Source organism: Sander vitreus, chromosome 1 (assembly GCF_031162955.1).
Source record: "Sander vitreus isolate 19-12246 chromosome 1, sanVit1, whole genome shotgun sequence".
In the NCBI taxonomy this organism is placed as follows: Eukaryota; Metazoa; Chordata; class Actinopteri; order Perciformes; family Percidae; genus Sander; species Sander vitreus.
This window is the reverse complement of record NC_135855.1, coordinates 25,960,591-26,104,337: the sequence shown is the minus strand read 5'-3', so window position 1 is coordinate 26,104,337 and position 143,747 is coordinate 25,960,591. Positions and strand designations below refer to the sequence as shown.

The following is a 143,747-nucleotide window of genomic DNA, read 5'->3' as shown; positions in this document are numbered from 1 at the left end:
CATAACATTAAAAACTCACAGATTGCTAACCTGCTCCAGGAGGCAGAGTAATGATTGAAGGTGAAGGTATTCAGAGGTTGGAATGGTTGTGTACTGCAAATGACAGTCAGCCATGATGCTAGTACTTTAACAGTTCGCTGGTGATGCTACGCCAAAAAAACAAACAATTTTGATCACTCAGTGCATTTGTCTTAGCTTTTGGTTCAAAAATCAAAAATAGGTCAAGTCTTAACACATTCATACATACTGTGACAGCTCTCATCTCGTAGACTGGAGGTGGTCTGTTTCTCATAATGTGGACGATTCTGATCCTGTTGCATTTTTGCCCTCATGAATTTTCACTTTCCAGGAACACAGGCCTGGTTCTTTCAATTTATTTCTGTGTTCCCAGGAAACCACTTCTGGGCCTGCATGCCCTCTCACTCCTACTTAACACTCTGTCCTGGGCACGCCTGTCATGATGCACTATTTGTTTGAACTGATTCCATTCAACCTCTCAAAGTTACACAGGTCCAACTTGGTCCTGATCCTCTGGTTCTTTATCAGCTCAGCAGGTGAGTCTCCAGTGGTGGTCTAGGAGGTTGACCGCTACTTCAGCAGACACCTTGACAGCTTTGTTTCAAGGCTCCCCTCCGCGATTTTCCAGATGCCACCCTTGAACACCTGCACTGAACGCTTAGCGCGTACAGTGGGGATTCCGTGGGTGGCAAAGAGTGTCCTCAATTTTTCTACATTACTGTTTACGTTACCACTCTATGTAACGTTAGTTAGCGAAGCTGAGGTGTATGTTTTCAGTAATTTTTCGTCTTGCTTGAACGTTATGGCATCTGTTTACACGTATTGTCAATTAATTTAGCTAGTGTACTAATACTCAGAGAACCCGGGCTTGACAAAGCAAGACAACCATCATCATTGTTCAGACCCACACTGCTCCAGTTGGTCTGCAAGACAAGTTTTGTTTTGACAAGTAACTTAGCGTTAGCTGCTGCTGCATAACACGTCCGCAAATAAGCATAATCTCAGTTTGCAGTAGTTTTCTGTGTAATACAACCCAGGCCCGCAAAGAAAGTGTCACCTGTGACACAAGTAGCTTCATATATAATGAATGTCAAGCCATAGGCCTATATAATTATGCATTTTGCATACTGTTAACAGTTAACGTGAGAAGCATATTCAGAAAGTTTCTATGTAGGTTTGCTTTATTTCCCTCTCAGTTACAAACCTTTGTCTGAATTCTTCCAGAGCCTGCACTAGAAAATACCTGGCCTCCCAAATGAGGAAATGTATTGTGTATGGAGGCAAGTTGATGGCTCTATTTGAACTGTGCCCAGTGTACCTGAGGATGTGGACCAGCCAGCCACATGGCAACTAAGCTCCTGCTGCTAACCCTCAAGCTTGCTGCTGCTGTGCTCTCCACAGGGCCATCTTTTGTGGGGTCTCAACAGTAAGTAAATCATTTTACTCTACCAATTTTGGTGAAATATCAAGGTAAAATCAACTGCAAGCTCAGTTGTGTTTTTATTGAATAAAAAACAACCCATTTAGATTAAATGACAAAGATCAATCACCTGACGCTCAGTCGTGCACACTGGCTTGTTTTTTCTGAACTTGAAATCACAAGATCAAATAAGAGAAACATACTTGTGTTGATTCTATGTATTACAGTAATAACTAAGCTTATGTGTTACCTTATCTAGGTGCAGATAAGGTAACACATGAACTCAGTTAGTACCTTGTCTAGCACCAGTAACAGAACCAGAATGTTCCATCTTTGTTTGTCCGTTATGTGTGTGTGTGTGTGTGTGTGTGTGTGTGTGTGTGTGTGTGTGTGTGTGTACTAAAAGTGCAGTACATCTGTAGTTCAGCATTTTCCCACCAGGGCTCAGCCTAACGCCATGCAAACAAATGTTCTCTCTCAGCGAGAGAAGCATATCCTTATCTAAATGGTAAATTAGCTGAGTCACAACACTGCTAATTTGATATTTTTCGAGAGAGAGAGAGAGAGAGAGAGAGAGAGAGAGACTTGCATGGGGTGGACAAAATAACAGGACCAGTAGTCCTGTATGATTTAGTTTAATACAGTAGCTTTGCAATAAATACCACCTTTTTAAGCTTGCAATGTTAAGTTTTGATGACATTCTGTTGGAGCACTGTTGATTCAGCTGTGTGTATTTGTGAGGCTTCAGTTTGTTGTGGTGCTGTGTCAAAATGCATGATATTGAATGGTACACCAGGGATGGACAGTAGAGATCATTTGGTTAGGGGTTAAGCCTGTGCAGTCATGAGGCTGTTTCATAGGCAATGTTATACATCAGAGGTTATGTTTCTTGCTTATAGTTACTATAACTCTGGAGATTTTGCACATGCACTGGCTATATATAAGTTTATTCTTCCACTTTAAAAATGGAATGAATTATTATAAGAAAGTAATTCATGACTAAGTATAAGTAACTCATGTCATTAGTATTAGGCTACTACATGCCAAATTGGAGAGGGAAGTAGTAATTAGCAATAATATTGGGGTGTTCTACTGTAAACACTGCATACAAACCTGGCATTCTTCTGAGATCTCTTTACTGTAGTTTACACTCCTCCGCTTGTCTATAGAGATGGTCCGATACCATTTTTTTGCTTCCCGATTCCGATACTAGTGTGTCATATATTTTATTATGTTTTAAGAACTGTATACTATCCCTGTATGGATGTGATATGATTTTTTGTTGTCAGTCTGGCTCAGGTTAAACTCTTTGTGAAACATGAATGCCACAGAACGTTCTTTTATTATCCAGTTTGACAGTCAGTTATAACGGAAAAAGAACATAAATAAACTACTTTAACGTATTTTTTCTTTAGGGCTTTATTACGTGGTATCGGATCGGTGCATAAACTCCAGTACTTCCCGATACTTTCATACTGGAGGTAAAAAGCTATGGCCAGATGAAGGCCCAATTTATGAGAGCATAAAGATACCAGCGTTTTAGGCAGTATCGGAGCGGTATCGGAACATCTCTACTTGTCTAGACACTTACGTTTGTGCTTCATTTATATCTATCTCCTTATGAGGAAGTCCCCATTTTAAGTAATCGATTTGTACAACACTTGTAAAACGGCTTATACTTGTTTTTGATAATGTCTCCTCTATCAGGAGAGTGTAGATAGTTAGAGCCTAATTTGACAACTGGAATTAGATGTGAACTAGCGCTGAAGGTCCATTATCTCTAATAAAGGCTACTTAAAGTAATTATAGTAGAGCCTTCTTGAGCAGACATGAGCACAGAGATTAGATCATCACAATGTTCAGTGCAGTGACCGGTCAAGGAAACACACTTAAAAGTAACTGAGTGAACAGACCGTATCTGACATTAAAAGTGATGTTTCCATGCTCTGATACTCAATAGTATATGTGCACTTTCACATTTCTTTCAACTTACAACTTACAACTGGATTCAGACCTAGGTGTTGCTTGGAAGCTTGGGAGATTAGACAAGATTTGTGAAATGAAACTTAACCAGAGGTTCTGTGGTCAGAGGGTCTTGATGAGACAAATGATAAATTACTACACCCTTAAATGATGTAATGACAATGTATACCCCAAAAGATAACATTTTCTACTTCTATCCACATAATTTGATACTGTATGGATGAAAATGACACATTTGTTTTCCACTGACTGAACTCTTCCCCAGCGGTGCAATTTTAAAATGTGAACTCAGTGGGTGGTGGATTGAAAGTCAGACTCCAAACCAGACTGACTGAGTCTCATTAACTGGGGCGCCTCTGAACCACACAGTGGAATAGAACATTAAGATTATCTTATCGCCTGTTGTGCCTCTGCAACAGATCCTCTAGTTCAGATGAATCATGCGTGTACAGTAAATAAAGCTTTGCAACTTTTTCTGTGTCAGCGCAGTTGAGCTCTAAATAGACAAACCTTTAGGGTTTTCATAACCGCAGATCTGTGTAGTTCAGCCTGCTATTTCATGTAATTCTATTGATTATTTCTCTGCCTACTCCGGTTGGTGCATCTCAGCAAATTCCAGTCCACATAACTTGTCCACCTCCTCAAAAATTGATCAGACCACTGCTATGTCCTGGTTACTGTGAGTGTAAAACTCTGTGTAGATTCTCGGTTCAAGCATTATTGCACAATAGTAAGATACCGTAGTTTAGTCTTCCCCCTCATTTGCTGCTCTCTCCTCACATGTGTTGTACTGGCTGTTTGAAGACACTAGGGGCTGTCCAAGATACTTAACCATGCAGCTGTAGCATCACTTCAGTACCACCTTACTGCAGAAAGGCAGTCAGCTGGAGTCTTTTCCTTAGCATACACTGATACTATGTATTTTACAAAGGCAAAGCTAGATATTTATGCTCTCATAAAACTTCTGCATTCATGAAACCGTCCTCACTCAAGACAGTATTTCTTTTTTTTTTTTTGATTGGTTCATAAATTGGGCCTTCATCCGGCCATAGGTTTTAGCTGTGGCATGTCATTTAAAGGCATTTAGTAACAAATGGGTGCTCTCTCCTAGTGAAGTGATTACCTCACTGGGTGTTGGCTGCATTATTGTTAGAGGACAGGACAGTAATATTAGTTTATTAATATTATTGGTTCAGGTGGCTCAGGATGTTTTTGTTCTTCTGTTTTTTTAACTTCTGGTAGAATACTTCCATTTACTTCAATTGTAGTGGGGTAGTGGCAGAAGTCTCTTCAGTGGGTATTTAATAACCAAAGCCAAAACTATCTGCATGACTAGGTCCCACTGGGGGTAAAAGATAAAGTATACTTTTGTAATTTGTTTAATTGGCGACTCTTGCCCCTAGTTGTGACCATGAGAATACTGGAACAATTTCTAAAACACACTCAAAGGCAGGGTTGGTAATGTTGCAAAGCTAGCAAGATTTGAATGTAGCATCTCCTCGGGGCTTCGTCTAACCCCTCCCCCTGCCCTCTGAGCTCCAAACCACACTCAGACGTGCACAAGCTTCAGAGCAGAGCAGAGAAAGAACTGCAATTTTACTTCATGTCTCATTCACCGTTAAGCAAACGCCTAATATTATCCTACCAAATGTTTAAAACACAGATGACTACTGATAGCAATGTGGCGACGGCGCGCGTTGAGCTCAGGCTTGTACACGGGAGGGGTAGAGTTTGAGGGCAAGGAGGCATTTCATTGGTTCTTAACAAGCGGGCCGCGCGGCAGTGATTGGTGGATGTTTTTACAGGATTACAGCAGCTACAGATGACAGATCTTTTTTTAATCCTTTTTCAGAGCCCATAAGTTATTTTTTTGCTGTCGGTTTCTAAAGAGCATTTCAAACAATATATAAAAAAAAGTATATATTGTAAATAGTTACCGACCCTGCCTTTAAAGAGATATATTGCTGATTTAAATTCAGCTCTGTGTCATGGCAGTGTGTGCAGTATGTTTAGATGAATGGTGTTTGGCTTCTCTAGGTGGTGCCAGTGCACAGAGCATCCAGCGGAGGTCTGCCGAGATCTGCCTGATGATGCGTAACGCATCACAAAGGTCCGCCAGATGACGCAAAACGATTTGTATTGTTCTGCATGTCCATTGCGTGTATCCTCTATTAAGTATAATGCAGTAAGTCAGTAGGAGTCCAGACAATAGGGCATAATTTATTCACTTTCATGTGTAATAATCATTTTGTCTAATGGCAGATGTACTGGTAAAAGAACAGGCTTCCTGTTGACTTACTGAAAATCATAATTTCATTTATTTTGTTGGCAAGTGGCGAAAGTGGCTGTGACAACCAAGGAATGTGTCCAATCAAAGAAAAATGTCAAATTGTCAGCTCATTGTTACATAAGCAAAAGACTGAGAGGAAGCTGATTAGCTGTTAATTATTCACAGGTGTGCACAGATACACACTCACACATGTACTAGCTCTCTCTCTTGATACTACTTTGCACCAGACAAAAACAATTAACTAAACCAGTAATGCTTCAGTCTGCTCTTGTTCTTTTAAAAGAGCCGATGAGGCAAAGCCACGAAACTTAAGTAGCTTTCACACCTGAGCAGTTTGGACCATTTTAACCGAACCCTGGAGCATTTTGTCGGATAGTACGGTTTGTTTGGGGTGGTGTGAAAGCGCATTCGAACTCTGTTGCAGACCAAACAACCAAACTCTGGTCCACTTGAAAAAAACAGATGCATCACTTGTCTCTTATCAGGGCCCGTCTAAAATATTAGAAACACCAATGCAAAACCAGAAAATCAAAGTCATAAATTTGGTGTTGCTCCAGTATTTCTGAAACCAGAAGTGTTGTCCAGTTTCACTGTTTCACTGTTTCCACTGTTTCCACCGTGTGATATTTGCTTACAATCTTTGATGCATTTGACAAAGTGCAGTGTGAACGCACACCAAACCAAATGAAAAATGCTAATATTGCAACTTCACCCCCAAATCGCACCGAGTCTACCGAACTATAGGTGTGAAAGCACCCTTATAATTCTTCCCAAATGTGAACTCTGTGAAACCAGTCAAGCCTATTTCCCATGCTATCTGTTGGATGAGTGCCTCAAGTGTCTGATTTGGCTCAATAGACAGTGAGACAGCTGTAGTGTTTGGGCTCAGAAGTATTATAAAGCTCCTGCTGGTGAAGCTATCATGTAATGGTCCTTTAATTCAGATCCCTGGTCTATTTTCTTCTCCATCGTATACTTGCTCTTTAATAATAAATATGTATATATCTTTGAAATTGGTGGCCATAATGTGTGTCTCTATGTATAGCCTAGTTAAGATTAAGTAAAGATTATAGACCAGTGAGGTAAAATTTTGGATTATATTTAGGTTGGAAGCTTTTTGTGGTGAATAGCAGGCTGGGTTACTTCTTTGTAGCTTGACCACCCTGTTTCAGTTTTAACTGAAAGCATCTTTGACTGTAAGGGATATGCAGAGCTTTGGCTAGAGCGGGAGCAGAAAAGCTGGCTAAGCTTAGCTCTCTTATTTGGATTAATATCCCCAACACCTGTCTTTGGGGGAAATGAATGTGTGTTAAGCTTGATTTATGGTTGTACACTATATTGTGTTTAGGCTGACGTAGAAGCCTTCAATCAAACCCTAGTGTGGACAAAATAACTTTCGAGACAGGGATTTTCCTGGAAAAATCTGAAAATGGAAACCAGTTACAACAGATGTTTTTTGTTTTTTTTTCCTACTCCTTTTATTTTGGCAGCTCATAATTAAAAAGCAACTCAAACGTAGTGACCACACAGTTACTATCCTTCCCTAATAATATGGTGAAGGACGCCTGGTTGTTACCCATGCTTCGTTATTCATAACATGAGGTCAAGTTACAGTACTAATAAAGCTCGTAATTAGTTATTACTTGGTGAGTGCTTTGTGAAACAAGAGTGAATAAAAACAAAAGGGCTGCATGACTTGTGTGACTGTGTCAGTCATGTGAATTTGATTTCCCTACATGTGTCAATCATCATGTTGTGACATCGCCAAAACTGCCCACATTAAATGAGTTCATGACCTGTGAGCAGTGTTAATTTTGGCAGATATTTTAGATTTTAGATCCAGAGAGACAACTCAATGTCAATGATGTTTTGAGTTCAAATATGTTACTTTAAGGCATTGCTGCTTTGCAGCCTTTTAATATTAACTTACTGTGTAGCTGAACAACGTTGCATAAGCGTTTTATAGTAATACTGTGGGTTACTGGTGCAAAGCAGCCAAAGCAAACTACCATTATGGCAGGTTCATGGTGCAGTTGCATTCTCACCTACAGTACCTAGGACACTTTGCTTGGCAGATTCCACTTCCCATGCTGTGGCTTTCCTTACTGCTGCTGTCAAGAATAAGGAAGTGAAATGAGGGGAAGGAGGGAATGAAAGCCAGAGAGGCTTATTGAATACATAAATCACTTCCTGGATAGAGGGTATATTGTTTCATTGCTAATGGATCTCTGCCACTACTCCGTAAATCACAGTACACACGACCAGACATGGTACTACTAGAAGGCAGGACTCCTGTGATAGAAGACATTATTCTGTTGCTTTCTATTTAATTTTCCTCCTTTCCTTCCATGCTTCTCTTCCAGAGATTTTGGTTTTACACAGAATTGCAAAACAAGCAGTATTTAGGTTACTGCTCTCACACCTGCCTCTCTCTTCTCTGGGTAAAGTGCCACTTACTCAGCTCGGTGGGGGTGGCATAAATCCCTGACGCTGAACAAAAATCACCAAAAGTTCATACCTCGCCAGGCAGCCTTAATGCCCCAGCTTGTCCTTGTTTTTTTTCAGTTATTTCCTCAAACAATAGGAAACCAGATCTAAAGTCATGTTATTGTATTGGAGAGCCTAAGTATGCATCTTGTGCAAAAAGTATCATTGAGAAACACTTCAGTTCGGTGTGTTTTTTTTCTGATTGAAGTCCAGATGCCACTGTGGTAGGGGTGTTTCTTTTGTATGCTAATGTGGTCAAGGAGGCCATTCCAGTAATACCAACAACTTCAAGATGTCACATAAAAATAAATGCACATTTTTAGTTACAAAGTGAGTGTGGTGCACTGCATTAATTGAAGAATTGCATACAATACACCAGTTTGAGGCAATAATTCCATCGTTGACTGTTTAGAATTGCCCGTTCACATTAATACCAAAAAGAAAAATATTTAATATAAAAGAAGTTAGGAAAGTGCTAAAAGTAGATAACGTTTCTAGAAGTTGGTAACAAGGCCACCAATAAAAAGACCTATTAATTGAAAATTTAAGTAGTAACTTCACACCAACCTGAACAGTGTTTCACTGCCATCTGGTTGAATGTTTCAATTCTGTTGTTCTGACACACCCTTGAGTACACGTTTATGTCACTGCAATAAGTTGAGAAGTTAAACTGATGGAGTTCAGCAAAAAACACATTTTCGAAGGCTGTTAAGTCACTCTTAAATATTTCAACTTCTATGATCATATATCATCCACTAAATATATATTTTTTAATCTCCCATATGAATCACTATGAGCTCTAATCTGGGTCTGTTTTTGATCACGTGACTCCCATTCTTCAACCAGAGCATTTTCAGAACCTTTTTGCACCCCCAATATTTCTTTCATTAACTGATGGTGGCTGCAGTAAGGATTTTAAAATAATGAGAAGGCATGGGGATAGAGAACCGGTTCTGGTACCGATTCTGGACAGTATCGATAAGATCCTGGACAAACGATACCGCTATTGATATGTAATGTGGCCGGGCGCCCGCCGGGTCTAAGCATCTGCCAATGATTTTTAAACTCAAATGTGTTAGGTTACACAACAAGTAGCAAACTCATTTGAGGAATAACTCATATGCATATGTGTGTATAATGTAAGTGAAAAGTAGGATCATTTTCCCATTGTCTTCTATAGAAACAGAGTTCTTTTTGCAACCGGGGGAGTCATCCCCTGCTGGAAATTAGATAGAATGCAGGTTTAAGGTACTTCCACATTGGCTTCACTTTTCAGGCCTGGACGGTTTGTCCATTATTATTATTATACTATCTATGATTCAATCAAATGTGCATAGTTCCTGCTTGCTGCTTTTTAAATGTTGGCATTGATCCTGACCTAATCTGTCTGCTTTCTGTGAGGGGGGACTTTGGCTTTGTGCTCTTTGGCTCCTGACTCCTTATGCTTCACTAGCTTTACTGCAGCAATTGCTAAAATCCTTCAGCCGGAAAAAGCTTCATTAGAAGGGGAGATAGTAAATGAACTCTGATCCCATGTCCACGTCTGACATGGTGCCTTCACTCCCAGCATTCACTACTTCGCAACCATTCAACCCTCTTTACCTTTGGACACTCTTCCTATTCCTTCTGTAATCCATGACTACATATTAGATGGCACTTCCTGAAATCAGCTGTCTTGACCTTTCTCAGATAAAAAAAAAAGGATAAGGTGGACATTTCATCTTGGTTTTTGGCTCCAAGGCATGTGGCCATTAAAGATTAAAGATGTATGAATGGAGCTACTCCTACAGCCTTCTGCCAAGAGTCATAATAGTGTTTCACTTTCTTTAGTGAGATGTTTGAGCTATGGGAAAAATAGCTGGCTATTTTGTGCATCGCTCTTTTCTAATCAGTTTAGTTTAGTTAGTGCTGTGTCTTCCCCACAGAGCCTGACAGGTGTCGGGGGTAAAATGTTTGTTCATTCGTAATCACAAATTAGTAATCTGTATCTTCAGATGAATAATTTCTTTCCTTAAATTACTAAACTCATTCCCTCACAATTATAATTTGTTCTTTTGAATGATTGCCTCAAATTAGTCTTACGTTATTGTAGTAGAAACTGAAGTTAGATTTTGTTGTTGCTAGTCCGGTCAGTCAGCAACAGGCCAGCAGCTGTGTTTCAGTGATGAGAGAATTATGTGCAAGCAGTCTTTACAATGTGTAAAGAACCTAAAATCCACTGTTTGTTACCGGTAATATTATTTTTTTTCTCTCAGATCACTGATTCAGGCTCATTTAGTATACAGGACCACTTCTAATTTCTCTGACTGTGTGAAAATAATGAACAAATGCATTAAAACATGCATCTAACAGGTAAAACATGAGACTAATGTAGGCTGATGTAGGAGGTTAGTGTGGGGCAGCTGCTCTGCAGGTGTGCTGCACTGACACTAACAGGGCAGGGAGTGAATAATATTAATAATCTCATATTTGTAGGTAAGATGTATTGGAGAAAATACATCAGTAATGTTGTGAGTGTTTTATAAAAATGGAAATGATCTATACTGTAAATAAGCTTGCACCACAAACACCACTTAATATTCTGAAGAGGGGACATGAGTTGTAAAAGGATAACCTTTTGTTCTGCGTCTTCACTGTGTAGCACTGAAAGTGTAAATGGCCACCAATTAGCAATTGTGGTGTCCACCCTCATGTTGGAAAACATTTCTTTTGTGCAACCTTGATTTAGCTAAAGGCATATATATATATATATATATATATATATATATATATATATATATATATATATATATATATATATATATACACATATTACTAATAGTGAATGGAGTTGGAGAGAGCAATACAGTGAGCCTTTCCTGTCCATCATACATGTACAGGCTCTCACCACTTTGCTTCCATGGAACGATGGCTTTCTCATGCTGGTAATTTATTGAAAGTTGAGTTATCTGCCCCTGCTGCTCTTAATTACTATATTTTACCCACACTGTTTCTCTTTAAAAACACCTTTTTTTTGTAAGACTGACATGCACTTTGTTCTTTAATTTAAATAGACACAAAAGCACAAAAAAACAATACCAGAGAATAGCTGACATTTCAGGGCTGTCAGAGTGCGAGCATGATTAGTTCAGCCTGTTTTAAGGATACAGAACCGTTATCAGCTCTTTTCAGGGTTGTAGTTTTGTTTTTAGTAGGTGTCTACTTTGTAATGTTTGTCAAGACTGTTAGGACAAGAACAGTTACAGTTACAGAGGTATGATTTTGTGTTTTAATTTGTGCACACACACTGTATAGTAAATCATGTGTACTGAAAGGTTTTGACAACATGGACTATCTTCTTTCTTTTTTCCTGCATTGGTATAATACTGTATATTTACTGTATATTTCTGTGTATATATACTGTATATTTCAGTCATGCCTTTGGAAGATCGTCTTTGTGTCAAAATGAAATTTTTGGTTTGTTGAAGTTGATCCGTGTGTGGCTCACACACATGCATATACTAGCACAGATTTTGTTAGCTTTTTCTGTTTGTGTTACAGTTTACAAATTAAAATATCATACAGCCTACATATTCCTGTTTCAGAATACTTTTTTCGAAATAGTTTTTCGAAAGAGATATCATTTTTGTATGTATAAACAAATATTTAGTTGCGGCCACACTTTTGAACTTAAAAAATACCCTCCACACATCTGACTATTTGGCCTTTTACTCATTTTGTCAGAGGGCTAGAAAGTAGGGGGATGGCATATTAATAGCAACTAGCACTAGAGTCTTTTTAGTCTTTTTAAGTTTTGATTGCCAATCTACTGCCAGATGGGTTTGGAGCTCAATGCATGCACATGTCTATTAGTCTTGAATAATGTTTCTTAGGAGATGTTATTTACAGCGAGGCATCCTTCTAGGGCACAATCAGTGGTCTGACCTTCATATCAGCACTATGGGTTGACTGATTTTTTTTTAAGGGCCAAGTAGCTAATTTTTAAATGAAAGTGTTTTATCGCCAATCGGATAAATACCATGCTGAATATCGCAGCCGATGATCAGCCAGGCCGATAATCGGTTGACCCGTAATTAATGTTTGATACAACAACAAACAAGACTGTAATCTGTTTGTATCTCCAAACAGTATTCTAAAGGTAGTGATAGTGAAAACTATCCAATATGCCACCAATAGTTTTTCAAATAAGTTAGAAAGTCTACGGTAGAGAATTTTATTGACTTGGTGGACTTGATGTGAAAACAAGTACTCCCATATGTTAGTCTCCCTGGTCTTGTCCATGTGGCAGACCAGTAGTGGCAAGGTCTCCAGATTGCCATGCTCTAGTAATAAGATTGCACTGGGATCAGTCCCATATGTATAAATGTGTCCATTTTCCAATTTATTTGTAATGTTAGTTTGCCATGTAAGAAATGGGCTCCCATAGAAGAGGCAATTCTACGCATGGCTGACTCCCTGTCTCTTTCATATACCCTTTCCGTTCTAACTGAACTAAAATGGGAGATAGCTTTGATGCCTGATGAGCACATTATTTTCATCTTACACAAATTCTTTTCTTTCGCCTTTCTTCTGTTTGTGAAAAGAAATAGCAGCAGGTGTACGTGTTCCTGTCTGAATAGTTCCATATAGATCCTCTCTCAGTACAATAGCATTTCAGCTATCCCAGGTTCAGTGAGGCAGCGATTTGTACAATGGGTAGGAAAACTGACAAGTCCATATCTTACACTCAAACAAATTGACGTTGCTGAATAGTGTAGAGAGGGAGGTATGTAGATATGAGAGATTTGTTGTACACCATTGTATCAAAGGAATGGGAGGACACTGCTGTGTCCTTGTGGAGCTCCTATGGACTACATATTAAATGTCATCGCCCCTTAGTCATCCACTGCATCCTGGTGCTGGCTTTTAATGTGCTGTCACTTTCTATCCAGGGACAATGTACTGTTTTAAAGTAACCCTCAGCTATTGTGTGTGCATATGGTTCTAAATAGTAAGTATTGCTACAGCTTTCACTACTATTGATGCACAGAGCAGCTATGTTGGGGTTTGAAGGTTCTCCAGACTTTCCGAGTGGGAACTGGGAACTTGGAAATTCCGACTTTGCAGTTCAACTGGAACGCACCATTAGCCCAGTGCTGTTAACCGTTGTCCAGTTGCCCGGTCAGGCCAGTGCTCGAAAAAGTAAGCGAGCGAGCGCCGTGTGTCTGCTCTACTGTCCAAGACTTCAGACTAGCCAGACCTTCCTCCACAGCGCAGAGGTCTGGCTAGTCCACACAGGATTCCAGGATGGGAGAAAAACATGCTCTTGTTTATTGGCATTTCTTTTAAACCAGTCACAATCGTCTTGGGCGGCGCTAAGCGCTGGACGGAGCAATGGTACCTCTGCAAAATAGCCTCAGGAAGGAACTTGTTCTGGTGGAACGTGTACGTTCTAAGGTTGTTTTTGTTGTGCAACAGAAAACTCAGATTCGACAGATAATCTAGCTAGCTGTCTAGTTTTACCCTGCAGAGATCGGCAATGAATCTGATGATTCGTGTTATAAGAGTACGTACCTTCTATGGGGAATAGCTCAGTGTGTAGCCTACTGTCTGTGAGAGAGAGCCATTAAGAGACGGTATATGCGCTCAGAGCAGACAGCTGTTGGCTATCGGAGCAGAGGAATTAACAGTAAAGTTGTAAATGTACAGTGTAGGTTTCACTGTTAAGCAGGAGCGGAAAAGCTGTTACTTTACCAAGTCAGTTTAATTTTATAGAAAACAACTGAAGGAGCATTCTTACATGTTTTGCAACTGTATATTTTCACACCGACACATACCATTTAACCAAATTGTACAGGATTGAGTCTAGTCTGATATCCTTATTTCAAGATATCTCCCTTTTATCTTCTCCATCTGTCCTGTCTCTGTTAAACCAAAGGAAAACTAAACTTAAAAAATCAGTGGGCGTTGCATTTGTACCAAAACGCTGTGTTTAATTGCACTGAACTTTTGTAATATTGAATAACTGGTTTGGCAGCACAGAGAAAACTTAAAAAATTAAAATTCACTCTTGACTGTAGTCAAGGTCATTGTGCTGTGATCCACTGATTTACCTGAGACATACGCTACACAGATCCCCTGGTTAATATGGAACAGCTGGAGTCTTTGATTGCTTTGTACTCTCCACTCATTTTCTCATGAATCTAATTTAGTATCTCAGAGGTGAAGGAGGAGGAGGAGGTCGTAGATGACAGTTCATAGTTATGGCTCCGGTAATAATAAATGGAAGGAGGTGTAGTATGAAATCTGTTTTAGTTTTTTTTTTTTTTACTATCTGCAGCTCTGTCAACAGACCAACACCTTGCTGGTTATACACTTTGCACACTCTCTCTTTCTCTTGTTAATAAGGGCCGATGACTATTTTCTTTGCCACGGTAGTTGACAGCCCATCTCTTGACAGACAATAATGGGCCTCTGTGGCCTTGTGTGTTGTGATTGACAGAGATTATTAGAAGCTAGATTTCAGTACGACATATTATAAATATGTACTTACAAGCACTAGTTCTGAACGGGAACAAATAACAGATTAAAGTTATTTATGGGATACTTCAGCAAATTGTTTTCAGTATTCAATACCAGCCCAGAGACTGAAGGAAAATCTGTTCATACTGGACAATACTGCAGCACATGATTTATGTCCAGTACATTACCAGATTTGACATAAATTTGGTGCATTTGAAAGATATCTAACAAACTGTTTATTTTGATGCTCAGTTTAAGGATCTTTCGTTATTCTTCTTCACACTTGTGATTTGGGCACAAACGTTAATGTGAAAGATAAAATATTGTACATGTAAATTAGGTTATTTTTAACTAACAAAAAAAATTCAAAGCAGTATTCTTTTTAACAACAAAGCCCCAAATTATTAATTTTAGGCATATTGTGTGGACAATGATATATGGTTGTTTATTGAAAGTATTTCTCCTGACTGATAATACTGAAAATACGGGTGCACAATGGCGCTACCCATGTACCAGTAACTGACTGGTTAGTAGTGAATCGGGGTCCACTGAAGGGGGTCCGATAAGAACCAATCAAGTGTCACTTCTTAATTATCCTTTATTGCCACACAATCAACACACGCTCATTTCTCCAGCAGTATGTGGATGCCTATACATGGATGTGGTTCTGAAATGATATAAGTACAAGGTAAATATATACTATATAACTAAGTTACAACTAAAACATTAACATTAAATCCCAAATTAAATAGACAGCATTCAGTATATCTGTTTATCTAAATCCTTGCCAGTTATGGGCATATGGGCAAACAGTTAACATAGAAATGAATCAGCCCATGAATCATTCAAATGCCCTCTGTAAACAGACAGTATTACCATGGCTAAGCTGCCGCCTGCTGGTAGGGGCAGTAAATTACAACTTGACCCACTTTCACTTAACTAAGGTGCCTGTAAAGTCTATACTCAATAAGATCTCTGTGATCTGCGTAACGACAGTACAGTGGAACGTTTGTCTTTACCAGAACGACTGTAATAACCTACTATACCATCATTACTGAGATTAAACTACATCCTCAGTTATAGTTGCACTGAATTACGCATTCAATAAACAGAAACATAACTCTTGCAGCGCACCTAAACAGATGCGCAATATTAGCTCACACATAAAATAGCACACTCGTGAATTAGCCTACTGTTGCTAACGTACCTTCACAGATCCTACATAACATCTGCTTCGCTCCATCTGCACCTGTGTGTGTGTGTGTGTGTGTGTGTGTGTGTGTGTTTCTGTGTGTGTGTGTGGGTCTGTCTTCGTGTCTGTCTGTGTGTGTCGGAGCCACGCTATCTGTCAACATGCAGAGAGGATAGATATAAGCTTGTGCTTATGCGCTCTCAGGTAGCCTCCCGAAATTTGGCGCCATTTGATTTAACGTGAATCGGTCCTCGGTAGTACCAAAGCCCGTGTACGGAAAGCCGTTCCACTCCCTATTCAGCCCCATTGTACAGAATTTGGTTGCAGTTCCACCACAGTTCCACTGGGCGTGATCGCGGTCCAATGCTAAATGAATGGGACTCTATGGAGCTAGACGGCTACATTTGTCTCTTTCGCCTGATTGCCGTTGAGAAATCTCAGATTTGATTGTAGTTTTTGCAAGTTCAACATGGATTATAGGTCAAAAGTTGAATGAACGAGTACTTGTGTCCTTTCGATTTCTTACAGGTTGAGTCGTTGTTGCCCATAACACGCTAGCATTCTGCTAATGAATGCTGATTGGTCAGTGAAGGACTGATTACGATCAGAGATCCCGCTTGACGGCAGAGTGAATATTTCGGCGTGGTCTTTAAAACATTAGCAAACCTCTTTCTAGCACATGTATTGACAGGAAGAGCCTAACCTGTCAGCTGTGTTGTCGATGCTTCGAGAGAACAAAGGAAGCGACTCAGAGCTTGCCGTAAAGCAGTATCTCTGGCCGTATATGTGTATGACGTCATTGACATTTTAAAAGGCTTTTTAGAACAAAAAAGCCACTTTAAAAAAATCTAACACCCAGCAGTGTGTATTTTCTTAGCCTCCCCTTTCGAATGCAACATTCAAATTACTAGACAAAAAATGATATCCTGAGAAAAGTGGATTTTGAGGCGTATAGCTCCATAGAGTCCCATTCATTCTGCACTGGCCTGTGAGTGCCCCCTATATGGAACTCTGGTGGAACTGCAACCAGTTCAGAAGCCGGAAGTAACGAGAGAGTGGAACTTCTTCCCTTATTAGAAATTCTTTGGTAGTACTGACGTAATTCGGTCGGTATCCAAAAAAGTACAGAATCCGGTACCCAACCCTACTGACTGGGCATGATGCCACATTCATTGTGTAGAGCAGGGCTATTCAATTAATTTGCATGCGTTGTCTTGAAATGCCTTCTCAAATTATACTCACACGGCGAGGCACTCGTTGCAGATTAAGCACACAGGATTTGCATCAACGGCAATAAACGCGTATTTCTCTGTCCATTCATTGTTGAACTGCCTCTTCTCTGAGTAAACTTTTCTTTTTTTTATGGTAGAGAGAGACATTTTTTCTTGTTAGCCAAACTTCGTGCTTGGCTTGAAAGAAAGTCAGAGCGGTCAGAGCACGGCACTAGAGCGCGAATGGGCAACTTTGATTGGTCATGTGTGGTCCCCCAAAATATATGTCCGGCCTAAACAGGTAGATGTTCTACCTGTTTTGCCACCATGGCTGAAAGGCGTGCATACCGCCTCCTACTGCACCAAAGATTGTACAATTAACCATAGTCATGCGCTGTATGAGACTACCCATATGTAATAACTACACTTCACTCCAAGGGCCGGTACAAAATCCCTCAGGGGCCGCTGGGGCCGCCAATTGAATAGCCCTGGTGTAGAGGCTAGCCCAACTAAATATAGTTGTCGATGCGCCTGAAGTCAGGGCCTACAAGAGATGCAAATGAATGAGAAGAAAGACTGCAAGTTTTCTTTAGGTCTGCCAATCAGATTGAATACTTTTTGTGAATCTGTTACATACCATTCTGTCAAAACTCTAAATGAAGCCTCTCTGTTTTAATTGGTGTCATAAATTTATATCATAAATTGTTTTTCTTCTTGAAGAGTTATCTGCGTGAACCTACCTTGAACCAATCCTCCTTTCTTCTGGTGCCTCTTTCTTATCTAGGTACTCTCACGTCATCAAAGCAAATGCAGTGATTGTTAGAAAATGTGCAGTATATTCTTGTGTGTCTCAATAAACCTTTAGAACATTGTGAACAGAACCCTGCTTCGAGTCACTTTGAAATGTTTAATTTGTTGCAGTGTATACTTGCTGAAATGTTTTAAATTATAGAGAGTAAATTAGTCAATAAATTAGAGTGCAGAACTATTTGCTAGCTTTCTGTATGTTTTAGATGTTGCCTTAGACTCTCTATGAAGGTAAATATTTAAAGATACAAACAACACAAACTTTGGCTGCAAAGATATTCCTAACAGGCTATTACTTTTCACTACCTCCAGCTGTAGCCCTCCTGATGTTTGAATGAGTTTCCCTGCAAACCCAACAGGAGCACCAAACCTGCATCCAAATAGAGCTCTGTAATGACCACTTAGTACTGAAAAGCAAACTCAAAGCTGTGGTAGAATTTCTAGCTTACAAACTCATGCTGTGTAGGTTGAGACAGTGGTACCCCTGGTCTCATTCAGGTCAGCGTCCAACATGACAGCACTAGGTCATACTGTACTTCTCCAGCAGAGAAGTAGTTCAGCTCTATGTCTCCGCACATGATGAGATGTAACGGCTGTATGATATACCAGTCTTGAAAACAGTCAAATCTACTAGATAATCACAGAGTGACCAAACTCAGCTAATATTTACAAAACTGCCATGTGGAAGAGTGTATTTATTTCCAGGAGCTGCAGACGTAATTATTGTGCAGGCTTATCTGTCATATAGAGTGCTACTGCAGTCATGTTGATGACAATACTTTTTTCGCTCAAGCTTCAGATGACAGACTTGAGATTGCATTATGCACCCTAAGGGTTCAATTACTGTAGTGAGAGGAAAATGGTAGAAACATGACAAGACTTATATATTTTTTCTGGTTTCTTGTTTCACCTGATGTCCCAAAATTACACCACCTGGTGAAACTAGGTTTTTCTCCAGCTTCTGCTTTCTTCCTCTGTCACACATGCATACATACAAAAATGCATGCACGCACGCATGCACGCACGCACGCACGCACGCACGCACGCACGCACGCACGCACGCATTTGGACCACACATGCATTTCCTCACCTTGCGCCATCGAAGAATAGATTAATGTGAGAACAGAAGGTACAGATCACTAAGGTGAACTATGTGTCAGCTTTTCATTGCACGTCTTTTCTTTTTGTCTTTGCCTTTACAATTAAAGTCACATGTGTAGTAGTTAACTATGTTGTGTTTGAAGCCATCATCCTCTATGATTTTTGCTTAGCAGGAGCACTTTTTGTCAGCACCTGAAGCAGAAGTTAGAGATTGTTTGGCATTTTCCCAAGATAAACTGTAGATGTTTGACTGCCATGTTAACACTGAGTACAGAATGCTCACCCTCAATGAATAGATCCATATTTCTAAGCAGCACTGAGAACAAAGTAAAACAATGTGCTTTCACAGGTCATGGTCAATTAAAGTTTATTTTAGATAATTTTTCATTTATGTTTTTCAACTGTATATTTTCAAACAGGGAAGAAAACACTGTCTTTCATTTTATTTGATCATAATATGTTTTAATAAAAGTGCTTGTGATATTTCAAATGTGGCTGTGACTTACAACTGAACAGTTAGAAGGTAAATTTACACGTTTAGAATGTAGAAAATACAGAGATATACATATCGTGTATCGCCATTTAGATTTAAAAAAAATACTGAGATATGATTTTTGGTCCATATCGGCCAGCCCTAAGACCTAGGTACTTTTTAAGAGAGAGCAGACTGTTCAACACCTGAATGCAAAAACCTACTTTATTGATGTTAGATAATAGTGGTGGATACTTGGTCACATAGAATTTCACATTTGACACAGGCTGAAATTGTCTTTTGGAGTTGTGGGGAACTATTTCTGAAACTTTGTACCCATTACCCAAGGACTTTTTGATATGGAAAAATATGCAGTTTGACTAGGATTCAATAGCATTGGGTTTTTTGTTAGCTGCCACATCCATGGTTTTCGTTCAAGCTCTCATTTTTTTCTATAAACATATACCAAAAAGTACAAATTAGGCCTCTAGATTAAATAAAAAATATACACAAGTATGCGTCACCGTAACCTGTTCCTTTCTTTATGGCACCCATGTTGACAGGTTGGAGCAGCTACACAGTCCATGTGAACAAGCCGAGGCGTGGCTCAGCTGCGTGTTTGGCCGCTGAACATCTAGAGATTTGAGGTCTCGCCTATTTTTTTGGAGCACTGAAATGATCTTTTATAAGTAGAATATGTCACAGACACAACACACTGTTTCTGGTGACAGAATCTTAACCTTTGTGTGTCCATCAATGCGTTTTTTTCCTGAGGCCACTATACGTTTTTTAATGCTTTGCAATGGGAGTGGCGCATATTCTCTTTATAAAGACCTACATTAGATACTACAGGTAAGAGTGTCAACTCTCTCACATTGTCAGAATTGCTTTAACATGCTAGATTAAAGACGGACAAAGTACTCTAAATGAAGCCCAATTTCTCATATTATCACCCACCTCAAGTGTAAGGCAAGTGCTGTTTGAATGTAAAAAATATATTACTTGAATATGATCTAGCTTGAAAGACTGGCTTTTGATCTTGGTAGAAGGTATGATAAAAAGAGGTTTTGATTCTCGTAGTGGTATGTGAAATCATTAGAAAATGTGTGCTTTTAAATGAAAATCTTAAACATTTAGTTGTGGCAATCATACTAATTTTTGACTATTGCTCACCTAATTCTGCAATGAATACAACAAAGATCTATTGAATATCATTTAGGTGCAGTTAGTACTTAGCAGCTTTCAGTAAAGGTTTTTACTGATTGTGATTCACATCACTATAAAAGCTCTTTTTGCCTTTTTTTGTGGATCCAAACAGTCTAGCTAGTGATTAGGATCACAGTGACCACTTCTTTGGCTCTGCAAGGGTAAAACCTCTGGCATGAGTACTGCTCTGTTCTGCTAATATTTTGCCCAATAGCAATCAGCCTTATTTATGGAAAAATGTAATATGCTGGCAATAATAAAATGTTTTCATAAATTAGATAAAAGCATAAAAGGTTATTATACAACAAGTAGATCCAACCGGACAATTGGATTGGTCAACTAGACATTCAGAATGTGCTCAAATCACCATGACAGCACACCCAGAGCCATTTGAGCACACCTGGCGCATCACTTAAATATTACTCTGCCATTTCTATGGCAACATTACAGAGTTGAATAAAAAAAAAACTGTTTTTGAAACATTTGTATTCATGTAAGTAATTCAGCAACCCCAGTGGAACACAAAAGCTAATTAATGTATTTAAAGTGATTCATCGGATTACACAACTTATTTGTTACAACGCATCATCAGGCACATCAGCTGTGCCTGTGACTCGGCGCTGTCTTAAAAATAGCTGCTACATGTGAATTTCACGGATGTACAGAAGCTAAATCTGTCGATTGAAAAAAAAAAAAAAATATCTTAGTTACGTTATCGATAATGTCATTATTGGCAAGACAGTGATGCGGCTAGGTTGCTAGTTGTGTAATATAGCTTAATTGGTGGATGGAATATAGCACAGATTGAAGGTTCTTGCTTGAAGGTAAAATGGAAATGATATCAGTTCACAACCAGAGATATCTATGTAGTTATATTTTTGAGAAAAGGCTGACCTGCCAGAAGGCAAAAAATCATTCCACAATCACTGGTTGAAAGGTAGGCTTGATTTCAGAAAGATCAAGGGTGGGTAATTGATAAAACTCAATGCTGTCAGTCTGGTGGCTAAAGGAGAGCACTGATGTCAAGCTAGGTTTTTTGGTCCTGATGAATGAAATGAATGAAACTCATTAGTCCTCTTAAATGAGTTGCATGGTAACCCCACTGAATTGTTTTAAAGTAATTAGTTTCACCTTAAATTATTCTCAAGAACCCATCAGAAGTGAGAGAGGGAGAGTGTGCTCTGAGATATTGAAAATGCACACTGCCTATATAGCATTAGGAACCTGGGGTTCTGACAAGCCATGGACGTGTTTATATGTACAAAAAGAAGAAAAGAAGAGCTAAACAGTATAGCAATATTTACTAATGCTAGTATGCTAATGACAGCTTGTTTGAAACCTGCATCCAGTTTAAAGACAATGATAATGCTGGGACACAAAGCTCAGCAAATTAGTTGGGAGTAAGGTAGTGAGTAAAATGATATCATAACTAATAGCAGTGATGACCAAAACTATGATAACGAGACCCAGGTTGAAAAAAGAATACTTGTGGGGGGTGCAACATTATTAATACACAAGGTCTAATGATTCTTATTACAAAAGTTCTGATCAGTCAGGAATAGACATGGTTTTAAATACAAATAGCCATTTACAGACTGTGTGGGCTAAAACACACAAGAAGCCTAATTCTCCTTTACAATTATTCACCACATTTACAATCGGGGAGGCAAACTCATTAAAACATACTATATTTACAATACTAACATACAACAATTAAGATCAGTGTATATCATGATATAGTGGCATTAAAATGTGCCAGAGGCCAACAAATTTGGGCTTTTATAGACACAAAACTTCTCTGGTGGGGGTATGCCCCCGGATCCCCCTGATCAAGGGTGTGATTTAACGTCATATTATTGGCACTTCAGTAATGCTTCACTTAGAACAATGAGATTTACTAATTACTCAGTAATTCACCACACGTGTACATTTGTTTTATCAAAGTATAAGAATATATGAGGGCTTTTCCTATTCTTTTTCCTTTTCTTTCTTGTATCTGCAGCTGTGATGTGCATGTGTCCTGTATGTGTGCAACTCATAAAGTGACCAGACTGAGAGTTAATAAATGGAGCAGGTTCAGGACAAGTTCAGAGACCTCCGGCAATGATTGTCTTTTATTTCTTTTTCCATGTTTAAGGACTCGAGCTGCATACAAATTAGATATAGGAATAGCACAGCATAGCTCGCCTGAGGTAAATTAACATTTTAATTTGTTAGTTTGTTGTTGATTTTGGTCGCGCAGACACGCGACGCACAACATTTTTGACCCCATTTCCTCCAACTACCAGAAGGCATTTGTGCTACTGTGATGGGGATGTAGATGAAAAGATAGATAAATATAGCAATTCTTTTTTTTTTATGTGGAGGTATGTTGTTGACCATGTTGATATTTTAATAAATGTTGTTTAAGTCCATATGCTTGCTTTGTTTCTTTGTAGGACAATTTTACAGACAAGAAATGCAATAGTGCAAACAGCAATTTATTTTGGCTGTAGACGAAAATAATGCTCTCCCCGACTTTCAGTTCATGTTTTAGGAGCTTGTTATCCATTTTTTACAGGGTGAGATATCTGGCACAGTCTTTATGTGCTGTGGGTTTCCTACTGTAATGATTGTTTTAGTTTAGTTGTGATTAGTGTAATTAGACTTAGGTTTAAGTAGCTTTAGCTACAGGGTCATTTATGTGCTATTATAGCTCCCTTATGTTAAAGCCCAAGGCTGTTCTGTAGCTCTTACAGTGTAGTATTTTGTCAAACTGCCAGTGAGTTTATTTGTCCATGTCTTGGGTAACTGCCTTGTAGCATTGCTTATCTTGGTCTATATGTGTTGCACAGTGTGCTTTCCAACTGCTGCACACTATTTAATGTTCTGCTGTTGTACAAACTTATGGGTCATGTGTGCCTATTACATTCTATGCAGTGTGCACATGGCAAGATGTTGTAATTCAAGAACTGTGCTCGCACTACATTTTTAACATGTAGCCAGCAACAAACATGCAAATATGTCTCTTCTTTTCCTCTTTTTGTTGGCAAATGTAAGACGCAGGTAATTTATCACTAATGCTATAAAATGTGCAGTAAATGAAGAAACTTATGATTTACAAATAATTTGGGCATGAAAGCCTGTATCCCTGCATTAATTGCTTCCCAGGAATATTAACAGTGTCTTACAGCTATGACTATGGCAGCTTTGTCTAGTAGAGTTTCAAAAGTTATAGATGGTTGATTCTTACCTCCATGGTAAACATACTAGCCAGTGTAGCTTTGCATAGTGCCTTGACACATTGTATTACACTATTCTGTTTCCCTAGGATAGGATTGAAGACGATAACAACTCTTCAGCAGGGCAGAAAATGACATCACTGTTATCTAAGGACTTGCCGTTCTGCCTATGTTTGATGGGGAGTGATTGTGTCAGTGCTGATGAGGTACATTATTTGAACGGCAATGAGAAAGAGTGATGCTGCCGATTGGTCTAATTAAAATCTTTCCATTGGGATTTAATCTAACTTCTTTGCAGGTGGTTTATCTGTCGCATTCAAGTTGCACCCCATTTTAAAGCAGATACATTGAAGCCCAATTGATTTGCCGTTATTTGCAGACCCATAACTGCTCACACATTTATTTATTAAGATCGTTCTGCTGAGACTTTGCAGAACAACCATAACTAATGCAGCTTGACCAGTGACTTTCATTACCACTGATGTGACAGCTGTAGCAGAACAGCTAGAATGACATTGGATTTCACCATCTCTTTTGGTTCACAGGATCAACATAAGACAAATGTCTACACACAGAATTATTAGTACGTATTCTAATAGAAAAGGAGAATGTTTTACCGCCCACAGGCTAAGCTTGTTTTTCTCTGTTAAACCCTACACAGCTTTGAAAAACAATCAACTAGACTATCAGCATGTTTTCCAACTTAGATATTGCCTTAATGGCAAATGTCTGTGCTCCTTGAACGCAGTGGTCTTATGGTCCAAAATCAACAGTAGTATTTGCCGATCACAATAAATAGTGACTTTTGGGCTTTCATCCGTGGGCCATAGGCTGAACCACCATTGTGTTACCTCATTCGGCGATACATAGTGACTTAACAGACATTTATTTTAATGTCAATCTTCAAGATTATTACATTAAGTTAGATTTTCTGGTAAATTGCTGCAATTTAAAGAAACCAAATGAGAAACCTACAATGTTACCACCCCTGTCACTCCTCAGTCTTAGGTTTATGGCTTATTCTCCTCAAACCTGTGGCACTGCCCACACAGCTTATTTGTGAGACTATACTTTGTAACTTCTTACATTTAGGTTGTCATACCTGTGTGGCAACCCTTACTAGGAATGGAATGAGCAGTCCATTTTGTATTACTTGTGGTTGCTTTTTAATATTAAACTCAACATGCACCCCTTGTGTAGCTTATATGTTTACTGGTACTCAGTGAAAAATATTATTAAATAACTACAGCTATTTAATGAGTCCTTTAATTTGTTCAAATTAAAAGTCATTTGAAATTGTAACTGAAATTAGGAACCACTTGTGCACACAGCTGTGATTTGAAGGGTGAAGTCAGAATGATAATTGAAATTGCCATTGTTACTGCCATAGTTTAACAGGTTTCTCCTGGTCTTGTAAAGGACATTAACTACACATTTTTTATTGAAATCCTAGAATGTGTTTTCTTTTTGTAAGGCTGTATTTCAAATACAAAAGTATATAGTAATAGTTGTTCAGTTGTGGACATTATGAAAGCAAAAGCTTTCTGCCTCAGTCCTAGTGTGTTTCCTTGTTGCCATTTGTTTCGGCTGCAGAGTACCGGGACTAATCTTCAATGGAGATTTAATCTGCGCAATCATACGCATATAAAGCATACTCTAAAGTGCAGTGAGAGTGAGTGGGAGTCAGTGTGGCCAATAATCGACATCGACATCAAAAGACCATACTAAAAGAGATGCTGGCATGTTTCTAAGCAACACACAAATGCACAAACACACACAGATCCAACCAGGAGTGGGAGATGTTTTTTTTCTAATAGTGTACTGCAGCTTCCTCTGATCCCTGATAGTCCTCCATTTTTCTGTTTCCAACTACAAAACATCTTGGATGCTCCCAACAGAGCCCTACGCCTCCAGTCTCAGGGGGATCAGTCAACCCTACACACTTCACCTTCCCACCACGTCCCCGTCCCACTTACCTTTATGCAATTGAAGTAGAAATGAAGTGTAATTAACATGAAGTTTAATTGCTATCAGAGTATATAGATGGTGAAGTGCTTGTTCACTCGAGTGGACATTGAGCTAAAGTAGAGCGAAAGTAGCTTTTTTTTTACAAATGCAATTCCATTAACCCATATTTATTATAGTGGTGGCAGAAATCTCAGAGAGGTATATCTTAAAACCTCAGTAGATGAATTACAACTATTTTGAATTACTCAATATCACACATGATAAGTGGAAAGATATATTATTGTAAATTAGGTGACCTGACCCTTTAAACAGTAGGGCATTGGTAGTGGAAAAATGTCTTACTACAGTATGTAGACAGTATGCAAGGTGTGTGATGCAAACAAATGTGATTATAAATTAGATTGAACATTTATTAACATTCTTTGCAAATATACTGTGAAACAGTTCAGCTTACACCACTTTCTAGCACCCTCATCCATTCACTTGTATTGCAGTTAAAATAGGTTACTTTATTGTCTTCCACGGGAGAAAATTGTCTTGGAGATATGGAAATTACTGCATCAAGATCAAACATAACCATAAAGAACATTAAATAAGAACACACGTGAAGCCATGAGATGTAATTACTATTGGAGTGTGAAAAAGCAGAGAGAGGCAGAATATGAGCTGTTTGCACAGATGGATGGGGCAAAAAATTCCCATACGGGAGCCAGAAGTGGAGAAGATTTGCCTCTAATAGTACTCACATTTCTTCTTCTCAAGGTTAAAAAAGAAAACAAGTAAACAGATTATTGTGGTAAAGTGGGTTACAGGCAAAACTCGTTGAGGATGGTATCTGTGCAAAGAAAACACAAATCATATTATATCAGAAACAGTTAAGACCACATATTAGGTTGCCTTATTGTACATCATTTTTCTTTCCCTTCTTGTCCATTTGTCCAAATTTGGTGTGGCAGTCAAGAGTTGAGAAAGCCAGTAGACCTGCACTGACTAACATTTGCTGCCATCTCAGAGGTTTTTCCACAACTTCTTTCTTTTTATTCCCCACGTCCCACACATTCTCTACAGTCTGAACCACACCTTTACCCAGGGTAGTCATTTCAAACTAATGATGCCTGGAATGGGAATTTAGTCCTAAGTCTGTTTTTTCTTTGTCTTTCCTACTTGCTTTCTTTATCTCTCTCTCTTACTAACATATCAATTCAGTAAAAAACATGGAAGATGCCCTACTGTCTCTGCGAGTCTGACTGACCTCCAGGTGTGGAAATAGTTTTAAAATAAATATAGAATTATACATTATTTTCCTGCTTCCAGACTTCATTAGCAACAAACTGTGTATTCTGCTCTGACAAATTGCAGGCACTGAGTGTTTTTAATAATAAGGGGAAATTACAACGTTTTTCACTCTGTTTACTCTGTCATTACACAGTATTAGTACTCAGTATGGACTAACGGAGAGAAGGGAGCTGCCCATGGAAAGTTGCCCTGAGCAGTTTGGGGTTCGGTGCCTTGTTCAGTTCCCGGGAGATGAACTTGCACCTCTCCAGCTACCAGTCCACCACCATAAGGGGACTTGAACCAGCAACCCTCCGGTTCCCAAGCCAACTCCCTACTGACTGAGCTACTGCTAACAATATGTAGCCTATACTATCTTTTTTCTTCTTTTTTTCTAGGTTTCCTGTAGCTGACATCCTCTCGCACTCAACGTGCCCCTTTGTATGGCTAATAATGTCATTTTTATATGTCTCAGGGTAACTTTACAAAAAAGGGTTTACGGTTTTTTCCTATTGATGGACATAGCAGTTTATATACTGCATGCCCTTCTTTACCTTATGAAACTCTCTAATCTGATTAACCGACCTGTTAGGATTTTCATCAGTCTGATTGTTTTTTAAGTAGAGGTAAAGCGAAAAGCTACGAGACTGTTAACACACTGCAGAGAGCATCTACTCACACTCTAGCCCTTCCCCAATTCCCAGTTTGTGCATCCCTGAGTCCTCTCCTTGCTTCCTCTCCTCCCGTCTTAGTCCTTAGTCTTAGGAGATTTGAGCCGAGCAGTCGAGGAAGAGCCTCGAGGAGAGAGGCGTCAAGGCAACAGGCATTTAACAAACATGAGACATCTTTGCCGCAGCGCTGTTGTGTAAAAGCAACGTCAGTTAAATGGCACAGCTGCATCAGCCGTTCATTGTTTTGTCATATGCTGTATGCTTTTATGATCCGATAAGACGAACAGTGTTCATGATAACTTATATTTGCTTTGAATTCAATTCACAACGTGGCAAAAATGTGATAAGGATGTGTGGATGTCGCACATTTTTATTTGTTGTATTTAACAGACACACATTTATATATTGATAATATACATACACAGTAGGCTAGCCTTATAGGCTATTTTAGTGTAAAACATTACAAATGTTTGTATGAAAAGAACTATACAAATGTATACAGTATATTAGGCTTACTGTATATACACACAAACACAGTATCTATTATAAATGCCTGGATCGGCTCTTCATCCGAATCCGCATGTAGGATTAAAGTGCCCATATTATGAAAAAATCACTTTTTCTGGGATTTGGGGTGTTATTTTGTGTCTCTGGTGCTTCCACACGCATACAAACTTTGAAAAAAAAAAAAACATCCATGAGGGAGTGCCATGCTAGCAGCTAGGCGAGCATTATAACGTGTGTTACAAAGTGACGCATGTTCGTCATGGAAGTAAAGGCTGGACTACAATAGAGCTGTTTGGAGCAGTTTGTGAACAGTGTTTTTTTCTGGAAGATGGTAAGTCCCTTTGGGGTGGACTTTGGGCTTTTCCACTTTGTAAACCTATAACGTGCACAAAAAAGATATATAACACATAAAGGAAAGGGAAAAAGCCAAAAAGCATAATATGAACACTAATAATATTTCCCTCGTTAATTGTGTATTATTTTACCCACCTGCTATTAATCAGAATTTAAATTTCTATGATCCGAGCGGCCCGATACGTAACGTTAGATTAACCACAGGGGCCGCAGGTATTATCTTCTCTCTCCTCTCTCTCTCTCTGTCATGCTTCTTTATTTACCTGCCACGGGTGAAAAGACTTCCGCGGAGGATACATCGGTGTATCCTCAATTATAACTCCTCCGGGGAGCCTCCTCGCTCCTCGATGTGCAGTTTAGTAATTGGGACGTCCATCAACATGGCACGCTGAGAATGATTTCCGCGTCACAAGCCGGAGGATCGAGGAGTCAAGAAGGTACAAATTTGGGAAGTGGAATAAGCTGCCTGACTGCAGTTCAGCTTCAGACACACACAATGTGCTTCTTTTGTCCACAGTCTATTGAAACACACCTCCCAACATGCTGGACAGAAATGAGTATTGCCCCAAGCAGAGATTATATCGGGAAAGAGGGGACGGGAAGAATGGTTTCCTGTAAGGGTTTTGGGATTTGGGGGAGTGTGTGATGGAGAGACAGAGGGAAATAATGCCCTGCTGTTGTGATGATCTCTGAGACTAAGAGCTATCCCCATGCATAATATAACTTACATGTTAGAGAGAAATACATCTGTTTATTGCCTGGAGGTTGGTGTGAAAGCCTGAGTCTGTTTGTGTGTGTGTGGGTAGGGGTGGTGGATGGATGGGTGTATGCTCATCTCAGAGCCGATAGCGCTTAAAGCCCCATAGCTTTTATATCTAGGACAATGTATATTGGAAATTGACTAGTGTGGGTGCTCTGTGAAATGAGAAATGCTTTCTTGTGAGATGGAGTTCATGTCTACTATATAGTGATGGAAGGAAGTAAGGTGGAACACAGAGGAAAAATCTGATTTGATGACTCAAGGATTTCATTTTCAGCTATAGCCTGGCCATCAATAAAATGAAAAACAAAAACCTTTTATGTATTTCCTTAAAGGATACACTGTAGTCCATTATGTGCACATAGTACATACTTTTAATGCTGGTAACAATTTTCAAAAGCATACCATATGTTTTTTGGTTGATTTCTTTCCTTTAAAACATTTAATTTGAGAAGCCACATGCTAGTTTACAGATGAAGCAATACAAATAAATTAGAGTTTGAAACAGATTCCTTTAGTGGTTAATGCTGGCAACATAACGCCCCCCCCCCAGCTTGTTTATCTTAGCTTTTAATCTGGATAGAGTCAAGATGGTGGGGAAGTGTTAGTTAGCTGTTGACATCAGCAACAGAAGCAACAGGAACAGCTCATTAGGTTTACATCAAACATGCTGATTAGGGATTGGCTCCCGTGTCTGTCAGAGAGGTATTAATGGTAGTTTTAGCCTCTTTGATTAGGTGGAGTGAACCAGAAGGTTGCATTTCAAATTTTCAAATGAGGGAATCAAATGAATGCAAAGAAAGTTACTTTATGAACTTGATTTTAAGATTTGTAATTATTTACTGTAAACAAAAGAAAAATGTGTGAATCTGTCATTATTGCACAATTCCTCCAAGTACCTAACTAAAAAACTAAAAATCCTTATCCTTACTAGAGTCAATATAGTGTTTAGTAACTCCTAAATAGTGTTGATTACTCACTGACGTCCAGTGATCACCGGCTACTGAGACAGCGTTTGCAGCACTTTGCAGCTGTTCCAGTTGGGCTGCTTTCTCCGTGTCGTACAGACTGTGTATCCGTGAAAACTACTGTCACCCTCGACGGCAGTGAGACAGGTCAACCGTAGTATGTCTTTAAGACCCGAGTCCTCTACGATGCTGACAGGTCTGCAGTTAGTTGCCACCCGTTTCGCAAGAGCTGTAGTAATTTTTTGAGATTTGGTTTCATCCGCAGGTCGGGAAGTAGCATGCCGGTCAATGCTACAATTAACTGACAACATAAGTTATACGAGTTACAGTTCTCAAGGACGCACGCACACACGGACGCGACAGCACAGTCTCTTTTTCCCTTTCTCTCAACTTTTTCGCCGTGTGTCGCGCGTACCCGCTCGCGGTGTGAACTGTACTACTATGCTTAGCTCCGTAGGTGGTAGCTCAAGCTTGACGTGCTTCGGTGATATTTTAATTTTGGCTTTACACAATGTGCATACGGCTTTCAACTTGTCTACGAGCCGTCTGGGAGTTTTGGAAAATAAAAAGCGCCATTCAGGATTTCATTGCTGCTATCTTTCTTTTCTCCATCAGTATGTCCTATATGGACCATGAAAGTCTGTCCAACATTTCATTTCAGTCCATCCAATAGTTGAGATGTTTCAGTCTGGACCAAAGTGGTAGACCAACCAGCCGAATAAAAGTAGGTAACACTTTACTTGACAGTACCGACATAATCATGACATGACACTGTCATAACTATGACATGACACTGTCATGAATGTGTCATAAACCTTATAAATAACTCATAAACGTTTATGACTTCTGTCATTAAGTGTCATTCGGTTTTGGTCATGACAAGTTGACATTGTTTGGGTTGTCTTGATTATGACAACTTGACATTAATCAAAGTGACATTACCAGAAGTTGTCTTGGTCATGACAAGTTGACATTAAATTTTTTTGGGATGTCTTTGTAATGACAACTTGACATTAACCAGGATGACATTACCAGAGGATGTCTTTATCATGACAACTTGACATAAAAGAAAATCCACCTCTTTTTGTATTCATGACATGTTGACATAATGATTATTATAATTAGATGTGCAAGGTTAGAGACCAATTCTAGCACTTGGTCAGATATATGTGTGACAGGATATTTCACACAACTGGCTGTCATGACACTATTATGACAATTCGAGTGTAATGGATAGATTCTTAGACCTCAAGTGGTACATTTTTATTTGTCATTAAGATATCATGGATAAGACTTGCTATCATGACACCATTATGACAGTGTAAAAAATACATTCTTTGACCTCAAGTAAAGTGGTACCATTCTGATTTGTCATTAAGATATCATGAAGGATAAGACATGTCATCGCACACCAAATTACCTTCCTAACACATTATCATGTGATGTAAAAATCTTTGTTGACAGTATGGTTATGTAGTTGATATCAGTGTGAATTTGGACCAGAAGCAGAAGAAAACTAGATTGTAAAGAGCCAGAGAATTGAACATAAAGAGTCAATAAAGAGAACCAGGATAAAGTTTGAGAAGTGTATTAATATACACAGAAACATGGCATACATACAGATAAACACAGGTATGAAAAATAACAACTGAAATAATAAAGTGTGCACATAAAAGAAACCCTTTTCAGTTCTATGAGCTCAATTGTTCTTTGATGACAAGAGTTCAGATATGTTCAACATTGGGGCCCATATGAGTTTGGATTCTGTTTTTCCTTCCACCATGAAGAAGGAATCCAGGGCAATCAAATCATAATACTGGCTATGCCTTGTTGTAAATAAAGCGAAAGAGAGCTGTATCTGAATCCACTGTCGTCACTGTCCACGGAGTTAAAGGCAGCGAAATGGTGAGTCACTCCTTAGCACTAGCTAGTCCTTGAGTTCGCTAGCATCCATGCTAATCGTTGCTAATAGCGCAAAACTAACGGGTTAGCTAAGGTGCTGCATTCATATGCTAATAGGGTAATTAGCCACAATAGGCTAGCGGACTACTGCATATTGCCTGCTAATGATTGTGGGTTTTTTGTTGAATGAATATTAGTACAAATTGTGAGTTTAATTGTTTAACTGGAGTTTATGGTTAAGTAGCTAACTTAAAGAGGCTAATTTTGAGTGCATTCTTTCTACTGTTACCGGTGCAGGGAGGGATAAATAAGCACGCATGTCTTAATGCCTCTAGATTACAACACTGTAGCTTAAGTTATGGGAAAATAATACAATTTGAGAGATGTTTACATGCAATTTATGCAATTATATTTAGGATAGTGTTAATGTTACTATGGTTCCATACAACTTGAATTAGAAATGTATTTTTTGTATAAAGGTTGCCTATTAATATAAATGTGATTTTGATACCTGAAATGGGTTTATATACTTATGATACCTAAGAGAAGAAATTTAAGAACGGTTGTACAACCTGAACAGAGGTTTATATATTTCAATATCGGTTAACTGAAATATGACCTCAGTTTATTTTCATTGTAGCCTAAGCAATTGATTTTATTACTGAATAGTAATTTCTCTCAATTATTTGGCCTTATCTACAGGTGGAGGAGGTGGAGATTTGAGAAACGCTATGCAGGGGAGGTCCAGTCCACAGTGGGATATTGAGTCACATTGACTCTTCAAATCCCAGTGACTTCCAGGGTTTAGAGATTCCCAGTTGGCTGGATGGTGAGCTACCGGATCAAGACTCTGAACTTAGACAGATTGCCCTGGATTGCTTCTTCATGGTGGAAGGACAAATGAAAAAAAAAAAACTCATATGGACCCCAACGTTGAACATATCTGAACTCTTGTCAACAATTGAGCTCAAAACTAAAAAGGGTTTCTTTTATGTGCGCACTTTATTATTTCAGGTATTTTTCATACCCGTTTCTGTATGTATGCCATGTTTCTGTGTATATTAATACACTTCTCAAACTTTATCCTGGTCCTCTTTGACGTTCAATTCTCTGGCTGTTAACCTAGTTTTCTTCTGCTTCTGGTCCAAATTCACCAACTACATAACCATACTGTCAAAGATTTTTACATCACATGATAATGTGTTAGGAAAGTAATTTGGTGTGCAATGACATGTCTTATCCTTCATGATATTTTAATGACAAATCAGAATGGTACCACTTTACTTGAGGTCAACATATTTATTAGTTAAACTGTGGGCACAATCAGCACAGGGTGGGTGAGGAACAGAGCCATTTACTTCAGTACTAGTACCAGGTGCTACTTCTCGTTCTTTCAGCAATCTGTTTTCAGTTTGTAGTTGAGCTACCAAGTCTTTCAGATGGTTCAGTTCCTCCATGGCGAAGATGTAGACCAGAGCAGGCGCGGTTATCACAGGTCTGTTGCTGGAGGTCCAGGCCTTTACAAGAGCAACTGCTGTTTTGCCTTCAACAAACTACAAAGAAATGACAAATGCATATACATTTACAAATACTGAATTAAGAAAATTAATTAATTAATACTGACAAAATGTATTGTTCGTGATATGTGATTCCGTAATTCTCGCACAAGATTGTGATATCTTGTGATATATCACAAGATATCACAATCTTGTGATATCTTGCCGTGCAAGTTAACATTTTCACTACCGTCCATGACATTTTCAGCATGTAATACACTATTGTTGGGACTTGAAGATCTCAAAGCTGCCTCACAATACAATACTTTTACTATAACTATATACATTTTCTCTAGTATATGATACGTCCTGTTGTATTTTAGATGAATATTTTGTAGTGACAGTGGACACTGTATTTGGCAACCATGAATGACGATATAAGTCTTCTGCACTGACTCTGCTAGATGGTTCTACATGACTTGCCAATGACTACAACCTCACTGTTATCCATGCTGTAACCAAGCAGACAAAGGAGACCAATCAGTCTGACTTTATCTACACAAGGGAGCTCAACTGTTTTAGAAGTGCTAGTACATCACTTCACTTTGGGCTGGTGAACAAAACCTTCAGGGTCCATTAAATCCCATTCAGCTGTCCGCTTGTGAGGCCCATAAATTTGAGTAAGACAGGCCTATACTGGGCCAGACACAAAACACCCACATATTTCATTATACGTAAACTGATGTCCCTTGCATCTTTGTTCCTAATAATGGGGACTCTGGCAAAATTTTCAGCACTCAAGTACATTCTTCTAAAAAAAAAACGCTAAATGCTCTGTATATGATTGAATACTGTACTTTGGATAATGGTTGTAAGGAGCACATCTTGCAAAAATGTTTGTATGCTTTGGCTTGCTATATTATGAGAATGCAATGTAAACAGAGATCAGCCTTCACAAATGGAGAGGCGGCAGGGGAAAGCGAAAAGGGATCATCAGAGATTTGTGAATCTTTTCATATGGAGACACTGGGACAAAGGAGATGCAAAATGCAAAACACATTAAGGGTTGATTTAGTTTGTACAATGTGTTGTGTGTGTTAATAGTTGTTCCAAACTGCCACACTGGAAGGCGGAGTGAAAAGCTGTCCACTGTAGAGAGATGGGTGACACAATATTGTTTAAATTTGGAGATAAAGATGCACATACTCAATCACAGTCTCTCCTGGAGAACATTCATGGTGTTGCACTCAGTTGTTCACATGAAAAGTGACAAAATAGTTGTCAAGAATGAAAAAAGAGAGTTCCAGAGAGAAGTGCATGATGTGGGTGTGAAGCAATTTGACCATCCAACAAGCTCTTCTGAAGAAGCATACTGACATCTTAACTGTGGGAAAGGCCTTTTACCTCTAGATCACACAATGGATACTACCGAAAAGGCATAGATGTACTGACATAATATAACAAATTCCAGGTGACATTTTCAAACTCCAATTTAATTTGCTGTGTTTTGATCTATCAGTTTTTAATTTTAAGAAAGCACTGTTCACCAATGCAGTTCCAAAATAATAAGATATGATGCGTGTTTCTAAAGCACTTAAGCAACTTATTTGATTGGGCAGTAGAGTTCTAACTCTGTGGGTAGCCAGTGGTTCATTTTGAGTTTGACTCTCTCTGGAGGCAGTTTCTCTGTAATTACAAACAAAAAGTTATTTGGTGTCGTTAAGCTGATCCTCTCAAACTTTAATAATTTATTTTCACCTCTTTCTTGTTCCCTCTCACACCTTTTTTGTGTGATTAATGGAGGTTTTCTCGCCCCAGAGGAAAATGTCTTGTCAGAAGAAGGCCAATTTCAAAGGCACTTCACGTAGATACATGCAATTATTTGGCTTTTAGCCCTCTTTTTTGCACTCCGTCCTCACAATGCTTAATTTCAGGAGAGAGCTTTAATATCTCTTAAAATGAAGATGGTACTATATACCTCATTTCTATGAAAATAGAAGATGCCAAACCTGGATGTCTGCGTCATAAATACTAGATATGTAATTGATGTTAAGGAATGACGTGAGAGCCCCTGTAAATGAGCCCTGTAGTGCTGACAGGGACACCGTGTAAGATTTAATGCCTTTAATGGGTTAAACATTAATTTAGAAACTGATTCCTGCTATCTGCTGTTCCTTTGTTAGGAGAGTGACCAAAATAATAGGTGCAAAGATTTTAGATGCACATGCCTTATAACATGCTCATCATGTAGACGTGTGCACTATCCACAGCAGTATGGTATGATAGTAAATACATTGATTTACATTTCCTATGGTACACATTTTTTATCAGGTGAGCAAATTGACCCTTTGCTAAGCCACGCCCGAAAACCGCACCAGGCCAATCGTGGCTTAGCAACCGTAACTAGGCGCGGGAGGTCTGTCAAGCTTTTGAGCGAGGGAAACACTGTAAGCCGAAGCGTAGTGAAAATCCGATACCTGGTATCCTAAAAGTTTGGACGGGGTGGTGGAACCTAAAACCCAAGGGGAGAAAGGCCGGGCGTGGGTCAAGCAGTGTGGGAGGCCCATTCACAACTAGCTAAATGTCGACAGTATTAACAAAAACACAAGGCAAGAACACGCTAATGTTAGCTAGCTAGCTAACTCAGCACAGCATTGCTTGGAAATAATGACAGTTCTTTGTTCATAATGCATATATTTGAACGTAAAATAAAGACAATTCCGGCGCAAAGCGAACCTAGGGGTTAAATAACAGATGTGTACCCACTCTGTTGCCGCTCTCTGGGACATGTTTTCAAGCTAGCGCGGTCCGCTGATTAGCTTACAATGCTAGTATTCAGGGCACAGGGAAAGTAAAAACAAATCACTATTTATACCACTAAAAAGGCTCAAAATATCAGCACACTTTAACGGTAGCATAATGAGGGTCCCTAAATGTTAACCGAACCATTGAGAAGTGTACAGACAGTTTATTAAAAAGATTATAAGATTATAAAGACAGTCGCGTTCTCGTATACAGGCGGCCGCCGTCTTGGGAGGTACTGTCTTTCTGCCCCGAATACTAGCGTTGTAAGCTAATCAGCTGTCCAAGCTAGCTTGTTCCAAGCTCCAAACACATTTGATTAGCATGACAACATGTCCCAGAGAGCGATCGAGTGGGTACACATCTGTTATTAACCCATCCTTAAGATGATTAAAGGCAAGACGGAAGCTCACTGACATACTTTAAAATATATTTCAGCATTTGTTAATCGCTAAAAATATAAGCAGGAGAATGTTATCATTGCATAGTGTTCAAGCTTATGTCTTGTGTTTATTCCACAAGATTTATGGATAAGCTGTTTGATTTATAATTATTATAATTATTACATTATTTTCAAATGTCACTTACCCTGCTGTGCATGAACATAGCTGTTCCTCAATTTGTGTGTTTCCCATTTGAATGGTCAGCGTATGAGGCGGCTCACATTATTGCATGACCTATAGGCTTTAGCTTCAATTTTTATGAAATTATTCTCTCATCGGTTGCATAGTATGTCATGGATATATCCCTCGAATGCATACTGCAGTCCCTTTTGTCATGCTCTCTCAGATATTTCACCTGTTCGCCAAAAATTACTAATTATCTCCTTGGGAATGTCTGACACCGGTGCATACATACTGTAATGGACGTGCCAGGCACGAAAGCTTGACAGGCTTAGCAACAGTAACTAAGGAGGGCGGGGCTTAGCGAAGGGTCAATTAATACAGTATTTATCACACACAATCTGAAAAACCATTGACTTTGAACACTTCCTGATACTGTTTCTTTAGTAATGAAAGAGGATGGGTCTTAACCTTCTAACTTAGCTACAAACGTGCTACACACACACAGTAAGTATATGTATTAATATTTGGTATAACTAACACTGTTGTCCATAGTGGAAAAGAGTTGCAATCCTCAGTGATTGATAACCGATGGAAACCGATGTGTGGATTAGTACAGTAGGTAGGAAGTAGGGGTGCTTATTGTAGTTATTATCAAAGCATTATCTAGACATGTGACAGGATCTATAACATTTTCAAAACCACATTATAACTCATAAAGTTTTTGTTCATTTTGTACTAGATGAAAATCTTACAGGAAAACCTATTCCCATTTATTTTAGTCAGATTTTGGCAGATTTTAGTTTGTTGTCACAGTTGAGACACAATAAAAGATGTTTATGAAGAGAAAATTATATAAATATTGAATTATCCACTAAGGTAATGTATTAAAGCTATAGGGAACTTGTCTGAAGTAATACCACCCTTTAGAAAACTAATTCATAGCAAAGGTGTTACTGCTGAGGAGCTTCTTTTTTCTAAAGCAATACTTACATTGGGGCTGTGTATTTCTCACCAAATACATAAAACAAACCATTTTATTTATGGAACTTGTTGCCCTGTTTTACTCACTGTAATTCAGGGCAAAAACTCAACTCAAATTGAACTTTCCTGGGTAGGTATCTCCACAGAATTTTGACTGCATGTAATACAAACTACTCCAGAAATGGTCGCTTTACCTCCAAAAATCTTCTCTAAAACCTTTTATGATAATTTTGTCTTCTAACACTTTCATTTTCCCCACAGACTTAAAGGTTTGAAATAGGGCTGTCAATCAATTAAAAAATGTAATCTAATTAATTACACACTCTGTGATTAATTAATTAAAATGAATCGCATACATAATTAACGGTGCCTGAACCGATACTTTTTAAGAAAGTAAAAAAAGAAAAGAAAAAAAAAGGATACTAAACAACAGTTGGTGACATTAAAGAACGGCTTGTTTATTGCTAAAGCCATATGGTCAAAATTAAATGATTTAATAATAATGTATAACAATAACAATAACCTATTTCACTAGTAAATTGCTGTTGAACGACAAAAACAACAACCAGATAGGAAAAGGACATTTACAATAACTTCAAATGCACCACGAGACTGTAGTTTACCAGTTTGATTGAACGCACCGGCTGTGTTTTTTTTCTTCTTTTTTTGTTTTTTTTTCACTGTCTGTGTTGTTTCTCCTACGGCAGCTGCAGATTGTTACATACCGGTGTTGAATCCTCTACAGTAAAACACAGTCAAACTTTACACCGTTTAGCGTTAGCTGTCAGCATTTTAACCGTGTTTAATCCAGCTACTAGCTAGCGGTAGGCTAACGTTAGCTGCTGTTGAGTATTATCAAAGCCCGTCTACAGAAAGCCGTTCCACTCCCTATTCAGCCCCATTGTACCGAATTTGGTTGCAGTTCCACCACAGTTCCACTGGGCGTGATCGCGGTCCAGTGCTAAATGAATGGGACTCTATGGAGCTAGACGGCTACATTTGTCTCTTTCGCCTGATTGTCGTTGAGAAATCTCAGATTTGATTGTAGTTTTTGCAAGTTCAACATGGATTATAGGTCAAAAGTTGAATGAACGAGTACTAGTGTCCTTTCGATTTCTTACAGGTTGAGTCGTTGTTGCCCATAACACGCTAGCATTCTGCTAATGAATGCTGATTGGTCAGTGAAGGACTGATTACGATCGGAGATCCCGCTTGACGGCATCCGAAGCAGAACCAGAATGTTAGAGTGAATATTTCGGCGTGGTCTTTAAAACATTAGCAAACCTCTTTCTAGCACATGTATTAACAGGGAGAGCCTAACCTGTCAGGTGTGTTGTCGATGCCTCGAGAGAAAAAAGGAAGCGACTCAGAGCTTGCCGTAAAGCAGTATCTCTGGCCGTATATGTGTATGACGTCATTGACATTTTAAAAGGCTTTTTAGAACAAAAAAGCCACTTTAAAAAAATCTAACACCCAGCAGTGTATATTTTCTTAGCCTCCCCTTTCGAATGCAACATTCAAATTACTAGACAAAAAATGATATCCTGAGAAAAGTGGATTTTGAGGCGTATAGCTCCATAGAGTCCCATTCATTCTGCACTCGCCTGTGAGCGCCCCCTAGATGGAACTCTGGTGGAACTGCAACCAGTTCAGAAGCCGGAAGTAACGAGAGAGTGGAACTTCTTCCCTTATTAGAAATTCTTTGGTATTGTGTTAACTAGCGTCACATGCAGCGGGGTTTGTGTTTCCTGTAACGTCTGTTTAAGAGCATCAGAGAGAAGTGCAGACATATCAGTGGCACCAGATTTTCGTCCGTATGCAAACGTCAATATGGAATGGATTAATCTGCGTTAATTTTTTTAACGCGTTATTTTTTCTCAGATTAATTAATCGAAATTAACACGTTATTTTGACAGCCCTAGTTTGAAAACATCACTCCAGTTTTTTTCTTTTTTTATTATAAAAGGTCACAAATTGCATCAAAATTTTTGAAGAGCTGCTGCAAAGTCATTTTGACTCAACTCAATACATTCTTGTGCATGGCTCTTCTATAGAATTTGAGCTGTGAAATGTCCATAAGGAGTGCTACATTGTCGGCTGAAGCCACTGTACCACTTACTCAACAGTAGTTTACAAGGCAATATAAAGAACACTTGTATAATATAATGCAATCCAATACAATAGCCCTGTAATACATGTGTTTTTTTTATTGCTTATAAATGTCAGACAGGATTACATTCAAGAGTATTTTGAGTCCAGTCCAGTTTTGTTGTTGCATTGGATTGCATTATATTGTAAAATGTTGTTATTTTATCCACCCTGTCACCACAAATAAATATGGCCTCAAAAGTTGAATCATTACTTATCTGACACAATTCATTAGAAGCTTCACAAATGTATATGCAGAGTTATTATGCTGGATTGTACAATATGTTGATTTTATTGTGCCCAGCCCTTCTATGTAGTGATTTATACAGTATGGCACTGCTTTCTGATGCCTCACATTGATCTGGTGTCATTTAAAGCAGCCAAAACATGGTCTCCTCTTATTTATTCAAAATGACATTTCATTACAGTAGACCATGTAGGGAGTCATGGAAGCCTCCAGGAACAAGGAGAGACTCCATCAAAATAAGATGAGACAAGAAGGAGCCTGGACATGTAGCATGATGAGACAGTAATGCTATGTTTACACTACTGTAGGAGCATCAAAAGCTACAAAACAGCCAACAGAGCCAGCTACATCACTCTACATATGAAAGTAGCTAACCTAAACTACATATAATCATGTCGTAATTGAAAAGGACGTTTTACCATTAAAGTGTTTTGTTTCCATTACTGTACCAATACGGTTAGTAAGATTATATTGCAAGTGGAGACATTAAACCAAACACAGATGTTTTAAAATTAGAATTGCTTTTGATTTACTGATCTTACTTAAAAGGGAACAGGCTGATAGGTGCTGTACAGTATGTAGTGTATATTTGTGTGTTCTATTCTTATCACTTTTTAGTTAAAAAATTTGCATTAGTTTGAAAAAAAAGTGCACGCCTTACCAAATAGTGTTTTTTTTCAGTTTTTTTGTGTGTATTATAAGCTTTTAAATTAGTTGGTGTTCTGATATGGTTTTGAGTGGTAATAGAGTGGGATGTGTTTAAGATGAGAGATACAGGACGTGAAGTGCTTCCGGGCATGACATTCCAGAAGAGAGAACACAAGAGCGTCTTCAGATAACGCGTGCATTTTCCTAACTAAAGGTCATCAGCAAGTGGAGGCTAAGAAAAGGTCAAAGCCACTCTGAAAATGCTGGTAACAAAATGGTAAGTATCATAAACAAGTGGAACATACAGTATCAGGTACCTGAAGTTATAATGGTAGAAATAGTACCATTACTTTTCTGAGAAAACATAATAGATTGTACATTGATGTGATCCATTGACAGACCTATTGTACAATAGGATTGAGCTTTTGAATGGCATGTTAATGACGGTCTGTTGCCCAGACCAGTGTTGGAGAATGTCATGGCACTTGTGGCACAGACGGCATAGATGTTAATGTGACATTTAAACCAGACCTCACACAGTTGGATGTCTTGGCCTTCAACTTTATAAGGACATTGTGTGCCACAGTCCTAAAAGATATAATCTAAATATCTGCTATTACAAGCATGACCTCACATGGTCAGTTTTAGCCTATGATCAAAGGTTCATATTCAGTTTAATATCTAATATTTGCATTACTATGTTCAGAGTAAGGTGTAGATGTAGTAACTAAATATATATTATACATGTAGCCTACTTCTGCCGGTTCTAAGGGTGTTTGAAGGACTACATCTAAAATAAACGATTCCACTTTTAGTTTCAATTACTGGCAAATTGATATAATTAAATTATTACCATCCTGGGTCTTCAGTCTGTCATTATTGTCTGTGGGTTTTAGTCTGTGTATTGACTTATACTTATTGACACCTGTCATAACAGTTTTATGGAATTAGAATACTCCCTTAATAGACTTCACCTTGTTGTAATGTCCAGATTTTACATATCATTGTCTAAACAGATTCATGCAAAGGTTTTACTGAGCCAGTCTATAGCAGCTAAACACTGTATTTTGCCTATCATAGACTAATGGCAAACTAGTGGCTGGTCGGTTTCTGAGACAGAAACGTAATAGTTCCTGACAGAGTGTGTGATTTCCTCAAAGCCATTTAGATATGGCCTGGGTCTCCTAAGAGCTAAAGACAGGATTTAATAAGTAATGCTTCAGCAGGCCCCAGCACCTGGCGATCCCGTCACCCTCTGGCTGACTGTAATTATTTGTGATAGCCCCCGTACGCTTGCTGGCCTCCCAACAGCACATGTTTCACTCAGGCTTTTAGATGGGCATCAAAATGCATTACCTCCAAAGAAGTAGATGGGGGCCTGGAAGTGTGAAGCCAGGTTGGAAATAAAGACATTAACTCTCTCTGCAGACCATGATTGCTTAACTGTGCTGAGTGACATCAGAGCCTGTTTTCTAATACATCAAGGACCATTAATTCACTAGTTCAGAATATGCTAGTCATTGTTATACATACATTTCAGCCTGCAGATGTGAAGTTTATAGGTCTGAAATGGATAAATTATACATAATTGCAACTAATGCTTAAGGATGCTACAACTTTCTGACAGGAGTCAAATACGTTTTCTTCCTTCTTTCCTGTCTCTACCCTCTAACTGGTTCCCTTTCTCCTTCAAATTAAGTGGGAACAACACAGCAGATCTTCTCAGGTTCTCTGCATATAGTGCTATAGCATATGGCCTTAATGACTTGGCAGCGGGGGGCTCGGCTGTTTAATGAGTAGGCTCTTCTGTTCCACCACGATCAAATGAAAGCCTAATTTGATTTTCCCTCTTGACCTCTATTCCTCTCAGAAAACAACAAAGCACCAGTGATTTTTTCATAGACTTGTGCAGGAGTAGAGAAAGTCAGAGGCGTGTGGGGAAATAGTGGATTTTGAATTTGGATTAGATGAGATTTTGCTCATAAAGATATAAAACCCTATTATACGCCTGCTAATACACACATGCAGCATATCATGCACACCTATTGTATGCATTTACACATGCATACATGTATACAACAGGTTTCACTGGCAAAATGAACAGTTAAAAATGTTGGACATTTTTGTTATGGGCAGCTCTCTCTCCGCCCTGTTTTGGTTGTTTTTGTTCTCTGTTTGTCTGTGTGTCTCTGTGTGTGTATCTGTGTTTTTCCACCTGGAGTGCTGGAGGTGTGTTCAGAGGAAAGTAAGTGGCCCTTTGAAAAGTGTCGTCAAAGGGCGTGGCCGAATCAACACTGCACAGCAGTTCCTCACAGCTGCAGCTCATCTACAAGATTCATTCCAGCAATAGTTAAACCCGGGCTGATCACCTCTTCGGCGCCAGTTCGTTATCTACACCCATGTGGTAACTTGGCTCTGAGTTCTCAGTTTACTCAAGTTGTGTCCGTGTTGTCTTGTGCACCCTAGCATTTGTCTTTGTTCTCCTGAGCTCATACTTACCTTGTGTTTCTGTCCAGTGACTGCTCAGACCTGCTGCCTCCTTTGCTGTGCCTACAAGCTTCCAGCCTCACCGTCCAGCCTTATTCTCCACCTGTGGAAACTACTGTGAACTTTTCCCTGCTTGTCCGCCTCGAGTATCCTGGCGACGACCTGGATCCCCCCCCCCCCCCCTCGGTACTCGGACCAGCCAGGAGATTCCCCGCTCAGACAAAACCCACACTGTATCTGAGTACTATTTTGTTCGTTTAAAACCTTTACAAACTGCTTTCATTGTCTGTGTGTGAAATCTCTGTGTTCTGGGTCAGAACAAGCCCCTAACAATTTTGGGAAATCCGCTTATTTGCTTTGGCGGCGAATTGGATGAGAAGATTGATAACATTCTGATGTTCGTCCATTAAATATGAATACCACCTGCAGCCGGTTAGCTTAGCACAAAGACTGGAAACCTACAACACCCAACAAAAATGTTTTATGTGGGGTTATGCTTTCTTGGCCAGGCACAGGCTTGTTAGTGAAGAAACTATAGTGAGTCTCTGTGCAACAGGGTGTGTGAGGGAAATTTCTGCTATAATGATATCTTTGCTAACATGAATAAATGTCTCATATCCTCCATGAAATTGTTAACAATGTTTAGGTCTTTGTGAAACTGGATATAAGAAAGCTCATTATAAAAGTCTAGCCTGGAAGGGAGTCAAGTCATGTCAATTTTATTTATGTAACACCAAATCACAACAAAGGTTATCTGATGATATCATTCCTATAGAGGAGGTCTAGACCATTTGCTTTAATTTACAGAGACCCACTTCAAGCAAGCACTTAGCGATGAAAGGAAAACTCCCCTTTAACCGGGAGAAACCTTGGTTAGAACCAAGCTCTAGGTGGGCGGCTATCTGCCTTGAGGTTGAGGCCTCCCTCTTCTATGTGATAATGGTGTGTGTGTGTGTGTGTGTGTTGCATGTGAAAGACAGAGTGACAGTGGAAAACAGAGGGAGATGGGGATTCTCCTTTGACTCCTTGAAAAGCCTGCTATTATGTCAAAAAAAGGTGCGCTGATGACTTTCAATTAAGATCTTTAATTGGTTGATGCAGCTGACACGCGAAGGATAAGAGAAGATAAAAAAAAAAAAAGAGGTCAATGTTCACACCAAACGTGAAGCGATTATGAAAATATAAAGACGTGACTTTGAGCCAGGCAACTTAAAAGGCGCAAACATTTCAACTTGTGTTGAAAAAGCATATCAGCGTTTTCTTTTAATGTCACTGTTATTCAGTCAGAACTGGAGGAAAATAGTATTGTAGCTGTCTGTGGACAGTGAAATTTACAGAGCTGTGTGCGCCTCCAGGTGATTTTGTGAACCCAGAATTGACAGCGTTCGGTTTTCCCACGTATCTTGGAATTAGCAGTAGTACTTATACAGGCCGTGTTGTCGGAAAGAAACGTTGTTGGTATCTATGTGGAGCTGTTACTCCTCTGGCACGGCTTGTGTGAATAATGCGAATGAACACAATTGATCCCTCGGTCAAACATGCCTGAGTAACGCCCAGCGCTTGGTATGAACACAGCAGAAAGGCCTTTAGATGCTGGGGTTGTAACGAATAACACGAAAATGCAAAATACTCTCCTGCTAATGTTTTATTAATAACATTTAAATCACTTTTGTATGACCCGAAAAGGTCAGTTAAAAGTGAAGGCTATTTTCAGCATTGCAGTTTTTGACATCCCTAGTTGCACACACACGTACCTGTTAGTGACGCAGTACATTGACAGTCTCCTACTGTTGCCTCTAAGTAGCTCCCCTGAAGCTGTTGGGCGCTAAGTGCCCCACTCAAGGGCAACTCAAGAATAGTTGTTGAGGGAATGACAGGTCATAACTCATTCAACTTCCTCAGATTTTTTGACTAGTTCAGGAATTTGAAGCAGATTGCCCTGGTCACAACATATTTCTCTAACATTATGAAGCATTGAGACATTGCCATATCTTTAAAGGGTAAAATAATCCAACTGCTGTAATACAAAAATAGGTGTGTTGAGTATAGAAATCCATATTCAGTAACTGCAGACTCTGGCTCACTTTATTCTCATGCAGAATGTGTCAGAGGAATGCAACAACAATTAAACTGCAAAAGGTTTCATGTGCCCAATGTAGAGCTACAGCACTTATGAATATGTATTATATAAGGCTGTGGGCAAAATAAGTTAAAAGTTATGAATCAAGAGCTATTGTTTTTTTTCAACTGGAGAGTCATCAGCACTTATATAATTTTATTAGGTGCATATCTGAAAATTCGGTTAACATTTTACTATCATTGGTAAAAGGGAATGTGAGGATCTTGCGGATATTGTTCTGATGCGTGTATTATGTAAAAATGCAGAGAGTAACCTGAGGACTGAAGGTGGTGAAGGGATTCAGCTCAGCAGGGCTGTGAGACAAAATGCTTTCATGACACCTGCTGGTGCAGTGTTCTGCTAGCCAGACTCTTACACTTTCCTCTCCCATCATCCATCCATCAACCCAGCGGTCGATGCCCAGAGCGTAGCCACTCTCTATTTGTCACTGCCCATCAGAAATGGTTACATTCTCATTACATGCTTGCTGACCCTTTTGAAGACTCTGGGGGTGTTGCAAGAAATTGTCACAAAGAATAAAATGTTGCCTTCCTCCTCTGCAAGATTAAGAGGAGAAAAAACAAAAGGGATTACATCAACACTTTTCAGTTTATCGTTTCATTCTCAGAGTTGTGTTGTATAACGTTTTTATTTCAGTGACTGGAGAACTGTGGTGAACAGACAACTGTCAAAACCAAAACGCTTTGGAAGGCAGAAGGAAATGAGAAAAAAGAGGCAGAAAAGAAGGTGAGGAAGATAACGAGTGAGGCAGTAAGCGATCAGGAGAGAATATTTTATTTCTTGGCCTGTTAATGAGACACAGAATGTCAAACTAAAGTAAACCATGTGATAGATTAATAGATAGTCTACTATAAGGTAGTTTCCTTACCATGGTTTTGGTTCAAACACCCACTACGTTTTCAAGAATGGTGCTAACTTCAATCATTAAGGCTTGAAATAGGCAGCAAGTGGGTGAAATCCAACTTTTGAAACCCCCCACTAAATCACCATGCTTCTGTTACTGAGCCAAACAATGCATGGTTAATTTTATTAGCTTTTAATTGCTGAATCAAGCAGTTAATAAATCAATGTAGGATGCTATGTAATAGAAAAGAATAAACCAAATGTGAATGAGTGTCTTGATTAATGGTTACTCTAAACACTCTTGTATTATTTGTTTCATCTCATGTATTAAATTACATCATACCGGAAACTTTCCCTGATGGAGAGGGAAAGTTTGGTCTTGGTCATGATGGGTCATGATCATTAGTTGTACTTGAACTATATTTAGATTCTGATTACTGATTCTGATTTAAGGTCTAAAGGTGAAAATGTGTGTGTACATATGTTACCGTGAAAGAGACAAAGCTGGGTGGAAGAAACCGAAAAGCAGAGAATAATGACAAATGAGACAGCTCAAGCTTACATTTGATCCAAGAATCATATAAAACCAATTCTAACAGACATGCTTGTCCCTTCCAGGGCTTATGAATAAGAATAATTCAGATTTACCTGAAAGATTTTACCAAAAGACCAAAAGATTTTAAAATGTATGAGTTTTTAATTGGCTGATGGGAATGTCAGATGGTAGCAGGCAAGTCAGGGGGGCACCAGAGGCAGTAGGTTTCATCCTCTGGGGACCATGACAGTCCATACAAAATATTTCTATACAAAATGTCATGACAATCCATCGCGATATTTCAGTCTACACCAAAGTGGTGGATGGACCAAACCACAGACAGACATTGGCATCTCAGAGACATGCAGCTATGGCTAAAATGTTTTTGTACACAGTGCTACAATCTACATAACTATAAGTGTGTACAGTGACTCTGCAAGGTCACACTTAATCTCTGTTTTTGCAGTTAATTCACATGCCTTGTTTGCAACTGTCGGTAGGTTAATAAACCCTCCAGAATCAGTAGCATCTAAACTTTTATCCACCAGGGCCTGCGATGAATTTGCCTCCTTCACTGAAAAAAATCAGAAAATTAGACAAGCAGTCAGTGCCTCTTTATCAGGTACAGGATGTGTTTTTCCTGTATCCACATAAAACCAATTCAAATACCATGACACAATTTTATGCGACTAACCATAAAAACCTGGGGAATATTATACCATATCTGAAATCCTCCTCCTGTTGCCTTGATATTCTGCCAAAACCACTCACAATAATCTAGACAGGTCACTAAGGAGCAATTATAGGCCCATATCAAACCAAATTAAACCAAATTAAAAAGTTAAGCTGTTTTACAACAGCTTAACTTTTTCTTGTCACTAAACAACTCTTTTGATGCCTTCCAGTCAGGTTTTTGACTGAGACGGCTCTTGTTAAAGTCTTCAATGACATCCACTTGTGGCAAAATTTCAGTCTCAGTATTATTTGATCTCAGTGCTGTATTTGAAAGAACAGGGATTACTTTGTGTCCATAAGTAATTACACATCTGAGCGGACAAATATGGAGTTCCCCAAAGCTTCGTTCTGGGGCCTACATGCTTCCACTGGCTCAGATTATGAAAAACAACTAAAGAAGTTACCATAGTTATGCGGACGACACACTAATTTACATAACCATATAACCAGGGGACTATGGTCCAAAACAAACACTGAGTAAGTGCATTGAACAAATCACCTGAACAAAAGACCTCTTTGTCGTCTGGGTCAACTGTCTGTCACCAGAGTCAGAACTAAACAACTCCCCTAAAACTGCAAGTACGCTGCAACTCTGTTCTTTTAAATCATTTTTCTTTTTGATGCTGCCTTTTTTAAGTAATTCTTACACTGCACTGTAACTTTTATTCTTGTATTTCATACCTGTCTTATTGTATTTTAGCTGTTTTTATGTTCTCTTTACCAGATGTTTTTAACTGCTCTTTAATGTTTTATGTAAAGCACTTTGAATTGCCTTGTTGCTGAAATGTGCCCTACAAATAAAGCTGCCTTGCCTTTTCAGATGTTATTGAGATGGATCAATATTCTCTGAGAGTTCCCTAGTGTACTGAACAATCTGTAAAATCCTATTCCTTGTGTTGATCATGACAGTAGTTCCTTTTAGTCCCAAACTTTAAAAACAACCCTATAGCCTACTCAGATTTGACTACAATGACTAACCTTATTTTGCCTGATCTCACTGATGTGTTGAAACAGGTGGAAGCTCACATACTGGCATCAATTCTGAGACAATGTGAAATTCATCAGTTCACTTATCATTTAATCAGTCACCTAGACAACCGTTTAGCATACTTTATCAATTCCTTTGTGTGTCTCTGTGTGTGTTCATGTCATCCTTATGGGTCTTGAGTAATGACACTAACACACACACACACACACACGCGCGCACACACATATACATACACACACACACACACACACACACACACACACACACACACACACACACACACACACACACACACACACACACACACTGCACATAGTTCAGTTCAAGTATGTCCAACGTCTCCTCCTCATTGGTGGGAATGTTTGTCTTTGTTCTCAGTCTGTTGGTTCAGAGTATTCTATAGTCTGTCTGTAAATAGCTGTGGCCTTGGAGACAAACACACAGCGCTCATTCCTCTCTTGGCCATTTCCTCGAACCTCTGCTCTCCTGCTCAGTCTAGCAGCGACACAGTTCTCGTAGAGCGAGAGAGCACAGCGCATCCCAGTCCCTCCTTCTCGCTCTCTGTTACTCAAACCAGGATGGATCTACCCTCCTAGCAGAGCAGAAATCTACTTCAGCAGTTGGCAAGTTGGGTTCTCATTTAGGACTGAAACAGGAGCTTAAACAAACGTTCATTCTCCCCCTGACAAGATTTCCTTCATCTCCGCACATCAACTTGTCTTTCGGAAACCTACATGATGACAGCAACCGAGCTACAATCGCGCTTTATTCTCCTGCTCTGCTTAATTTCCATCGCAGCGTGCAATATGTTTGCATTCACCGAGGAGCCCTCTGAGAGAGCCGGGAAGGGAGACGGGTATTGTAGTCGGATATTACGGGCTCAGAGCAATCGGAAGGAGGGCAACAGCGAGTTTCGACTCCGCGTTGAGGGAGACCCGGAGAGCTATCAGCCAGGGAGCACATACAGAGGTTTGTGTTTATCCGCGGGATTTTACGCACACTGCGGTGGTTTCCACTGTACGCATTGTGAAATAAATACGAGTCTACGGTCAGTAGGCTATGCAAACTTAATATAAGTTTCTACAGGGTCTACTTTTGTTGCGAAGCGAGTATATGTGCCCTGAAAGTATATTTCGTTAGTAAATAGATGGTCCTGCATCCCAAAAAGGAAATATGCATTTAAACTATTTATAGCCAAAGGTGACAACGATTTACTTTCAACCTAATTTGGACACAATTAATAAAGAGTAAATAGTAGGTCTTAAAAGCTCATAATGAAAAATTCAAAAGGTTTATATAAAGCTAAATCCCTCTGCAAACTCTTCCATGCTTTTTGGTATTCTCTTTCATAGTTAAAACAGATTTTTAAAAAGCCAGCAGTCCCCGATTTTATAGCTTTTGTTTAAAGTGGAAGTTGTTTGGAGCTGCATGTGCCATCTGCTCTGTGAATCTCAAAGAAGCATGCTGTTCTGGACTTGACAATATATTGCACTGTGGTTAGTTCATTATTTTCTGATTTAGCCTAATTATAAATAGTTCCATATCATTCAAAGCCAATAACTGAATTAGCTCAAAGTGAGGAGTTGGTAATCACAAGTTATTTTGAAGTTCAAACACTTCCCATCCCAAGATTCCGATAAAGTTGTCAAGTGCAGCAAATTTAAGTTTCCCCAAAGTAAATGAACATTCTTTTATGTTCTGCTGATTTGCAAATGCCTAAAAAACACTTAAACATCTTCTGATAATAGCCTACTGCCTGGCTGAGACTGAACCATTATGATTTCTGTTATGTGAGCTACATTCTCAAGAACACGTGGCACGTTTGATTGTGCATAAATGAATTATATTCTATCAGAATATATTACCGTTTATCCACAAAAATCCAACACATACTATCATTTCACATTACTAGTATAAGTGTAACACTACTCAGGCAGGTAGTTAATTAAACCCACTTTAGTCTACAGGTATGTTTGGCAGTGAGTATTGTAGTTCAGCTGCTTTCTCTGTCAAGTGATCCTTGCTGTCACTCTTGTTTGAATCCATCCAGTGACTCTGATTGCATCCAGCCCCTCCTACTTCAGAGGGTTCACCCTTATTGCCCTGAAGGAGGGTGCAGAAGGAGACAGAGAGGAGGACTACATTGGAAATTTCCAGGTAAGGTAACAGCTAAAGACATGACTGCTTGTACAATCAGAAAAGATTTGACAATTCGACAATTTGTACATTTTCTCTATTCACAGTGCAGTTCCATAGCAATTAATTAACTTATCCTAATCTGCCACACCGCTAGTTAAACCTTATTTATGTATTTATTTAATATTTAATGTCCATCCTGCATCCCATCCTTCCTCTGGACTCCAGCACTGTGCATGACGTGTGTGAATAAATAGACAGATCTTACTGTAGATTGGGGGGATGGGGGTGTTGACAGATTTTCTTTCCTGTCTTGACATGTCAAAGTGCGATAATTCTCACCTCAGCTTTTTTAATAGGCTTGATAAAGCATATGAAAAGAGCGTACTCTCAGCTCAGCTGCATGTAGCTTTGCTTTCCCAGGCTGTGAAAGTACACGTTTGTGGAATTTGAAAAGTTGTGTGCCCACAATCAGGCATACAGTACAGTTCATGTATGTAAGACGTGTATAATTGGTGTAGTTGAGAGGCTAATAAGCATTTTACACAGACAGGCCAAGCTGAAGTTTTGTAGGAAGCAGGGAGAGAACGGAGTGGTGTCAAGAGTGCCAAAAGAAGAGAGAGAAGGCAAGGAAACTGGTGCTGTTGCAAGCATTTGATAATGGCCAAATATGTGAGGCCTTTGTAATTATTATGCAGTTTGAGGAGTCGAGTGGTAGAGAGAAGATTGGTTGATGGGGTATGTGTATGTGTGTGAGTCCAGAGAGAGGAAGGGTAATAATCATGTAATGATAAACTTTATTTCTAGAATGTAGAACGTATTATACATATACATATAGCATCATGTAATGTCTGTAGATGCTATTACAGCACATTCACAGTGTAGAACTACATTGTAAGTTGATGAAACCTCTATGTAACATTACATTTATAACCTTTTGAATTAATTCCACTCTACTGGTTCTTGTTCTTTCTCATGCCTTTTAGCTTACTGTGTCCTGCCAATGTTTATTCCATTCAAGTCTAGGCTACAGTTTCAAGACATCCATAGAGCTCTCAGTGCAGAAGATTACATCCTGTTTTCAAAGGATTCAAAAAGAACTGAGCAACTGAGGAATTGGGTTTTAGCTGTATCAAGTATGAAAATGTTAGAGAAATATTTGAGTTCAGTTTACAACAGTAAAGGCACTATATACCACGATACAGAGTTTTTTTTTTAAATAAGAAAATGCAAGTCATACATAAAGTTTTAAGCCAAATTCCCACTCCCTCCCAGAACTTGAACATATGTCTTCATAGGGCAGAACTCGCAAAGAAGCAGTTGTTAAATGGGTTCAACAGCATATGTGGAGTTCTCTTTTTCAGACTTTTGTGAACCTGTCTGTTTCAGTCGCTTCCCACATAAAACCCTATTATTTTATTGAACCTGTAGTACAATACACTGGAAGGGTTTGCACAGCAGCCCTCAGGCTTCTCTGATCACAGCTACTGCCATGTCGTGGCACTCTCTGTGAACCTGAGCTTTGAATATGGGAGGACATAAAAAACGGGAACATTTTATTTTTGTCCTGTCATTAACCAGCGCTAACACTGGCAAGATTCCTTCTGTTTTATTTGTCCTTACAATATATTTCATGCTGTTGTTATTTAGTGCCAGCCTTGAGTGTGCTCTTCAGCCGTATGGCGGAGTGTGGCGTGGTGTGACAGGGCGCTAAACGTCAGGAGTGAAGAAACACTACGTCATTTAGTCACGTTCAGTCTCTTTGCTTTTTACGCATGGACGCAACTGAGTGTGGAGTGCACACAGAATGATAGATAGATGTGTGACCGTAGACGTAAAAATAATGGATATGTCATTACTGGGACCTGCCTTTGATTAGAAGCCTGCTAGGTTTAAGAAGTTGAAGGTATCAGCTGCAAATGATCACCTGTTTCGTACAAGCACTATGTGACAGCGCAGTAAAAATAAACTGCTATCCAAAGAGATATCCCTCTATCATCACCTGCTCAGTCTTTCATTTTTTTATGTCTTTTATGTGAAACACACACACACACACACACGCACGCACGCACGCACGCACGCACACACACGCACACGCGCGCGCACGCACGCACACACACACACACACACACACACACACACACACACACACACACACACACACACACACACACCATTCCTCCATTCTGAAAGAGTCCTGGGTGGGCTGCTCTCCAGGCATTGAGAGAAAAGAATGAAAAAAAGAAGCTGCAAGAGAAGACGTCAGGCTTTATTTAACATACAGCTCATTTGAAATCTGATGGTGTGTCCCGTCTCAGCCGTCTTAGGACAGCTCCTGACTTGATGAAAAGCACTTTTATTGAGCTTTCTGGGAAGGTCAGCTGCCACTGTGTGTATGTATGTGTGTGTATGTGTGTGTTTGTGTGTGTGTGTTTGTTGGCAGGAGCGTAAACCAGCTGGCAATGCTGGCGATGTCTGATGAGACATTACTTCTCAGCAGGGTGAAATGATAAAACAAGAAAAGGCAAATGTGGTTATGTCAAAGGTGAAATCGGTGCCACTGTGAGGGCAACACACTGTATGACTTAATCGTATACGTAGACATAACAGAGATCGTGGGTGCATCGTCTTCACGTCATACTTCCACAAGGATGATCTGATATTACGACAAACAAAGATGTTTGACAAGTAAACCTCTGTGCAAATTGTTCCATTTGCATTCAATTTTCCAAAGTCCCCATGTTATTTTAGATCATTGATGTTGTTTGGGTCTGACCAGTAGCTACTGTAGAGCCAAGCACTTACTCTGATGCACAAATGCATACATTTTTCCAATTATGTGTCACATTTTTCTCCTTTCCCAACTCTCACTATCCATTTATTGGTAAAAGGTTTGAAAATTTGGAATTAGAAGAAACTGGTCATAGGTCAGTTAGCAGCAAACTAACTGACCTTTTACAGATGGTGTTTAATGCATTCCCATGAGACTTCACTGGTTTTAACATGTGTTGTAGTCCAGTCAGGCCACCCCAGGATGCCTGTTAGAAACCATGGGAACATAGAGGGGGGGCTGTATAATCCGTCACACCGTGATAGGCTGAACACACACACACACACACACACACACACACACACACACACACACACACACACGCGCACACACACACACACACACACACACACACACACACACACACACACACACACACACAGAGGCATGCACATCCACACACAATCCACTTTAAGAGGGAACTCATTCATAACATGGCATGACAAAGGAAATTCTCTGCTGACAGCTTTATGGTGTGAGAACGTTGCTGATGTCACTTCCAATCAAACAGATCCTTGGTTTCTGGGCAGCGAATACTAGCTCGCTGGCTGCGCTCCCTCATGCAACCAGCTCTACTAATTTCCTCTCTAGTTAAAATCAATGAGATGCTCAGTGTCTCAGATGTGTACCTGAGTAAAGAGGGCAGCATGCATTTGGACTCTTCTGTTTGACGCAAAGAGTCTGGGGACTTCTTTTTTTATGCTGCTTACAGTGATCATGATATATACAGGGGTCATGATTGGGCATCTGGGTGTTAGCTCTCTGATCGATCTAAGTAGCTGTTTGGTGTCAAAAGTCTTAACCAGCTTTTTTTGGTACTGTGGTGGAAGGTCTGAAGGAGCTTGTGTCCTTGTCCCCAACACACTGACAATGACAGATTTTCACAAGGACTGGAATGAGAAGAATCGACTCTCCTGTCTCTTATTCTGACTCAGTGGTTCCCAACCTTTTTGGCTTTTGAACCCTTGAAAAGAAGCAGTATCTACTCCACATTAAAAGTTATGGCGACTGTTTCATTTTAAATAGACAAAGTAAGAAGAAAAAGTATCCAGTACTTTCTTCTTTCTTTGTCTGGTAAAATAAGGTAACACTTTACTTGAAGGTATCTACATAAGAGTGACATGACACTGTCATGAACACATGGCACTGTCATAACACAGTCATGCCACATGAACCCTAACCCTAACACTAACCCTAACCATAACCATAACTTGTCATGACAAAAACCGAATGACACTTATTAAGAAGTGTTATGTCATAAACATTTATGACTTGTTTATAATGTTTATGACAAGTTCATGACAGTGTCATGTCACTCTTATGTAGATACCTTCAAGTAATGATTGGAGAACAACATATACAACAGTTTTATGTGTCAATCTATTTTCTTCTCTCCTCTCCTGTTAAACATAGTTCGGAATGATTTTGTTGCCAATTGGAAGCATCCTGGACCTCAGGATGCTTTAACACTGGTGTTGGAACCAGTGCGTGTGAGAGGCTTCTGTTCATTTTAACGTAATAGCTGCTAAAGTCAGATGTGTTTGTTATACCAACAACTCTCACATTGTGTGTTTTGGATTTATTTTTGATGAGTCCTGAAAATGTGAAATCAATGTCAGTTTCAGCTGCTAATTATGTTTATAGGCACTTGAGCTGACAATGGGAGAGGAAATTAATATGAAATAGTCCAATGACACATGCAGATGTTTCAAGTGCCTTTGAGGCAAGTCTTATCTGAGGACATTTTTATTCATCACTAATCTCTTTCTTTGTGTGTGTGTGTGTGTGTGTGTGTGTGTGTGTGTGTGCGTGCGCTTTACAGATAATTGATGAGGAGGAAACACAGTTCATGACCAACTGCCCCCCTGCAGTGACAGAGAGCACTCCCCGCAGACGCACCAGCATCCAGGTGTTTTGGACTGCGCCACCCAGTGGCTCTGGCTGTGTCTCTATTAAGTATGTATACCGCGCCTGATGCTGAGCCTGATGAGCAGAGGCGAGTCCTCAGCTCAAATGGTTAGACATACAATGTACGCTACTGGTGGAGGATTAACTTTTAGCTAAACCGGTCCTTGTGCTTGGTGAACTGTAATTCATTACGTTCTAAGTAGTGCTGTCAGTTATTAACGCCGTTAATGCAAACCCATTTTAACGGCGTCAATTTTTTTATCGCGAGATTAACGTTCTTTTTGGCCTAGCAAACTTTGTCGTTTTTTTCACATGCTGTTGCAACAACTAGTAACGTTAGAAAAACTACAACACCACACCGGATCTAGCTAGACTGGAAATAAAACAATCGGCCCGCCGCACACACTTGTTTGGGCTTGCGAGCCGGCCAAAGAGTAGGCTAGTAGGCTAAAGTTACGTGATGAGTGGATGGCGAGCGCAAGATGCTGAAATGGATGCCAATAAGATTCTGAATGGAAAGTTTACTTTTAAAAAGTTGCCAAATGGTTCCATTGACAAGACCAAAGTGATCTGTGTGTTTTGTCGTTGTGAACTGAGCTATCATCGCAGCACGTCCAGTCTGAACTTGATGGCCAAGCACAGCTGATGCAAATTCTCTGCCCCCTCGTCAAAGCCAGGTGACAAAAGCACAAAGCAAGCCGATCCACTTTTCCATGTTGATAAGAGCATTCAAATGAGAAAAAACTGAACTAAAAGAAATCTAGGGACATTTAGAATAGATAAAAAGTGCGATTAATTGCGAGTTAACTATGACATTAATGTGATTAATCACGATTAAATATTTTAATCGTTTGACAGTACTAGTTCTAAGAGGTCTGGTTATGTGGAGGATTTTTAAATGGCATTGTTTTTTCCCTTCATCGCTGCCTGCAGAAAAATAGAGAATACAAGATACAAGCTTAGTCTGCAAGTCCTGAATGATAGATTTGATTTGTAATTCTCTCCTGCCGACTATGGCAGGCATACAGGCAGCTCTCCTCATCCTTAGCTCCAATATCTCCTTTTGTCCCAAATGTTTCGTGGCTTTCAAATGAAGTTCCAAATGAGCTGGGTTTTTGACAAATTTTGCCAGTGACGGTGCTACAGGTCTATGTTGTTAGTGCCAACACCACATGATCAGTGACTAGTCGACTTCAAGCTCAAAACGTCATTGTGGAGGAGTAAAGTCGATATTTAGATGAATAAGGGTTAATAAGGTAACCCAAGTAACCTAAGAATAAGGTTTCTTTTCTACTTTCCAGGCAGCCACACTAGCATGTCTTGTTGTATTTTTGAGAATGTGAATTTATTATAGCAGATTGAAAGCACTTATATCAACGAGGGTAGATCTAATAACAGAAACACCTCTCTGTATAATGCAATACAGTTTAACAGCACTGCAAGCTACACCCTACAAAATTATCATAAGGATTTATTGCAGGACTTTTGCATCAGACTGCATTATTTTAGTTAGGTTTACTGGCAAGTGAGTAACTGTTAGTTTTGATGTGAGAGAGGGTGACGTGCAGTAGTAGGATGGTTTTAAGCATTTGTTTTTCAACTTTTTAAATAAATGCTTTACAAGATAGGTTATCTATCTTATATTTAATTCTGTCATTCAAAGGTAAATCTAAGTTGTATAATTTAATTTAAAGAACTACAGCTCTCTGGGATTGCGAACTTTGCTACCAGCATACACCGAGTCCACATCTACAGTAAATAGGGTTGGGTATCGTTTGGGTTTTTTTCCGATACCGGTGCTAAAATGATACTTTTAAAACGGTGCCGGTGCCTAAACAGTACCTGAACTGATACTTTTAAAAAGATTACAAAAAAATATGTATATATTTAAAAAAGAAAAAAGGAGCACAAAACGACAGTCGGCGCCATTTAAGAACAGCTTGTTTATTGCTAAGGTCAAAATTAAACAATAACTTATAACAATAACTTATTTCACCAGTAAATTGCTGGTAAACGACAAAAACAACCACTAGATGGAAAAAGGGTATTTTACAATAACTTTGAATGCACCACGAGGCTGGCGAGGCAAGTTTCAAGTGAACGCACCGTCTGTGTTGTTTTTCCGACAACGGCAGCTGCGGACTGTTACGTCTCGGTGTTGGAATCCTCTACAGTGAAATACAGTCACACCGTTTATGTTAGCTGTCAGCATTTTTTTTTTTTTTTTAGATTATTTTTTGGGCATTTTTAGGCCTTTATTCGACAGTACAGCTGAAGACATGAAAGGGGAGGAGTAAACCTCTACATATGGGTGCCCGCTCCACCAACTGAGCTATCCAGGCGCCCAGCTGTTAGCATTTTAACCATGTTTCATCCAGCTACTAGCTAACGGTAGGCTAACGTTACCTGCTGCCAAGTGTAGTGTCAACTAGCGTCACATGCAGCAATGCTTCTGTTCCCTCTAACATCCATTTAGGAGCATCAGAGGGCAGCGCAGGCATATCAGTGACACCTAAATGAGGCACCGAAATCTGCGTTACTATTCGGTCTGGTAGATACCGGTCATTAAGGCACCGGTGCCGTATTAGCACCAAGTGTCGGTACCCAACAGTTAACCAGTTTCAATACATTGCTTCCCCTAAGCTATGCAGAGTTAAGTACAGAATGCCTTGTCAAATTTTCATTCCCACTTGGCTTCATAAAATATTCATTACTTTTATTAGTTATACGGCTGATTGACATCAATCAATTCTACTGTTTTGTGTCCTCTGGGCTTACTTGGAAACAGAAGGGTAGTCATGTTGAGCTGAAGACAAATCATGGCTGGAATCCATTTATTAATCCAGTACTATGGGAAAATAATGAGAGTACAGGAGGTAGAAAGATACTAAGGGATTGTGACTCACAAGGCTTTCTGATCAATGCATTATTTAACTGTGTGTGTACCCTGTTTCTCTGCTGCCTGGTCTATATCTCTGCTGTTCCTATGTACAAAGGGATGATGAACAGGTTGCATTTTATAGTAATGCATGTTATTATGTGGCTGATACAGAGTGCGAGAAGTTTTTCCTTTTCTATGTCTCTGTGCTTTCCATTTCTCTTGTCCTTAGCTTTCTGGAGTATCTTCATGACCTGCCCTCTCAATAACCTCTAAGCTTTCCTATACTCTCTCTCACTCCTCGCTCTCCTCGCTTCTCTTTTTTATCCATCTCCTCTTTCTTTTAATCTTCTCTGTGGTGTGTTGTCATAGTTTTCTCGCAGCAGGTCATGTCGGCACTTCGGCTCTCCTCATAAAGATCAGTGGGATGATGGCAGAATAGTACTCAGTTAGGCACATGGGTAGAGGGATAACAGTTTAAAGTGTGCCAGAGCATGCAGCCTAGAAAGAGATACTTGAAAGTGCTGAGATATGGATGTAGTAATACCAGGGCGCAGACAATAGGGGAGGGAGAGAGTAAGAAGTTCAAAAGAGACACCTCTAAAAATCATAATTACAGGCTGGGAGTCGGTATTTGCCACTGTTCTTCTCCTTACCTAGCACTCATAAAGATGACAAGGCTTTTTTATGCCTCTGTGCTACAACAGAACAAAAGTGTTAATTAAATGGTATTGATTGAGGAGGTTCATCTCCTGTAACTAGAGAGAGAGACATTCTTGTACACCATGGCTGAGCTATCATACAGCTCATACCAGCAGAGAACCATGGGTACAACACATGGGTACAACACATATGCAGAGAAAGAAACAACATAATAATGTGAAGATTGCTAATTTGTATAGATTATGTAGAGAGGACACTTAAATTAAACAGGCAGGGTAAATGTTATAAAATTTCATTTCATATCCCAAAAGAGCTTGGTCAGTCTGCCATGCTTGTAAAATAACATGGTTATTTAAAAAAAACATCTGGCCATGACATTAAAAGAGTGTGTGTGGCATGTGTGTTGCTGTTAGAACGCTTCCGTGACTCAATTGTTGTCCCAGGACTCCCGAGTGGTTTTCTGCAGTATAATTGATGGGCAGTTGCCGTCTTTTAAATGGAATGGCTGAGCTTGGTGGTTTGGTTTCGTCTAAGGTTGGTCTGTGATGATAGGGTCAGGCAAGGATGCTCATTCAAACTCCTGTTCTCAGAGCACTGTCTTTGAAAGTCTTACCATCCAATCCAGTTATTTTCAGCTTTCCTTCATGCTAGACTCAAATCAGGCCAAGGTTTCTGTCACTGTGTCTCTGTTGCTGTTATCCCACTCTTGTTTGGTAAAAAAATGTATCTATACATGGACGTTTTGCTGCACAACTAAAATATTGTTTTTGCTGACTTACAGTGGTTGGATTTCTCATCTTCCTGCAGTGATACAGAAATGTGTTCAGGCTGTGTTCAGTACACTTTGACGTCGCTGTTAGGTGTGGATACAGGTGCAACAGAGTACACTCTGGACAATGCCCTGTAGTGATTAGGGTTGGGTACCGAAACCAGGTTGCACTATGGAACCGGTTCCTACGCAAACGGTAGTATTCAGACCGGATTAGAACGCAAATTTCGGTTCCGACTGAAATATTTTCCCTCTTTTTCCACTCTTTTTTCTTTCTCCCTTTTCTGCCGAGTGGTGCACGTGCCCGCTCGCAGTGTGAAGCGCGTGTCTGCGCTATTCTGGGACATGCACTCTACAATCACTGCTGATAGACGGCTTTTTCTACACGCTCCGAAACGGACATAAATATCACACTTTCTCTGTAGTCTACCGTTAGCTAGCTACCGTAAATGTAGGCTACTTTCAAAATGCCATATTTACCCTCTGGGCTTACCAAAACGGACGTAAAAGCATATTAACCATTCACTGACTGCACATGATCACTAGTAAACATGTTACACTTGCTCTGCTAGTCTATCGTTCAGGACAAGACCCTGTAGCCTGGTGGTGGGGGAGGCGGGACAGCCTCCCCAAATTGTCTGCCCTTTCAAACTCCTACCTGTGTGTACAGGCCTCTTGGACACCAGCTGAGAGAGTTTTCTCCTGTGCAGGACATGCCATAAATCAGGAGAGGTGTCTTATTTTGCCAGAGAAGGCAAATATGGTCATTTTTCTGCAAAAGAACTGCTAAAGTTTGAAGCTGGTTGGCATACCAACTCAACAACATTTATTTTGTTGTTACTTGTTAATAGTGTAACTGTTATTTGTTAAATTATTGCAGTTATGCGTTAGGTGACTTAGGTTTACTTATTATATATTTAAGTACTTTAAAACGTTAATATATTGTTCAATTTAAATAATTTTCAAGTCATTTTTCAGTTTTTCAAGAATCGGTTTAGGAATCGTTTAGGGTTTGGAATCGTTCTAAAAATACCTGTTCGGCATCGGAATCGTAAAAATCCAAACGGTACCCAACCCCAGTAGTGATGCTGGTTGTAGTCAGAGGTAGGGATGGGATTCAATAGCATCAAATTCAGTATTGTGTCTGCTTATTACTGTAGTCATCTAAAACTGCACTGCACTTGCCTCACCATATATAACTATTATGTTAGATTATCTAATATATGCTGGTCTTGTTGACTACAAAAACACACAGTCCACTCAGTCCACTGGTGTTACAGAGTGCAACGCATTCTCTTGAACGGGTTCGTATGATATCGTATGAAAAGTAATGCACAGTAAAACGTATGGTATACGAAAACTAGGAGACCGCCGGCTGGTCACATGACATTGGCTACAGAGCTCCGTGCTACAGAGCGGCAGTTGCTAGTTGTTTAAGCCGCTACAGAGCTTCCTGACACGGCTACAGACCTCCGTCACAGCTCGTCGTATCAGCGGCAGTTTGTAGATGTGTTTAGCCGCTACAGAGCTCTGCGACACCGGCTACGGTGCTCTGCATGGTGCTCCGTCAGGTCAGCTGTAGTTGGTGTTTCAGTTACACAAGAATAGGTGACTGTGAGCTGTGTACAGAGCACCGTGAGCTGCCAGTCATTTCCGCGGAGATTACGGTTAAGAAGAAAAAGTGAGCGTTATGCGGCGCCGAAAGTTAAGTTTTAGGCACCGAAACGATTAGTTAAGTTTAGGAAAAAGTTCATGGTTTGTATTAAAACACTCCCAAGGAACACGCATTTCCTGGGTGAAAGTCTTTTGTTACCCGACCACCTCTCTACGCGGCCAGCCGCGTTCTTATACATCAGCAGTCAATGTGGTGCGCACAGCAACAAAAAAAAAAAAAAGTGGAAATCATACGAATTACAGTGATGTGTGTTTCTGCATATAAAGGATCTTTGGTCAGTAAAAGAACTGACCAAAGTATTTTCAGCCTTGTGCTGTGTATTGTTGTTCTCTGTCTTTTTTATTGCTTTTATTGTGTAATTGTTTATAATGTTAAGCACTTTGTGATCTGTGAAAGGTGCTATATACTGTAAATTAACCTTACTTACTTATTTACTTAAAAAATAAGTCTAAAGTGACATTGGCGATGGCTAAAAATAAGAAGCAGTTACTAGACTGTTTTGCTCTTTGCTAATAAAACAGAATAAGGAGAAATAAACTTTCCGTAAGATATTTGTTAGCCTATTTTGCCTATTGGAAACCAGATCTAAAATGGAACCAGCTATAATAACCCAACCCTAGTAAGAGGCACAGATGACTTAAAAGATTTCAACTTGAATTAACCAGTGAAAGGGTTGCTCTTCAGCACAGTGTTTCTAATTATTACCTGTTTGCAATTGGGCTTTTTCTACTGCTGCTTGATTGGAAATGGTAGATAAATGAGTGCTAAATTATCAGTAAACTTTTCATTGTAAATGTCCCCATCATTTTTTATCCAGACTGTTCTTTGTGCAATCTAAGATCTAAATGTCCTTCACAGCAACTTTTAGTAAAGAGATGACAAAAAGTGGAGCTCTAGTCATGAGTTACTGTAACAGCTGAATCCTTGTGGTTGGAGCCAGAGTAAGTCAACCATCAAAATATAATCCATATGTTGCACTTGCCATTGAAGTTGCCACTATCTCTCATCTTTCCATTTGTAGGTAGGAAGCAATTTATTTGTCATCCCCCTCTGGCGTGCAATATGGAGGGTAGTGCGATGTGTTCTGATGGGCTGTCTGATTGAGACAGTGTATCAGTGATCAGATGAATGTCACAACCACATGCAGCTGTCAGAGTCTGCTAATCTCCTTCAGCACAATGATAGAACAGCTCAAGGAGAACTTTGACAGGCCACTATAGTCAAGCAGACACATATAGTATGAATTAAATGTAAATACGTTTGCTTTTGTGCAGTGGATTTTTGTAAGGCAGTTGTTTCTTTTTTTGTAAGTTTAAAATTAAGTAATTTAATCTCTGGCTGTAGCAGGAGCCAATATAACTAAATAATAATTTATTTATTTAATTCTTTTACACATCTACTGAGCATGCAAATGGAAACGTAGCCATAGAAAGACTAAATCTATCTCTCTTTTTTCTTTTATTCTCTTTCTCACTCTCTCTTCTTTCTCTTTTTTTGTTAAGGTCTCAAACATGCATACAAACTCCCTCCCACACAGAATCACATGCATTCAAATCAGTGCACTTTTGGGGTTATTGGGATCGGTGGCCGTGTGGATTCGGCAAAGTGAGATAGAATTTAAATTGGATGTTAAATAAGCATTACTCCGCTTGCTTGTCTGGCCAGCCCAGGAAAGTGGGCAAGCAGTGAGGCAGAGTGTGCTCCTCTCTCTTAGGGAGATATGTGAAATTTATGTGAGATTGAATTAAAGTGTGAACAATTACGCCTCATTTCCACTGCATGGTTCGACTCCCCTCACTTTTGGTACCATGTGCTTTTCTGTATTTCGTTTTCCCCTGCAGATAGTACCCCTTCAGTGTAGGCGGGACTCTCAGATGATTGCCATAGTGATGCCGTGTGAAGAGATGTGCTGGTGGTGTTGCTTACCTTGAATCATTTCATCCCTGTTGGCCTTTTTGACCATCAATCATACTTGTGCTTACCCACACCATCATAATCTCACATTTCCCCCAATATACCCCAAAAAGTATGTATATGAGAAAGATCATTTTTATGAGAGTGAAATATGGTGTGTTTGAGTGAGATTGAAAATACAGAGAGAAATGATAGTGTATGTGAGGGAGAATAGTAGTGTATGTGAATTGTGTAGTTGTAGTATATAGTACGTGTGTGAGACAGAGTTAATGTACTGACAGTGTCCTGTATGTGAATGAGTATAATTGTGTGTTGTTGGTTTTTCTGTGAGAAGGAATGACATAGAGAGAGAGAGAGAGAGAGAGAGAATAGTAGCATTTAAGAGTGTTTAAGTCAAAAGGTAATTTGACTAAAAAGGAAGGCCATTGGGGCTTACAGCCTCTTGAAATCAAAGCCTGAATCTGCTCTGTGGCACTGCTGATAATATGTTGAAAGGTTAATAGATGAACATTTAACTCAATATAGTATGTTTATGGACAAATTATAATCTTTACATTTTGTTAAATTGATAGAAAGATCACCATTTTTCTGTTTTCCTTCAGCCTGTCAGAAAATACAATTTTGAATATTTTTAACTATTTCGATCAAACTCTCTCACACACCACTACCACATATACTGTCTTTCTCTCATGTGTATACTATTATTCTGTTACGCTGTGAGTAGTAGTGTATGTAGGAGAGTATGGTGATGAGTATTAGAGAGTGTTATCAGGACACAGTAGTGTGTGTGAGACTGTCGTGGACCAAGCAGTCAAGGAACACAGGAACACAGGTTTAAAGTTCAAAAAAAGTTTATTTTCCCCAAAACAAAGATTAAACAAAGTAAATAAAGGCAAAGAGTTATAGGGCCCTTAAAAAGGTCAACAAAACATAACTCTACTGAAAAATAATGCCAGAGCAAGTCGGGATCAAGTCGGACACAAATCTTAACCGGCATGCATTGGGCGGCGATCGCCGGTGATCGATTCTGCACAGACCTAGCTCGTCTCGAACGAGCCTACTCATATACAAGCTGACCAAACCAATAAACATACACAGGGGAGGACAACATGGACAATCACTAAAACTCTCAGAAAGAAATGTCAGATCTTTTGGTATGGTCCAAGGCTGGGGCCTCTGCAGAAACTGAACTCAGAACTCAGCAGCCAGATAACTCAAAGACAAAGAGAAATGACTTAATATTAAAATGTAACTAAATAGCAACATGACAAACAATGTAAACTGTGTGCTAGAGGGTCTTGTCTAGGTGCTAATAAAGTAATTCTAAATCAAACAAACATGTTTTTTTTATGTACTATTAACTGCAACTTAAAATAACTGAACACGTGGTAATGATGTGGTGAGTGTGTTCAACCTCAAACCATCATTTGTGTGGCTGTGGCCACCACAGAGACCTTAGTGTGATGTATGACCTAAACGGTCTCTCATATCCCGAGGCAGTGTGCAGGATATGACTTGCCTTGAACGCCTCATTTTGAAATGTAAGTTTTGCAATGATTACCTCTTGTGTCTTCTATTTTATTGAAGACTGTTCCCTTGCTTTTTTATCTTTTGATATGTATCTGTCTATCCATCTCTCATACACACTGCTTACATTAAAAGTGTAAATAAAACTTAGAAATACTAAGAGAACAGACAATGTTATGTTAGTATATTTTTGAGCAAACTTCCCGGAAAAAAGTAAGAGTTTCAGGATACGATTACATGCATGAGGCCAATTGTTATGTTTAAACATGTATATTACTGTCATATATTGATACCATAGAGATGTGGACTGTACAAATACCATCCCCAAACCAATACGTCATAATTTATAATGTATTAAGCCAGTTTTGAGAGATGTATGGGTCCATTTACGTATTGTACCCGGCTGGCTCATATCAGTATAATATTTCCTTATACAATTCAATAAATGTTAAACACGTTCATAAAGTGATTTGTAGTATGATTGTTTTATTTAGCTACAGTAGCTGTATGGGTAGAAGAGTGATCTAATGGTTAGTTAGCATGTTAACATTACGTTAGCTAACATTTCTTGTGGATAGATGTTTTTTTGCGATTACTCTATTATTTACTGCGAATACTCGAATATGGAAATTACTTAAACTAATTTCTCTCATCTTCTATGTCAATGTCCACCAAGTCACTGGATGTATTTTCTTGCTGTGAAAGACTGGTTCTAGGATCAGCTCAGCTCAATAGAGCACAACACAGCTCAGCTTAGTTTGATACTCCAGAATAAATGCTATCCAAACAGTCCAGCTGGACGGGGCCCACCTGGATCAGACTTTACTCCCAGCACCTCCATCCAGCACCTCATTGTTGGGTTTTATCCCCATGGAAACCCTCCTTTAACCATAGCTGGTGTTTGAGAGGAAGTTAGGTGCCTGGAGGCTTGTTTTCTGTTGTTGTTTTCTCAAGTCTGCTGGCATCTGAAAAGGTTTGTTTGTGGCTGATTTACATGTCAAGGCCCCTCTCAGACCTGTGTTCCCCAGCACCCAGTGGAACAAGCCTCTTAGACAGCTCAATCTAGCGAAGCTCCCCTCTGCCAGGCCTCACATTTTGGGCAGCATCACTGTTGGCCTGTCATTCAGTCCTTATCGACACAGTGCATATAGCTTACCACTAGTATGTCTGCATTTCTGCTAATGTTACTTACAAAGTGCTGTAGGGACTTTATTCAATGCAAAAAAATATGTTTTGTTGTTGCTGTCTTTCTCTCCTTTTCAGTTTTTTCTTCAGCCTTTCAGCATCTCATTTTTATGTACGCGTATATCTTAATGCTGATGCATGCTTTTTGTGGTCTTTGTATGAGACATTGAATGCCTGCGTCTGAAAGATTTTGCAATTACCCTGTGGGCTCTGATACCTGCTTTTAGAATTCTTCTGGGGAAAAAAGGAGTGATGAGGAGGATATGAGATGGAGGAGATGATAATGAATAACTGCACCTGTTCCATCTGCCACAATCCACTGTTCAGACTCTGTCACATTTTAAAAGCCAAGATTTTCCACATTTCCTGCTGCCTGTTTTGCTTTTTTAAACCTCACAGCTTCTCCAAAATGTTTCTCATCTTTTCCTGTTGTGACATTTAACTTATACCTTTGCCCTTATGCTTACATTTGCACTCAGTGCTGGCCCCAACAAACTTCACACCTCACTATCTTCATCTCTTTTTGTTCTCTCTGTGCAGGGCCAGTATTGTGCAGAAGAGGATAATTAATTTCCAGGATGAAGGCTCACTCACCAAGCGAATGTGTGAGAAAGGTAGGTTTCTTTCATTGACATAGAATAAATAATTTACCATGCATTTCTTCTTCCTTCAATTTCCCTGCTGTTACTCTATTTCCCTCCCAACTTAGTCTTCTTTTACACTATTTTCTTTCATTCTTTATTTTCACCGGGACAGTCCTCTCTGGCATTATGCTATGGCATGTGAATGATAGTAAATAAGTGTGACCCCCTGACTGCATGACATTGAATGTCACACTGTGCAATAGATCAAAAGAACTGTGCTGCACATCCTCCCCTTTTCTCATACCCTCCCTCTCTTCCTTCCTTCTGCTCCCCACTTTCGTAAACCACCCGTTTCCTGTATGATGGGCACCACTCTCATCTGCTCCTAATAGTAATGAGCATTCTCTCTACACCTGTCTCATGGTCTTCTGTATTTCTCTCTGGCTCTTTTACTTTTCCCCTCATTACTGTACAGAATCCCTGTATGGAGACGCTACAGATAAACCTCTGCTCAGCTGTTGTGCCTGTGGAACAGCAAAGTACAGAGTCACCTTCTATGGGAATTGGTCAGAGAAGTCTCATCCCAAAGACTATCCACGTAAGCACAAACCTCACCTCGGCTCCTGATATTCTTTTTTTATGTTTTATTGCTGTCGAAAAAATCCCATGAAAAGACCTAAGTCAGCAGTGAATTGATCATGCTAATGTGTATTTCCAGTGTAGCCGAAGCCTGTTATAGTTTATTCCATAGACTACCAGGCCATGGACTTTCATTGTTTTCCAATGAGCAACACTGTGTACTGGGTGACATGTCCCTTCATTACGATTAACATGGGTTTTGCAGTTTATTTTCTGCTGATTCCAAATACACCATCCTGCTGCTGTAAATACTCACTAGCTCACCACATCTGCAGTAGGGATGCCACGGTGAGGACATTTTTCCGCCGGTTAATAAACCCTCGACAAAACCGGTGTTACCGATTACACCTACATACATTACTAGGTGACTGCTGCTACTCTGTGCTGCTGCTGCTGTACAGAGTAGACACTTTCAGTTTATAATTATAGCGTCCGTCGTCCGACTTTGATAACACACTTAGTATTTAAGTGGGCGCTAATACGGGAAAATGAACTAAATGGGTTTTATTTCTTTAAAAACAAAACAGTGGTGGTGGGCCAATAATGTAATCCTTTAGTTAGTTTAGTTTTAGTTTAATCAATTAATTGAACACGAAAACATAAAAAATACAAAAAAATACAAATAGAAAATAGAACTTATAAGCAATAAACAGAAAAGAAAAACAAATGAGATCATCATCAACATATAAGCAACAAATAAGCAATAGTGTATGCCCGACCACATGTAACACCGGAAACATGACTAACGCGGCAAGTCGAATCTGTAGCTAAAATGAGTCACCAACATATTTACTCCTGTTTGAGTAACTTTTGTTAAAAATTACAGTGCCTAGCTGTGTTAAGAAATTAATGTCTTTTTGAAAGTCATGTACTAATGACCCTTTTTTTAAATATAAGTTTTGAATGAATGATTGGTCTGGGGGTGAGTGCCACGGACTGGGAAGGCAAGTCGGAACATTTTGAAACATTTACAAAATATTCCGTTTTTAGCCCTTACTTGGAAAAAGCCAAAATTCCTTCTAAGCTGTTTACATGGCTAATATAAATGAATATTCTACAAATATTCCCATTAACTTGCAGCCGTCAAAATAGGACTTTGTCAAAGTTTTCCAACGGTGGCAGACTTGTTTGACCGTGCAAATACAGCCCTTTTATTCCTTAAACCACCTTCTTGAATGGTCGACGTTGCAGTGTTTGCGTATATCCAAAAATCTGTTGTTCCGAACAGAAATGTGGGCTTTTCTCTTTGGCATGCATCTCTACCCCAGCCTTGCAAACTATTGGCTAGTTGGTTTCTTTACAACATACAGAGCTACTATTTCTATTTTCAAAACCAAGCCGATTCTCTCATTTAAAGATCTTGAGAAAGTCATTGCAGACCTCCTAACTCCGGCTGACTTGGGGCTACTGGCTGTCTTGCGCCCTAAACTTAAGCTCAGGGGTGACCGCTACGCCTTTGCTGTTGCAGCCCCCAGACTGTGGAACAACATTTCCCTCCATATCAGATCTGCCCCAGCCATTGACTCGTTAAAGTCCAGGCTCAAAACACACTCTGATTCGCTAACATTTGAATCCTCTTGATGTGGCTGATTTGTGTTTATTTGTGCCTATAAGCTGTGTGCAATGTGTGTTTATGTTTTTTTGTGATTTTAACTACCTGCTCTGGTCTGTACAGCACTTTGGTCAACATGGGTTGTGTTTAAATGACTTGAGAGCTGACCATAAACAGGCCCGAGGCCCTTTGTCGCAAACTGTGGTAAAAACGCCAATTGAGACGCATAGTCCAAAGAATGCTCCTATAACCTGAATTATATCGGCATATCCCACATGTCTTAATCAGAAAAATGTTACATTCTGAATAAGGCTTTATTCAAAATATACAAACGGAATATGCTGTTTACATGACCTGTATCAAATTCGGAATATTGTCATATTTGGAATAACAGTAGAATATTTGTGTGCATGTAAATGTAGTCATTGTTAAAATAGGATTTGTTGACAATAAAAGATTTTTTTTAACGTTATCCTTTAATGTTGATTGTAGCACTGTAGCCCAAAAAAACCTAGGATATGTTCCCAACGTGGGTGGTTTAGCCGTGGTACGTGGCTGTCAATAGTGATGTGTGTGGTTTGCTACAGTATGATGCTATGGTTGAGTGTGATGTGTGTATAACCTTGAGCCACTCTATCAGGATGTGATTGGATTTAAGGATTACACTGGCTCTCTTGTCTAAGTCTGGGTCTCGCTGGTCAGATCAATATACTGATTAGAGAGGAATAAGATAAACCCTGAGATCGAAAGGAGCCCTGATTTACTGTCTTACAGACGGAGTAGTTGGTGTGTGACTCACTCTCACACACAGATACACACACCTCGCAGATAGATCAACTTAAAAGAGGATAGGGCAAGCTGCATGGTGTCTGTTTCATCCCGACTCTTAGGATGTTACAGTTAAATTTCTCCTTGCACAAAGTCATATCCTAGGTAACCAGTTATTATAACACACCACATTTTTCACTGGACAATATTATTCACTGACTGCAGTATAGTGTGCATATTATGATCTGTGCTCATTTAAATTCTGATGATGCTTTCCAATAAAAAACAACAAATAATTAGCTATAAGAAAAATTTTTTCCTTTCTGGTGCAACTAGTACTCTGGCATTTTTTGCTGCCTGAGATATGCCACTACTGTATATTTTTAACATATGTCCTTCAAGTGCAGGAGCATTTGACCATTGTGGTGACACATTCAAGAGCAAAAATTCACTGTAAAACAGGCCAACAGGACTGTTTTTCCTTTGATACTGCCGACATGATAACCTTGAGAGTTCCATTTTCCTTCTCCCTTTCGTCCCCATTGTAAGTCATGTAACAATGCATGACTATTCAACCCAAGAGCCGGCAGCTTGTTTGGACGCAGAGTATATCGAGACGAAGACTGGCCTGGTTGTCAATAAAGATTTTTTATGGGATTAGTGAGAGATAGACAAAAGAGGGAAAGATAATTTTAACATTAAGTTATTGACCAAATAAATAAATACCCTATCAGTCATTTTCCTCTTACACAAGGGAAGCAATATATTGAAGTCCAGACTGAAAACCATATACACTAAAACAACACCTGCCTTCCATCTCCTCTATACTTAGCCCAGCCAAAACTTTCTTCGCCTTGACAGAATACAAAGTGGTATCGTATGATTTCATATAATGCATTCACAAACACATTTCTTTGCTTTGTAGTAGACAAAATTCACTTTTAACCAAGCCCCATCAAAGCTCTTGAACACCACAGCCACACTGTGGTTGGCCTCATTTGAAATCAGAACATCCACATTTTTGTTTTAACTGTCTAATTAATCAAATGTATTTACATTGTCCCCTATCAATAAAACAACAAAATAAAACATAACACTGTTATGTATTTTCTAGCATTAGCATACTACAACTTTGCATCATTTGTGTAGGACATCATGTCCATAGATTCTGTTTATTTACAGATATCTGGCAATACACAGAGCAACATCAGTTGAGTGGCAACAGAGACATCCAGTGTAATCCTTAATTTGGGGGAAACACTGTTGAAGTCAAATGACTGATGCTGGAATGGAATGTTTACCTCTGCATCTGCTGCACAACAATCTTGTTGAATGTTTCCCAGGTGCATCACTACTTAATAAGTCTGTTAAATGCCTCTGTTAAGTCTGCAAGTGTTGTTCTGAGGTCTAGCAATGCACCATGGATCAGAGAGTTGTAGTAACCTGTAGAAATAGGTCAAAGGGGGCAGTTATATCCTTATGAGGCTCCATATGTTCTTAACACGGCCCTGTAAATTGTGACAGGTCATTAAAAGACACTATGCAGCTCAGCACATATCATGTCACTGCTTCTCTCCCTTGTATCTTATGAAAAACATTTCCACAAATTGAAGACGGAAACCAGCCACAACACTGATCACAAGCACTAATCACTACTTAAACTGCATTAAATGCATGGAGATATGCTCCAAGTTATATCCAGCTTTGAAGTACAACACTGCCTCAACCTTAGGCGAAAGAACCCAATGATGCATATAAAACTGCATTATGGCAAAAAGCCATAATGTTAAAGCAAATGTAGTTATTGGCAATGACTCCCTGCCTGCCAGGGTCCGACATTTATGAAAGCTTGGGCCACCAATGGCCTTACAATTTTATAAAGGGCCATCAACAAATATATTAAACAACTAATTGAAATAACCTTGACAAATATGGATTAATGGGCAGGTAATGTTGCTTCCATACTTAGACTGAAAGGCCTTTTTAAAGATCAAATGAAGGAAGGAGAAATGCCCTAAAAAAAATTATATTTTTTTATCCTGGCACCAACCATTTCTATTTTTTACTACAAACATTCAACGCTTTAAACAAACGTCAATCTTGTTGACCCTGTCTTCTTTTTCACATAAACATATACTTGAAAAAGTAAGACGTCTTTGTTTTTCCTCAAATTAATGTCCTAGCTAAAGACTACAGCCACCAACAAAGAAGTTACTCCAAATAAATAATATGTTTTGCCAGATTTGTGCTCATTTTTCTCATTCTGCACTCTTCCAATTCTCTTTTTGCAACTGATGCACCACAATTTTCCCTTGGGATAATAAAGTTTTATCTTATCTTATTGTTGATGGCTGGCAAAAAAACAACAGGCATCTGTTATCAATCACTCAGTTCATGCAGTAAAACTAATGGCATAAGCTATTACTAACTAATGAAGAACCAAACCATGCATTTAAATAACTCTAAACCTGATCCTGTATTTAAATATTCTCTAACAGCCTGAGCAGAAACGGCCACCGCTAACCTTTCCTCAATTCAATTTCATTTATAGTGTCAAATCATAACAGGAATTATCTCAGGACACTTTACAGATAAAGTAGGTCTAGACCACACTCTATAATTTACAAGGACCCAACAATTCCAGTGATTCCCCCAAGAGCATGCATGAATGCATAAGTGCGACAGTGGCAAGGAAAAACTCCCTTTTAGGAAGAAACCTCGGACAGACCCAGGCTCTTGGTAGGAGGTGTCTGACAGTGCCGGTTGGGGGTATGATGAACAATGGCAATAATAGTCACAATAAATATATTGTAATAGTTATAATAGTTCATGGTGTCGTAGAGCACAGCAGGCCGTAACAGGGCGTGGCAGGGCGTTGGCCGGACATAGCAAGTCGAAGCCGGGCATTGCAGTGCGTAGCAGGGTGTAATAGGGCACAGCAGGGTGTAGGGCAGGACCACGGCGACAGCTGCCACCATGATGTAGGTGCCATCATGATCCAAGATGATGATGCTGGGCGGAAAAAGAACATAAGGACTCCGGGGAATAAGCACCCTGGAGCTATGTTAGTAACAAGCATTTCTGTGACACAAATACACACAGATGGAAAGAGAGAGGAGAGAGAAGCTTAGTGTGTCAAAGGAGGTACCCCGGTAGTCTAGAACTACAACCGCATAACTAAGAGCTACAGAGAAGGGGAGATAGGGAGGCTGTGTTCCGTGATTGTGGCTACACACCTTCCCCCGCCGGTCTAGGCTAACGCTGCGACTCATTACTCCCTAAGTATATGTAAGCTTTCTATGGGGAGAAGCAGAGATAGGGTGGGGGTGCGCCATGACTGTGGCTACACACCCACCCCCGCCGGTCTAGGCGAACGCTGCAACTCCTCATACCCTAAATATAGTAAGCTTTCTATGAAGAGAAGCTGAGATAGGAGGCGGATAGGCCATGACTGTGGCTACACACCTTCCCTCGCCGGTCTAGGCGAACGCTGCAACTCCTCACTCCCTAACTATAAGCTTTATCGAAGAGGAGAGTTTTAAGTTTACTCTTAAAGGTGGTGACGCTGTCTGCCTCCCGAACCCAGACTGGGAGCTGGTTCCACAGGAGAGGAGCCTGATAGCTAAATGCTCTGGCTCCCATTCTACTTTTAGAGACTCTAGGAACCACAAGTAACTCTGCATTCTGGGAGCGCAGTGCTCTAGTGGGACAATAAGGTACTATGAGCTCTTCAAGATATGATGGTGCTTGACCATTTAGAACTTTGTAGGTCAGGAGAAGGATTTTAAATTCAATCCTGGATTTTACAGGAAGCCAATGCAGAGAAGCCAACACAGGAGAAATATGATCTCCCCTCTTAGTTCTTGTCAGAACACGCGCTGCAGCATTCTGGATCAGCTGGAGAGTCCTAAGAGTTTTATTTGAGCATCCTGATAAAAGGGAATGACAATAGTCCAGCCTGGAAGTAACAAATGCATGGACTAGTTTTTCAGCATCGTTTTGAGACAGGATGTTCCTAATTTTGGCAATGTTACGAAGGTGAAAAAAGGCTGTTATAGAGGTTTGTTTTAAGTGGGCGTTAAAGGATATATCCTGATCAAAAATAACTCCTAGATTTCTGACAGTAGTGCTGGAGGCCATGGCAATGCCATCTAGAGTAATTATATCTTGGGATAATGATGTTCGGAGGTGTTTAGGGCCCAGCACAATAACTTCAGTTTTGTTTGAGTTTAACATCAGGAAATTGTAGGTCATCCATGATTTGATATCTCTAATGCATACTTGAAGTTTGGCTAACTGACTGGTTTCGTCTGGCTTGATTGATAAGTATAATTGGGTGTCATCCGCATAACAGTGAAAGTTAATTGAGTGTTTTCTAATAATATTGCCTAGAGGAAGCATATACAAGGAGAAAAGAATTGGTCCAAGCACTGAGCCTTGAGGATCGCCATGGCTAACTTTAGCGTACTTGGAGGATTTATCGTTGATATTGACAAATTGAGATTGATCAGAGAAATCGGACTTAAACCAGCTTAGTGCAATTCCTTTAATGCCAACTAAATGTTCCAGTCTCTGTTAAAGGATGGTATGGTCAATAGTGTCGAATGCAGCACTAAGATCTAATAAGACAAGTATGGAGACAAGTCCTTTGTCAGCAGCAATTAGAAGATCGTTAGTAATTTTCACCAGTGCCGTCTCTGTGCTATGATGCTTTCTAAATCCTGACTGAAAGTCCTCAAATAGACTATTCCTATGTAAAAAGTCACATAACTGATTAGCGACTACTTTCTCAAGGATCTTGGAGAGAAAGGGAAGGTTAGATATAGGTCTATATTTGGCTAAGACCTCAGGATCGAGGGTGGGTTTTTTTCAGAAGAGGTTTTATCACAGCTACTTTAAATGACTGCGGTACCTGTTAATAAAGACATATTGATCATATCTAGTAATGAAGTGTTAACCACAGATAACGCTTCTTTAAGTAGCCTCGTTGGGATGAGGTCTAATAGACAGGTAGATGGCTTTGCTGAAGAGACCTTTAGCATTAATTGTTGAAGGTCTATAGGAAAAAAGCAGTCTAAGTATATGTCAGGTCATGTCATTCTTTGATGAATTCCATCCCTAATTGTTATAATTTTATCATTAAAGAAACTCATGAAGTCGTTACTACTAAGAGCTAGGGGAATAGATGGCTCAGTAGAGCTGTGGCTGTCAGTCAGTCTGGCTACAGTGCTGAAAAGAAACCTTGGGTTGTTCTTATTTTCTTCTATCAATGATGAGTAATAGTCTGATCTGGCATTTCTGAGGGCCTTCCTATATGTTTTCATACTGTCTTGCCAAACTAAACGAGATTCTTCCAATTTGGAGGAATGCCATTTACTTTCAAGTTTTCGTGAGATTTGTTTTAATTTGCGAGTTTGGGAGTTATACCAAGGTGCTAGTTTCCTTTGCTTCATCATCTTCTTTTTGAGGGGAGCAACAGAGTCTAAAGTCGTCCGTAGGCAGGCTGTAGCACCGTCTACAAAATTATCAATTTGGGAGGGACTAAAGTTAACATAAAGGTCCCCTGTTATATTAAAGCACGACATTGAATTAAATGCTGTTGGAATATTTTCCTTAAATTTAGCTATAGCACTGTCAGATAGGCATCTAGTGTAGAAGGTTTTATTTAATTTCGTATAGTCGGGTAGTAAGAATTCGAAAGTTATTAAAAAATGGTCTGATAATAAGGAATTCTGTGGAAATACTATTAAATCTTCAATTTTGATGCCATATGACAGCAGAAGGTCGAGTGTGTGGTTAAAACAGTGTGTGGTTAAAACACAGTTGACCATGTTTCAGTTTGGAGCCCTCAAGGTGCTTCATCTGCAAGGCAGATTAATGTAATGCACCTGGAGCACAAAAGCATTTAACAAACCCATCGGCAGCAATAAGAAAAGGGCACCTTTCACTGCTAAAAAACACTCAGATCAGGCCCTAAGAGATGATATTGACATTGCTAGTCTGTGTTCCTCAGGCAGGTCATTCCAAATGATGGTCATAATTAGTCTTTACACCGGTTAGAAGGCTCTGTGAAGGCTTGCAGTAAAGAAAAGTTCAGAAAGATTCAGAAAGGCCAATTTAAAGGGAGTAGAAATTCAGTATTAATCAAAACTCACCCAAACACTAACTTAATCATAAAGGTAAAACAAGTTTTACACAGTATTTGAGACATCAGAAACACTAGAAAGGGCAAGAAGTATGCTTATTGATTATGTTCAGTGCAAGAAGAAGGAGATTGTTTTGTGAGATACTCCTTCATATCCTTGGGATTGCCAATGAGGTTTGTACGTAGGGAATTTATGCCATTTAAGATCCAAAACTGAAGGATGTGTATCCATGTGAAAAATATTTTTTCACAGATAGTATAATAATAATCAAAGAAAGTAAAATATTTCAAGGCACATATTCAGTGCAAGAGTATAAAATCGGGCTAAATCTACCCGACTTATTAAACAGCAGCCGGTCCATCTCCATGGACACTAGTTCTGTGAAAGCTGATACAATCATTCTTCTGGGGATCATGCATCTATCTACTCTTACAAGCGTACATCCAGATCTCAGTAAAATATTTTTTTTTTTAGAAGTAAAGGTCATAACAAGTAAATATCTTATTTGAAAGTGGTTTCACATTAACATTAGCCATACCTACAACGTCCTATAAAGAACTGTTTACGTTTCCACAATATATTATTAGAGGGATACTGCAAACACAGAGATTAGATTATCAGAGTGATTCATCTTTGTTCAGACTGGAAACCAGCATTAGGCAGAAAGGGTGACTTACAGAACTGCAGAGTAAGGACTCTATTTATGCCATAAAATTGAGAGGCAGACCTATGACCAATTACAGTGAACCTCACCTTGACTAATTAAAGGGGTATACAAGTATTCGGACAAATGGTGAAGTTGGTCATTTAAAGATAACAACGATACTCTTTCAGTTTGGTGTGTAGCTGTCGAAAGCAACTAAGGTTTATGGCTTCAAAACCAGGGATAGTAGACCCACCAGGACTCAAGCAAACATTTTATGTAGATTGGGGCTGTAAAATCACCATTGTGCTCTCCGGGGGATTTGCAGTAGCTGGATGTCATTCCAATCCATGTACACAATAATATACTAGGCAGATGATATTATCCTGCCATATTTCTGTGCTGTTGAGGTCCCAGTGAGATAGTAAGGATACCCCAAAATGACCCATAAACATCTATACTATATTGACAGCTGTACTCCATGTCTTACACAACAGTGGAGGTTACCGAAGGGCTTTAGATTTCACAAGTTAATTGTGCAAGGCTCAAGTTTAGCCTGTGCTGTCACCTCTGATGGATCATTATACACTACCACTGCTGCATTTTCTGTATGCTTACAGGTATAGGGCTCCACTATTCCTTTTTTCCATATGTCATACACCTTTGCCCAGAGCGAGAGAGATAAAGAGAGGGAATGGAAGGATTATGAGGGAGCATACAATTTTTGTAATATACTGTAGGCCATTTGCAGCAACAAGGATTATTATTTTAGACTGAAACAAATCAGTTTGTCAATACATATGAAACACTATTAAGGTGTTTGGTCTGTCAATCAACAGACTAATCTACCAATCAACTGATGGATCATCTCTAGAGCTGTGCCTCTACAGTGGCAAACATGATCTGCTAATTGAATGATTAAGGGATAACTGTTTGGGATGTCCAACTAATGAGATGTTTTGTTGTCCCATTCACCAGGTCGTGCCAATCACTGGTCAGCCATCATTGGTGCCTCCCACTCTGAGAAATATGTGCTTTGGGAATATGGTGGCTTTGCTAGTGATGGAATTAAACAGATAGCTGAGCTGGGTTCCCCTGTCAAAATGGAGGAGGAGATCAGACAGAAGGTAAGATTCTCCAGCACGAAATGACGTTACATGTTGTGTATAAAGTACACTAGAAAAGGATCACAAAAAAGTCCACAAATCAAAAAAACATGAAGGTACATATACACTAAGTCGACCTAGTTTTGATGTTGAAAGAAAAGGTTAAAAAGAAATATCACTTACTGGTGTGTCATGAAATAAGGCCAATTATATATACCTCCAAAAGGCACAGCATTCAATTCTTGCATATCAGTTCATCTTTGATCAGACTTTGGGGCTTGGCATGACCCTCATAATGCTCAGGAGGTGCTTTGGAGGTAGCATCCATAGGAAGTAGCTGTGTCCATCATCAACTCGGTGTTAATTAGTCATCGATTCCAACTTGGTTGAGTTACATCTCCCCTACTGTGCCCAAGGGACATATTCTCTGCTTTCACATTTGAATTGCTCTCAACTTACTTTTACATATTAAGTTGTAATTTTTATATATTTCTTGTGCTCAACTTTTTATCTTCTTTCTCCTTCCTTGGCCTCTCTTTTCGTTATTATTTCCACAAACATGCATGGTATATCTTTTCTTCTTTCCATCTTCTCCATGACTGCCTCTCTCACTCTTAGAATAACCCGTGCTGGCAGAGCAGATGGTCCTGCAGAGTGCTTATTGCTGGCTAATTTTGAAGACCTGGAGTCACAGTAGATAATGAGTGCATACTGTGAGCAATAGGGTTTCTGTCATTGCTGCCTTCCCACTGCTAATACAGCAAACTTTTTTTTTTTATTATTCTCATCTCTCGGCCTGGATCATGAGAAGTGTTTCCTTGGAGCTTAGAGGTGAGAGTGAAGTGGTACTAGATTTAAATGACCAGTACAGTAAGTGTGCTAGAAAAAAATCAGTTGTATCAGTCATTTATGATTGAATGTTGTTTTGTTTGCTGTTAACAATGAGAATTAATTTACTCACACAATCGACCATATATGCCTACCTAGACATCAGTTACATAAACCAAGAGGGACAACCCTCTGCTTTCTATAGGTGGGCTGAGAATTATGTACAGGGTATACAACAGTTCAATTGTACAGTATATGCCCTTTTTCGTATCAGCAGATATGGTGAAATGATTGAAAAGGAAGAAATGAGGCATTTTTGTGGCGTGGCGCAAGTTGTGGTTCTCGAGAATAATTGCTCAATATTGAAGTGGGACTGGCTGACACATGAATAGAGGGTGATGATTATGCAGGCGATCTATAAAAACCCTGATTATTCTGATACTAGCAAGCTTCATGCTATTCTTCACTGCCTGTAAAAGCCAATGAGAAATCAGCCTTTTTGAAGACTCTGTACATGGCTTAAGTAGTGCCGTTTATGTGTGTTTGTTGCCTTTGTGTGTTTGTAAGTGGACATACTGTGGGATCGTACTGTATACAAATAGGTGAATGCACTTAGCGTTTGTCATCTTAATTTCCCTTACATACAAATGGGTTCTTGGTGGTTGATGTTCACAGAAGCTTTGATAACTGGAAGCTAAAAAAGTCTTTAGTTGCCTGAGACAACTACCGCACACGATCATCGTATCCTCTTTTATACAACTGTAGACAACACATAGAGTCTGTCGATGCCCTTGAGGTAAGGAGGCTGGGTAAAGTAGACTCCCTCTTATAAGCCGTGCAGCACTTCTTGGTAAACGCTGACACAAACAGAAAGCTGATTCTCTTTTGTGTCAGGTGGGGCGTCAGGGGGAGCAACTAGCGATTAATTTAAAATTGATATTCATAGCCAGGCTCCACATTTCAGCCAAGGGGTACATTGATCAGAGTGTTCATACAAAGTTTCATTTGCAGAACCAAGCAGGCATGCAGTCAGACCACACACACACACACACACACACACACACACACACACACACACACACACACACACACACACACACACACACACACACACACACACACACAGACAGACAGACAGACAGAGCCCTCTTTATCCTGCTCATGTCAATTCAGAGTGTGATGGCTTTATTTTATTTCTGAGTTTGCCACCCTTTCAGAGCTTGGACAAGAGTGTGCTGTTCCATCTGTCATGCTATTACTGCTCATCGGTTGTATGGTGCATGTTCCTGTCTGCAAAACTACAGACGGCAGTGGTAGTATTTTGTATGTTCTTAGAATTTCCCTATTAAAAGACAGTTTTTTTGTTTTTGTTTTAGTAAGGATGTGATATGCATAATTTGCTAAATTAATTTTTTCTAGCCCATACAAGCATGCTACTTGGCCTGCTTATTTCAGTCCTTACTATGTAACCAGTTGGTAATAAAATATATGATTGCATGTCAGAGCCTTCTTAAAAAAAGCCTTCACCCACACAGCCTTAGCACTTGCAATCGCACACAAGCAATCATGACACCATCACACTCATCATATTGAAACGGCCTGAACTTATAATAAGTGTGGCTATTACTGCCCTTTTAAGAATTAATATATTGAAATGAACAGCATCATTTTACAGTGTATTGGACAATAAGGAGCTTTGATCTTATTTATGATAGCTTTTCAACAGAGGTGCAGATTAAATTTGTATTTAGAGTACACCTCTGTTAGTACAGTATGTGTATTATGTTAAAGAGGGGATATATCTTGAGGTTTAGTCCATATAGTAGTTCGAGAAGGTGAGTAACAGAATTTAATGGGGCATCCATTATTTTTCATTCATTCATTCCTCAAATTTCTAGACTGTAAACAATTGTGCACTACTGTTCCATTTGCCAGGTACAAATGCTCTTATCAGAGGACTTGGCAGCGCAGGGATGCAGCCTGGGTCCATTGTTGTTGTCCCTCCTTTCATGTTTGAGGTGATTTGTATATGCATTCAGTCATTACAGAAGCTCAGTGTGTCACTAATGAGAAGTTTAATGACGACCAGGGCCAAGGCCTCAGACAGATTATGAAATCTTCTATTTCCTCTCGCAGCATGGGGCGTTTTTCATTATTGCACAGTACGGACGCTTACGGAATCCTCTATTATCCTGAGCTCTGCAGCTGGGTTACAGAGCAGCGACAACGCAACTCAGGCTGGAGCCAAAAAGAGACATTACAGATCAATGACAGGAAATACAGAACCATGTCTGTGTCACAACTTTTTATTTTTACAAGGATACATGTGCAGATGATACTTTCAGGGATCATTCAAGTGACTCCTGGTATTCCCCTAGATTTGTTTTTTTTAACGTAAGAAGTCAATGCTGAACAGGATTCATATGATTCATGTTTGTAAATTGCTTATACCAAATGATCCGTATTTAACACATCAACCACATCAATTGTCAGGTTGATGAAAGCTCATTCACAGGAGCTTTAGAGCTGACTCGCACATTTAGTTTGCATGATGAGCAAAAGAACAGGTATTATGGAAGACAATTTCAGCTCTTTGTTAGTCCTCCCTCTGCTCCTCTTTACTTTACAATGATTACAATTTTGCAGTTCAGTTGTCGTGAGAACAGTAAGGTCTGCCATCTGTAAGTGGGAGGCCTGCAGTCAGGAGTGTGGGTAGAGAATAATAGATATGCAGGTTCCTTTGGGTGTTTGACTCTGAATGAGCAGGTGTGTTTGTGTGTTCCTCTTTGTGTACAGAGAATTACTTTACAGCCATTTTTTACTGCACAAAAATCTGTTCTAATTACCTCTTGTATTAGCATTGATCAGTCATACATACATACATACCAGAGTTTATGTAGAGAGAAATTATGTAACTATTTAGTAGCTGCTCAGGGAGAAGAGCTACTGTCTACTAGGGGTGGGGAAACAACAATTGCAACGATTTTTAAAATATATTCTTTTCAATCAATATTTTTTTAGTTTAATTTGTTTTTGTCAATTAATTTTTTTAGGCAGCGCTGCCTGGAAGGAGCCGTTGGGGGCAAGTCACACTAGGATTAGGCACTGGTTATGGTTAGGGTTAAGGTTAGGGTTATGGTTAGGATTAGGTGCCTTGGAGGCAGCGGTCGCAGCGTTGCCTGGAAGGAGCCGGCAAAAAACACCATCGAGCATAAATGTCAGACTGACTGGCTGACATGTGATGTGCATTCCTTTTAGAAAACAATTAGTTTTAAGAAATGTCTCATGATGTTTCTAAAAGTGTATTTTTCAACTTTTGTTTTTGTTAAAGAAGGATAAGAAAATCGCAATACTCAATACTATCGAATTGCAATACTTCTAGAATCACAATAAATGAAAATCGCGATACAAATCGAATCGGCACCCATGTGTTGTGAAAGAATCGAATCTGGACAGAATCATATTTTCCAAACCCTACTGTCTACTGCATTGATCTTCTGAGATTGAGGGCATTTATGGGAAGTATAAAGTGAAGTTATTTTATTTAATCATACTGATAAACTGTTACTGTCTGCTGTTTCATTTTTCTTGTATTCCCGTCTGAGGAATGCATCCCAGAGTGCTTTCAGACCATTAACTTGTGTCATAGATGGGTTTATTCTTCTCAGCTTTTAAACAACGGTGCACTTTCAACAACACAATGTCTTGGAAAGAAACGGTTATGTTATTGCTTGGAAGTGTATTTATGTGGTACACATACACATTTCACTCCATTTATTCCAATGAGTGTGCAATTTAGTAACAAATACAAGACATGAGCACAATTCAGACACACTACAAGAGCACACTCTCCCCTAACTAAGTAAACACCTAATAGTTGACATTTTGATAATAGGCCTTTGTGAATTTTCTTTTATTCTTCTGCACACACCTCCTATAAGACCGGCATAAGGCCAGCAGTTAAGCGTTAAGTTTTGTAATGCCTTTTTGAGATCCAATCTCTCATCAAACAACAAGAGATGAAACGGCTCTTCACCTTGATGTTTTTCAGAACCCTCACATTTGATTCCTTCCTTGTCCAACTAATTATCTTGTGCCTGGGTTTACTGTATGAGAGAGTATGTGGTGGTCCGTGCACCATGCAAGCATGTATGATACATCAATGAAATTCACTCCCTTTTATCTTCCATTAAAGGGTCTAGTTCATGGTAACTCATTTAGAAAATATCCCTATGACAATTGTATTTGAGATGATTATGATTGGAGAAATGTGTTTATGAGACAACATACTATTACAGTATGTCATTGTGCTGAATTCAAGTGTGCTTAAGACAAGTGGCCTGCTGAAATGGGTCAAGCTGTGTAGGGGCTATGGGTTTAAATGCTTTAAGGATTCATGGTGGTTCAGGTTTTTCCTATCAAGTACTGAATCTTTGCCAGAGGTGTAATAATCTTTCAATTTGTATACGGACTAAGTGATGTAAAAAATGCCAAAATGGTAACATGTATTATCTTTAGGTACTTCACAAACAGTTTAAACTGTTTTTGTTATATGCAAAATACTGTGTTGGTTTTTTAAATGAAGTTCTTTGGTTTAGCTGTATTTTCTCTTTCAAAACATTCATGAAAATATTTGTCGTTAAATAATTAGATAAATATTTACAATGGATGCAAAATGCTACTTCAACACTCTGGACAAAGCAGAGTGCTATGCAGAAAATGTAAACTCATATAAAAGAAAATTCACACATAAGCTACGGGCTCTTTTTCTATCTTTCTCTGTTTCTGTTATCGTCTTCACTCTCTTTCCTCGCAACATATCATTTGTCATGTCTTCATAGTCCTTGTGTATCTTTCTGTGCGTGTGCTGCTGCATGAGGTCAGGTTTGCCAAAGTGGGATAGCAATTAGCTATAAAGGGGCCTCCCAAAGGGTAGAGTCTTGACCCCACCTCTCATCCAACCTTGCCAAGCCATGGTGCACCATGCCAAACCCCAGTGGGTGTAAGAGCATGCAGGAATCCCCTAGCTCTTCACCACCATCCCCCGTGGCCACTTCTCCTTTGCTACACCACTCTTCTGTTTGCTGAACATTTTGTTTTCTGGATATCTTCTTGGATCTCTGTTTAAAGAAAAAAAAGAAGAAGCAAATACCCAAGTTAAGGAGGGAGTAATTCTTTAATTTTAGCTGGCAGTTTTCCCTTGGCCCGTCAATTCAGCTTTATGAGCCCAGCAGAAATATTCTTCAAAATCCTTAATGCCTGCCTTGGTTCCCAGGACTGTTATTATGATTGCTGGAATCGAGCAGTACAGCTGGAGGCGAGTGCATTTTGAAATGCAGTGGGGTTGAGTTAGCCCATATGGGCTTTGTGTATGTGCATGTGTGTGTCTGAGTGTGCATGTGCACATTGTTTGGGCATATGAGTGTGTTCTTTATTTTTCTCATAATGAAGAAGTCTGAGAAACATGTTACTTTATCATTAAGAGTCACACAGGTCATAATACTTTCCCATGTAGGTTTTTAAGGTAGATAGTTTGTGTCAGTGGTTAGTAGGTCCATTTGCATGTATCCTCATTTGTGTGTGTGTGTGTGATGTGTGTGCGGCCTTTAATGTTGATTTAACCAGTCCTTAGTGCAGCTGGCTGGCTCAGGACTCAGGGCTACATACACAGACACAGGGATAAAAGCTGGATTATTCTGGAATCTCAGACATCTTGGCTGGAGGCAGCTTTGAAAAACCATCCCAGTGTCCAGAGAACTGAGTGGAATAAAAGACTAGTAGCAGGCGAAGGAGAGAAGGACCGACATTGCTCCAGTCCCTCTCCTTTAGTGTGTCATAGCATTTAAGGATTAGACATTTGCCTTGTTTGTCTTATATTTAGCTATGCCAGACCTTTTCTCTGAATATTTGTCAGTTCCTGTGAGTGTGAGATGAAACAGTTTAGGGAAATTAAAATTCTAATTTATGCTAAACTTTGGGTTGTTTTGAGTTAGCTTTGTATCTGTAGTCTCCAAGGGAAATCTTTACGCCTTTTATCAGTTATTAATCTAGGGGGAAATTTACATCTCTTGTGGTGTTTCATGTGTTTATCTTTTTATATGTAGGATTTTTTTTTTAGTTTTTGTGAATAGAACCGGCAATGTCATACTTGATGTGTCACTGGCTGTTTGTGTGTATGTGCTGTTGGTGCCAAAACTGCTACATCTTGCAAACACAGAGAAGTAAGTGAACAAGTTGTGGACAGTTGTCAGTAAATGGTGTCAGAGAAAGTGTTTTAGTGGAGCAGATAAGAAAATACCTGACTGGCACACATGGTGGTACACAGTGGTACACACAGAGACATATTTACTGTATGATGCCTCTCATGTGCTTACTCATCTCATCAACAGGTTGGGTAAAATGAAAGAAAGTATTACTCATTCTTTTCATTTTAATCCCAACCTGTGCAACCTGTGCGAGCCAAAGTGCTGATTCTCCTGAACGAGGTTTTGGGATATGGAATAGAGACGTCCCTTTTTTTTTTTAAAGATCTTCATAAGATCATGGCCGGCTAAATACAATAAACCCTCATTATAAATCTTTGTGATCTTTTATTCATGAGGTGGCCTCAAAAAATCTGCTTCCAGTAATGGCTCTACCTGTTATGCTGTCCCTATGTAAATGAAACCATGGCTCTGAGGCCCTCCATTCACTGCAATCTCCATATCATTTGGTAGTTTGGGGACATGGAGTCTGTCTTCCCATGCATGGGTCAAACAGATGAAAGAGACAAAATGTGATTGACAGTAAAGGACATAGTAGAGCATCCAGACACGACCACTCAGAAATCAAATAAGTGCAATACGTTTTTTATAAGATTTGTCCCAATATTATAATTTTATATATTTGTTTAAGTGCTATCTAGCCAACATTTCGATTGTAAACACTATTGTCAATTATTATTATTAGTTATTAGTAGAGATGTTCCAATACCGATATCGGTATCGGCTCTGATACTGCCTAAAATGCTGGTATCGGTATCGGGAAGTACTGGAGTTTATGCACCGATCCGATACCATGTAATAAAACCCGAAAGAAAATCTACTTTAAAGTAGTTTATTTATGTTCTTTTTCCATTATAACTGACTGTCAAACTGGATAATAAAAGAAAGTTGTGGGGCGTTCATCGTTTGTGTTTGTTCATGTTTCACAAAGAGTTTAACCTGAGCCAGGCCGACAACAAAGATATAGAAATCATATCACATCCATACAGGGATAGTAGTATACAGTTGTTAAAACATAATAAAATATATGACACACTGGTATCGGATCGGTACTCGGTATCGGCTGATACGCAAGTTCAGGTATCGGAATCGGTATCGGGAAGCAAAAAATGGTATCGGACCATCTCTAGTTATTAGTCCATACTATCTTTTCATAAGAGTCGGGAAGAAGGCACAAATTTATTATCCAAAAACAATGCTTCTGTACCGCTACAGTTTTGCTAATTCCAGGTTATTGGTTATTTCATTACTTTAATTGCAGCGTCTTTCATTTCTAATGTTGCATTATTTTGCCTCAAATGCATTAAAAAGATCATTACTCTCCCTCTCTCTCTCTGTGTGCGCACCCAAACAACTCTGTGGGTATGATTCTTCTCTGCTTGTAGAGAAAACTAAGAAAAACAAGACGTTTATGTTATCAACTGAGGCTGGCTTCATATTGGATGATATGGGCAGTCAAGCTGTAAAGCTGAAAACTTGACTCGTCAGTTATAAACACTGCGTTGTAGTTTCCGTTTGATATATCAGGGCTGTCTACAGTGTCTAAACCATCTTAGTCCTAAGTACGTATGTGTTTTAAGACTGCCTACAACTCTGTGCAGTAATTGACCTGTACGTAAAGGTTAGTAGGAGCAGTGTTGTGGGCACATACTGTACATAACATTTTCTACAGGCTGTTTTCTGTACCTTGGATAACTTTTAAGCTATCTTTAATTGCTGATTAAAATTTAGATTGTTACAAATGAGAGTCCCCTATATTTATTCAATCCCTGATATTTTTTCCATAGAAAATTATAGTGTTCTTGATGTCATTCTGCTTCAAACATCCATATACTACAGTATACATTACGTATATATTGTCTTTTAGGGCAAATGGACACACACATTATACAGTATATTCTGCAAAGACATATAGCTCTGACAGTTTCTGTAGTCTTGCATACCGTGTATCTATGCAAAGTAATGTTTTGCCCTTAGCATTTGTTTTTTGTTTTGTTTTTCCCCTTGAAGGTAATGCTGAGTTAATGTCTCTTGTGACTTTTGGACTGAATTATGTATTCGGGTGCATAGCCGTGTGTGATACAGTGCTTTAACAAGGATGCATAAGGCATCTCTGATGTTGTTTGTATGACAAAAACATGGACGTATTATATATGGGTTTAATTTGAAACTTCAGGGCTCAGCCTAAGTTGGTAGAAATTTGTTTTCTTACCAGCGGTGGGCAATTTCAGGATCATCACTTACTCTGCAGTGCAGTACATCTAGCCTCAATGGCCAATGACCTCCTTACAGAGCATGATTCTGGGAGTAAGAATGAAAGTTAGCAAATCGGAAGAAAAGCTTAGAGAGCGACAGACAGCCTGAACTGGGTCATCAAAGGCAGTTACCTCAATTCATCTCTAATAATATCCCCTAGCCCTGCGCCCAGGTCTGCTGGAGTTGCCTGTATAATGGCTCAGGCTGCTTGATGAATGAGTGTGCCAGGCAGCACTATAGGCTTCCAGACTGCGCTGTGAGGCTTAGAGATTGCAACCGAGGACAACCACGGTCAGCAAATCAATTCACAGCTCTCTAGAGAAGTAGTCAGCACTTACAAACTCATCTGCTTTAAGCACGGACGATTCTCTTGTCACTACGTTTCCTCATGAGCCTGCGGGATGTTATCCTGTCCTGTTTTGAGCTAGATCAGTCTGACTGAAGTGACTTCACCTATGCAGTATCTGAACTACCATTTATTCTGCAAGGCAGGATGTAAGTATGTCAGTGGAGATTTAATTAACACCTGAAGGGTCTGTAAGCCTTTACATGTGTGCTGATAACAGCCAGCCTGCATCCCATTGGAATTTCGAAGCAATTTTTTATGTCTATTAATAGTTTGGAGTACATGCTGAGACAGACAGATCAGATATTCCTGGGCAGAACTTTGATTACAACATCAGAGGAGGTTCTTTCTCACCCAGGGAAAAGGCTCCTTTAAACCAAGTGGGGCTTTGGCTCACAGCTCTTAATTTCACGTAATTGTGATCTCCTAGGGAATAGTTTGGCCAGTTTGAATACAGAATTATGAATTCTGCCATCTTTAGGCTGAGCAGAATCTTTATGACATACCACTAAATACTAACACCGTAAAGTTATTGTCCGTAAGATTCTCATCTAGTTAGTTGTCTGTTAAGTTCCTATATATCAAAGAGTGAGTTACAACAATGGTGATCGAGCATATGACCCATTGATGAAAGCGCTTGTATTTGCAGCATTGTCAAGTAATAGGATGTGTCTCATTTCCACCCGTTGCGGAACGGCTGCGGAATGGCTCCGCTGTGGAACGGCTCCGTGCGCTGCTGTCCGTCAATACCCACCAGGTCCGGATTTGTTGCGGTACGGCTACGGCCATGCCTGACAGCTGAAGTCACGAGGACCCACTAGATCTCGCTCAATTCAGGTAGAATAGAACCACAAAACCAACAACAGTTTGTTTCCATCCAGAGGAGTAGAGGGGAAACAACTCTGAAATATGATCCGCCGTGAGCACGGTGTATTTTATTTAGAAAATTAACCGGATGTTTTATTTTGTTTCTGTGATCGACTTGGCGTCCGGCAAAAATGGAAGCTCTGCGTATCTGCTCCGGAGGGCTGTGGACCGCCGGAACTGGGATGCAGTCGGAACGCAGCCGTTCCGCAACCAGTGGAAATTGGGGATGAGTGTCAGTGGCGACTTTACCGCCCTAAATTCAAATGCGCGTGCACAGTTAGTGGCGCTTTTTACATTAGTCAGCAGGGGTTGGTCTCTCCCCGTCTGCCCAGGTGGAGCTTGACAGTGCCGGCTATGCTGCGTTTTATTGTACTCGGAAATTGGGAACTTCCAACAAGGAAAGATGCAAAAAAGTGGTACGTAAATCGGACCGGGCGCCTACATTTCATTAAGGCTGACTCACAATGGCGGACCAACAGACAGAGAAAGAAGACCATTCAACTTTGAGTCCAAAGAAAAAATAAACAAAAAACGAATATCCGTCTTCCATTTAATGAACCACCCTCTCTCCATGGAGTCGCTTTTTGGGACGACCTTTCAGGAAATGACAGCCAGGCTGTAAAGGCTCTCATGTCCGCAAATAGCAGCAGTAGTCAAGATGCCGCCAGCGGGTTCGGCAGCTCCGCTAACATTACCCCGCGGAGCTTTGGAGATCACCGTCACTTGCCATCCCGGCTGCGCACTGCTCACTCACTACCACTGGCTTCAGCTTCAGGCCAGCCCGTGTCGTAACGTTACCTTCGAGAGAAGGCAGCACCACCAACAACAGCCTCCTTCTTTTATCAATAAGGGATGTAAATTTTGTATGGGCTCAAGAGTTTTTCTTCCGTGCACTTTCTGATGCTCAGGTTGGTTCAGATGTTAGCACTGTTAGCCATGTTGTGTCAGCTAAAAATTGTTAGCAATGTGAGCGCCATACACGGCGAATAAGGGGAAAAGTTATTTCATATTCTGCCACAGTGGCTAGTAGGGTGTTTGTGTCACATTAGTTACCTAAATGCCCAGCGCTGCACAGCTAAGTGCACTAATTTTACCCGGGCTGGGCGTGCACTGGCTAACGGCTTCACTTGTTTGACTGCTAAAGCTACGTGCTAACACAGTAAACAGTGCTGGAAACATTGCGCCTCCCTGATAGCTTCGGTGAGTAATTCTGATAGCTGCAATAGCACTGTTGACCGTGTTAAGCACATAAGCCAGCTGCTGCCTCTATCATCTCCACCGTTGCATGTGTCCTCACAGGGCTCGCATCTTCATGGATGTATGAGCTCCTAGCTCATCTTAGACTAAACTGCTATCTGTGTGGACTGGAGCATGTGAAGGCATCGCGCCAATGTCATTCAGTCGACACCTCACTTGGAAGTCCCAGAGGCACGCCTGCAATTACATCATACAACCAAAGCTGCCACTAGATACAACCTAACTCAAATCTAACGGACAACAACTTTAAGCAACAGTATAATAAACAAAGGAGTATTTAAGTTGCTTATTATTTGTGTTCAGAGAATGCAAACTTTGTTCAGCATCTCACATTCCACAAAGGGATAAAGTAGATATTCATGCAGTGGCTATTCTCCTACTACAGTTTGGATGTTTTCATGCCACAGTGTTCCTTGGCAGGTTGCTTTAATACATTATAGTTGTAACAAAGCATATGAATGACTTCTTGATCTTGATCTACATAGTTCTGCACTCAGAGGAAAGCATTGCCAACAATATTAATGAGGTGAAAAAATAGAGATAGAGGTATTTGCATGGTAATTGGCATTGATGATGTTTTTAGCATGGTGATTATATGAGTATGTGCTGCAGCTGATATTCCAAAGGGATCTGAGGCAGAAGCTCCAGCTGTTAATGCTTCATGTGGATGTATTCCTGGTATTACAACGAGTGAAGGGATTTTACCCCCGTATGTTGTTAGCATAGCCACTATAGCCATTAGTATAAAAAAAACAAAAAACAGAATGATTTCAATGGCGTCTCTTCTCTGCTTTTGCTTCAGTGTCATACTGGCTTTGTTGGTATGAAATATGCTAATATGGTTTTATTTGCATTGGAAACATGGTCATTTGTGCTACCTCATTTGTTTTCTAGAGCAAGACTCTGAGAAATCATCATTACTGTTTAATGTAAACTTAACCCTGAAGAGTCTGTTTTTATGTTACGGACAGCTGATACATTCCAGGGACCTTGTTAATGTTGATTAATTCAAAAGCTGAATGCACAATTTCAATCGTGTTCCACCCACACACACAGACACACACACACACACACACACACACACACACACACACACACATACACTGTACATGTGCCCACAGAGTCCCAGACAGTATTACAGATGTATAAAACTTTACAATATCTTTGGTCCTGGGGCACTGGTCTTGCACATACACACATTAGTTTAGTTTAGTTTATTATTTACACATATACAAATACTACAGATGCATATACACATAATCAATAAAAGATGTGATGGAGAGATGCAAAAACAACCTCAGAGGGGCTTAATCAGGGCACTCTCTAATACATAATCCATTTAACATAAGAAACTTAAAAATACTTAAAAGAATTAAACGAAAAGAAAAGAAATGGAAAAAAGCCAAAAACTAGAATTACACAGAATTTAAAATCAACAAAAAAAATACAAAAGGTAAAATAATATTAGGAGTTACTTGAGTGGACATCCCATAGGGATAACATTGCATGGACAAAAACAAACCTTTAACAGCTTTCTTAAATTAGCATTGGCATTAAACAGTAAGTAATTTAAGTGCAATTGAAAAACATACAGTGTAAAGCAGTCAAATAATAAACATATAATCACTCAAAACACAGAAGTAGGAACAATCCCTCTGATTTGTTTATCAGTCCATTGATTTTTCACTGTTTAGCAGGTGGATACTTGTAGGAATAAATTATGCGATGGCTCAAGCTGCTAGTGGCTGCCTGAGGGCAGGATGGTGTAATCAGTGTGGAAGGGTTGAGATGGATTAGCAATGATTTCTTCCCCAGAGATGCAGTGTGATGTTCTGAGAGCTGTGTGATGTTGGGAACAAATGTTTGCGCGTTTGCTGGCAATAGTAAGGGTTCTGATAAGTTTGTTCTTTCTTCTAAGTGCCTCCCCAGCATGGTATGTTGAATCTGTAGAAGTCTTATGAGCTATTGTGTTGTTGCATCTGCATAACATTTCTTGAGAATCCTCTGATAATTCTTTGCTGAGGCGTTTCCATCCACTACTTTTGTGCAAATATGAGGAATTGTTGCATTAAGATAAACCACCAACTTTTTTTCACTCACACTTTTTCCACTCCACTTCCACTGTTTTTTGTATCTGCTAATTGAATGCATGTATACCATTACTGCTCTTTTCATTTTTGTTCAGTCCATCCAACATCAAGCAGACATTTCTGTTTAACTGGCCGTCCACTTACTGTTGTGTTATTGTGTTTTATATATGGGGATATTGATATCAGATGATTTAAAAATGCCTTGATTTCCCCTGCCTTCACTCTTGCTGATCAGCTTGGGAAGTTTTAGTAAACAAACTTAATTTCCATCCATCTTCATCCGCTTATCCGGGGTCGGGTCGCGGGGGTAGCAGCTCCAGCAGGGGACCCCAAACTTCCCTTTCCCGGGCCACATTAACCAGCTCCGACTGGGGGATCCCGAGGCATTCCCAGGCCAGGTTAGAGATATAATCCCTCCACCTAGTCCTGGGCCTCCTCCCAGCTGGACGTGCCTGGAACACCTCCCTAGGGAGGCGCCCAGGGGGCATCCTTACCAGATGCCCGAACCACCTCAACTGGCTCCTTTCGACGCAAAGGAGCAGCGGCTCTACTCCGAGCTCCTCACGGATAACTGAGCTTCTCACCCTATCTCTAAGGGAGACGCCAGCTACCCTCCTGAGGAAACCCATTTCGGCCGCTTGTACCCTGGATCTTGTTCTTTTGGTCATGACCCAGCCTTCATGACCATAGGTGAGGGTAGGAACAAAAACTGACCGGTAGATTGAGAGCTTTGCCTTCTGGCTCAGCTCTCTTTCAGTCTAACAGTGCGATAAATTGAATGTAATACCGCACCTGCTGTGCCGATTCTCCGACCAATCTCCCGCTCCATTGTCCCCTCACTCGCGAACAAGACCCCAAGGTACTTGAACTCCTTCACTTGGGGTAAGGACTCATTCCCTACCTGGAGAAGGCACTCCATCGGTTTCCTGCTGAGAACCATGGCCTCCGATTTAGAGGTGCTGATCCTCATCCCAGACTTACTGCCGAGAACCCGGACACAGCTCTCGCTTTGGTCGTACAGAGATTGGATGGCCCTGAGAAGGGACCCCCTCACCCCGTACTCCCGCAGCACCTCCCACAGTATCTCCCGGGGCACCCGGTCATACGCCTTCTCCAGATCCACAAAACACATGTAGACTGGTTGGGCATACTCCCAGGCTCCCTCCAGGATCCTTGCGAGAGTAAAGATCTGGTCCGTTGTTCCACGACCAGGACGGAATCCGCATTGTTCCTCTTCAACCTGAGATTCGACTATCGACCGAACCCTCCTTTCCAGCACCTTGGAGTACACTTTACCGGGAGGCTGAGAAGTGTGATACCCCTGTAATTGGCACACACCCTCTGGTCCCCCCTTTTTTAAAAAGGGGGAACCACCACCCCGGTCTGCCACTCCTTAGTCACCGTCCCAGACTTCCACGCAATGTTGAAGAGGCGTGTCAACCAAGACAACCCCTCCACACCCAGAGCTTTAAGCATTTCTGGACGGATCTCATCAATTCCTGGGGCTTTGCCACTGTGGAGTTGTTTAACTACCTCAGCAACCTCCACCAGGGAAATTGATGACAATCCCCCCTCATCCTCCAGCTCTGCCTCTACCATAGAGGGCGTATTAGTCGGATTTAGGAGTTCCTCAAAGTGCTCCTTCCACCGCCCTATTACCTCCTCAGTTGAGGTCAACAGCGTCCCCATCCTTACTGTACATAGCTTGGATGGTTCCCCGCTCCCCCTTCTGAGGTGGCGAACGGTTTTCCAGAAGCACCTTGGTTCCGACCGAAAGTCCTTCTCCATGTCTTCTCCGAACTTCTCCCACACACGCTGCTTTGCCTCTTTCACGGCAGAGGCTGCAGCCCTTCGGGCCCTTCGGTACCTTGCAGCTGCCTCCGGAGTCGTCTGGGATAACATATCCCGGAAAGACTCCTTCTTCAGTCGGACGGCTTCCCTGACCACCGGTGTCCACCACGGTGTTCGTGGGTTACCGCCCCTTGAGGCACCTAAGACCCTAAGACCACAGCTCCTCACCGCAGCTTCAGCAATGGAAACTTTGAACATTGTCCACTCGGGTTCAATGCCCCCAGCCGCCACAGGGATGCACGAAAAGCTCCGCCGGAGGTGTGAGTTGAAAGTCTGTCGGACAGGGGCCTCCTCCAGACGTTCCCAATTTACCCGCACTACCCGTTTGGGCTTACCAGGTCTGTCCAGAGTCTTCCCCCACCCCCTGACCCAACTCACCACCAGATGGTGATCGGTTGACAGCTCCGCCCCTTTCTTTACCCGAGTGTCCAAAACATACGGCCTCAGATCAGATGAAACGATTATAAAATCGATCATTGACCTTTGGCCTAGGGTGCTCTGGTACCAAGTACACTTATGAGCATCCCTATGTTCGAACATGGTGTTCGTTATAGACAAGCCATGACTAGCACAGAAGTCCAACAACAAACAACCACTCTGGTTTAGATCAGGGAGGCCGTTCCTCCCAATCACGCCTCTCCATGTGTCTCCATCATTACCCACGTGCGCGTTGAAGTCCCCCAGCAGAACTATGGAGTCCCCAACTGGAGCCCCATGCAGGACTCCACTCAAGGTCTCCAAGAAGGCTGAATACTCTGAACTCTTGTTTGGTGCATATGCACAAACAACAGTCAGAGTTTTCCCCCCCACAACCCGCAAGCGTAGGGAGGCGACCCTCTCGTCCACCGGGTTAAACTCCAACGTAGCGGCGCTCAGCCGGGGGCTTGTGAGTATCCCCACACCCGCCCGGCGCCTCACACCCTGGGCAACTCCGGAGAAGAAAAGAGTCCAACCCCTATCCAGGAGTATGGTTCCAGAACCAAGACTGTGCGTAGAGGTAAGCCCCACCAAATCTAACCGGTAGCGCTCCACCTCCCGCACAAGTTCCGGCTCCTTCCCCCACAGAGAGGTGACATTCCATGTCCCCAGAGCCAGCCTCTGCTGCCCGGGTCTGGTCCGTCGAGGCCCCTGACCTTCACTGCCACCCATGTGGCAGCGCACCCGACCCCAGCGGTTCCTCCCTTAGGTGGTGGGCCCATGGGATGGAGAGATGTCCGCCACGTAGCTTTTTCGGGCTGTGCCCGGCCGGGCTCCGTGGCAAACCCGGCCACCAGACGCTCGCTGACGAGCCCTCCATCTGGGCCTGGCTCCAGACGGGGGCCCCGGGCTTCCTCCGGACAAGGTCATTTCATCCCTTCCTCGATTTTTCATAGGATTTTTGAACCATTGTCTGGCCCCTCACCTGAGACCACTTTGCCTTGGGAGACCCTACCAGGAGCACAAAGCTCCAGACAACACAGCCCTCAGGTTCATAGGGACACACAAACCTCTCCACCACGATAAGGTGATGGTTCCCGGAGAAGAACTTAATTTGTTAAGCCTAAATGTATGATCAATGTTACCCTCTTACATCCAAAACTGTACTCATGACTTCATTGAAATGTTTGTGTATTTAATCTTCAGGTATTCTGTGATACTATCTCCGTAGTGTTTTTGCAAACAAATTTAAATCATTATCATAATAAAATTCTGTATTTAAGGGACTGTTCATTTTTTATTAAAGGGGCTACCGGAGGAGTTTTGGGATTTTTAGTCAAAATAGACTTGACCCTCCCTTTGCCAGCAATACATTTTTCTATGACCCTCCAAAATGATTGGGAAAAAAGGCATGACCCTCCCCAACAATTTATTGATGCCTTCTGTACTGGTTTGCGCTTAGCAAAGATGTACAGATAACCACTATTTTTTTTACAACCGTGACAACGACTTAACCTCTGCTTTCTCATCTTATACACCACACTCCACTATTATGGTGGCCATTTCAGTAGATTTACTCACTAACATTGTTATGGAAACACAATAAGCATGGAAACTAAACTTCAACTACATCAACTACAGTAATTTTACTTCAAATACTAAGTTACTCATCTAGTAAACTAGTATTCACATGAAATAAAACAATAAAACATTGAGACCATTCAACAAAGCACACTGGGTAATAATCCATATTGACAGCTGGTCCGCCCAATCAGAAATTCAAAGTTAAAGCAACACTAGAGAACTTTTCCTGCTTCGGTCCCCGTACAGGCTGTCTCATTGGAACTACACCTGGAAACAGTATACATTGTTCGTCTGCTATTTCATTACTAAAATCCCTAAAAATACTTTTTTTATGTGAGAAATCAACTATGTAGAGCTCAAATATGGGCCGTTTTACGAAAATGTATGGCTATTGCAAATTTGGTCCGACTGTGTCGGAGTTCAGAAGCTCCACAGTCTGACGTGACAGCCGGCTGGTGTCTGCCGGGGTCGCTGGCTTGCTGCCCGGCCTGTCCACCTTCACAGACCCGCTGTGAGCTGGCTGGAGCTCTCTCAGGAGACTCGCGGACAAGAGGCGTTTATTTCCCCGATCGTTTGTTTAAATAACTGAACACACATATCCATTATAAGATTAACTGGAACCTGTGGTTTTTCGAAGTTATAATGCTCCACAAGAGATTTATGTTTTCCTCCGTGGGTGCTCACGGGCGCACGCCCTTTAAAAAAAAAAAGTAGTCAAAAAATGTTTGCATTTCAGAACCGTAGGAATTGGACAGCGGCTGACACGAACACACACGCCTATTAACTCGATAATAAAGCCGTGAAGTATGCTATCTTTCAACTCAGGACAGCGCAACTTCTCATAAATACAGATAGGATTGGAGATGAGAAGTTTAAATGACACGTAACCGCGATCAGCGCTCACACGCTCTACTTAGCAACAACTGCAATGTTTAATTTTAAATGAATGTAGCCTACTGGCAGTCTGGCACACGTGGATGCTCAGTATTTTCCGTGGGTGCTCGAGCTCGTGGCGACGTGAAACCTTTCAGCTAGTCAGCTTCATTATATTCCGTCTTCATGATAGTGACGATACTTTGGCAACAGGTGGCGCAGTTAGGTATAGATTGCATTCTCAAAGAAAGCAACTCCAAACTCGTGTTGCTGTCATGTTGCGTTTTTTGTTGGGTCAGACCCATCTTCTAGTGATGGTGGGCTGAGACTGAGATATACATGGAAAAGTATGCACCAAACAAGCCACTTTGAAATGTTGCTATTTTCATGAATACAAAAGTTGGGTGACCCTTCCCCCTAGACTAAAAATGTTTGGGTGACCCTCCCCTCAACAAAGAATAAAAAGACATGACCCTCCCCTATTTTCCTCCGGTGGTCCATTCCATAAATACAGAACAGTCCCTAATTGCTTAAAACAGATTTCCCTTAGCAGATGTAAGGTAGTTAATTGAGTTTTTGATTGTTCACTCTGCAGTGTGAAGGCACATAGATAACTGTATTGCTGCCTTCCCGCACCTATTCATATTAAACCATTACAAATGTCAGTGGAGCAAGCAAACAATATTAAACCATATTAACACTGTGACTCTGTTCCTAACCATTTCTTATTTGTGACGATGCCCGTTTAAATGCAGTTTCTTGCCTAACAGGGAATTACAAATGCTAAATCAAGCATTGCAAATGAAGGTTCACTGCGTTTGTCAGGACTAGATGGAAATTATTCATGCAATATGAATCTTTTCCCTACAAGATGAGAGAGTATGTCATCGGCACTGCATGATGTGTCTTCTCTAATGGAAACAAGCAGTTCTCTGTTCTTGAAATGACTCCACGGAGGTTTTTACAATAATCGTTTTTATTGTAAGCTGGTTTGAGTGAGCAAACATATTAAAAAGTAGAGACATGTTCAAGCTAGACTAGACAAGAGCTAACGAGAGTTACCTGAAATCTCTGACTTCAGGACTCGCAGGTGGGAAATAAACCTGTCCATACTCTGAATGTCCAGCATTACAGCAGGTTCACACTCTCATGCTGGAAGCCTTGAGGCCCAGCGTATATAATTATTAGGGGTGTAAAGATTCACCAATATGAATCGGTCCTAGCGTTGCTATTCCCTGGTGGCTTTTACAAAATATAGATGTGTTTGAGGGTAGGCAATGCTTCTTTTATAGAATTGGCTTATTATTATTATTTTGCCACATTTGTTGTGGCAAAACATTTTTTTTTAAACAGCCTCAAAGCCTTATTGGGTTGGGTCTGAAATGCACAATCGTTTATGAGCTCTTGGTCTTATCTTGAACTTTTATTGCTCTTATTTGACATTGCACCAACGTTCATGCCTTGTCTTTTTTCTACTGTCTGCCAATTTGTAAAGTCTTATTAGCCATATACAACTGTGTTAAGAGCTGCTTAGGGACCTGTATCTAGTATGACTGTTGGAGAGGAAGTAGAGCGGCCTTTAGAGTGGAGTCTTTCCAATGAGCTTAAAAAGATGGCGTTACCAGTTGAATAATTTTGTGGTGCAAGTACAACATGGATTTGGATGAATGTTATGCTCATCTTAATGACTGCAGTGCATATAAATGGGGGTTTCATTTAATCTGAGGCCTGCCATCTTCAAAACTCTCAACAAGAACATCTTAAATGTAAGTGACTTTATACAGTAACTGAGTACTTACTCAATACTTATGATCTATATGGCCGCCTTCCTCTTTTCATGTCCAATTCATTTCCACCTGCAAGCTTTAAGACGGATCAGTTTCTCTGCCGGCTTGGTTTTCTCTCATCGGTTACTACAAGTGGTAAATAAAACTTACTATGCTCTTTACCGTAATTATTTTCTGCTCTGTCAGGTACATAGTCCTCTTCAGGGAGGTTGGAATCATTGGAATTACTGAAAGCAGTTTTCATATATACATATATATATATATATATATATATATATATATATATATATATATATATATATATATATATATGAAAACTGCTTTCAGTAATTCCAATGATCATACTAGACTTGTGATACTAATGACTCTCCAAGAAGACAAAAGCATGAAAGAAAACTGTCATCTTTTGCTGCCTAAGGCACTCATTTCTTTAATAGTCCATTATTTTCCTGTCTCTGTCTGTATGCTGTCTTATCTAAACTCCCAGTGTCCCTTACCCCTATTTTCCACCGGGTGTGTCTGTCTGCGTTCCGGATGTGCCACGAGCCCCACAAGCAATCGCGGCCATTCAAGTCAATGCTTGATATTCCACCAGCCACACCACGGCGCGAACCCGGAAGCAGACGTGAAGCGGCTCTCTGCTCCGCTAAAGATATGCGCCAGGTCTATTTTCACGTGAGCCACGGGCTGTTCGGACAGCCGGGCAGGCAGTGAAACAGCGAGATCCATCCAATGTACCTAAACACTCCCCCCAATATCGTTTATGTCTTCTTTACAACACCATGAACGATGAGAGATTCATCTTGGAGGTGGACAAATAGATACTAGTTTAACACAACACAATTTTTCTGTAAAGTACTGGTAGAGACAATAAAGTCTGCGAGTCTGGCAGCAAGACGCTCCGTTTCTGAAACGCTCCTGGTGTGGTATGGCGCGTAGGGGAGGACGGAACAAAATGAGAACGCGCCCAGTGGAGCATCAGAGTTACTATCACATTCACAGCCACTGTACCAGTAAAATTCTGTATTTTTTATGTCATTTTTTGAAAATGAAAATGGTTACTAAAAACATCACAATTTGTTAATTTCTCACACTGTTTGTTGTTTTCACTACAGCTGATGCAGTAAATAAAGGCAAAACACATTTACACACCGATCAAGAAGTGAGAAATCACAAAAATGTGCATTTATACTATACTATATTAGTCATTTTGTAAATGTATGAAATGATAATTGTTTGGGAACAACAAACCAGAGGCAGATTAAAATATACAGTACTAGTATAGTGGAAGGGAATAAGCATTAACAATTACATTTCTTTAATGGCTTCTTTATTCATCCTTGGACCAAGATGCTGCAACTAAACAAATTCATAACAAGCAAGCCAAAATATAAAGAAACACAACACTTTGACACCCTTCACCCCATAGAGAGGCATCTGCACAATTAAATAATTATGCTTCCTTTAACACTTTGCAGAGTTCACTTTTTTAAGCGTCATATTTCCTCCTTCAATCAGTAGTCCCTGTTCATTTACACATACTGTAGTGTACAGTATTCACACTTTCTGAGAGAGTCTAAACTGATTTCTTGTTGATGTAGTAACACAATCTTTAGTATAGTATAGTAATAAATAATCGTATAGTAACACAGTGCCAAATAGTTAGATCAAGATTGTAGAGGATAACGCAAATTCTGCTCATTGGCTCACCTTGAAAATATGTTTGAGATGAGCCTATTTGCCTGACACCAGCCATCAACCTTCTGTGATCCACTGCAATAATGGACAGCACAGCGAGTGTTTTGCGCTAAGCCGCCTACACATGATACGCGACTTGCTCTCTGCGCACCGCTAGGTAGGGCGCAGAGCAAAGTGCAGAGAGCAAAGCGCAGCGCAGGTAAACGTCATCAAGGGTGGCAACAAGATATTTCCCGTTGCTAGGTAACAACATGCTGTTTGACAAGGTCAAAGTTTAAATAATTTGAACTTTTAGTGCAGCGCAAATCGGCAAATCCGAGCGGTGCGCTCCACTTGCCTCCCTTCCTTGCCATCGGAGGAGAGAGGCAACGAGCAAATGTGTTTTTAGAGGGATGAGACGTCCTTCCCTGTGAAGCGTCACATGAATATGTCAGCTGTGTGGGGGGAGTTAGCAACTCCTTCAGCTGTACAGCTTCTGGGAAGGCTGCTCTCGTGTATCCTCGGCTATAGCTCCTCGATGATCCCTCCTCGGTCCTCTGTCCTCGGGGACAAAATAAGAGCTTTGAGACGGCCTTCACCGTGGAGGGACAGAACAACATCCAGTTCAGCTGAGGACCGAGGAGTCGAGGAGCTATCAAATAAGGGGGATGAGATTCAGCCCAGGGGTAGCGTAGTGTATAGTTGGGCGACACCGCTCTACTCATAGGAAATCAATGGAACGGCCAGAGCAAAGCGGTTTTGCCACCTATCATGTGTAGGCGGCTTTATTGTCAGTACTGGTCATGATGTAACGTTATAACAGGCTCAGGTGCAGCACAGATCATCATGGACGCAGACAAGAATCCCACTTATGGAAATGAATACACACACATTGCTTAACATACAAACAGACAAGAAAATATTCCCCAGATGCACAGCCTTTTTTTTCCAGCACAGCACCTGCGCCAGAGACAACACAACACGCGTGTCAGTGTTCCTTCACAGGTTGAGTTTAGTTTTGGTGGTCTAGGCTCTGAAATCTGGCACCTGAGGGGTGACTGCCACACAACATTGCATTCACAAGCAATCACAGTAAATTGTCCTATATTATAGAGTATATCCTATATTTAGACTGTCACAGAGAACTTCCATTGCATTTCACCATTAATATCTGAACAAGACCAGATACTCCTAAGTAAATCAAGCAGGAGAAAATACTGCCATAGGGACATAGATAGAACGTGTGCAAATAGTAAAAGTAAAAAAGCATTTCAAACATGTGTCCTGTAATAAATCATACAACTCATCACTGTTATTGCCTGAGAAGCTTAGAGTTCCTGTGGGCATAAATAACAACCACCCTGCACAGTTGTCCTGGTAATGGAAGAAAAGTAAAAGATGTGAGGGTCGCCAAGGTTTTCTGTGACAATGAGATGCACTACTTGGGTATTATCTACCTGAGGCAGTATTTAAAGACTACATCCTCAGCCAGCCTTGAGACAATTTCATGGGTGATCATCTCAGTGTGAGGGACTACGACAGGGCAATTCCACCCCAGCAGACTTAGCTTTGGGGGTTCAGAGGCCTCTGACAATGGGCTCACTTCCAGCATCAGAGGGTCTCTATTTAACAGGTCAAGCGCAACAATCCAATACAAATTAAGGAGAAGCCTAATTTTGCATTAATGCACTGGTAACACTGATGTAAACACTATAGCACTATAGGGGTCACAAAAGTCATTTCAGATCGGTCCGATAAGCTGCAACGTCCAATTACAAACAGTTTCCCAATAAAGGGGTGTGTCGGCCTGGTGAAACATACAAGAGACTTCCGCGTAGGTCTCTTGTATCCTCGCTCATGTTTCCTAAGAGATACCTCTTTGACTCTGCTCCTCACTCCACAGAGCAGAAATAAGAGCATTGGAACGGCCTTCATGATGGTGGACTGGAATGGTTTCTGGGTCAAGCAAAGAAGCGAGGAATGATCAAATAAGGGAACTAAGATGCACCCATAGACAGTGTGTAAGCTATGATGCTATGAATCTTTGCTAACATTTGAAATCAAACCAATTACGATAGAATATTATGAAACAGTACAGTTTTTACAGATATTTTCAGTATCATTAAGTGTCTCAATCAAAAACGGCACAAACATTAACCAGTCTTATAAAACACTGCTGAGTCATACATTGAGAAAATGCGCTTAGAAGAACAAGAACGGAATACCTTTGATGTTGCTGATCTTTGTAGAGTTTTCAGATTTTTATAACAACTTGTAATAATTCATAGTGGTATAGTTCTATGCCACATGATGTGTTGCTGCCATACAATGCCTACTTGATGAGAGTGCTTACTTTGGATAAAAAAAAAGTTTAAGGAGTGAATTACTCTGTTGAAAAATGTGCCCTAGCTTTGCTGGACTATAGTAAGATAATTGACTTGGAGCAGCAGCATAAGTCCCACTTTGTACCCTGCGATTCGAGCCAGTGTGTTTGTCCAGCTGGGCAGATGTGCCCCTCTGCTGGGGTCTGACAGCGATTAATGACACAGTGATTGTGATGCACAACATGATGCATCAATACAAAATGATTGATTGCAAAAACAGATTTGCATTCCTTTTGGGAATGAATTGAAAATTGTCAGTGTGATGCTGATTCTCACTGGAATGGCAAAAAAAGAATGTCAATGGTAACATCAGGAGTGCTCAGAAGTAAACTAAACAAAACACCAGAAGAGAGAAAAATCAACTCTAATGCATCAATATTAATTTATTTACTGAACTTGTTGGTGCTGCACAAGTAATGAGTGATGAATGGGTGGGTGTAGGTAAAGAGATATGTCACCTTTTCAGCCCTTCTGAGTTTGCAGGTATGCGTATGTGAGTTTATTAGTAAGAAATTCCTCGCTGTACTAAAGCATATACATTGAAAATACACTTCTTGAGCCCATTCTAATGAGTTCCTGAAAGGTTGTCCCTTAGCTGCCACCCTGCAGGAAGCAACAGAATTATAGATTTGCTTTGGCTCAATATTAAATTAGTAGAAGGAAATGACAGGCTCTCTGAAAAGCTAATTACTGTGTGTTGGGCAGGAGAAGCAAGGGACAAGTTACATTGCTAATAGGGTTTAGTTTTAGACACCCTGTCATTAGTGGAAATGCACTGCATTTCAGCAGCAGAAGGTCTACTTAAACATAATCTTTGAAATTATATCCTTCTCTCCCTGCCTTTGACATAAAGCAGGGAGTGGATTAAAAATTCTGCCAGTGGGAAGACTTTAATTAGTGGTGTAAGATGTCCAATTAACAGCTAATCAAAATATCCTTCAGTTACTGCTCTGAAAACATCAAAGTGTGGTGGCCCTATTGTGCAAAAAAACATTTAAGAAAACAAAGTAATGACGCAAAAATACAATATTTTGGAAAACAGCTAAAGGAAAACACTTCAAAAACAACTTTCACATTTCCCAAATTCCATTGTTTAGGGAGTCATGTTGCATTTGAGGGCAGTAGCATGGTTCAAGGAATTTATTATAATGTTTCATTTCAAAACCACAAAGAAGGTAATGTACCTCACCTTCGTTTGTGGTTTTGAAATGATTAAAACGATGAGACATGTAGTTGTTTGCAACTGCACCTCTTGCAGTGCTGATCTTGTAGCAGCATGAGAAACAAACAGCTGCACTGGACAGGAAAACAAGGTTTCTTTTACTATAAGAGAACAAAAATGTAACTTTTGCGGCCAGAAAGTTCTGTACTTTAAAGCAGATATTTGATTTTACAAACGTCCGTGATTTGTGTTTAAAGACACGGTAATTTCTTTATCAAGCAAGACTACAATACCTGTAGTTAGGCTATAGTGGCAGTTACATAATGTTCACCTGTAATAGCCTCTATTGTTAGCGGGAGAAAATGGTTTTTATAAACAATATGGAAGGTGACTTTACTTTATCTAAGTTTAGCTAGAAGTTGTGAAAGTACATGTAAGAAATTGACAGCTAATCAAATTGTCAATCAAAAGGTGTATGATCTTTCTGCTCTCACTCAGAAACCTGCTCCTACATTTCTCCAATATGTCTGACATTCTTTGGTTATCTTTGTCACTCTTTAAAAAGCAGGCAGCAAGTTTCTTCTATCTTTATCTCTGGCATACTAATGGTTTAACGAATGCACGCGCAGTCATACTTGTTAATTGAGAAATGCATCCAGTCTTAGGATTCTGTGCTGAGGTAATGATCTGTTGCAAATGTTGTCATTAAGCCAATAAATCTCTGTGCTACCAGTCATTAAACTCAACAACAAATTGGTGCGAAGCAGTAAAAGTGATGTTATTTATGGCAGCATACTTTGATATTTATCTGTAATGGAAGGACACATCCAAATATTGCTGCTTTCTCTCTTGAATCAAAAAGAAGGAAGGGTTACAATTGCATACATGAGAGATAAACAACACAGCTAAATAGTAGTGTACTTGTAAAATCTAAACCTGTATGCCTATGTTGCTCAAACTGCAACATAGGCAAGTAATGGAAAGCAATCAAAGTCGTTTTGTACCTGTTTTGACCATGCATATATTTACTAATATGATTAAATTATTATTACTTTTGTCCATATGATTTTTAATGTTTTTAAAATTTATTTGAAGAATTATATGGCCCTTTATAGACTAGAACAGTTGAGTTGAACAGTTCCTGTAATAGTGTATGAAGTCAGTACAATGTAAACGCATGGTTGGCAAGCCAAAAACAAGTTATTTTTTTCTGAAAACATGACATTTTCTGACATTTTCGAAAAGCTATTTACATCTAGAACTACTCATAGAACCCCTGTCACCATATCAATGATCAAGGGGGGAGCTCTGGGGGAGCGAAGATTTTGTTAGAAAAAAAGATCAGGTCACCGGAGCCATTAGGAATCATCGACTGGAGACCACAAGTTTCCTTACCAATTTCATGGCAATCTGGTGAGTTGTCAACATACTGTATCTTTCGAAAGATGCAACGTGCCTGCAGCTTTCAAGGAGGGCTGCAGGATTGGCACTGCTTGAATTATGTAAACACAAGAAATAAAATTTGGGAATAAATGTAAATTATATATGTAAAACAGAAATGCAAAACTCATCTGCATTAATTGTCCCCATTGTATTCTCTTATGTCAATGTGCAAAGTGTAACTATTTTTAAATGAAGGAAATAGCATAACATTATAGATGTTTTCTACTAGAACAATGCCAAGAACGATAAAAGAGGATTTCTATTACATAGAGAGCAATTCATATCAATGTCAAAATCGGTCCATTAGGGTGTCTATGACTTGGTATATTAATATGCTAGCTGAAGTTTTTCTTTTTGTGATGAAGCGTGCTCCTTGCTTGTGTAATGCTCTTGATTTGCATGAATCTTTTAGTGACTAAGATGAAAAATCAGAGCACTCAGACGAGCAACATAAGTCCAAAAAAAATTGAATTAAATTCCAAATGCAGATTGCCCTTGCCACACTAATTCAGTGAATCTGAACCCAATGCATCAGAAGTTATCTTCCGTTTGTGTGTTTATAACTGTGCAACTGTAACATGTAATGTAAGTTAAGTAAGCAAGCTAGTACATTTTAGTGTTAAATAATAATAAAATATATTTGCATATTTATATATATATATATATATATATGTGTATATATGTGTATATATATATGTATATGTATGCAAATACATATTTACCTAAATAAATTGTCACTGATGACGTCAATATAAGGAAATAAAAAATTAATAGTTCTGTCCCAAGAGGCAGATGAGCCTCTGGCTACAGCATAGCTTGCAGACACTGTACTGACAACTCTGCAATTATTTATAAAACATATCCATTCCATCAACATGTCTAGGGAGTTACCAAGTGATGTGTTTCTGGTAATTATTGATTGATTGGAAATATTAGATCACATCCTCCTTAGTGATCCTACAGAGACTTTCTACATTTGACTGAAGACTCAATTATGGCTGAAGGGAATGAGAGCCAACGGTTTATATATATGTAGGGGAAAGTTTAGCTCAATGGTATGATGCATTGGGGAATATGAATATTATGAGACAATTTCCACAAGATTATGAATCTGTTGATATAATTGTTCTAATTAAAGTCTATGAAGTAACAAAGGTCACATTCATATAACTAAACACATACAACAATTACTTTAAATGGAAAACTATAGAAGAATGTATTTAAGTCTTTGAAATTTAGGGATCTGTTTTTTTGACAGGGATTACTGTGTGTCTGGTGGACATGTCGGGAGGTCCTGGCAGTGGTCTGTATGTATGTGAATACACACTTAGGAAACTGGTAACTTAGTATGTTTTTTTTTTCTAAAATCAATGAAAAGGTTCAGCCTAATTTGAGTGTCCAATGATCTGGGGTCACAAGCTGATCAGTTTGCTTGCTTGCATTTTCTTGGTGTAATTAGCTGGTTTCCCCGTCCATTGTAAGCGTCTTTAGCCATAAACTTTGTTACTGTGTCCCCAGTGGAGACTCTTGGGCTAACTGAACCTCCAGTCCTGGTAAACAGAGCCCTGATGCTGGAAAAAGGTGATTGGGACTCCAGGATGGTAGCTTTCTTGTAAGGGAGAGGGGAGATTTTTTTATCTGCTGCATGGTGTCAAAGGTCGAGGGAAAATGTGCGTTTTTTTGTTTGTTTGGATTTTGGTTGATGCTGGAGTTAAAAAGATGGCGCTGGTTTAATTTGTAATAATGCTGTTCCTCTTTATTCTAAAGTTTCCTTCTACATACCCTGTTATTACATGGATTTACATATATATTACATGTACAATAAATAATAAAATGCAAATATAGTATTCTTAGGGCTAATATGTTTGACAACTGATTTGAGGCTGAATGATGTAGCCAAAGAGCATGATAGCCTGAAACATGACACTCTACTACAGTATATAGAAAAGTTGGTGTTATTTGAAAAAAACACATATTCAGTGTAGATAGAACCTGCATCAACATTTCTAAGTGATTTTGCAACATTTTGTGTGTGTTTTATGTTTTTCTGCTATATTTTGCAGTGTTCTTGTGGTATTTTCTTATGAAAATAAGCACACAGTGTGCCCACTGATAACTTGGGAATGGTTAAAAGCATCCAATTACATCCAATCATATCAGCTCCTGTGATATCGTTAAAAGCGGCGCCCTCACCAGCATGACTTACTGACACTTGGGGAAGGGGCAGAGTCCAGACTGTCCTTCCTAAGATGAAACAAATATTCTTATCAGTGTGGAGCAGAGTTGCACCACACTAAAATCCACACACCTTTCTGGGCTTGTAGGTGCAGAACATGAAATGTGTCCTTTTCAGCAGTTATGAGTCTCATCTTGACAGTTCGATTTGTTCTGCACATGGCTGCCAAGAGACTAAATTGTGGGAGAAGGTCTTTTTTTGGCTCGCTCACTATAATGATCTTTGTCACCGGCTTGGACGCTGCTGTTTGTGACGTATCTGTTCTTTAAAGGTCTCGCAGCAATATTTGCTAACTCTATTCCTCATCATACCTGTATTTCCAAACTCCTTTCTTTTCACCTTCAGACAGGGAAATTGCATGGTGAGAACCTCTATCACATTTAGGAGAGAGATGGTGTAATAAAAACAAGTTCACAAAGAAGCTCTAGAGTATTTTCCAAAAAAAATGTTCTTGTGTAGATCAAACTAAAACATTTTTCACTGAGAACCTGAACCAAAAGTAGCACCTTGAATTTTATTTTCACACTTGTCAACTGCTATTCATTTTAAGTTTGCAAGTGCCTCGCTGAATATAATGTAATAGTGACAGAAATGTTTACCTGAAAGTGTAAAGCTTCATTCAGAATGCAATACTGTGTCCTGTTGTGGAAACATGCAAAAAGCACAAGTGTATTATATTTGAATTCTTAGCACAGGCACAGCCCATCAGTACCATCCTTGAATCTAAAATAGGATTAGTCTGCTGCAGGCTTATTATCAGCCTGTCAGATTTGCTGCAATAAAATTCAATAACAGAGCAAGTGATGGGGGTGCTGTCATTTTGGTTACTGGAAGAAACATTATTTTCTGACCACAGGAAGTAGGGTTACTGACATCATCATAACTTAGCACATTGTGAATATACTTACACAGCTTGTTTTTAATGAGAAACAGTAATTTGCATGAAAAGTAAACACTTTTCCTCTGTTTGGCATTGTCTGAAGAAAACATTTGTGACAGTGTCTTCTGCCCCTCCGTGGGCTTTTGACTGGAAGGTTGCAAGTTTGATCGATCCTCACACTGGCAGGATTTATTTTCACCATGATAGATTCTCATCCTCTCATGTGTATGTCATATGCATACTACCTCTGTTCCTGAGTATAACTACAGTCTAATGTTCCACTGTTAACACAAACCTTGCTCAAAAAAAGAGAATTTTTATGTTTTCCACAATGACAAAACATAAAATGCATCCAACAGGGTTTGGACACAATAACACATATACAATACACTATTATCCTGCACAGTAACTCTGCAATATATACTGTATTTGTGAAGCTTATAATGTTCATGTTCAGTTTGTGTTGTGGTGTTTAAAGAAGCACAATATGAAACATCAATCACAAATGTAACATATTTGAAATCCTTGCTTACATGTTCTATTAAACCAACTAAATGACACGAAACCAAAATGCATCCATCAGTAAAGTTCAATCCGTCAAATCATTTAATGACAAGGGGTGATCCTTGTATGCACATCTTTTGTATTAAGGATGTTAAAACCACCTGTTGGCTCTCACTGTGAAAATGCATTTTGAGGCTGATAGACTTACTATAAGCAGAGCCCATTCCAGCCCATTCTGATCACACAGACCAACTTTATTCACTGACATAATGACTTTATAGATTAAAGTGTAGAAATGGAAAAAGTCTTCCATTGATCGGTTTTAGTCATTCACATGTGAAGCGTGATGGTTCAAGAGAGCGTGGATTATTTTAGGGGACTGTGATTCAGTTTTTGTGTCTTTCTGTCTGTCTCTCTTCTGTAGGGTGATGACGTCCTGACAGTCATCAAAATGAAAGCACAGTGGCCAGCCTGGCAACCACTTAATGTGTAAGTAATCAATCCTGACTATCATAATGCTTACCACACATCTCCTGACTGTGCTGCTGGATTGCAAGTTTAATCAAAAAATTGAATACAAATTGCAAATCATCTACATTACTTTTCACTATCATACGTTTCCACGCACCCAGTGGTTTTCAATCATTTGAAAACCATGTTTAAATTGTTTAAATTACTGTTTAAATTACAGTATAAAGTCGACCTGTAGAGACTTAAAACTGGCTAGTGATCCGTCACAGGCATCCATCACAGATTCCAAGGTCTTCCTCTGTTCTCGTTGATCTTATTAAAGCTATCATCTGGGTCTTCTGTCTATCAATATGCTGTCCATGATGTTGAAGACCATAAAAACCAGAGACCTAATCACCCTGGTGTTGTCTTCACAGACAGTGAGTTCCCACTGCTGATGAATAGTATATTGTATCATGAATTAATGCATGAATTCCGTTTTTATTATTGTGTCATGCATACAACTATTTCCAACCAAAACAAGGCATTTACTCTTTTGCTTTGCACCAGCAACTACATGGATGTGCACATCGTCTTTTTTTGAACTTGCAGTGTAAGACACCATGAATGCATATGAGCCAGATCAGAGTGCTCCATATACATTTTACAAACAAGTAAATGTACAGAAAACCAACTCAAACATCTTTCTCAGACATCTTTCACGATCAAATCTTCAGACCTTCATCATCTACAACAAAATTCATACATCACTGGCAAGAACATTCACTATCCTTCAAAAATCTGAATAAATACAAATTAAATAATCCATCTTGCCTCCTCTTTCAGGCTTGTGAGACAAAACTAGAAACTTAAATACACTATCTTAGATAACCATAGATTAGACAGTACAAAAGAAAATGGGATTCCTAATTCCTACCTCTAGTCTTTAGTACCTTGGAGATAAGAGGGCTAAATGGAAAAAAATTACATTGGACAGGAGGACATATACATCAGGACTAAAGGGGTATGGAACTTAAAAGTAAAGTAAAAAGTCATGCCCTGTTTTTGTAGTTCTGTCTTTTAAGTCAAAAGTGTTATGTAACTCTTACAATGCATACATTTCTGACATGATGCATATGTAGAAACAGGATTACCTTTAAGTAGTTTGTAGTAAAAGGAATTGTTGATTACCAGCAGACCTTTAATAGCCAGCTTTACTACTAATTTTGAAGTTCCTCTACTTGTCTTACCCCTGCTGTGAATTTGTAATATGCTCCGTTGCGTCTGTAACGAGTCCATGGTATCTAAGTGGCTCTGCTACTTTCGTTTGAAAATAGTGTTTGACGTGTTTTGAATTTCAGTCATAGTAAATCAGTTACTTATCTGGAGCCAGATGCATTCATTAAAATGTGGGGGACATAACATCAGCATGCTCTTCAGTAGATATGTCCGCTGTGATGGATTATCTTAAGCAATTTTTAAGTCATACCACATTAAAATGACTGCAAGGTAAGAAATCAATCTAAAAACTTAATGGAATTCTTTCGAAAATAATCAACATTTATATAACTCATCCACACTTAAATAAATGTTGGCCCGTTAGCTACAAAGTGACTTTGTAATTAATGGGCCACAACATTCTCAGTCACTGGTAAATTATATGTATCAGAAATGTATTAATTAATTCACATATACGATATCATAGGTCCTAAGGTTTTAAGGCTTAACGTATCAGAATATACAGTAAGAAGTCAGTATCCAAAGTTGGACCCAGAGCCTGCCGATCAGTGAAAACCCAGCTCAAAGGTGCCCTGAAACTGCCAGCCATACCATGCTTACAGTGTGCATGCTCATTTACTCCTAAATTCACAAGAGCCATTTAATATCTTATTCATGAGAAAAACAAGAAGCTTGTTGGCTCGGCTGGCTCAGAAGAACTTCAGTCGTAAAGGCCTGTGCAGTGTTGTTTCATCAACCAGGGGGCCTCAGCAAGGGCCATGACTTTAGTCTCAAAAGGGAAAAAATACAGGAATAGAAGCAATGATATGCACTAATTAGCTTACTCTGTGCTGCACAGGCAACCAATTAATTGTTGTACAGTGCATCAGATCAATTACGTTGGTTTGGAGCAAAAAAAGGAAGGACGTTTTGTATTGATAACTATGTGGAAGTGTGCTCACCATGGAAGTAGGCCAAAGAAAGTCTATGTTTTACTCAACCAACTGGGAGACGTACCTTGTTAAGTCTTAAAAGAGTCTTTGGAGAGTTCATTAGCTTTACATATGAGCTGCATTAAAATACATAAATAGATATATGTCAGCATGTTTCATAGCTGGATGTGTGTTTGTGTGCTACAGTAATACGTGTGAATATGCATGTTTGTGCTTTTTGTGTGTATGTATAAAGTACTGTATGTCTGTATAAAGATGAAATATGCTGTAATCTAAAACAAAGTGTTTCTCTCAATTAGAGATAATTATCTCCTCATCCCATTCAGGTTTTTTTTAAACGGTGGTTTCTCAATTAAAGCTTTCAACGTTCCTGTCTTTGACAAAAGTGAGGATGAGAGACAGGAAGAGAAATAAACAGAGAGAAAGGAAAACAGTAACCATACAGAATAAGGAAGTGATTATATAAAACTTTGGTGAAGAATAGGGTTTAATTACTCTACAGTAGTAGTGCTTCTTTTCTTAGGTTAGTGCCTCCTCTTAAACTAAGCATTCAATTTAATTTGGCTTTAAAGAGCCAAATGGTTGCTGGAACAAAGGGTAAAGCAGCACAGATGTTGAAGGGGATGGGAGATGAGAATGGAATGAGGCTAAAGAAGTGATAGCCATTATCACACATATTAGAGCAGTATGTCTACAGCAGTGGCTGAGGCTCAATACATAATAGGGAAAAATAAATAAACTTGAGTATGGTCATTTCTTTTCCAGAAAATAAGGTGTACTTGACAAATCCTTGTTGGAAAAAAGAGATAACCTTATGTTTCAGGGTCACCTGTTTTTTGAAACTAAAAAAAGCCCAATCAAATAGAAAAGCACATCAATGGAAGTTTACTATATGTCAGTAATTAAACTAAAGAAGATAAAACAATAAAATAGAATGGAAAAAGTGAGATTCTAAGCATGAGATGAGGCAGAGGCTGAATTTGACTCAATTATATGTTTAAGTTATAGTATGGAGTTGCATTATACTGAAAGTAGGGATGGATATTTTCAGAACTTGACATTTAAATGTTAGTTATGTCACTGACTACCTACACAGACAAAGACTTATATATCAGTAGACAGGCACTGAGATTTTTTTAAAGCAACGCTTACCTAAGCCACAAATTTGAGTTTACCAAAATACTGTTTTCAACATTGTCTAGTATGAAACCTCACATTTAAAGTCTACTGATAAAAAAGCAAAATAGACTACCTCAGGAAAGTCTATGTGACTCATTCTAGTACAGTACAAATCCAGAATTTACACACTTGTTAGCATGAAAGAAAATGACATCCTTTTTTAAACAAACTCCATCAAACACTCTGTCACTCACAAATGGTCACCAGATTCTGACGCAAAAACACCAAGTAAGCAGTGTAGTTTCACCAATGTGCACAGTACAGTACCTTCATAACACTCAGCTGGCTCCTTGTCGTCCCCCCACTCCCGTTCTCGCTTGTCAGGTGTCTTTCTAATAACAAGAAGACTGCTTAGGTGTCATAGCATTTGATTAGCAGCTTAAAGAAAATAAGCTGTTTGTCAACTGTGTGAAATAAGGAACTTTTGAAGACAAGAATTGAGTCGTTAATGAGCTACCTTCTTTATTTCTGTCATTCTTCCTTTTGGGGTTGACATCAATGGTTTATATGTGTGTGTGTAGTGTGTAGCAAGCCTCTTTTTCTACTAGCTACTGTGCAACCAAGTATTTTTGGTATGAAAAATACAAAATTTAACATAAAAATAATATTGAGGTTGTCTGAATGCCCCAGCTTTCAACAATATAGTTGAACGTGTGCCTGGGTTGCCTCAGTGGGTAGAGCAGGCGCACATATACTGAGAGGTTTATGCCTCGACGCAGGGGTCCAGGGTTCGAGTCCGATCTGTGACGATTTCCTGCATGTCTTTTCCCCCTAGCTGTCCTATCAAATAAAGGCAGAAAAGCCCAAAGAATAATCTTTGAAAATAGCTGAATGCTTGGTCAACAAATAAAAACATTAGACAAATAAATAAATCATGCCCTTCTAATAAATGCCAGTCAGTTAAAGTATTGAACACAAGCTGGTAAAAGGTCTACTGCAGTTATTATGGCATTGTTAGCTAGCAAGGCAGGACCAAGATCCAATCGATCAAATTTCCAAATATCTATGTGGCAACACCATGACAACTATTACCATTCATTTCAACACATCTACAAAAATATGCACACATTTATAAACAGAAACATTTCTGATTAATAAAAGCATTTCACTGGGGTTGTCTGCTTTAGGGTGATTTATCCCTTCCTCGTTTGCTACCAGACTTGCTCTGTCTCTCCTTGTCTGTCAAATACACTTTACCTTTTTGTAGAGCCCAAATATCTCTTGTATGTGTATAAATCTTAGACATACAGTACTCACTGAGCAGAGGCCTGGGAGAGTCGAGTGAAGTTGTGTGTTCCCAGTGGATAAGGGCTATTTCACATTCTCAGAGGCCATCATTAGCAGAGTGTGCAGGGGCAGGACTGAGTTGGCTGAAGTCAAATGGATTTATATGGGCATGATGACAGCTGAAAAGGAATTACTGGTGAATTGTCTATGTTTAAACAAGAATCTTCCCACTTTTAATTAATGTTGTATTGGCTGGGAAAGTTCTTAATTAGTTTAGCTGTCAATCATTGGTCATGACAGATGACCAGAGGTGTGGGTGGGTGTGTGTGTGTGTGTGTGTGTGTGTGTGTGTCTTTTGTGCTGGATAAGAGAAAATGTGTTGTGGAGATAGATGTGGTCTGGCAAAGTGAGTCTAGAAATATGTCAACTACATATTTGTCTGCACTTTATTTATAGGAAGTGTAAGTACCTTACCTTTCTATCTCTCTAAAGGAGTCAGAGTTTCCTACTTCAATGCAAACTTGCGCCAGTGCGAGTGACACTGAGTCCCAGCACCCTGAAATACATGGATTCTCTAATCTCTGACACTAACAAACGTGTTTCAGAAATTTTTGATTGGCCTTGGCATCGGCACATACCCAATATTAATGGACTCAGGGCTAAAAAAAACTTGATCTTTTGATATCCCTTGTGTGTACCAGACTGGTGGATCGATTATATAAACCTTCCAACTAGCTGACTATGGCATTTAATTCCTTACAGCCATAGTAAGTACAGCATATTGTGTTGTTGATTACTATTAACTTGGTACACTGTCAGTAGAATGTCATAACTTATTAATTTGGGTATCAGAAACGTTTCCTCTTGTATTTACACTTTGTTAGCCATTTGAGGGCAACTCTCTGGTGTCTCAATTGAAAATGTATGACTATAAGTTCACGAGAAATAACCAAGTGCTTCACTAGGCTTGCTTTTGTTCAGGCTGGACATCTCATTTAGGGGCGAGCAGTTGCAGCCGAGCCTCAGGTCTTCTGAAGGACACAGGCCAGTTGGGATGCAGCTAACATCTCTGTCTCTCCCTTACTCACACTTACAAACTGCTTTGAATCACACAGACCTCATTCTCACTCTCTCTTTCAGGCGGGCCCCCCCCTCAGCCGAATTCTCAGTGGACCAGAGCCGTCACCTTATGTCCTTCCTGACCATGCTGGGGCCCAGTCCAGACTGGAATGTGGGTTTGTCTGCTGAGGACTTGTGTACCAAGGAGTGTGGTTGGGTCCAGAGGGTGGTCCAGGACCTGATCCCCTGGGATGCAGGAACTGACAGCGGGGTGACATATGAGGTCAGTGAGAACATTGGAGCATTTAAAAAATGTTGTTTATTATGGCATTATGTCACTTCAGTAATTTGCCCAACATGCATAACATTTTTTTTATTTTTATTTTATTTTTCTTAGTTAACTGTTATTCATTTTTAGTATTTTTGGTGAAGACAGCAAATACTGAAATATCCTTTTACTGAAAACTGTAGCATTTGATTCATTGGAAGGGCCTAGAGACCTTAAAAGTTAGTACAAACTTTAATCACATTTATTGAAATGTAGATTTGACACATTACTGTCATACTTGTCAGTTGTCATTGAATTATTGGTTACACTTTACTTGAAGGTATCTACATAAGAGTGACATGACACTGTCATGAACGTGTCATAAACATAAACAAGTCAAAAACGTTTATGACATAACGCTTCTGTCATTAAGTGTCATTCGTTTTTTGTCATGACAAGTTAGGGTTAGGGTTAGAGTTAGAGTTAGGGTTCATGTGTCGTGACACTGTCATGTGTTCATGACAGTGTCATGTCACTCTTATGTAGATACCTTCAAGTAAAGTGTTACCGAATTATTCTGTGAAACAGCCATTTCACATTTATTCTGTTTTAAAATGTACCAGTGATTATAAGTGAAAAACTAGGGGGAAATGGAACTCTCTATCATCATCAACATGCAACAAAAACAAAGTTTGACTCAACTCAGGTTACAACCCCACAATTCCACAGCAATCACAGCCTTCTGCAAACTGCTATTCTCTCCACCCTTTACACCGTGAATAATCTTCCTCCTCACTCTCATCACCAGCTGAGTCTTCCCTTCACACTCGGGTTTTGACCTTGTCATTACGCCAACCTCTTCATCTGCCTGTCTGCTCACACTCACAGTCACTCCCTCTCTCACCTCCTAACACACTGCCAGTCTGTAACAATTCATCACCCATTCAATTGTCCTTTAACACCCTTGAAAGTCTTCCCCACCCGCCCTCACCCTGAGGTGCTGCCTGCTGCATGCTCAGTGTCTCCAGTCAGCACTAACAGATTAGGCTGTGCGTGTACTGTACATGTTTGACCAAACTCTATGATGACATGTGTGACACATTTGGCTGATTCCTGGAGCTCACAGATGAACCCGCTGAACTGTGCTCTCTTGCTTGTTTTGGCCAGCCTCAGGCATAATTTATTTCCTCTCTCTCTCTCTCTCTCTCTCTCTCTCTCTCTCTCTCTCTCTCTCTCTCTCACACACACACACACATACACGCACACACACACACACACACACACTCCCTTGTACACTACGTCTGTCCTTTCTTACATAAACTTGGTGCCTCATACTGACTAAATGGAACTGTACTGTAATGGCTATTATTATTATTATTATTATTATTATTATTATTATTAGCCATATTCAAAACATATATGTTGCAGCAGTTAACTTATAATACTCCTTATAACTCCAGAACCTGCCTTAGCATCATCACATATTCTACAAGTTTTCTTCAGGATCAAGGTAATACAGTGATAGTTGTCTGTACCACTTGGTATACAGTAATCTGAAACTAAGGTATCCACTGTAATGCTCTTTTTGTCCAAATACACAATTTTCAATAAAAGAAAGCGACTCCCACGAGTTTTGCACAGCTAACATCTCAGAGATGTAGATGTAACATGCCAAATTAACACATTTTGTTTAAATGACAACTTGCTGTACTATCCATTTAGCTGAGAATAAGGACAGAACACAGTATCATGTTTACGCTTTTCATAAAGATCATTGAAAGAAACTCTCTATCCAAAAATACATTGTGTAGCAGAGGATAGTGGAGCAGAGGCTATTCTAGATGGGGGGTGGGACTCCGGCTCTCTGTTACAATTTTTTTTAAAGGCACAGGCCTGTAACAGAGTAATGAGATCCATTGGTGCTATTACTTTTGCTGTATCTTTTAATTAGTGTCCAGTCATTACCCTTCTCCCTATCTCCCTCTCTCTCTCTCACAAAAACAAACAGAACTGCTCTTTGCCTGTTTTTTAGTTTCTGTTGTCTCAGTGGGGGGGTGATGAAGGATGAGCTGGTCTTCTGTCTGGCGCCTCTGGCGGTGGTGCTTCTATCAACCCCATGCTGGCAGACCTTTACTGTTGACTAATAAGAGCATCTCCCATATAAACTACAATGCTCCTCCACAGCTGCTCTTACACTTTGGGACTTGTCCTTTGTGGGACTTTGTGTAACTTTGAGTGACTGTGCTCATTGTAATGTATCTTTCAAACAAATCCTGACAATGTGTAATTTTTTTAAATCCCAAAAATCTCAAGCTTTCTGTTTTTTTTTCTCTTCTTCTTTCTTTCTGTGTGCTTTTTTAGTCTCCCAACAAGCCCATTGTGACCCAGGACAAGATCCGTCCCCTGACCAGTCTGGATCATCCACAGAGCCCTTTCTATGACCCTGAAGGGGGCGCCATCACTCCAGTGGCTAGGGTCATCGTGGAACGCATCGCCAGAAAGGTCTGTCTGTTTTCATACCAGTCAGCACTTGAGGCAAAGACGGATACTTTGTAGGTCTTGTAGGATAATTGTCATAATGCAGGTAAACAAAAACGAAGGTAAACATTCAGACCGTCATTCAGTATTAATTGATAACCATAATGATATACTAACAAGACTTGAATTGTGCTGTACATATTACTGCAGTGTGCAGTAAAGTGACGCAGTCATTAGCACTTTCGTCTCACAGCAAGTAAAAAAAGAAGAAGAAAAAGGAAAAGGTTCTTGGTTGGTCTGTTCTCTTTCGATTGCTTCTCTGCTCTGTTTTTTTTCTCTCTCACATAGAATGTATTTTTAGTTCACTCTTAACACTCTAGATGATATGCTACACTGATAAAACAGCCATATTAGATTAACATAAAAACAGAACTGGCAACCTTTCCCATCTGCCGTCATTGTGAACAGAAGTATTCATGCCTTTTAAAAGCTTCAAAATCAGAGACGGAGAGGAAGGGAGAGACAGCTTTCATTTTTCTTCATCGCTGCTCAGCAGGTATGACGGTGAGTTTAATCCTGTCCATCAATACAGCAACTGATCAGTGATGGATGTAGTACCTGTATTTGTGGTGTGGGAGTAGTGTTTCACAAGGTGAAAACAAATCATTGGGGCACCTGTCAACACGTTTTGTTTGCTGCTTTCCAAATTCAACAAAAATGAAAATAAGCATACTAAGGTATAATTGATGTTATCAAATGTCAGTTTTTAGTAGTTGTAGTAGTGAGTACTGTGCAGTTCAGTTTCAAGCTTATCCCCTTTGCTGCTGAAACACTGCAAATTTCCCCGCTGTGGGACTAATGAAGGATTATCTTATCTTAAGTATATCAAACAACTCTTCTTCAAAGTAGGTAAGGTATTATTACAAAAATGGGAATGTGATATTTCATCAATCAATATATGAATGATGATGATGGGTAATATTTTGACCAATCACCACCATTGTTAATTATTCTTAATTTAGGCTATATCAAGAATAATAAATTACATAATGCCTCAAATGAGTTGTGATGCAGCTAATAAAAGACCATCAGCCAATAGAAATGAAACAAATCATTGAAAAAAAAGTGACTTAAAACATTTATGACAGGTATTAAAATCCACTGAAATACACGTTCCCTGGGATCTCTGACTGCAAACCAGAAAGGGATAAAAGGTTATCAGTCCTTCAGTGGCATCTAGAGGCAGCTGTAGGGAGTTTATTCTGTGATCCTTTTGCCACAACCCATTTCTAATCATTTACATACACGCATGCACACATGCTCAGTTTACACTTTTAGAATTTTAGAATGCATGGACTTTTGTTCTCATACAGTATGTCTTCTGCCTGTGTATTGTGTGGATGCCCCAATTAAGAGAATTTGTAAGCGTATGTTGACTTTCCCATTTTGCGGCTGTCACTCTTGCTGATAGCTATCAGAAACAAACAGAAGGATTTAAAGAGAGCAGAAAATTGAAGCAACAGAGCACATACAGAGTGCTGGAGTATGTCCTAACATTACTGAGTGTCTGTGTGTCCGCAGGGCGAACAGTGCAACATTGTGCCAGACAATGTGGATGACATTGTAGCAGATATTGCCCAGGAGGAGAAAGAGGAAGGTCTGGATCCTGCTCTTCTCTCTCTCTCTCTCTCTCTCTCTCTCTCTCTCTCTCTCTCTCTCTCTCTCTTTCTCTCTCTCTCTCTCTCTCTCTCTCTCTCTCTCTCACACACACACACACACACAAGATGAAAAGCATCGTGCCAGCAACAGTGTTAGGCTATTGTAGTATCTTTATTCCCTTTACCTTGTTGCAGATGATACCCCTGAGACATGTATCTACTCCAACTGGTCTCCATGGTCCGCCTGCAGCTCGGCCACTTGTGAAAAGGGCAAGCGGATGAGGCAGAGGATGTTAAAGGCCCAGTTGGACCTTAGTGTGCCCTGCCCACACACCCAGGACTTTGAGCCTTGCATGGGGCCTGGATGCAGTGATGAGGGTGAGTATCTATCTAAAGACTGAAGGTTACTGTGTTCACGAGGAAAACAAAAAAGTCCATGTAGCAGATGACGTAAAAGACATCTGAATTAATTTGGAGTTTTCTGAAGGTTCAGCATCCACTAGGCGCCTTTATGAGCCTTTTTATTCTCTGATAATTTTATTGAAATGTTAGGATTACTGCTTCCATTAATGTTTTGACGCTCTAAAAACTGGGGGCATGTTTAAAATCGTTATTCGTGTAGGCCATTGATAATACCTAAGGTACTAGATTCCTGCAGCAATGAATTGAGAGCAGGAGAGGCAAGGACAGCACTTTGTTTAAATGGCAGGCTTTTACATTTTATAGCAAGTCAAGTTGAATTGCAGGAGGCCATTAAAAATATTTCGTAAGATGTTAAGTAGATAAGAAATGATGTCTGCTGGTTGTTCAAGGTTTATTTTATTTTCATTTTTTCGTCTTTTCTCTTTCTCTCTATACAATTTTGTTTTCCCCCAGAGGCAGGTTGGGTGTTGAACACAAAGAGTGACAGACTGACTGATCTACAGTCAGTCTGTCACTCTTTGTGTTCAACAATTTGGTCTTATCTAATGATATAATGAAACATAATGACGTTTGACCCCCTGACCTTTTGCCAAGCACCACCATTCCTTTGACCAACATGTCTATCTATGACAAGGATGGATGATTTATATTAATCCCAGATGATTAAATGATGTAATGATGAAACCAAACGTGGTTACCAATTAAGGTTGATCAATAGGTTGGATTTTCCATCATTGAAAGAAGCCGTTTATTTATAGATCAATGGCAGACAGATTGATCTTTTTAGAGATTAATTATTTGTGCCATGTTTTACACCTTGAATATGCAGAAATATTAAGACCATTACTTGAGACGTGATAATATGGTCAACTTTAATTGATTTAAATAGCACATTTAAAGCACTTCAGCACTACAGTTGAATAAAATCAGGCAAACAAAAGTAAAATAGGAAAATAAATGCCACAATAAAACTGCTCATTTATTCATATTAGCTGTGCTGAGAAAGTAGCTCCTGCTTCCTCCTGTGGGTGCACATAACGCATACACACTGGTGTCCTTCTTCAGCATAGCCTGGCTGACTGCCTACACACATTATCAATGGCACGACAATAACATATTGTTGAAGCTATGTATAAAAAGGGCTATAATTCCTACATGGTTTGTCTGATGTGGATGTAAGGACCGTGGAATTAAAGCTCAAAGTTGGCGTTTCATTTTGAATCCAGCGAGCTGGAGTACAGATCCAATACAACAACATGTCACTGTATATTTACTTACCTTGCATGGCAAAGGACAGAAATGGAGCTCAAAGTTATTTACATTAAGTGATTTACATATTTTACCTATATGTCAAAAAAGAAAAAGAGGATATGTTGATTAACTTTTTATCTAGCCAAGGGTATAATAATGAAGACAGTAGAATGGGAGTGTTGTTGCATGGGACGTTTTATTATTAGTATTAGTATTAGGAGTCACTTGAAAGCCTGATTTTCTGTCCTTAGATCTAAAGCGAGACTGTTCCCAAAGGCAGCTTCACTGTAGGTCTCTGTTCTGTCTCTCACTGTTTGGTACAGAGAACAGTAGAGAGAAAGATCTGATGGCTTTATCAGGGACTCATCTGGGACTTTAGACTATAAGCATTGTACCCAGGGGGCAAGTCTGTGAATATTATATTAGATTTATAGACAAGTAAGGCAAGGCAGCTTTATATATATATATCACATTTCAGTAACAAGGCAATTCTGTACAATTTTGTACAAACTGTGATACAGAGTTTTGTGGAGACCTGAGAGCAATGTACGGCATTCATCAGGCCTACTTGGAAAGCATGCATAAGTTTCTCTATACAGTACCTGTACTGTAGTACTACTCTGAAATTATTGTGTGCTGTTTTAGTTACATTCCATATGTGCAACTGTAAAGTTAGATCAGACTCAACGATGCACACAATACCACCCTAATTTCTTTCCTGCATTGTAGTAGTATAATTAACTGTAATAAAAGTTACAGTACTTAACGTAACTAGAAGCTCTGTTTCCAATTCAGTTACCTCTGCTTTATTGAGCAGAACTTACTGTCTTTTTAAAACCCTAGTTTATTTATCGGGTATCACAAAATGATAAATTGAGCATTGAGACTCACATAATTACATACGAAACCAGATGCAAACTTTTGGTTCCATGGGAGGGTGTATGGGGAGGGAGAAGGGGAGGGCACCAAAGTGGGACTATGTCTCGAGTTTGTATGTTTGTATATGTATGGATGTATGTATGTATGCTTATTTCTGTATATTGAAAACGCCTAAAATAAAGTTATTAAAAAAAAAAGAAGAAAAAAAAAGAAACCAGTTGCAAAGAAAAGCAAGTTGCAAATGTTCTTGTCAATTAGGTGACTTTGTATGTTTGAACCATTAGCTTTGAATAAAGGAAGGGCATCTACAGTTATTTTATTGTGAGAACAAGTTATGTCTTCAGTTCGATTTAGAATCGCAATGATTTTTCCAAATGCCAGGACAGTATGGGCATTTCAGTTAGGTGCAAATAAAAATCGATAACGACCTCGGAAACAGAAAAGTATAGCAACACACTATTAAGGTAAGCGAAGGATCTCACAGCCATGAACTGTATATTAGACCGTGATGAGCCCCCAACAACCAGGACTGTACAGAACAATTTCACCAAGTTCAACCTAACAAGAAACCTCCATTCACTTCGATGACGTGAGAGTACCTAGATAAGAAAGAGGTACCAGAGGAAAGAAGGATTGGTTCAAGGTAGGCTCACGGAGATACATCTTTAGGGAGGAAAACAGTGTAAGAATTTATGATACAAATTTATGATTCCAATTAAAACAGATGAGAGAGGCTTTGTTTAGAATTTTACATAAAGAAATGTAACAGATTCACAACAGGCAGCGTTCAGCCAAACATGCATCTAAACTAGGATTATAAAATGTAGTCAAAAAATAACATAGAAGCAATTTACAGCAATTGACAATACAGCATGCATGACACCTGTTAAGCTACAGATTCACGATTTCGAGTTCCCTGTGCCTTTTAATCTTTTTGTCATTTACCAAAATCACCTACATCTCTTGAAGCTTTCTGGCATCTTCCTCTTTGTCATTTGACTCTTTAGATGCTTCCACCTGTATGTTGTCAGAGTGGATCTCCTGGTCTCCCTGTAGTTTGACCTGCGGGATGGGCACACGTTCCCGGGAGCGTTATGTGAAGCAGTTCCCTGATGATGGCTCAGTCTGCACCCAGCCCACAGAGGACACTGAAAACTGTGTGGTCAATGAGGAATGCTGTGAGTTGTCCATTGTCCCCTTGTTTGTCCCAAGTGTATTAGTTCATACTATAGAATGTGAGTAGCACTGTGGGTTTACTGTACCTTGTCTTTCCATCTTGGCCCCTAGCACCCAGCAGTTGTCTGGTTACAGAGTGGGGTGAATGGGATGTCTGCAGTGCCACTTGTGGTCTTGGCATGAAGAGGAGAGAGCGCATGGTGAAGATGCCTCCTGCAGATGGCTCCATTTGTGGGGCAGAGGTGCTAGAAGTGGTGAAGTGCATGATGCCAGAATGTCGTGAGTAGCAACATTTTCAGGACCACAACTATCCTGGCACCTTTTACTTTTTTTCCTCATTAAGCAGCCAGGCACAAGTGGCCGGTAGCCTAATTGAATTCAGAACGACAAAACTTTTAAATCAGCTTTTGTCCCTACTCCCTATGTCCCTTCATGATTAAAAAGGCAGATGCTGTTTTGCTGCTACTATTCATGCATGTAACTGTTTAAAAAAAAAAAAAAGTGATCAGTTGCATTTGAGATATTTCACACATGTGATGTGATGTATGTGATGGTAAAATCTGAACACTGGATGTATGTGTTACTGGGTGACTCCTGTTGTGTATAGACACAATCCCCTGTATGCTGACTCCATGGTCTGACTGGAGTGACTGCAGTGTGACTTGCGGGAAGGGTTCAAGGACACGACAGCGCATGCTCAAGTCCTCTGTGGAGCTGGGCGAGTGTACAGAAGACTTAGAACAGGTGGAGAAGTGCATGCTACCAGAGTGTCGTAAGTATTTCTATCCACACACCCACATATGGAAATTCATGATCATTTCATCTTTGTTATGCAACCCGGTGCCTTGATGCAGATACATACAAGACTGATGAGAGTGTCCCTCAAAAGTATTGTAATTTATGTAAAAAATCTATGGTGTTGTTTTTGGAATGACAGTTGTTAATATATACTATATGTATTTGTTTTTTTATGTCCGTGCTTATTAGTTTAATGCAGTGCTACATCAATGCCATGTGACAACAAATCGCACCCCGTGGCAAACCAGTAATGTATTCTCTGTGGTGTCACTGTATAATTTAGGATAAAACGAATCAAACCCTATCTATTGTACTTCTCATCAGTTACCACTCTCATCTCACAACTTCCTCTAAACCACTGTCCAATTCTGTCTCCCCAGCCATAGACTGTGTCATGTCAGATTGGACTGAGTGGTCGGAGTGCAATAAGTCCTGTGGGAAGGGTCATACTATCCGGACACGCATGGTGAAGCTGGAGCCTCAGTTTGGAGGAGACCCGTGTGCTGAAACCATCCAGAGGAAGAAGTGTAAGATCAGGAAGTGCAACCGAGGACAAGCCAACAGTGACGAGAAGAAACGACGCAAGGAACAGCGTGAAAAGAGGAGGAGCAAACAGGGCCGAGCTGATGTCACCTCCGAGCATCCAGGTTGGTATTCAGCCTTCTTACGTTAGGAACTACAACGCCACACAGATAATTAACAAAAAATCGGAAGGAAGAATTATTCTGATGGTCTCTCTTTTCCTTTTTCTATCCTTAGGGTGTAAAATGAGGCCATGGTCAAGTTGGACAGAATGTACCAAGCTGTGCGGTGGAGGTATTCAGGAACGGCTCATGACGGTGAAGCAGAGGTTTAAGACCGCCCAGCTGTCCAGCTGCAAGGACAGGAAGGAGATCAGGGCTTGTAATGTGCACCCCTGCTAGGAAGTAGTAGGGGAAAGGGGGTGGTGTTGAAGGGAGGAAGGGATGACAGTGGGGCTGGGAACAGCACAGGGCATGGCACACTGTCACACAATGATCCAATGCACTCTGTTTAGGGCTGAAATGGCACATGCTTGAATCTGTCTTGGTTAAATCCAGAGCTCAGGTCAGTTGTCATCAAGAGAATTTGAACTCAAAGATCTCACTGGAAAACTCTGGATTTAAACTAGGCTGATTCTTCTGGTTTCAAACTAGCTCTTATACACATAAGACTCTTTTGCAAGATTACTGTAAACTTGTTGTGGTATAATATATCTTGAAAAATATAATTATGAAATATAAATTGATTTAATAAAAAGATAAAGAACTGTTATATATTGTGGTATCCTTAAGTAGTACAGTATATTCCAGACTTTAAAGCACAGGTGCCCAGCCATTCCAGTGTTTTATACGCCTTCAATTGTTTCTAGGACACAAAATGTCCAGTTGGCTTTTTACCCAGCTATATTGTTGTACATGTAGATGCACCACAATTGATATCTATATTATTTTGAGCATTGTTAGAAGATTTTGTTATTTTGTCCTGTGAAATGTTTTGATAAGAATGTGTCCCAAGATTCTTACCAAAGTCTTGTGTAGATGTTTTCTAGATGTCTCCTCATCCTTTTCTTCTCTGTTCCTCTAACATATTAATATTTTGGAATAATATCACCTTTACAATAAAAGTAAATGTGACAACTTGTCACCTGGATTTGTCTTTTTATTTTGGAGGATAAATGTGCAATGTAGACAGCTGATGGTTTATAGTTCTGCTGCCACTAGATGGCGATACATAGCTTAAATCCCTTGCCTTTCATATGGAGACTGGTCTTTCCTGAGGCTGCTTGTTCTTCCCTTAACTTCCCTCTGTACCCAGACATAAGATATAAATAGAATGGCCAAAATGGACAGTGTGATTAATGAAGACACATTTAAAATTACAGAGGCATATTTTATTCATTATTGTATTGTAATTTGGTCTTTGGTGGAAGTAGGGCTCACATCATTTACTTAAGTAAAAACAGCAATATGACAGAATATACAGTTACCAGTAAAAGTCCTGCATTCACAATTTTAAAAGTGCAAAAGTATTAGCATTAAAATATACAATGTATAAATTACCAAAAGTAAAAGTACTCATGAAGAACGGCCTATTTCAGATAATTCATAAGAATACTTATTCATACAGTAGCAAACTGAACAACTTCTAGTCAAAGGCAATGGAACAGAACATAATTTTACAGAACTTCTAGACAGAAACTGAAGAGCATTCAAATGTATTTTGTCACTCTACAGAGAGGGAGTACTCTCACTTTAAAGCAACATAGAGGTTTGTAATGCAGTGAGTTTTTATGTCCATGTGCTGGCTAAGATCTTGAAAGAATCTGCCCCCCTTCTCTCTGGTGTAATAGATGGGGGGAGGGGATGGTGTCAGACTTTCCTCACTGCAGGGACAGAGTTGAAAAATTCAATACACACATCACAATGCCGTTCTTGTTTCCATGCCAACACAACCACACATGGGGAAAGCCTACACACTTCACAAGCGTTGGAAACATGGATGGGGAATTAATACAGTCGTGATTGAGCTGTTAAAACAGAACTTGCTGCAGAGACTGTGACAAGAGGTGCATGGATTAAATACAAAAAATGGACAAAGGATGTGCGTTTGTTTATCTTTGTATGTGGTCTGGTTGGAAACCCCTCTAGACCTCATCTAGTCTAGTGCAATGCAGGTTATGTATAGCTGCTCTGAGAGCCGACTCAGACTGAAAATCAACTCAAAGATTCAGTTTCAGTAGACCTTCCATGTTTCTGTGATATTATAATGAGTTTCCTCTGTCTGTGGACACATTGATGAATATTTATATTCTGGGGGCAGGCCACACTGCTGACATAAAAAAACAGAACTCTCCAACCTCTCTCTCATTTATCCTGTTTCTCACTGAGCTTCAAAGGTTTCAATAACTGAGAAAAATGTAGGTCCATGATGTGGCGATAGAGGGACTCTGCCACATGAGTTAGGTAGCATCTTTTGGCATCACTAATCTGAAACATCACCTTTTTGATTTTGACTGGTTTAGTTGCTGTGCCTCAATATCTTTGTGTACTGTAGGTTACTGCAACACTTGCCTCAGGCACAACGCTGTGTGGTGAAAGCAGTGCACAGTGTTTTTATGTGTAAGATGTTTTACAGTATCTATTAAACTCAATAAACATGGATCATCAGTCTCTGAGATTCAGCTTGATCAAACCATTACCTTTTGGTCCCAAATACTGATTCAACTGTTGGAAGACCACACTGTGTACTGAATCTGTAACAGAGATGAAATTCCTTTAGCATTTTTCAAACTGTAAACATCTGTGTGCACATTTAATAATGCAGGCTGCCTAAGCTATAAATAGATACACCTGCAAGAGACACAGGGGTCTTCTTTGTTTAACAACACGACTCTACAGCCATGCTAGTGACACTGTTCTTAGGCACAATGGTTCTTTGAGCTTAATGCTAACTTTAGCATGCTAACATGTTCATGAAGACAATGGTAACATGCTGATGTTTGTTGATTCAGTCAGATTAGCAGTGAGACAAATTCAAACTCAATACCAAATCTCAGATTTGCTGTCTCTTTGCCAAGTGTTTTCCTGGTAAAGGTAAATGCCCTTACTTGTAAGATTTGATGGTCAAAAGACATGTTGTCAAAACCAAAATTATGAAGTTATATTCAAATCAAACATTATTGTCGTCCTAAACTTTATGTTACAGCAAACTTATCAAGTTATTTTTTATAACTCTTTATGACATATTATACCATGACTTTTTAAGGACTTTTTTGACATACTATACTATGACTTTTTATGTCATGTTTTAAGACATGTTATGACATACTATAATATGATTTTTGTATGACTTTTTGACATACCATAGACCTACTATGACTTTTTTGACATATTATACTATAACTTTTTTATGACATATTATACCATGACTTTTTTAAGGACTTTTTTGACAAACTGTTTTATGCCTTTTTTATAACTTTTTTATGACATGCTATACTATGACTTTTTATGACATACTATACCACGACTTTTTATGTCTTTTTTATGACATGCTATATTATGACTTTTTAAAAGACGTTTTTATGACATGCTATACTATGACTTTTTATGTCATGTTTTAAGACATTTTACGACATAGTATGACTTTTTTGACATACTATACTATGACTTTTTAAAGTATTTTTATGACATGCTATATTATGTTTTTGTGACATACTATACTATGATCTTTTAATATTATGCTATTCTATGACTTTTTTATGACATGCTATACTATGACTTTTTATGTCATGTTTTAAGACATTTTATGACATACTATAATATGATTTTTTTAGGACTTTTTGACATACTATAGACCTACTATGACTTTTTATGACATATTATACCATGACTTTATAAGGACTTTTTTGTGATATGCTGTACAATGACTTTTTATGACATACTATTCCATGACATGCTATATTATGAATTTTTAAGGCTTTTTTGACATGGTATACTATAACTTTTTATGACATACTATACTATGACTTTTTCTGTCATATTTTGAGACATTTTACGACATAGTATGACTTTTTCATGACATAATATACTATGACTGTTTTATGATTTTTATTTTTCATACTATACTATGACTTTTTTATGACATATAGTAGTGCGACTTTTTTTTAGGACTTTTTGACGTACCATACTATGACTTTTTAAGACATACTATGACTTTTTTAAGACTTTTTTATGACATGTATACTGTGACTTTTATGACATACAACTTCTTGACATACTATACTATGACCTTATTAAGACTTTTTAATGACATGTTATATTATGTTTTTGTGACATACTATACTATGATCTTTTAATATTATGCTATTCTATGACTTTTTTATGACATGCTATAATATGATGTTTTTAGGACTTTTGACATACTATAGACCTACTATGACTTCTTTGACATATACTATGACTTTTTATGACATATTATACTATGACTTTTTTATAACTTTTTTATGACATGTTATACCATGACTTTTTAAGGACTTTTTTGACAAACTATCCTATGACTTTTTAGGACTTCTTTTGACATACTATACTATGACTTTTTAATAACTTTTTTATGGCATGCTATACTATTACATTTTATGACATACTATGACTTTTTGTCTTTTTTATGACATGCTGTTATGACTTTTTAAGACTTTTTTGACATGCTATACTATAACTTTTTATGAGATACTATACTATGACTTTTTAAGGACTTTTTTGACTATGACTTTTTTCAGTCGTTTTTACGACATGCTATATTATGACTTTTATATGACATACTATACTATGACTGTTTTATGATTTTTATTTTTCATACTATACTATGACTTTTTAAGACATACTATACTGTGACTTTTTTAAGACTTTTTTATGACATGTATACTATGACTTTTATGACATACAACTTTATGACATACTATACTATGACCATATTAAGACTTTTTAATGACATATTATATTATGACTTTTTTAATAACTCTTTATGACATATTATACTATGACTTTTTCATGACATACTATACTATGACTGTTTTAAGATTTTTATTTTTCATACTATGCTATGACTTTTTTATGACATACAATACTATGACTTTCTTAGGACTTTTTTGACGTACTATACTATGACTTTTAAATAACTTTTTTGACATGCTCTATTATGACTTTTTAAGGACTTTTTTTTACTATGACTTTTTTTAAGTCTTTTTTATGAAATGCTATATTATGACATTTTAAGACCTTTTTGACATGCTATACTATAACTTTTTATGACATGCTATACTGTGAAGTTTTAATGACATACTATACAGAACTTTTTTATATGTAACATTTTCTTTATTATATATCTGTGCTACGACTGGCACCTGGCACCTCTCCAGTCCACACTCGGCGAAGGGGCGACCCTACCATTCCCAACCCAAATCCCTACAGACTGAGCTACTCCACTGTAGTACAGCTACTACAATATGACTTTTTTATGACATGCTATATTATGACTTTTTAAGACTTTTTTGACATGGTATACTATGACTTTATTTGACATACTATACTGTGACCTTTTATGACTTGTTCATGACATACTATACTATGACTTTTTAATGTCATAATATAATGTGAATATAGTGTGTGAGTTTTTTATGACATTCTATACAATGACTTTTAATGTCATGTTTTAAGACATTTTATGACATACAGTACTATGACTTTTTTGACATACTATACTATGACTGTTTCATGATTTGTATATTTCATACTATGCCTTGACTTTTTTATGACATACTTACTATACTATGACTTAAAAAGGCATACTATACTATGACTTTTTTATGACATACTATGCCACATGTGTGCACTTTTTCTGTGCGGTTCTCAACCATATTCTGGCTCCCTAAAATGGCCCTCATTCGTCAAAACTTTGAGAACCTCTGATCTTGGTTTCAAAATGCTTTAAAATTGTCAGATTAGCTGTCAAGTTTCTGAAAAAATTGTCCTGGGAGAGACCCTGACCCCCTAAGAAGGTTGGGTTGCCGATGGCGTACATTTATCATTGTCCTCCCGCCCCAATGTTTAATAGGTGATTGAAGCCCTGGGTGTACGAGATCACTAAGTTAGGGGATGTGGAGGTCCACTTATCAGCATGATTACACAACTTTTACGTCATACTGTATCATCATAAAGCAATTTAAGAATTTAAGCTCTTAATAATGTTACATAATTACCCCCTTCCCCTCTGCTAATCTACATGATAATATATTAACATATATATAACATATTAATCAAGCTTAATACACCAGCAATAATATTTCAAATAATTATATCTTCTTTATGAATCATTTTGCAAAGAAACAAAGCCTAGTCTTGAAATTGTTGCATGACATCTGTCTCATGATGTGACAAGCTTTAATTTTTGTTGAGCAGTTTAAACAATCATTTGTCTTCCTTTAAATTATTCTTAATGACAGGGGAAAACCTTAACTGAATGGGGTTATATAAAGTGGATTATTATAGTTTTCTTTCATTTTGACAGCAAACATTTTGTTTAGCTCTGTAAAGGCAGTGCGGCATAAGTGAAAAAAGCTCTGTGGAACTAGGATGGTGGGTGAGTTGGCACATTCTGCTCACTGGTTTGATTTACCTCTGAGCATTTTTGAATGTGACTGGGTTAATCTACTCATTGACAAAACATACAAGAAGAAATAAATACAGCTGCCTTTCTGTTTTTATAACAAGGAAGGAAATGCAGGTACAGTATAGTTCCCCCTATTATTGGTTTTTCAGCCTGCAGAGAGAGGAAATATAGGATTTCATGAACTAATAAACCTTAGAGGGAAAATCAATATGGTTGCTAGCCCTGCAAAGGCTCTTTTCCACAAATGTATAGACCACAGCAGCAATCAATGTCCTGAGTTTATAACCTGTTTAGACTTGGAACAGAAGAAACCTGTGAAATGTCAGTTAGCATTATAGCATCTTCAGAATATTTAGTTAAATAAACAATGGCTTTTCTTTATGAAGTTTGCAGCCCCGGGCTCCAGATTGCCTCCCTGGGGATACGGCTCATTATCTGGCTCCAGTGTTGTGTATGTTTAATTAAAAAAAATATATATATTAAAAAAAAACATTACTGTCACTCCTTTCTAGTGCTGGCAAAGACTAGAAAAACCCTTTTACAGCGATGGCACAAGATGATTTTCCTGTCATATTATCTTTCTGTTCTTGGGGAAATGCATTTTGCAGGGATTCACAGAGCACTATTCTGAAATTGACTGGCATTCCACAGCAAGGCTACAAAGACTCACTACGAGGCTTCTGTAGGGTCATTGTAAATTAAAACTTGAGTGAGTGACAACACAAACAAAAAACATTGAATAATGCAAGATTATTGTCAGACATGCTAAATAGTTTAGCACCTCATTCCCACTCTAGGTACATGTGTGTAAGGATTTGTATAGCCTATTGTTTAATTTTATTTCTATTCTAATTTAAATAATTGTACATATGACATATATGTGTGTGTATTGTGAAGGGACTACAACTTATATTTCATTGTGCAACCCTGTTTTGAAAAATGACAAATAAATTAACCTTGTTGTAACCTTGTATTATTAACCCAAATTACAGCAGAAATTATAATCTGGTGCTACCTGCCTGACTTTACTCTAATACTTGTATCACCTTGTCTGTGTAAGCTATAATCTCTACAAGAGAAAGGACTGGGATGAACTCTACTTTTGAATAGCCCTAATGCCCCAAGGGACATGCTGAAGACTTAGGTAGGTAGATAGTTATTCACCCTTTCCTTGTAAGAAATTATCTTCACTGATTGGAATCAAGTACTAGGGATGTCCAGATACTGCCTATTATACTTCCTCATGTATATATATATATATAGATATATATATATATCTATATATATATATATCTATATATATATATATATATATATATATATATATATATATATATATATATATACTATACACACACACACACACACACACACACACACACACACACACACACCGTTAGCCAGTGCTTAAACACTCTATGTAAATACCAAACTATCTAAAACAACAACTAAAATTGGAATTGAAATACGTATTTAAATTTTCAACAACATACAGAGAACATAAAATGGAAGGTTTGATTATGTTATTCTAGTGTAATGGACATTCTAATAATCTGAATGAAAATTATTTCTTGTGTTGGCCAATAGTTTTTATGTTTCTATGTAACACATACATCAAATAATGTGACAGTGGACTGATTCAGAATATTTGCAAAGGTGTATTACCCTGCCACACTCCAGATATCAATGTTAAATGTTTTTTAGTGTTAAAATTCTGTTTGACGGTCTTACTATGACAACAGAGCCATACCAATGAATTACATGAACTTTAATGGGATAGCTCATGCATTTTTCTATGATTTTCCTGTCTTTAAAATTGAATTTAATCAGTGTCATAGACACCTCGAAGCCAAAAAAAAAGATTTTTTTCTGCTGCAAATGGATAATCTTCCTCCAAATAAGATTAGTTTGCTCAATGGGGCTTAAAGTTAGGTTGAGTGCTAAACTACTATTAAATAATGTAGAACTATTGACATGACAACTCAACAGTTTCAACTAAATATCCAAATTTAACTTCCATGCATTTGGACCTAGCCTTAAACCACATTAAACATGTTGAAAGTCTTGGATGTATCCTCTCTAACAGATACCATAATTTGTATTATGGTAATTAAAAATGGAATATTCAGCCCTCACTATAATGAGCCACATATCATGGTGTAGTATAATTTATTTATTAAAATATAATGCCAGTACGTGTTGCATCAGTCGGCCAATTAGGTCTTTTTCCTAAAGCCAATTCTAATCCACTATAATGTCTAATTAAACAAACCTCATGTGTTTTGATTTTCCCTAACAGCAGCTTCCAAACAGGGATTGTGCTGTTATATGTTGGTTGTTGGTGTGTCCAAATATGTGTGTGTATTCAGTATGTTTCTGTGGCTACATCCAGAGAGACCTTGAACCCCCCTCTCTCACTAAATCTGTTGATTCCTTCCCTCCATCTAGAGTGATCTGGGTCACAATGAATCAGAGGGAGATGCAGAGAATAACATCACACATCAATCTGTTCTCATGTCTTTTCTTATTTTTTTTTCAGCCAAAGTATGGGTATTAGGACATTCAATTAGGTAATAAGGAGACACCACAGGATTAAAAAACTGGACAATTCTCTAACTTGAGGCTGCACCAACAGATAGTGTTCCTATTTTTAACAGAAATAGTGGGTATAGTAGTTTTCTCACTCTGGAAACATCCCCTTAGGATTTATATGTCTATGACTATGTCATTTTGATAGTCATGGCTAAATAGGGTAATTGTCTCAGGATAAAAATCCCAGATCCAGATCACCGTCAAGACAGAATCAATCATTCCATGGCCTGAGGACTTCTGAATTTAATGGAAGTCTGTCCACAAGTTTTTGAGATATACTGCAGACTATTATACACAAAATGTGACCTCCCCAGCAGAGTTAATTATTTTTGTGGGTTCCTGTGATGGATATAAAAGGATTTTGTAAAGTTATAAGGTTGACTGTAGACTGATTTATTCTAGTACTGCTCTGGCAGTTTTGCCAAGACTCAACAAAAGCTTTGAGACCTCAAGAATGGGAAAGACCTCTGTTTTCTCACTTAAAGTAAAAATAATGTTGGCACATGGCAGAAAAACATGCTCCGTATGATCAGTTCTCAAGCTGTCTGTATCACCTCTAGGTGTGAAGTACATGTAATTAATTCAATTTACATTTCAATTTAAATGCTGTTTGAATGTCAAAATCTGCCTACGCTGTAGAGACGCTGTAAGCACAGCACCAGTGGAAAGGTAACAATACAGTGGAGTGTAAATTCTGCGGAAGAACACATGAAAGAAACAAACAGAAATGTCTGGTGTTCGGAAAGAAGTGTGCAAAGTGTGGCAGAGAGAACCACTTTGCAGCCAAATGTAAAGCTAAACCAGACCAAAGGAGGAAGAAAAATGTGAGTACAATAGCAACAGAATATGTGAGTGATGAATATGAAGATATAACATGTATCACTGTGACAGACACTGAGATAGTGGATGCAGTGGAGACAGACTCAGGCAAAGATGCAGACCCAGAGAGAGTACAGGATGTGAAAAAGAACAACACCGTTAAAGACGACACTCAGCTTCTCTATGCTGGCATGCTACTAGGCAAAGACATGGTCAAATTCCAAATAGACTGTGGTGCTAGTTGCAACATCATCCATATTAACCTGCTGAATCCAGACACCAAGCTGGAACGCACTAAAAGTGTACTAGTTATGTACAACAAAAGCAAGCTGAGGCCAATGGGGAAATGTAACGTTAAAATAAGAAATCCAAGAAATCACAAGCAATATCGCTTGGAGTTCTAAGTGGTAAATACGGACGGTGTAGTGCCTCTGCTGGGTATGAAAGCCAGTGAGGCAATGAAACTGATTAGAGTACACCATGAGAATATCATGACACTAGACAGTATAATCACAGCAGGAAAACCTACAACAGGGTGGACAGTGGAACAAATCAAAACAAGTTATGCTGACGTGTTCACTGGAGATGGCTATCTTGGAGGAAAATACAAAATGGAGGTGGACGGCACAGGGAAGCCGGTGCAGCTGCCAAAGAGACGGGTTCCAGTGGCCCTGATGAAACCACTGAAGGAAGAGCTTAGAAACCTGCAACACAGAGGGAAAATCCCTCCTGTAGAATGTAGCACAGACTGGATCAGTGCTATGGTGGTAGTACAGAAACAGAATGGCAAGCCAACAGTCTGTATTGATCCCAAACCCTTGAACAAAGCACTAAAGCGCAGTCACTTCCCACTTCCAACCATCGAGGACATCTTACCAGACTTGTCGAAAACTAAAGTGTTCACAGTGTGTGATGTCAAGAGTGGATTCTGGCATGTACAGCTGGAGGAGGAGTCCAGCTATTTGACGACATTTGCCACTCCATTCGGACGGTACAGATGGCTGAGGATGCCGATGGGGATAAGTCCGCCCCCTGAAATATTCCAGAGAAAGCTGACACAAGCATTGGATAATGTACCTGGTCTGTACATTATTGCGGATGACATCCTGATCACAGGACAAGGGGAGACACAAGAGGAAGCGGAACGGGATCACGATAAAAAACTGAAACAGTTTCTCGACAGATGCAGGGAAAAGAACATAAAACTAAATGCAGGAAAATTCAGACTGAGACAGATTGGACACCGCTTCACGGCAGATGGACTCAAAGCGGATCCTGAAAAAGTGCGTGCCATCGGGCACATGCCGGCACCGATGGATGTAAAAGCAGTGCAGAGGCTTATAGGTATGGTTAATTACCTCACCAAGTTTTGCCCTCACCTCTCAGACCAATGCAAGGTATTGAGAGACCTGACACACAAAGACAGTGAGTGGACATGGACAACAGAGCATGAGGAGGCATTCCTCAACCTGAAAGAGACAATAGCGAGTGCTCCAGTATTGAAATATTATAACCCTGATTAGGGGGTGACAGTACAGTGTGACGCTTCAGACACAGGTTTGGGTGCAGCACTGATGCAAATGGGGAAGCCAGTCGCTTTCGCAAGCAGGGCACTGACACAAACTGAGGGGTGCTATGCCCAAATAGAAAAAGAGTTTTTAGCAGTGGTTTTCAGCATGGAAAAATTCCACCAATACACATATGGCCGCAAAGTCACTGTCCAAAGTGATCACAAGCCATTAGAAACCATAGTACGAAAACCCCTACTGAGTGCACCCAAAAGGCTGCAGGGCATGATGCTGCGCATACAAAAATATGACTTGGACGTCATTTATGTGCCTGGAAGAGACATGTTACTGGCCGACACTCTCAGCAGAGCCTATCTTCCTGAGAGTACACCTGTGATCTAGAGACTGTCAACATGGTGCAACACTTACCGATCTCCTCAGATAGACTACATGACATAAGGTCTGCCACAGAAAAAGACAATACATTGCAGCTTTTCATTAAAACAATGAGCCAGAGATGGCCCAAGGACAAGTCACAGGTACCAAGTGAAATCAGGCCTTACTTCTCATTACAAGGAGAATTAAGCCACCAAGATGGAATAGTCTTCAGGGGTGAGCGTGCCGTCATTCCTGACACACTGAGATCAGACATCACTAGCCGATTACACTCATCACATCTGGGTGTTGAAGGATGCCTACGTAGAGCTAGAGAGTGTGTCTACTGGCTGGGCATGAACGACCAGATCAAGAAGTGTATAGCCAAGTGTGATATCTGCAGATCAATGGACAATAAACAACAAGAAGAAAAACTAATGTCACATGAAGTTCCAAGCAGGCCATGGGCAAAGGTGGGCACAGATCTGTTTGTGTTTGACAACAAGGACTATCTCATCACTGTGGATTATTTGTCAAACTTTTGGGAAATAGACTACCTGGCAGATACCAAATCTACCACAGTGATAAAGAAACTGAAAGCTCATTTTGCCTGCCAAGGCATTCCGGATTCAGTGATCTCAGACAACGGCCCACAATACGCGTCCCAGGACTTCCAAAAATTCAGCAAACAGTGGGGATTTCAGCATGTGACCTCATCACCCGGCTACCCACAAAGCAATGGCAAAGCCGAATCAGCTGTCAAGACGGTAAAAAGACTTCTTATCAAAGCCAAAGCGGCTGGACAGCATTCTTATCTTGCACGTCTTGACCACCGCAACACACCGTCACAGGGCCTGGATAGTAGTCCAGCACAGCGACTACTCAGTCACCGTACCAAAACACTGCTGCCAACGAAAGCAACCCTGCTAAGGCCAGAAGTTGTTCAGGTCAGCCAGAATCTGAAGAACAGGCAGCAATGTCAGAGTACATACTACAACAGATCAGCTAGAGACTTGGACATCCTTGCCACAGGTGACTGTGTGAGGATACAACCACTCCCACCCCACACTGTCTGGAGATTAGGCAGGGTGCCGAAGCCAGTTGATGGGAGGTCCTATGAGGTTCAGTTGCACTCTAGAAGTGTCATTAGGAGAAATCGCAGACACCTCAGGCGTGCACCTGGTGTGACCTTCAGTGACCCTCTCGATATGGAGATCAGCGTCCCCAGTCAGTCACAGGCTGTGGGATATGAACTTGCAGAGACTGTTCCTGTCCCTCACAGTGGCGCAGCAGAACATACACCCAGAGACACTGGTAACAGAGACACCCCTGTCACGACCAGAGCCGGTCACACAGTGGTGCAGCCACAGCGATATAAGGACTATGTGGTATCATGCAGATAATTAAATTGATATGCTGATGTTTACATGCACCTGGCACTTGAAAAGTAAACAAGCACAAAAGTTATGGTTTACATATGTTGATATTGATGTGATCATTTGCACATTTCAAGTTCTTAGCGAGTGTTATCGAACTGTGAAATTGGTAATGTATACGGTGTTTTCAGTTTTATTAGTTGCTATTTTCGTCAGTTGCTGAGAGAAGATTTGGATTGATGAACATATGGAATTGTTTATGATTTAGCAATAAGCAGTGTTAGTATTAGAATTGTGTTTGTTGGCTAAAGTCAAATCTTGAGATAACAGCTCTAACTCTCAAAAGAGAAAGGATGTAACAATAGGAACTATAGTTAGGAACCATTGTTTAGTTCCGTGGGACACACGGACATGTTTTGTTGTGACACCGCCTGTGTAACCGGACCGAGCAGAATGTACCGTACACGCCAAAGTTTATAACCCAGTGAGGTGAAACAGTAAGAAGAGTGTACCCTTATTTTGATTAAGTAACTAACCTTAACATACCCAATCCTAATTCACGTTTTTAGAATGCATGGGTTTCCATGCGAGACTGGTTCAATTCATATTAAGTCAAATTTGGTAGGCCTTCATCACCATACCCCGCTTGTCTTGAGCACAGATACAGCACTGTATCAAACATGCTAAATGCTGCTAAATGTCACCCATGCAGCAAGAAGGGTAAAATTGTATTTGTGTGTAGAGGATCACGACTAAACCAGAACATAGATGCTTTTTGATTGCGCGGCTATACATTCACACCTTTGCATCTTGTTTCCTCACAACATCAACTCATCTTCCAGTGAGCTTTCTCTCCCTGAAGGTGTAAACTACATTCAGGACATGGTCACAGATGAAGTATCTCAGAGTCAGCTTGACGCCTCCAACGAGCCTGTATTAACTGTTCTTGTATTCTGTACTGATTTGAGTGAGATAGACGAATAAAAGCAAGGATCTGTCAGATTACTATTTATTACAACTATATATATATACCGGTAATCTAGTCGAATGCACAAAGGCATCACACAGCTAGCAGGTGTGCTACCAAACACGATAACAGAAAGGACACCAGAGGTTTAATGGTGCTATGGTTGCATCAGCAGGGGAGCTTTTTCTTTACATCACCATCAACAGGGAATGTTTATTGTACGAACTGAGTCTCTGCAATAGCCTGCATTAATAAAACACAATAATGGCTATCCTGCAGCATTAATAATTTAATTGAAAGTGCTAAATAATGTGGCAGACCGGTAACATTTTTGGCAGGACAACATGTACTGTAGTGCCGACCAGACTGTGCTCAGTTAGTGTGAGCAGGAGGAGCAAAGACAGATTATCTCTGAATCGATGAGTAGAGCTTAGTGGAGGAATGACCTGTTTATACAAGCTAATGGCTCCCAGTGCAGCACCAGAGCATGTAATGGTTCCTTCTAATGTTTTCTCACATCGTTTAAAATCTCTCTCTCTCTCTCGCTCTCTCTCTCTCTCTCTCTCTCTCTCTCTCTCTCTCTCTCTCTCTCGCTCTCTCTCTCTCTCACACACACCCACCCACCAAGGAATTCTTTATCGCAGGCAATATAACTCTTGCTTCTTCAAATCCTGTTTTTCTCCTGAATTGGCTCCAGTGTTATTTCTTTAACCAAAAGGCTTCAAACTATTTTTGTTCTATGGCTTGGCTGTCACTTGGCATTGTAGGCTTGCATGGGATGTGGGAAGTGTTTATAGTGTGTATATGTGTTTAGTTATGTCATATGCATGATAAGCAGACTCAAAGACAAAGAAACTGGGTTAAGAAGAGTCATCAGCAAACAAAGTCCTTAAATCTGTCTCTTATTCACATACATTTTGCTCCATCTACCCCTAATATTTAATAAAGTGAAACAGTTTAACATTAAATGTTAGTAGAACAATGCAAGTCAATGCTTTATTGATGGCCATGCCATTTCTACTGTGACTATGACAATGTGACATAGACATGACTGTTTGGATGATACTTCTTTATGAATACATGGTAGTCCATATTCAGGTTTTCTTTACATTTTTCCACGTTGTGGAAGTATTTCATAATGATAGTCAGAGTGTGCACATGTAAATGAAGCATGCAGAGAACTTAATGGAATCGCAGACCATGGTGTTTAATCCAGAAGGTCTCAAATGTATTTGCTGGAATGAATTTTTCAGACACAGAGCATCTTCTGAGCACATGCGTCTCAACTGAGACAACAGATTGTTCAATTGTATGATATATCATTTGCTGCTGTTGAAACACAACACAGGCAGCAAGTGGTCTCTGAATATCATCACTTCAATAGAAATGCTTTTCAGAAAGTGCAGGAAGAATCCATCCTCACTAGTTTGCAGCCACTACAGTATAGTCAAGTTGAAGGAATTTGTGAAATATTGATTAAATAGTGCAATGAACTGATTTAATATTAGAGTATGTCATTAACATGGCTCAGTATGATGCTACATGTCAAAATTATGTATTGTGGCAGGTTTTCCTTTCCTGTTAAGAGACAAACTATGCCGTTTGTCATGGTTATTTGCATCTTAACAGGGTCTACCAACCTTCTGACTAACACTGTTGAAGATCACATTGGGCTTCACAGCCATACCCAAAACACGTAGTTTCCTAATTAGCTTAATTCTGTGTTGCTAAGCAATCTCAACTGTGCTAGCAATTACAAAAGCCAGAAATGATCAGTTGTAATTAATAAATCAACCACAGTCATAGACAGTTTTGGCTACAGAAGATCAGCTTTTTTGTTTTGTTTTACAAGATGTTGAGTAAAACATGCAAGCTAAAAAATTTAGTTATTCTCTGCTTGGACATTTGCAACATTCAGTCTAAAAATGGAACAAGAATTTATAACTTTGTAGTGAGACTGGTCAGCTGTATCCCTCTAGTTCAGGTGGCCCATTTATGTGTGAATTAAACAGATCTGAAGGAATCAGTGTTTTCATCAGGTTTTCCCTGTCACCTGCTTTGTCCAGTAAGAAAGAGGTAGTCGGTCTCAGTACCGAATATTCCCAGCTGTTCTGCACCAGTGCCACCCTGATTCGACACTTGGTGAGCAGAATAGTGATCCATCCCTTTACCTAAGAATGGAAACGGACAGCCATAACCAGAGACATAGGAGCTATAGAGCTACTTGCTGCACTGTTACCATGGCAACAGGCCGTGCAGGGGGGCATCATCATCAGCTCTCTGAGATTGGCTGGTGGCGGTTTGGTGCAATGGTTCAGCTTACTTGGTTGTTCTCCCCTCGAGAGACACAGATAGTGGTTTACTGATTTTCAACCTACCTTGATGTGGTGGAAGAAGATTTATGATGGAAAAACAGGAAAGACTTTCTAACTGAAAGCCTGGGATAATCACATGGATGATGTAACTACATAATCTACATACATGTATCACAAAGCTATGCCTGTGGTCTATTTTCACTACAATTGTTGGATGGTAAGGCTCAAAAACTTTGGCTTTTTAATTGATTGATACATGTAATAGTAAATGTATAGCAAATCAAAGTAAAATAAAATATTTATATGTATATAGTTGTGTGTTCCCTAATTGCACCACTATCATGTCTGTGTATCCCCTACCATACTAAGCCCATGGGACACGTGCAATATACACATCCAGCCTCACAGATTCTATCTGATAAATTATTACTCACATGGAAACACAGTCACAAACATGAGATAGCTTACTGCCCCTAGATGCATACTTTATGTTCAATATAATATGAGCTCAGAAAACATGTAATGAAGGAGCTGTCAGATGGGATTTACCAATATGGGATGATGGGTTAGGACACAAAGACTTGACCTGGATTTATACTGTATAGCCACATGACAGTTTGTATAACAGTTAACCAGACAGCCTACTTACTTCCGGTCACCTGCACACACAAGAGGGAAGGTTTTCTTGGATAGTCCTTTCATAGGAAATTTTAGAAACCGGCCTTGCCTGCCATTGCTATGGTGATTAATTGGCTTGTGAACACATTGCCAGAGCCTTTTCTATGCATGCATTATGCAGTAAATGTAAGTACACACATTAACAATACAGATGAATTGTTGCACACACACAAACAAACACACAACTGTGAACCTTAGCCCTGCCCTCACTGAGCTTCTCTCTCCTCTCTCTTTTCATCTGTGTGTATTTGTGTCACAGAAATGCTTGTTACTAGCATAGCTCCGGGGAGCTTATTCCCCGGAGTCCTTATGTTCTTTTTCCGCCCAGCATCATCATCTTGGATCATGATGGCACCTACATCATGGTGGCAGCTGTCACCGTGGTCCTGCCCTACGTCCTGCTGTGCCCTATTACACCCTGCTACGCACTGCAATGCCCGGCTTGGACTTGCTATGCCCGGCCAACGCCCTGTTACGCCCTGCTGTGCTCTACGACACCATGAACTATTATAACTATTACAATATCTTTATTGTGACTATTATTGCCATTGTTCATCATACCCCCAACCGGCACCGTCAGACACCGCCTACCAAGAGCCTGGGTCTGTCCGAGGTTTCTTCCTAAAAGGGAAGTTTTCCTTGTCGCTGTCGCACTTACGCATTCATGCATGCTTTTGGGGGAATCACTGGAATTGTTGGGTCCTTGTAAGGTATAGAGTGCGGTCTAGACCTACTCTATCTGTAAAGTGTCCTGAGATAATTCCTGTTATGATTTGACACTATAAATAAAATTGAATTGAATTAAATTGCCCTGCTGAGTATATTTACAGAGCTCTCTCACTAAGATGCAGTCAATCTTCTGATGCTCTGTAAAGGTGTAAGACTAGCTGAGGGGATAGTTACTACATTGGTCACTCCTCAGGATAAGGATATCACTTAAAGGATAATCAATCGAAGGATGTTACACACAAAAATGTCAATATTACAACGTGCGGTTCACAAGTGTCCATGCATACTAATAACAAGGTGCAACCATCCTCCTACTGAATGCAACACCTCTATTTGCTTTGAATTTTGTACTTAGCCATTTAATACTTTTGTGTCAGACAGATGTCATTTTATTATGTTTTAATAGATATTAAAGATATAGTGCATAGTTTCTGTCTCCCCTTGAGGAATTCTAAGTAATGACAACAATTCTGTCGGTGCATCCACATGACACAAGCCTTCTGGTAACACGCTTCACCCCAACCCCTCCTCCACACAGTTGCTAGTAGCCAAGGAGAACACGGAGAATTAAAAAAAACATGATGAACTCTTCAGAAGAGGTAATTATAGTCACTTGAGCTTCTGCTCACGAAGGTCGCCGGACGACACCAGTTTCTGAACATAGCCATTCTGACAAATACAGAGAGAGTTTTCAATCACTTGAATGTAACGGCTGTTCATTATTATAAAAAAGTTACGCCTAAAGCTTTAACAAAACGAAATGACAACTGTCAACATTAAATGTATTTTTTTCTCTAGGAAGGAAATAATGTTACGGAAGCATCCTTGATTGTTTTATCAAATTCTAACAAATTGAATCTGGTAATGTCAGCTCCATTGTTTCCTTATGTTTATGCAATTTCTTTCCTTCTTTTCCTTCTAATTGCTATAATGCACCATTAACCAAATATGGAACATCTGGGAGTGTGCTACAGACTATGTGACGATTAGCAATTGTGTGTATTCCAAGTGATTCAAATTGCAATAATGATTAGCAAAGCAACAACATTCCCCATTGCCTCGTGGCTAAATGAAACAGAGAGCGACTAAGAATTGTAAAGTGGTCCCATCCTTTCAAGTGTAAATTAAATTCATTGTCTACAAATAAAGGAATTTGATTTCACAGCTGTGGGGCTATTTAGAAGCATAAGCAATATAAACAGTACAAATACTGTATATGGCCAAAGTCATTATGCCATTTATTATATTCTACAATCAACAGGTGTTATATGAAAATGTGAGGTACAGATTTGACACTGTACTGGTTTAGAGTATCTTTAGTGCTAGTGATTCCAGGGATATATTGTTAACTTGGCCCAAGAGATCTATTTAAAGTGCCTGGCATCAATTATCTGCTTATGTCTTTATTCTGAGGCTTACAGCTTGAACCTGTGCTTGAGATGGTAGTCAAATACCCTGAATAACATTGACACCTGACAGTAAAAACACAGAGAGGTCATTAATTGTTCAAAATGTGTCTTCATTTCATACAAACGTCAACTTCATTTATCTTGGCCCAGTACAGTAGACATGTCAACTGGAGCTGGAAGCTGTGTGCATGTTTTTGTCCTTCTCTCGCAACTAAATCC

The 143,747-nt window shown here is 39.5% G+C and overlaps 1 protein-coding gene across 2 annotated transcripts; it reads left to right on the top strand.

The window, feature by feature from the left end:
• Positions 1-49,330: 49,330 nt before the first annotated feature.
• Positions 49,331-125,246, top strand: spon1a (spondin 1a). 2 transcript variants are annotated; one of them, XM_078250296.1, is made up of 16 exons: positions 49,332-49,899; positions 50,981-51,087; positions 55,719-55,852; positions 66,956-67,029; positions 67,475-67,597; positions 77,726-77,874; positions 108,983-109,047; positions 114,726-114,927; positions 117,274-117,414; positions 118,972-119,047; positions 119,244-119,426; positions 122,609-122,779; positions 122,889-123,056; positions 123,385-123,549; positions 123,956-124,222; positions 124,335-125,246. In XM_078250296.1, the coding sequence occupies exons 1-16, from the start codon at positions 49,665-49,667 to the stop codon at positions 124,496-124,498; spliced, it is 2,424 nt and encodes an 807-aa protein (XP_078106422.1). In that variant the 5' UTR covers positions 49,332-49,664; the 3' UTR covers positions 124,499-125,246. The 2 variants fall into 2 exon arrangements, with proteins under 2 accessions (XP_078106430.1, XP_078106422.1); XM_078250304.1 differs by lacking the exon at positions 67,475-67,597 and having other exon boundaries at positions 49,331-49,899.
• Positions 125,247-143,747: the final 18,501 nt, after the last annotated feature.

Excerpts from the sequence above, each read along its gene's own strand:
- spon1a (XM_078250296.1), top strand. The coding sequence starts at position 49,665 with ATGATGACAGCAACCGAGCTACAATCGCGCTTTATTCTCCTGCTCTGC. Across the intron at positions 119,048-119,243 it reads CCAGGAGGAGAAAGAGGAAG|ATGATACCCCTGAGACATGT; the intron begins GTCTGGATCCTG and ends ACCTTGTTGCAG. Across the intron at positions 124,223-124,334 it reads TGTCACCTCCGAGCATCCAG|GGTGTAAAATGAGGCCATGG; the intron begins GTTGGTATTCAG and ends TTCTATCCTTAG.